The 138,845-nt window shown below is 39.9% G+C and overlaps 10 protein-coding genes across 14 annotated transcripts; 6 read left to right on the forward strand and 4 right to left on the reverse strand.

Moving 5' to 3' along the window:
* Positions 1 to 4,510: 4,510 nt before the first annotated feature.
* On the forward strand, positions 4,511 to 5,292 carry LOC135705306 (uncharacterized). Its single transcript, XM_065226973.1, has 2 exons — positions 4,511 to 4,831; positions 4,898 to 5,292. The coding sequence occupies exons 1-2, from the start codon at positions 4,623 to 4,625 to the stop codon at positions 5,082 to 5,084; spliced, it is 396 nt and encodes a 131-aa protein (XP_065083045.1). The 5' UTR covers positions 4,511 to 4,622; the 3' UTR covers positions 5,085 to 5,292.
* Positions 5,293 to 7,593: 2,301 nt separating this feature from the next.
* On the reverse strand, positions 7,594 to 16,790 carry LOC135705290 (zinc finger protein 62 homolog). Of its 2 annotated transcripts, XM_065226937.1 has the most exons (10): positions 16,679 to 16,790; positions 16,335 to 16,601; positions 16,140 to 16,262; positions 15,589 to 16,074; positions 14,915 to 15,529; positions 14,481 to 14,852; positions 8,804 to 9,073; positions 8,259 to 8,732; positions 7,866 to 8,186; positions 7,594 to 7,796 (listed from the first exon to the last, which is right to left on the reverse strand). In XM_065226937.1, the coding sequence occupies exons 1-10, from the start codon at positions 16,730 to 16,732 to the stop codon at positions 7,653 to 7,655; spliced, it is 3,126 nt and encodes a 1,041-aa protein (XP_065083009.1). In that variant the 5' UTR covers positions 16,733 to 16,790; the 3' UTR covers positions 7,594 to 7,652. The 2 variants fall into 2 exon arrangements, with proteins under 2 accessions (XP_065083009.1, XP_065083010.1); XM_065226938.1 differs by lacking the exon at positions 16,679 to 16,790 and having other exon boundaries at positions 16,140 to 16,255; positions 16,335 to 16,501.
* A 4,934-nt stretch (positions 16,791 to 21,724) lies between these two features.
* On the reverse strand, positions 21,725 to 63,860 carry LOC135705267 (zinc finger protein Xfin-like). The gene is made up of 14 exons (XM_065226889.1): positions 63,692 to 63,860; positions 63,344 to 63,622; positions 63,161 to 63,283; positions 62,658 to 63,104; positions 62,147 to 62,599; positions 61,916 to 62,086; positions 61,174 to 61,641; positions 24,706 to 24,969; positions 24,519 to 24,641; positions 24,158 to 24,454; positions 23,587 to 24,093; positions 23,159 to 23,524; positions 22,652 to 23,098; positions 21,725 to 22,276 (listed from the first exon to the last, which is right to left on the reverse strand). The coding sequence occupies exons 1-14, from the start codon at positions 63,728 to 63,730 to the stop codon at positions 21,893 to 21,895; spliced, it is 4,368 nt and encodes a 1,455-aa protein (XP_065082961.1). The 5' UTR covers positions 63,731 to 63,860; the 3' UTR covers positions 21,725 to 21,892.
* Positions 32,612 to 57,540, forward strand: LOC135705286 (zinc finger protein 729). Of its 3 annotated transcripts, none has more exons than XM_065226914.1 (16): positions 32,612 to 32,828; positions 32,909 to 33,154; positions 33,220 to 33,342; positions 33,408 to 34,031; positions 34,097 to 34,390; positions 34,448 to 34,780; positions 34,858 to 35,112; positions 53,597 to 53,689; positions 53,747 to 54,169; positions 54,235 to 54,645; positions 54,720 to 55,112; positions 55,174 to 55,588; positions 55,649 to 55,899; positions 55,970 to 56,566; positions 56,825 to 57,125; positions 57,182 to 57,540. In XM_065226914.1, exons 1-15 carry the CDS (start codon positions 32,784 to 32,786, stop codon positions 57,122 to 57,124), a joined length of 4,803 nt encoding a protein of 1,600 aa, XP_065082986.1. In that variant the 5' UTR covers positions 32,612 to 32,783; the 3' UTR covers position 57,125; positions 57,182 to 57,540. The 3 variants fall into 3 exon arrangements, with proteins under 3 accessions (XP_065082986.1, XP_065082987.1, XP_065082988.1); XM_065226915.1 differs by having other exon boundaries at positions 55,174 to 55,576; XM_065226916.1 differs by lacking the exon at positions 54,235 to 54,645.
* Positions 63,861 to 68,649: 4,789 nt separating the features above from the next.
* Positions 68,650 to 70,942, reverse strand: LOC135705268 (zinc finger protein 62-like). The gene is made up of 4 exons (XM_065226891.1): positions 70,826 to 70,942; positions 70,143 to 70,766; positions 69,508 to 70,089; positions 68,650 to 69,447 (listed from the first exon to the last, which is right to left on the reverse strand). The coding sequence occupies exons 1-4, from the start codon at positions 70,889 to 70,891 to the stop codon at positions 68,650 to 68,652; spliced, it is 2,070 nt and encodes a 689-aa protein (XP_065082963.1). The 5' UTR covers positions 70,892 to 70,942.
* An 81-nt stretch (positions 70,943 to 71,023) lies between these two features.
* LOC135705269 (zinc finger protein 585B-like) lies at positions 71,024 to 74,702 on the reverse strand. Its single transcript, XM_065226892.1, has 6 exons — positions 74,658 to 74,702; positions 73,955 to 74,587; positions 73,774 to 73,896; positions 73,423 to 73,713; positions 72,805 to 73,360; positions 71,024 to 71,109 (listed from the first exon to the last, which is right to left on the reverse strand). The coding sequence occupies exons 1-5, from the start codon at positions 74,700 to 74,702 to the stop codon at positions 72,866 to 72,868; spliced, it is 1,587 nt and encodes a 528-aa protein (XP_065082964.1). The 3' UTR covers positions 71,024 to 71,109; positions 72,805 to 72,865.
* LOC135705354 (zinc finger protein 284-like) lies at positions 71,368 to 72,824 on the forward strand. The gene is made up of 3 exons (XM_065227047.1): positions 71,368 to 71,587; positions 71,740 to 72,003; positions 72,068 to 72,824. Exons 1-3 carry the CDS (start codon positions 71,462 to 71,464, stop codon positions 72,626 to 72,628), a joined length of 951 nt encoding a protein of 316 aa, XP_065083119.1. The 5' UTR covers positions 71,368 to 71,461; the 3' UTR covers positions 72,629 to 72,824.
* A 1,281-nt stretch (positions 74,703 to 75,983) lies between the features above and the next one.
* On the forward strand, positions 75,984 to 93,820 carry nes (nessy). Its single transcript, XM_065226899.1, has 6 exons — positions 75,984 to 76,162; positions 76,434 to 77,043; positions 82,869 to 83,093; positions 83,204 to 83,698; positions 92,239 to 92,543; positions 92,601 to 93,820. Exons 2-6 carry the CDS (start codon positions 76,962 to 76,964, stop codon positions 92,883 to 92,885), a joined length of 1,392 nt encoding a protein of 463 aa, XP_065082971.1. The 5' UTR covers positions 75,984 to 76,162; positions 76,434 to 76,961; the 3' UTR covers positions 92,886 to 93,820.
* Positions 93,821 to 97,784: 3,964 nt separating this feature from the next.
* Positions 97,785 to 101,949, forward strand: dila (dilatory). The gene is made up of 7 exons (XM_065227048.1): positions 97,785 to 97,916; positions 98,017 to 99,898; positions 99,955 to 100,204; positions 100,262 to 101,126; positions 101,185 to 101,396; positions 101,455 to 101,748; positions 101,810 to 101,949. The coding sequence occupies exons 1-7, from the start codon at positions 97,890 to 97,892 to the stop codon at positions 101,940 to 101,942; spliced, it is 3,663 nt and encodes a 1,220-aa protein (XP_065083120.1). The 5' UTR covers positions 97,785 to 97,889; the 3' UTR covers positions 101,943 to 101,949.
* A 2,589-nt stretch (positions 101,950 to 104,538) lies between these two features.
* Positions 104,539 to 129,699, forward strand: LOC135705305 (uncharacterized). 2 transcript variants are annotated; one of them, XM_065226971.1, is made up of 5 exons: positions 104,539 to 104,930; positions 128,314 to 128,555; positions 128,622 to 128,745; positions 128,808 to 128,893; positions 128,958 to 129,699. In XM_065226971.1, exons 1-5 carry the CDS (start codon positions 104,900 to 104,902, stop codon positions 129,042 to 129,044), a joined length of 570 nt encoding a protein of 189 aa, XP_065083043.1. In that variant the 5' UTR covers positions 104,539 to 104,899; the 3' UTR covers positions 129,045 to 129,699. The 2 variants fall into 2 exon arrangements, with proteins under 2 accessions (XP_065083043.1, XP_065083044.1); XM_065226972.1 differs by having other exon boundaries at positions 104,541 to 104,918.
* Positions 129,700 to 138,845: the final 9,146 nt, after the last annotated feature.

Here is a 138,845-nt window from a genome sequence, read left to right on the forward strand (position 1 = left end):
GAAAAACTCGAGAACTTTTAAAAAATCTTCAAGATCGTCTAGAGACCTTCAGAGAAGTATAAATATTTTTTGGTATTTTCAGGTAGTTTGATAGTTGAGAAGTTCTTGGAACTTCGTAGATGATTAGAGATCTTCATATCAGTTGCATTCATTTAAAAAAAAAATTGCAGGATATTTCAAATAATTCAAAGGAATTATGGGATATTTCAAGAATTTCATGAATTTTGCAATGCTTCAGAAACAATGCGAGGTCTTCAGGAAATTTTATAAATAATATTAAAATTTCCGGAACAATAGAAAAATTAATGAACTTCAGGAAAGATTCAAAACCTCACGGAAGTCCAAATAAAACAAGGATTTTTACGCGAATAGTCTACTTTTATGGGTGTTCAAAATCTTCCAGAGAACCACACCGCTACCTGTTTGCATATGCTAGTCCTAGATCCTAATTCATACCATTGTACTTTCACACTAATAAAAATTCAATGATTATTTTTATGTGTCCCACACATGATTTTTTGCAATTTGATAAACAAATGATATATATGTGTCGGACACATACACACAAAGAACAAAAATTGTTGCAATAAAAATAATGCATTTTCAAATTAAAAGTTTCGCAAATTTCGTAGTTTCAATTACGAAAATATTCAAATGAAAAGTTATTGTTTTGTTTTGAAAGTGTTTCTTTTTCTTGAATAACCTGACGATTCCTACGGGATCAACTGACATGGTGGAAGTAGAACGGAGAATCTTTATTGCAATTCCAAATATCTAAACCACTGAAATAATGGTCAGCGGATGTTTCATCTTTCTCCTGCACACAATTCATCTACATGGAATTGGGAACAATTTTTAATTCCAAAGGGACGAATGAGTTGCACATTTTGCCCGACGACGTGTAAAGGGTTCCGTACTTGACATATATATACATGTATGTTGAACCCGTACTTGAATTTCAACTGCATTAGTCATACGACGACGGTTTTGAACAACCATCTACTAGCCCTGTTCGTCTTGAGAATGGTACAATCAGCAATTATGGGTGATTGGAGCTATACCTGTATGCAGCTTATAGATTTATCACAGACGAACAGACATAAAACTCGCAAGTTGTTCATCGAACAAGCATTTAACGGTAAATTTAAAAGTTTCGTAGTTGGTAGTACCGCCACCTGTGGCGCGCATAGTCAATTCCCTTGCGTTTGACGTTTACACACTACCGCCATCTGTTCTGCGTACCACCCACCATAGTGTACTCAACATATGGCAGTAATGTTTTGCGACGATGTTTTACAGTGAGAAATATTCAATGTACTATGTCTGTTTGTCTGTGGATTTATGTAAGTATTTACAAGAGATAACTAAAGGTTTCCAATATTGATTTGTATCTTTCTCATTTGCAGTCTAAATACTTGGAACAGGTACCAGTTGCAGGATGAAGCATCCCATCAGCTGCAGTGGAAAAATCATCGGAGAACTTCTAGCCCACAGCAGCGACGTCTTCGGAAACCGGGTAGACATAACATGAATAACATATTTATAGAATAAAGTATATATACCAGGGGGAACGACACTTCAGGATTATCCCATTTTTACCCAAACCTCTCATATAATTTTCAACGTGCACAAAATTTCAATCCATCCTATCTATTCTTTCTATTCCCAACTTATCCCTTCTGCATGCACACAAATTGTCAAGCAAGCCGTGCGGTTTCTCGAAGTTTTCAGGTCGACCGCGAAGCACTCTGCCATACTCACTGTCAGTTTACAACACTCTCCACAACAAACACCACGTATGTCAGCTGACCATGCCGGTAAAAAATCGGTGCGAAAACTAAAAAAAGATGACGGACCATTCGTCTATAATCGGTCTCGGGGGCAAAAAACATCAAGTGCATCACGGAGGAGACGGCAACGCACATCCATTTCCCGGACTCAAACCGATCGAATTCGACGGATAAGAGCCCGGGTCTCTGTGTGTTGTAGCATGGAAGTTACCGAACAGGCGCGAAGCAACTGTTGATTTCGTTCGAACTGCTGATTCTAGCCCCGGGAAAAGCCTTACCAATGAAACCCCCTACGACAAGCAGATGGAAAAGGAATTCAGGTCGTTTTTTCCACTCGGCCCAAGTTTTACTCGTCTCTGCTGCTGGTCAAGGGTTCGGATAAGATAGAGCTAATGGTGAAGTAAGACACCCACCGGCTGATGCATTTCTGTGCGAGAATATTGCGGATCAAATTCCCGTCCAAATACAGCTGGGAATATCAACTGGAACCTTGTAATCCATCGCCATCACCCGTTCATCCTACTGTGCAGTTTCGACCTTTTCGGTGCGCAACCGTTTTCTGCACTTGAGCTGTGAGCTTTGATTATTATAGTTGGGCGGTGTCCCGAGCGGTGTCCATTAATTCCGTTTCGCTAAAAATCAATATGTTTGACCCCCCCCCCCTTTAGAACAAAACGGTACACTGAAAATGACCCCCCTCTATTTATTACGCAACGCTCTATAAACCCCCCTCCCCCGCCTTTTCATTTAATTAATGTTTGATTTCGTTTTGTATTTTTTTATTTTTAGGTAATTAATTATATTATTAATATTCAAAACAAAAACAAAAGATCAGCGTACCATCGAGTACCTCCTTTTCAAAAGTTCAAGATAGCAAAAATCTCAATTTATAAAATTAAAACAGATACATTTTGTAAAGCAAGATTTAGTGATGATAGCCTTCGTTGTCGTTGCCAAAAACGTCAAAAAAGACCTGTATTTTCAAATTTTACATCAAGAAACGAAAAAAAAAACAAAATGTTCTCTTTTTTACGCAACGCAAAGCTTTACTACTCCTCCCCTATGTATAATTCGTAACGATATAGGTGACCCCCTCTCCCCCTATAAGCGTTACGTAATTCATAAACGCTTCATTGCAGCAAATTTTTCTTCTTTTTACACCTATCCTCTTCGCGTTCAGACTCGTATCCCTCTGAAATTTTTTAACATTCCTCACATCACATCAATTGCCTGATCTATTCCCATCTATTTTTTCTATCCCTGCTCTATTTTCGTCAACACGACACACTCAAAAAAATCCCATCAATTATGTTTTTCCCCGAAAATCCCAAGTAATTACTAGACTGAAAAAATACATCCAAATGAGTGTCGTTCCCCCAGATATATACTATTAAATATTATCAAGAAATTAAAAATAATATAAATAATTAAAAAAATATTATATTGAAAATGCTTGTTTTTAAATTGACAACATTTATTTTTCCTATTCAAAGTGGCACATTTTATTTACACTATATTAAACTTTCATGTCAAAAGTTTGTTTGAAACAAGCTGTTAATACTGTAAAATACTGCCATGCTTTCAATTTGACAATTCTACAACTCGATTTGAAAGTTTCAACTTTTAAAAGTAGGGAGTGGGCAACTTTTAAATTGACAGCTTTCTACCAAAAAGAACCAATGCAAACTTTTAATTCTACCAATGGTTTTTTTTTTAAATTTTATTAACGGTTATTTTTTGTGTGTAGTTCGGTGTACGGTGTGTACGGTTTTTGTGTGTAGTACGGTGTAAACATACAATTCATCTGTAACCACACATAGTATCCATTTTACTCATATATTTCATGTGTATTCTGTTTATGTGTGGACACATCAAAATCATGTGGAATTTTACATGTAATTTTGCCAATAGAAATGTGTCGAATTTTATCAGTGCAGAATAAGTGAATCCCCTAATAAAAATAACCATAAAAGAGAGCTTAACGACGTGTTCGGGGTACCATCCAAACCATTTGCGGGATAGTTTACCCATCCGGGATACAGTTCGTTTATGGTATTTATTTATTAGGGTCGTGAAGCTCTTGAAACGGACCTCCTGAAATACCGGATTGTTGCCAGTAGAGTTCGCATGCTGGTCCCAGATCCAAATTCATCAATGTACCATCAAAATAAGTGATTTAAAATCCGGATTTTTCGAAGGACCGTTCCATGGCCACCAGAGTGCACAAACTGGTTTCAAATCCAAATTCATTCATGCAGCATAACAACAAGTTGATTAAAAAAATCTAGATCATTTTTTACTAATTTTCCACATTTATGGATGTTCCGGGTCTTCCAGAGGAATGCTTTGCTGTCCCTTGGGTCCACATTTTTGTCCCACATCCAAATTCATTCATATATCATAATGTTAAAATGAAAAAAAAAACAAACATTTTTCATAGATAGCAACGCTTGGGCCGGTTGCTATCGCGCTGCTATATTTGGTATTTTCAGCACACAGATCGATAAAAGAAGCTTTTATCTAGCATCTTATACGACAAACACATCAAGAAAGAGTTCTGCGATCAAGTTATTAACGAAAGAGAAAGTCGATGAAGAGAATCGATCAATGTTACTTAGGACCTAATACAATGTTCAGCTTGATTTGTTTCTTCGTGTTTGAAAGCTGTTACATCCCTGATTATGTATCGTTTCCAACGTTACCGCGGGAATTATATCGTTTCTAACTTTTTGCGCCACATTCGTTCTTGATCTACTGCGTTTATAAAAATTTAATAAGCGATAACTGCGTTGTTTTCAGTTGTGAATTTCGGACCTTTGGAACGTCGGAAAAATGTCCCAACCGAAAAAGACAAGAACCAAATCATCCCGAGCCGGTCTGGTATTTCCGGTAGGGCGAATTTGGTCATCGATCAAACGGGGAAAATACGCCGACCGCGTCGGAGTCGGTGGCGGTGTCTACATGGCTGCCGTGCTCGAGTACTTGACCGCCGAGTTGCTTGAACTGGCCGGAATCGCTTGCAGGGATAACAATAGAAATCGGTAAGTGCGATTGAAAAGAAGCTTAAACAATTAACAATAGTAATATGTTACCTATTATGCCATCAGCATTATTCCTCGCCACATTCAGTTGGCCGTTCGGAACGACGATGAATTGAATAAGCTTCTGCGGAATGTGAGCATCTCCCAGGGCGGAGTACTCCCAAACATTATTGCCGAACTGCTGCCCAAGAACACCCGGACGAAGAAGAAGGGCCGCCCTAGCAATGACAACGGTCCAAGCCAGGAGTACTGATCCCGTCGAATAGAAGTATGAAGTTACGTTATACCTTTGCATTTTATTTCCCTATAGAAAGGCCAAAATTGGTGGCTTGAGTTGCATTGTCTTTGAGGAGATTATTGTTTTATTTTAACTTTTGAGATTAAAGCCATATACGGCTAGTTAGATTTAAGGTCCGTTAAATAAACATTAAATACATATCAACAATTAAAATAGGCTTTGAATTAATTCTAGACAGAGATGAAATTAGGGCGTAACAGTTTTTGTACACAATGACTACTCAATGATTTGTGTGGGCGAGCCTAGATTTTCAAGAAATCATCGAGAGTAATCATTGTTTGCTCCATCTAGAATTGCTAATTTGATCTTAAGTCTTGTTCAGACTACAGAGTTATAACATGTTATAGCGCTATCTTAATGGTGGTTTCTGTGTTGCAATTATTTGACAATCGTTATAACACGTTGTAACTCTGTAGTCTAAAAGTACTATTAATCACTCTTATTCCTGTTTTCGAACGAATTCCGTAGTGAGTCGTGATTGCTGTTAACCATAACACAATCATCGGATAGGACAAGTCTTTCCCTACCTGATGAGGATGTTAGTTTGCGTGGGCGAGCCTTGAATTTCTAGAAATCATCGATATAAGTCATTGTTTACAAAAGCTGTTAGGCCCTAATTCCAGCTCTATCTAGATATCACGGTCGACCGTTTCGCGGTATGCCAATTCGTGATTTACCATTTGGCGGGCAATACCTACCATTTCGTGGTCTGAACTATTTTATTTTTAATAATATCACATGGGGCGATTCAAATGACATCCACTCTTGAGGGCAGGATGGGGTCTAAAAATTAGTGTAATAAGTATGGGAAAAAGCGTGACACGGGGAGGAGGGGTAAACAAATCGAAAAACATGTGAATGTCACAAAGTAATGAAATTAGATTGTTAGCGGAATGCTTAAATAGAACAGTAAAAAATGTTATCTTCCATTTAATTCCACTTAATTATTTTGGTATCTATGACAGATAGGTATTTCGACTACAATGTGCAGTCTTCATCAGCGTCATTCCCACTAAAGGCTTGTCCAAAATCTAACCCCCTTATGTTAGATTTTGAATAAGTCTTTAGTGGGAATGACACTGATGAAGACTGCATATTGTAGTCGAAATACGTATCTGTAATAGATACGACAATTAATTTAGTAGAATTAAATGGAAGATAACATTTTTTGCTGTTCTATGGGTTCTATGTGAATGTTATATTTGAAGCACCCCCATGATATGAGTTATTAGATAACAAAACAAAATGCATTTTAATAGAGGAAATATATTTACAGTAACACCCTCGCTAGTCCGACATCCTGATCTCTTATGGAGCTTTTTCTTACATTGTTAGGTTGGTAACATAAGGATTTGACAGTCGGATTGTGTATCGGATCAATAGATCAATATAGAAACTTCGTCAGTGTAGAAACGTCCAAGTGATTCGATACCAGTGGTGCGGTGAATAGTTCGCGGAAAATTTCATGATAATGGGCCGTATGAATAAAAAGAGTTTACTTTACTTTCCCGTGCTTTTCTTACGGGGAAAGTAAAGTAAACGCTTTTATTCATACAACCTATTGTCAAGTTTTGGACCCACCACAGCATGCTTTTAGCACTACTGTATACCCTAATCAAAATATTATGGTTATTTTGCTTAACGACATATTCGGGGTATCATCCAAACCATTTGTGGAAAAGTTTGACTATTTGGGTTATTGTTCGTTTATGGTATTTGCACAGACAAACAGACATATCTCTCATAAGTTGTTCATCGAACAAGCATTTAACAGCCAATTTGAAAGTATCTCAGTTGATGGTACTGCCACTTGTGGCGCGCATAGTAAATTCCCTTGCGTTTGACGTTTACACACTACCACCATCTGTTCAGCGTACTACCCACCACAGTGTACCCAACAGATGGCGGTAATGTTTTAGTGACGATGTTTTACAATGAAAATTTTTCAATGTGTTATGTCTGTTTGTCTGTGGTATTTGTTTATTAGGATATGCACGATCAAATGTAAATTACTGTGGTATATTTAGCCACAGCATAGTTCTGTCAAAACCTCTGCATTTTCATTAATCCATTGTCACCTCACACGAGGTGATAATTCAGGGGAAACATGTCAGAAGGGTATAACTCGAAACGTAAACAATGACTTTGAACTAGGCGTCGATTTTTTATTAGGCACGGAGAGTCACCTCACACGACGTGACAATTGTCACCTCACCGATGACAGAGAGTCACGTGACTCGCCGAATAAGGAGAATTTTTTGAAACGGCAATATTCAAATCGTTAAATACGTGGTCCAGAATGAACTATTTTGCTTCATGTATAAATCAAGGTAGGCAAACGATTAAATAGTTTTTTTTTTAAGTTAGTTTACCGATCTAATGGAGTAGGGTTTAATTTTCTCTATGATATCATGTAAACGTAAATTGAGATTGCGTATGTGAATATATTTATCGTGAGTTCCACGTCTCTACTCTTGATTTAAAAAAAATATATCAGTTAATCTTACCTTACCAAACTTCCTATTAATCCTTTTCCTCCGTGCTGGATTTCCGTGCGTGCTTCGGAACTTTTGTATGGACAGCCAAATGCTTCCGAAGGCGGTGTTGCACATGGAACATCATACCGCATTGTGGACACTTGAAGCGGGGTACTGTATGAGTTTTAATCTGCAAGTAGAAAGGAAATCATTTTTTTTATGATTATCTGTATTAGGTAAATAGATCTCTTTGGCGTACCTTATGGTAATACCACTTAGCACGGGAAGGAAACTTGAGATCGCAAAGTTCGCACTGGATTGCTGAACTGCGATGGTTATAGAAAATGTGACGTTCTAGCCGAAATTCATCCAGATACGTTTTGTTGCAGAATTTGCAAACAAAACCGGTTTTTGGAGTTCGGATTGGTTTGGGCCTTTGCCTTAGCTCTGTTAGAGATTGTATAGGTTTGTTGTCTTTGATTTTATTGTGCCTCGTTTCGTGTAGTTCGAGCGAATAATGATAATGGAACATCTTTGGACAGTGAGAGCACTTCAGTCGAGGCTTAGTATGAGATAATAGCTGCAAAATTGATTGAATTGTTTTTGAAATTCTTCTGGGTAGGTAAGCTGGAAATTTTGTTGTGTTACTAACCTTATGGTTCCTTAGTCTGGCTGCGCTGGCAAAACTAAGTCCGCAAATTAGACATTCTATCGATCGATGGCTGACTCTTAGGTGATCTTGGAGTTCGTTTGCATTACTGAACATCATGTGACATTGCGAGCATTCCGTTGCACTCGAACTAGCAGGTGTGATTGGCGTGGCATCCACCAGAATTTCATGCTTGATATCGATTCCCTCACATGCCACCAGAGATTCTTCGTGGCAGGTTTTGCTCTGACTTTTATCCTGATGAACTTGAAGAACATGAACGGACTGGTCACTGCCATGGCGACTCTCGATGTGAGCTATTAAATGATGCATGCGTTTGTATTTAAGATTGCAAAAATTGCATGGAAACTTTCTTAAACTTTTGTGAGATTGCAAATGATTCAAGTAGTTGCCCTTCGTGACGAACTTTCTAGGACAATGTGAACACGGGAATTTCGGTTCAGTGTGGCATTTCAGCTGTAATTGAAACAAAAAAAAACATCGTCACAATTGATAAATGGACCCTGAACCGAACAACTCGAACAAACCATGTGATACCGAAGCCTAATTCGACCGGCAATAGTGACTCCACAAATGGAACACGTGCACTGGGGAACAACCCGTTCCGGAACGATGTTGTGGTCGATTGCCATGTGACTCTGCAGCGCCGGCCTATCTTCAAATTGAAGAGTACAAATAGTGCAGTGCAGCTTTGATTCCTTGTCGTGTGCAGCCATGTGCTTGTAGAAAAAATTTCGCGTGTTGAACGCCTGATGGCATTGGTTACAATTGTACTTCGGTATGGAGTGGTGTTTTTGCTGAAAAGATATTTGTTGTTTCACTTGAAATTAAAAACCAACATTTATTTCCAGGGCAGTGTAATAATTATTTTTTGCTTTATTAGAGAGATTTTCAGTCTTGGGCTGGTTTATCTCTTAAAAACGAGAGGTGGGGACTCCCCTCTAATTACATAGCTACTAGGAAGGGGAGGTGAGGTTCCAGAAGAGAACCCCGATGATACGGAGTTTCAATATTTCAGAGTTGGGAATTTTCCTTTAATGCTACCGATGTTACTGTCCTTTTGAATAATCGTGGTCAAGTGGTCAAGTTCCGTGTCATGTTCCTTTGTAGTCGCTGTGTTTAGTTTTAGTGTCGTCATTCGTCCATTTCCGTGTCCTTGTATGTGCTTTGCTTGGTTCGATGTCTTCGAACATCCGTGTCCGAGTCAGTATTTGTTGCCGAGGCATAGTTTTGAGTCCATATATTGGTCCGGATCATTTTCCGTTGTCGTTGCTTGGGTGTTCATAGTTCAAATTTGGTTAATCAGACCTGCCTCCTGAAGGAAGCAGAAAACTGCAGCGATGCTGGATGGGTCATCCCTCAGGGTATCCCTGATGCTGCCTGAAATCCCGTAAAGGGAACGGGGCCCGTGATAGTGGCGGCATTCGCATAAGAAATGCTCCACTGTAAGTGGAACATTGCACGTATCGCACTGTCTTCTGAATCCGCCTCCCAGGTTGTGGGAGGCTTTGGTATGGCTCAACCGGTTCTCAACAGGGTTAGAATGATTTGAAGTCGGTGTTCAGGTGGATCCTCCCATTTCCTGGTATCCCCTTTTACCTTCCGGATAAATAAGTCTCGAGATTGCATCCATTCGTTAGTCCAGGAGTTCCATAAAGTGATTGTGATCCACTACTTTATGTTCTGGGCCGGGACCTTTCTGGTGTAAAAGTTGGACTGTGTTCCGGATCAGCAGCCAGTCAATTCTAAACCGTAGGTCAGTCTGGAATCAACTACCGTTTTTGCTACACGCATACGAATAGCACGGTTGTTCATTAAGTGTCTTTTGGCCAGTGTTCGGAGTAAACCAATCCTCGTTTGGCAGCTCTTTTTCACCTCATTAAAGTGGTCGACAAAGTTTATATGCCTATCGAGTCGTAGGCAGAGGATGCGGATAGACCTCTGAAGGGCATGATTCTTTCATCAATGCTGATTGGAGAGCGGAGTACATGGTGGTTCATCGGATGTATGCGGACAGATGTGAGTGAGTATTCCAACTAAAGGGTGTCCACGATGAAATTGCCACACTATGAAATTGCTCTAACTTTTTAACCGTTGGGTAGAATTTAATGAAAATTTGGGTGGATTTAGTTCATAGTGCATTATTTACATCCTGCAAGTTTTAAAGTCCTGTGATCAAAACTCGCAGAAATGGAGTCGAAAGAACAGCTCGTGCGTGATAAAATCTTGCGCATTCATCACGAGAACAAGGATCTCTCGCATCGTTCCATCGCTAAAACGTTGGGAATCGCGAATTCCACGGTGTCGCGAGTGATTAAGCGGTTCGAGGAACGGTTGACCACCGATCGGAAGCCCAGAAGTGAAGGAAAAAGTATTCCGTACAACACCAAAAATCACAACCGCGTAGTTGGGGCCTTCAACCGAAATCCGAACGCCTCCGTTAGGGATGTGGCTAAGAAGCTGCACCTAAGCCGAAGTTTTGTCCAGAAGGCCAAAACTAAGGCTGGGCTTCGAACGTTCAAGGTACAAGGTACGTACAAGGCCCCTAATCGCGACGAGAAGCAGAACAAGTCCGCCAAAACCCGTGCCAGGAAGTTGTACCTCAACATGCTGACGAAAGTTGAATGCTGCATCATGGACGACGAAACATATGTGAAGGCCGACTTCAAACAGATCCCCGGTAACCTGTTTTTCACGGCCAAGGATAAGTTCAGCGTTCCAGAGCATGTCCGCACTCAGAAGATGTCCAAATTTGCGAAGAAATTCCTGGTTTGGCAAGCCATCTGCACGTGTGGGAAGCGGAGTGCACCTTTCGTGACCCAGGACACGATGAACGGACAGGTGTACATAAAAGAGTAAACGACCTAAGGTAGTGAAGACAGTCGAGGAACTGAAGAAAGTATGGGTTTACATGCAAAAAACGGTTGATTCACAGGTTGTGCAGAATCTTATGGCCGGGGTTAAGGCCAAGGTGCGGGCATTTACGTATGGACTGTAAATAAAATACGAGTAAAATGGTAAAATGAAGTTTAATAGTTATTTCTCAATCCCTGAAAATTTGATGGCAATCGGATGAAAACTCGAATTTTGCGAATCAATTTTGTGTGTGGCAATTTCATCGTGGACACCCTTTAGACTGTGCCTCCATTCTTCCGGAATAGTATTTCCTAGCCACTCGCTGTTGAGGAGGCTGAGAAGGGTACGTTTGCTTTCCAGTGGCAGATTTTTTTAACAGAGTGTATCCCACTTTATCCGGGCCAACAGATTTACCGGCTAAGGCTAAGTCAAGCTCTCTTGACCCGAAAGGTTGGTTAATTTCCAGTGGTAGATCGTCCTACGGGATGTGGAAATTATCCAGCGAATGCGTTGTCGCATTTTTTGTGCGACGGATGTGGTCATCATATCCTTCAAGAGCCGAAAGAGTTGCAAAGTACTCCCCCATAGCATGTGCAATTTTGTCGGGGTCTCTGGTTATTAAAACGTCTATTCGAATAGCCATGCCACGGTACTTTCGCTTACCGCTCAACGCATTGACTTTACCACATAGGACAGAAGCCGTCTATCCACCGTTAATACCGTCGAGGAAATTCTCCCAGCTCAAGCTTTTGGCGGTATGGATGGTCTGTCTACACTCGTTCCGTTTAACTCTGTATGCAGTTTGAGCCGCTTCCTTCAAGGGGTGGTCCGCGGGCAGTCGTTTAGCTGCCCTTAAAACCTATCTTCTGGCCTTAACAGCAGCTTTTGTCTCAGGAGACCACCATGGTAACGACCTGGTTCCCGGGTTGGGACTTGTCCGCGGGATTGATGTGGTTGCCACTTGGTAGGCAGAGCTGATGAAATCCTGAATATTGTACGGAGTCGAGTTGGTAAAAGTAACTCTAATAGTCTCCTGGAAAAGTGACCAGTCAACCAACTCATACCTCCAACCTGGTCTACGTGAAATGCTTGTGGCTGGTCGTCAAGTCGAATTACCACCGGATGATGATCACTACCCATGGGATCTTCCTTGGTGCTCCAGAGGAGTCTGCTGATTATGTTTGTGCTAGCAAGGGACACATCTATAGATGTTGCTCTCTGACCACTGGTATATGTGGTGCCTCCATCATTGAGAACGACAGGATCCAGTTTTCTGGCCACTTCCATCAGAGTGGAGCCTCTGGTATTTTCAATTGGGTTGCCCCAAGCGGGATGGTAGCCGTTCATGTCCACTAGTACTAGGATGGGACTCTCGACGCTCTGGAGTATATTTGAGAGTTGGTTTGTAAGATCTGGTATTTCCACACGGGATAGACAACGGACATCGGTAATGAATGCTCTATCCTGATCGCCACGATTGGCAGATCTGTGTCTAACTGAATTGATGTGAAAGGTACCGTGGCTAGCACCCCAATTGCCGCAGAGTGGAAAATGTTTTCGTTCCTCCTAAGGATCCATTGATATTGACCCCCAAGAGCACGGTTCATCTTACCGACACTAGCCCGGTGGATCTCCTGGATTGCCAGGATGGTGGGTGTGATAAAATTTTCCTACTGAATTTAGTTTATTCATTTTCAATTCACTATGTAGAGCTAACATGACAATTCACTCACTGAGTTGTGTAGAGTTTTGTATTTCTGGTCCGAAGACCTTCGGTGAAACTTGACTTGCTGTACAGTGTTACATCAACTATCTAACTCGGTTCAGGGTAGCTTGGTTGGTCCTTCGTATTGCTTCTGACAGCACCCGCCACCACTTTGATCGTATATGGGCTGGTGGAAAATCGACTTGAGAATGTATGGCGACATTCACATACAATTATTGAAAATATCAATCCAGATTTCCACACTCGGTAGTGGCGGCCTGTACCAATGAGATCTATGACTTGCATGAGGCAGTTGCAGAGGGCGAAAAGTAGCAAAAAGATGTAGTGGTGTGTGAATGGGAAATGCTTTGGAACGACTACAAATCCAGTGCAACATGTGAAAGGGGCCTATGTGCCAGATGAAAAAAATGGTAGCATCTTTTCGTCGAGGAACTGAGCATGATCCGGGTCGTTTGCAGCCATTTATGAACCAAGTGAGTGCAGATGTGGTGCAGTTTGAATTCAAAATGTGTGAAACCACCCCATTGGACATCGATTATGACTGGATTTGGTGAGTTTGTTCCGAGGTTTGTTCCAGTTGGGAGACATGCTTATACATTTGTTATCACTGATCTTGATTTTTGCGTGTCGTGTGTAGTTCGGTTGTTGCGATTAGAGGCGTATGTTGAGTTTGGAATTTCAGTCAGGTTCGGAAGACATTGTTAACTGCTTTCTTGTAACCGATGATGAACGATCGTCGGTCGTAGCTTGTTATGATGTAAGGAGCACGGTGGCCTTAGAGCGACCGTTTTTGCTAACTGAGCAGAAGATCGTGGTTAGAACCCAAGTCCCTTTACAGTACTTATAGCGAATTTGTTTTTGATTCAGTTCCAATCTGGATCGAGTATCAAGATTGTCTGTCAAACGTCAGTGTAAACGTTTGTTTTTGTAATCTGGCTCGGGTTGAGGTTCGCACTGATAATAAACTCGGGTTCGAATGGGTTGGAACTGGTTCCAACCTGGATAATAAACAAATTCGCTATTAGTTTTGATAAGGTCGCGTCATTTGCTTACCAGGCTTTAAAAGATCGCATCACATTTTAATGCGAATCCAGATTTAATTCACCCTTCCTCTAACAAAACGTCCTTCCCGTGACAACCGTTGAGATGCAGTGGCATACTCGGTAATAACGGGTGTCGAAATAACAATCCTTTCCCTTCCCGATGACCGTAAGGACGTGGCCGGTGCCGTTATTGTCCTCAAAAATATGGATTCGCCGGATTTTGCACACTGAGAATGCAATGCTAATCCAAAACCCCATTCATATACTACTAAAATACTGGAGGTTTGACTTTTCACTTCTCCCTTTCCCGCTCCTTAGGATGTTTGTGGCGAAAAATCATAAGTAAAATTCTTAAGTTTTTTTTGCGTCAGTCACGATTGTTGGGGCTAAGATGAAGAACGTAGGTAGTTTTAATCAGAAAATGATAAGTTTATAGTAACTGTTTATCGTGCTCAATTGTTACGCACATGAAACGCTTAAATAAGTACGTACGTTGACAGTAGGTTAATTATGTGTTGAGATGGATCCAGGTTAGAGACACCCTAATGTTGCAAATGGAAAGAGCAATACAATACTAACCTTGTGATTTTTAAGCTGACGAGTGCTGGTGAAAGTCATCCCGCAACAAGTACAAACGGTCATCTGATGAACCGTTCCGACGTGTTGGCTTAGCAGATGTTCATCATCGAAATTGTCTCCACAGAGAGGACAACCGGTTAAGGGCGAGGACCTTTCGCAGGGTATCTTTTTCTCTTCCATCTTCTTCGCGCTATGAACCCGTTTCTTATGCAATTTAACATGGTCTAAATTTTTGAATTTAAGTTCACACAAGTCGCAGGGCGTCTCCCTTTGTTTCTGGTGTACAGATAAATGACGCCGATAGCCGATTTTCTGGTGAAACGACTGCTGGCAATGAGGGCATTTGTGTCGCGGTTCGGTGTGAGTTATTAACTGTTTTGAACGACAAGAATGGCATTATTAAATGGAAGCAAATTGTTTTGGTTAAGACAAACCTTATGATACCGATAAGTTGATGTGCCATTGAACGTTTTCTTGCATATTTTACACTCAGTTGGCTTGTGACAATAGATATAGTGACGACTGAGATCCTTTTTATCGTGACATTCTTTTGGGCAGTAAGTGCACTTTATATTACTTGTTCCGTCAGGTATATCCTGTTTGATTTGAGATACCTTGAGAGACTCACACGATTGCTTCTCGTCGGTCACAAATGAGCTCTCTTCAGATGGTTGGTGAATTTTTTCATCTACTTGTAAAGGTTTATCATCTACCGCTGGACAAACATCATGAACTACAAGTTGAAAAGATGTTTCCGTTACAGTAATTTCCTTTTTCGGTAGAATATTATCGGCTAGTAGTTCTTTTCCGTTTTCTTGCTCTTGCTCGTTGCAGTCCGTGTCAAGTTCAGCTGTAGCTTGACTCAAATTGTGGAATCGCTTCATGTGCCACGCAAGCCCGGGTTTACTTTTGAATTTATTACCACATAATGCACAGGGAACCTTTTTTTCCTTTTCATGTTTGGTCAAATGACGCTGATATGCAGAATTGAAGTGGAATACCATCGGGCAACCAGAACATTTGTAGCTCGGTTCCGTGTGAGTTATCAGCTGTTTGGAAAAAAGGTACCGTTATGAAGCTGAAAAGCAATAGCAAAATTTCTACAAACCTTATGATACCGGATTTGGTTTCTTTTCTCGGCAGTCATTCCGCAGATGTCGCACGTGAACGGCTGATGGCAGTATTCAATGTGACGAGCAAGGATAATTGCATCGTTAAACTCTTTATCACAGTATGAACACTTTTTATCGGTTGATACGGTGGGCATTTGCTGTGAGATTTCCCCTTCAATTTTGAACTCCTTGGTATCATTATCAACTATACCACCATCACAATTACCTATCGATGGATCTTCACTGAACTGATAATCAACGTTCGTAAGATCACCATTGTTTTTGTGAAAATTAGATTTCTCTGGTCGGTTCGCAGATTTCTGCTCACGATATTTCGTGGACATTTCAGATCCAGTAGAGTCTGACGCTTCTATTTGTTCCCTAGTGTTGCAATGGCTGAGAGCGTGGTCTGTTTTTCGCTTCTCAGATCGGAAGTTTGCTCCACAATCCAAGCACCGCAGAAAGAAGCCATCGTGATCTTCCTATAATGTAAAGCAGTTGGAGGTGTGCGATCACTACATTCTACTAATTCAAAACCGAGACTTACGTGAACATGCCGCCAGTAGATGCTCTCCTGATAACCTCGTTGGTCGTTGCACAGTACGCATTGATACAGCTTATATGTGGCTCTCATTTCCTGGTAGTGCGATTCTTTGCTTTCATCTGCAATCTTGTTTTTTTTTCAGATAAACATCCGAGATTACGCGTGACGATAAAAACAGTAATTCCACAACTCCATTACCTCGTGGAAATCCAGATGATTCCACAGTCCTTCCTTGCTCACGTAGTCTCCGTCGCAAACGGAACATCGAAACACCAATCGTGCCGTACACGTTTCCTGGTGCTCCTTCAATTCATCTTCCGGGTACTTATCAAGGCAGATTTCGCAATCGACCATCCCATTCGCATCTTCATCCGGGATGATGCACTTTGCGAAACCGGACCAATTGTTTTCCGGAGTTGCTTCGCAGCATTCCAAATGCACCAAACAGCAGTCGCATAAAAAATGCTGCGAAGTTAATGTTCAAATAATAATAAAGTTGAGAAAGGTCATTGTATTACACAAATTTTGTGAGCCAAACTTACCGTGACTAGCTTAGAAGCACTTTTCTTACAAAAAGAACATGCTGTTGCACACATATTTTTCAGTCTAACTTGACTTTATCCACAGTTTGGCTAAATTAGTTACAATAAAAAGAGTAGCATTTTACAGAAATTTGTGATGTTATTGTTGTTTACATTCAGCTTCGGTTCCACCAACCGTTCAAAACTAGAAATACTCAGAGGGAGAGTTGGGCGGAGAGAATGTTTTGAGCCAAATGAACTGTCAAAATCTGAGCCAAACGAACATTCCAATTGGAATTTTTCAGATGATTTATCATTTTTACTAGATTAAGCCTGGTACGCAGCTGAAAAGAAAACGGAAAAGTAATTTTTGAGGAATATTCCCAAAAGTAAATTTGACAGCTATAGGGAGGTGTCTTTTGCTGAGTTCATAGGTAGGTGTCGTCTAATTTTAAAATCAACAAATAATAATTTTTTATGTTGTCAAAATGCATCCAAAACATCATTTTTACAACAAACGTTAAAATTACCTAACGGAATAATTGGTCAGACCATTATTCCGCAAGGAAAATGAAATTGCATTCAGAATGCGCCACCTTCATATCGATCACGATACTAATGTAATCGATCTTTTCTTTACCGATTTCTTTAGAACTGCGTACTGGGTCAAGAAATGCTAAAGGAAAATAATTTCTTTAGCATTCCGTGTCCTATCCCGTAGCACGTAAAAACGTCATTACTTTTCAGCTGCGTACCAGGCTTTAAATGTGAGAGTATGCAATCGAACAGAAATTCAATCACCTTGATGTTTCGTGTGCTTCTCAATTTCAACTAGTTTGTGGAGCAAAAGCAATATTTTAATTCTATTAATTAATTGATCTTAGTTGGTTAATTAATAGCACGAAGAAATGTGCAAAATATAGCGATGCAATCAATTTTTTTTTTTTTTCCTTTGGTTTGTTTTTTCCGTCGATCTTGTTTTCCGTGCTGAGCACCAATGCTACCGACGTGCCAGGAAGGCAGCTCCCACACCTGGACCCTACCTATCGACCCATCAACTCATGAACCGGGGACCAACGGCTTTACTTCCCATCCGAAGGAAGGCGTGATCAGAGATGTTATGCCTCAGAACATCCCGGCGGCGCCGACTGGGATTGAACCCAGGCCTGCTGGGGTGAGAGGTAATCACGCTTACTACTACACCACCGGCGCCGTTAATCAATCAATTATTATTTTGCACGTAAATCGAATCAAAAGTAAAAGTCATTGAAATCCTGGCTTCTAGCAAGGGTTGCAAGATAAATTGGTATACCTCTGGTGTTAATGGTGCTGAATGTAACTATAAACAAAGCAGAAATTCATATGAGAATAAACTGGGCCGGGCTGGGAATCGAACCCGCCGCCTCCAACCAACTCTGAAAATCGTAAACTTCACGCCACGCTTCATTGGCTTTTCCCGAGATTCGTGAAGCCATGACCGAGGCTGGAAACCTCGGTCCAGTCACGACTCATAGGAAAATCTGGAGGACATCCTCATGAATATCTGGAAAAGTTATCAGAAAGTCTACTGGAACGGCGGTGTGTGTGTGTGTATGTGTATTCCCTCTAACCCCCACTGGCCGGCAGTGTTATTATGGAAGAACTCTCTCTACAATGTCGCATTTATGGTCATTGTAGGCAGCTTTAGTCCGGGAGTTAGAAGGTGATAGCTCCATTGCAGATCCAGCAACCCATTTCAGAATGTCTGGAGAGTCACGCCCATTCCGAGATTACTTTCACTCACAATAAGCCCCGCATGTATGCATCACCGTTATCAAATGGATAATGGTGATACATACACACTTCCGGGTTCGAAAATATTCTTTTCAACCCTGGCATGTAGGGGAAATGACGGCTTCGGCATGACAGACTATTTTCGGCAACCCAAATTGAAACACTATTTTCACTGGATTTTCTTACGAAAACACTTCGCTGAATGCATACAAACGATTCTTTATGCTTTCAGCTTCAATTTGACTATATTTTGACCACTGAGAAAAAGCAATCTAGCAAGGTTTTCTTGAAATACAACACACGCACTACAAATTGTAGCTGATTTCGAGTTGCCGATAATAGAACAGCAGATTTACATGCAGTTTAAATGGAACGGTTGCCGAAGAAAAACTGGTTGCCGACAATACTCGCTCTCACTAGAGAAGATTGAAGCTTTGTAAAAGCGTCTCAAAACAGTTTTTGACAATTCTTTCGACTGAAATTGTTAGAGCAGCTGGCAGCAAAAGATTGTAAACAAACCAATACTGCATATGTGTGCGTTCCTTAGAGAAAAAGGCTATAGAAAGATCGTCGCTGCTTAGGTTGCCGAAAATACGTAAATTCCCCTATTTAGTGTAATTTTGATATTTTTTTTTTTTAATAAATGGAAAGCTCTCACCTTATATTCTGCTTTCCGCCGTCGTTATTTGCTTCTTTTGGAATCCCTTGGACTTTTTCTCTAACGCTTCGTATTTCATTCCGTGCTTCACCAGCAATTTCCTTCCGTAGACCGTCCTTGGTTGGTTGGTTCTAATATGATTCCGCCTTTTTTGGTCGGTTTGATGTCCACCATATGTTATTGAATTGCCATGGTGATCTGGGAAGAGGCTCACGCCCAAAGTCACTGGTCCATCGAGCGCTCCGTTTGCGAAAGGACAATGAAAGAAATACGAAAGGATCAGTTTCAAGAAGTGACAGCTTCATCAGATTCCCCAACTAACCATACTCAAGCAAAGTAAGAATATACAAGCTATATTGCGACTATATGGTTACTTGGGTACTCATATGGCCGTCAGAATGGTTCATCGGTTGCGAAGTGAAGTATTTCTGAAAGTGATGCGTAATATTTCTCAATGTTTTGAATTTATCCTAGCGTTACCTCAATTAGGTTTTGCACCGTCGGGGTTAACCTCAATCTGATGACAGTTCAGTGGTACTGTTTACGTGGACTTAGTCGATTTTTTCTTGGGTGGATTTTCTCGATAATTTTTTAGACTGCAGTGAGATGTAAACAGCATTTCTGCAATGTTCACGAGCAACATCCTTGCAACGCGCTGTTCCTCGACAATTTTCAAGTTAAAATTCAGAAACTTTAGAAAAAATTTTCTCGAAAAAACGACTAAGTGCTTGTAAACAGTACCACTGAACTGTCAAAAAGGTTCAGCCGTTTAACACTGAGTTCATTTGTGACGTCACGCTGCAGAACCTAATTAGGTTAATAATAATAGACGTCCTTGAGATCTTCAAATAGACTTCCTCCAAATTTTCATGTGGATTTTCTCCAAATCTTTTTGTGGATTTCTTCTAGATCTCCCTATGAACAACTTCCTTCAGATCTTCCTGATGGTTCAGTGAACTATACACTTTCTACAGATCACTCTGAGCATAATAAATTGCCCCGTTGAATTTCTCTAGATTTTTCTGTAGACTTGCTCCAGATATTCCAATAGACATCCTCCAAATTTTCTTGTGCACTTCCTCTAGATCTTCCAGTGGACTTCTTCTATGTCTTCCAGTGCACTTCCTCCAGATCTTCTAACGGATTTTTGTTGATTTTTCTGTGGACCTCTGTCAAATCTTTCTGTGAGCTTCCTTCAGATCTTCCCGTGGACTGCCTCCAGATCTTTCTGTGAACATCCTCTAGATCTTCCTGTGGACTTGTTCCAGTTCGTCCTGCAGATATTGCTGTGTTCTTTTTCTAGATCTTCTTGTAGTATCTCTCCTGATTATGATGTGAACATTTTCCAGATCTCCATGTGAACATTCCTACCGATTTTCTTTAGACCTTCTTGCAGATCTTCCAGTGCATTTTGTGTGGACTTCTTTCAGATCTTCGTGTGGGTTCCCTCCTGATTTTTCAGTGTACTTCCTCTAAATCTTCCTGTGGTGATCCTGTAGACTTTTTACAAGTTTGTCTGTGAACTTTCTCAAAATCTTCTGATCTTCCTTTGAATTTCATCCTTCTTGTGGGTTTCTTCCAGATCTTTCCATGGACTTCTTCCATATTTTCCAGTGTACTTCCGCAACATCTTCCTATGGACTTGCTGCTGTTTTATTCCTCCTTCTAGATCTTCATATGAACTTTCTTCATTTCTTCCTGTAGATTTTCTTCAGATCTTCCTGTGGACTTCATCCAGAACTTCCTCAAAGTTATTGGACACTTTCAAGTGAACTATCTCCAGATCCTTCTGTGGACCTCCTCCAGCTCTTCCTATCGGCTTCCTTCAGATTTTCTTCCAGATCTACAGACCTACTTATAAACTTTCCCATCTTCTAGTGAGCTTCCTTCAGTTCTTCCTGAGGACTTTCTGTAGATCTTTCTGTGGTGTACTTGTAGGCTTCTTCCAAAGTTGTCTGTAAACTTCTAACGGTACAAAGGTTTTGGTCTGTTTTTTTTTTAAAGTTTTTGTACTGTAACTGAAAAAAAAAATGGAATGTTAGCTTTAAATGTTATTGCAGATCTCACTTCTCACTAAATTACCTGCCTAATAAAATAAAAAAAAACCCAAGAAGGGTATCATTTAAATTAAGAGGAGTTAGGGAGAATTTACTATGGCATTCAAGAAATCTGAGTTGGTGTTGGTGGGATGAGACTCAATGGATATTTCACAAAATATGTAAGCACCACATAATTTAAGAACTTCACCTACTACAGATCAAAATATATTTAATACGAGATAAGTTTCAAAATTTATATTCTTTTCTAGTTTGCTCTTATTGCATTCCTACACAATTTACCTTATAAAGTGTCCTCTACGGTGATCTATGGAAACATCACAGACAAACAGACATAACACATTGAGTATTTCTCACTGTAAAACATCGTCATTAAAACATTACCGCCATCTGTTGAGTACACTGTGAGTAGTGGTGGGCACTACGCTGAACAGATGGCGGCAGTGTTTAAACGTCAGACGCAAGGGGATTGACTATGCGCGCCACTAGTGGCGGTACTACCAACTACGATGCTTTTAAATTGTCCGTTAAATGTTTGTTCGATGAACAACTTGCGAGTGTTATGTCTGTTTGTCTGTGGAAACATCTTTGTTCCTGTCAAACGGATTTCCACATACGGTATGCCCGAAAGTACTACTTGTTATGGAACTTTTAGTCGCAGTGTCACTATAAATTGATTCGTTCCTTTCAACGTACGCTCTCGTTGTTGTACTATTCTGGTTCTAATGTTGTTCCTTGTTCTTTGTTTCAGCTTTTCTGGTCTGTGTTATCATGTTGAACAGGAATAACGTCCTTGCATTTGTTGATTTCGCCACCGTGCTGACGCTGTATATGAGCTTTCAGGTCATCTAAACGTTTGCACTTAACAGTGCAGAACCTACACGAGAATATTTTCGCTTTTTTGTGAAATCGCATATGATTCATGTAGCTGACTTTTGTGTGTAATTCTCTAGGGCAGTGGGGACACTGAAACTTTGGGTTTGTTTGTTCCGTTGTTTCTGCAGCAGGTGATCCTTGGACGGTATTATGATCACTCTCCATATGACTCTGCAATTCGTGTGTTTCTTCAAATCGGAGATCGCAAATTTCACACTTGCTAATGTTACAGTTTGGTTCTGAATGGCATTTTTCCTATGAAGATTAAGATTGTTAGTAATTGTTACAGATATTAGGTATTATATGTAGAAAATAAACCTTCGTGCAATATTATTCTGAGAGGTGATTGTTTCTCTATCGTTTAATTTGTAGAAACAATTGTTTATTGGGGTACTTGTGTGATTTTCAGCAATTAGAAAATATTAATTAATTAAAACAAATCCAACAAACATATTGAATGTGCAGTTGGAATCTTCAAGAAAAATTTCCAATTTTTAGGACTTAATTTTTTTAGAATTGTGCTGTACTTCATTAGACTCCTGCTCTAGAGAGCGAAAGACATTATAATAAGCTGTTAACAATTATTCTCTACAAGGACCCTTTTCAATTTAAAAAGCTAATTTTACAAACCTTGTGATGCTGCAGCAAATCAGCGTTGGCGAAGGTCATTCCGCATATCTCACAAATGACCAATTGATGGGTCTCTTCAACGTGTTGAACGAGAAGATTCTCGTCACCGGAATTCTCACCACTTGTAGGTGCTTTCTCACAGTCGTCCTCCGAAACTGGATTTTCATCACTCTTCAGCAACGATATTTTCTCCTTGACTGCAACGTGTTCATCCTTTCCGAGTCGATCGCTGTGATCTGTGGGACTAATTTGAGCAATCTTCACACCATGGTTCCGTTTCATGTGTTCCTTGAGGTTTGCTAAATTTTTAAACTTGCGACCACAAACCTTGCATGGACACCTTCCAACGCGCTGATGCTCGAATAGATGACGCTGAACAAAATTCTTCTTGCGGAACTTTTTCGGACAATAAGGACATTTGTAATTCGGTTTCAAATGGGTTCTCAACTGTGTAAGATCAAGCTCACGTTATAATATAATTTAAAACAATAATTTCAATCCACTTACCTTGTGGTATCGAAGTTGATTTTTACCAGTTAAGGTATCTTCACACACATCGCATGACATCGGCTGATGGATATTTTCAATGTGACGAACGACATATTTTGCATGGAAACATTGTTTGTTACAATGGGGACACTTTGTTTCAGATAATTCACTCTGTGGATTTTGCTGTTGAACCTCGTCCTGGACACAACGGTTTTGTTCCTTATGCAAATCAAAATTGTATGAATTGTTGAATGTCTGACGACATGAGTCACAGAACTTTCCTTCGTTTAGATGCTTGAGCAAATGCCGCTGATAGAAGCCCACATGATGAAATTGTTTTGGACAGTCGCGACATTTGTACGGCGGTTTTGTGTGATATGTCAGCTGTTTTGGAAGATAAAAAAATATATTACAATAAATTAAAGTAGCATCTTAGGCCAACGAACCTTATGAAAACATAGTTGTTTTTTACCACTTATACTAGTTCCGCAGATATCACATGTAATCGATTTATGAAACCTATCAATATGATTAATGAGCGACGTTTCACTAAAGAACTCTTTACTACAGTGAGTACACTTTACATTGGAAGATTCACATGAGCTTTGTGTGCTAGAACTCAGAATCCACTCGGATTCATTCTTTTCAAGACCATCTAAACTGGTGCAATTATCCTCCTCAGATGCGTTGTTACGAATTTGGGAATTTTCATCTTCTTGAATAGAACTCATGGCAGTATGGTTGGCAGCATTCGGTTCATCCTCTTCTTTAAGCACATTTGATTCATTCCCTTGACCCAAAGCTGAGCTGCACCCACTGGAACCAACGGATTCCGATTCCGCTTTGCATTTTTCTTCTGCATGTTGAATTATGTGGCGTTGAAGGGTGTCCTCCAAGTGAAATTTCTGCGAACACTGTGGACACTGATGCTGTGGAGCCGAGTGGAAGGTGAGCTGCAAGAGTGGTAATTTGAAAATAAAAAAAAAGGTTCAGTACTGTTTGATTCGACCACTTTACCATATGGTAGTTATAGTTGCTCAATTTGGTAAATACACGATAACACAAATCACATCTCGAACGGCATATACCACTATTGAGTTGTTTTGTATCCAATGACCTTTCTCTGTTCTTCTCCGACACAATGCTCCGGCTTTTCTGCGGTAGTTCTACCTGTACGACTGTACTGTTCAATCCACCAGAGTACGATGAGTTCCTTGTCTTGCAATGGTTAAGCGTGTGATCAGTCTTTAGTTTTTCAGATCTAAAGTTTTCCCCACACTCCAAGCACCGCAAAAAGAATCCATCGTGATTTTCCTGTAGAGAGTGAACTAAACAATAGGCAGTCGATATTCAATCTTATTTAAAATCAATCGCTTACGTGAATGTGGTTCCAGTACACACTCTCCGGATAACCACGTTGATCGTTGCACAGTACACATTTATGCAAGTTGTAAGTTACTCTTATCTCCTCGTAGTACAAATCTTTACTTTCATTTGGAATCTATTAAGTGGAAAAGTCTTTCATATGTTCCCAGAACATGAAATAGTAGAATCCCACTCTTTACCTCATGCTCAACCAAATGATTCCACAGTCCCTCCATGCTCACGTAGTCTCCGTTGCAAACGGCACACCGAAAAATTACCCGTGCCATGCATGTGTCTCGGTGCTCCTGCAGTTCATCCTTTTGGTACCCCTCAAGGCAGATATCGCATTCACCCATCTCTACCTCGTCGTCGTCGTCCTCTGGTATTATCCTCTTGGTGTTGGTAGTCAACCTATTTTCCGCGGTTGCACTGCTGGAAATTGATACTGTATTTTGCAGTTGAAACTGAACTCCTCAAATAAAAGTGCGCTTTGAAGTTGTATCGTCTTGATGTCTTCTGTGGACTTTTTCTTTACGACCCAAGGAATAAGTGCGTCGAAGACACCATAAGGGTTTATTCACCAGGATTACGTTTACCTAAATCGATTGCAATTACAATAGGTATCAACACGATTTAACGTAAAGCTAAATTTTATGAGCGCTTCCGCACTTACACTAAAGTGTGCGGAATGCGTAATGATAATCTTGTACTGAAGATTTGAGAGGACACTTGTTACTTATAATTATTCTGGTATGGAATTTACCGTAGATAGCTTAGAATCACTTTTTTTTTACAAAAACTACAAGCACTCAAAATAAAAGCGAAATCGTATTTTTCCAGACGACCAACAAAACATAAACATGTCAAAACAAAATATACACGCACTGTAACTCGAAAGTCCCCATTAATGGGTACAATTTTACCCATTTTGAAGTAATTAGTACACGGAAACTTAGAATAACCCAGAGAGAGAGAGAGAGAGAGAGAGAGAGTAATTTCTACCCTAATAAAAATAACCATAAGAAACTGCTTAATATAACCAACAATCAATACGAAACTAACGATTTTAAATTGGCTCACACCTTTAGTAGCCTATTGGTCCCAAGTAAACGATTAACGTATCCTATTCTAGTCGAAATTCTAGTACTACGCAATGTTTGTTTTGATTCGCTATGAAAGTTTGACAGATAAAATGAGGGGTTATTGGTTTTCCTATGTTTCGAGGGGTGATTCGACAAGCTTGGGACCGAAGATAGTACCAGAGGTGAGCCAAAAAGTTGAGCACGTTTCTTCGGGACCTACTTGTCTTATGGTGGTAAGCTCCAACCGGTATTATCCTCGGATTAAATCCCGATCAAGAATGTCCGGCTGGTTTGATGTCGACATCAGAGTTAATCAACATAATTCTGAGCAAACATTTTTCAGATCATACAAACAGGGACGGTATTAAAAGTTAATCCGAGTTGGAGCTTACCGCCATTAGAGTTACCTCTATGTTAATACCCTACACTGAGCATAATTGTGTAGTAATTAATGCAAGAAAACTATGTTTATTTTAACCATGTCATAAAATAGTTGAAATTACGACAATTCTTATTGTATTTAGTGCATTTCTGTAGAAAGTACCATGCACTAGCAAGAAATTATATAGTATTTTTAACAATTAACCGTAGTTGAGATTTTCGGCTAATAGTAATCGTTAAAATGTTTGAATCTACCATGCGGCATGTGACTGTGGACACGACCCATTTTCTTCGATTGTTTTCAACCGCATTTGTAGTAAAATAGAAAGCTTCGCACCGACAGTTTTTTGCTGATAATATGTTGCGGTTGTAAATACCATATTCATGGTATTCTTTATACATCCGAATGTTTTGATGGAAGCCATTTGTAAACAACAAGAAATCGCTGTTTTCACTTTGCTTTATTTTCTCACGTCGTTGTAACGCTTTTTCGCGAGGTTTGAGGTGAAAATAAATCCACAGAATAAATCAAACTTCGCATTGCAAGGTAAGGATGTAGAAAATTTGTACTTTTCATTTCAAAATAATCTGTTTTTATTCGTATATTACAGTAGGAATTATAAAGCTATCCACCACGGCAAGGAGCAGCATCTTTTCGTTGATCGAGAGTTAGGAAACAAATGTCTGTGAAATGTACCGGAACAAAGAAGCTGCATCGGCGTGTGGAATGAACGAGAGATTTTCAATCTGGCATGGAAAAAGCCTCGGAAAAAGCAGTGATAATTTTATGCTGATCGATTGGAGTGCGGTGCGAGTGTCCGTTTTTGTTTATCTGGGTTAGGCTCGGAATACGGTCTAACTTGTAGGAGTATAGTCTTTATGTATAAGAATGATAAATAAAGTGAGCGTGCTATAAAATCCAGAGTTTAATTGAAAAAACAAAAATCATCACAGTGCAGGTAAAACAGAATAGTATAAACAACTATTACATAGTAAAATCTTCAAAAGCCAGGGCACAAACCCCGAGAAAATTTCATAGTAAAAATAATGCAGTCTTTGTTGAAAATACCATACATAGCATTTTTTTACTACATGGTATTTTTTACTTTCTTTGTGCTTGTTGCCAAACACAATGTAGTCAGCAAAAAAACGTAGGTGCGTTGCATTTATTTTAAACCCTCAATATAGTAATTTCTACTGCAAAATTCCTTTCAGTGTAGGATTTGTCAATGATGCCCGCATAAACGCGAACCATAAATTGACCTTACCTAAAATGGTTAAAAACTGTTTATAATCCCTGCTATACTTTAACTGAAATGGTTATGGAACTTTACATGAACGTTTAATGATAAAGTTTCAACCTTATGTATTATGGTTTTTTGGAACTGGACCTTACAAATAATGGGTTGTTAAGAACCATTACCGTTCCAAATTCTTGTTTTCTCCATACATTTTCGGAAAGAGAACTATATTAGAACCTTTTAACTTATGGTTTGAGAACTTTAATGGTAATGGTTATGGTAGTCAGTAAGGTCCACGAATGGTTTTGTAACATCGATCAACTTTATGTGGAATATATCGCGAATTGGTTGCCTGTAATTTACTGATTACCAATTCACGATATATTCCACGTAAAGTTGAGCGATAATACAAAACCATTCGTGGACCTTACTGACTACCATAACCATTACCATTAATGTTCTCAAATCATAAGTAAAAACGTTCTTATATAGTTCTCTTTCTGAAAATGTATGGAGAAAACAAGAATTTGGAATGGTAATGGTTCTTAACAACCCATTATTTGTAAGGTCCAGTTCCAAAAAACCATAATACATAAGGTTGAAACTTTATAATTAAACGTTCATGTAAAGTTCCATAACCATTTCAGTTAAAGTTTAGCAGGGATTATAAACAATTTTTAACCATTTTAGGTAAGGTCAATTTATGGTTCGCGTTTATGCGGGTGTACACTCAGAAACAAATTTAAACTAATTAGTATAAAAGTCACACTAAAATGATATTCGCCTGGTTGACCCTAGACTTCGTTTAGTTGCCTACAAAACGAGCCTAGTACTAGGGGAAGTACAACTTGATCTGAAGTAATATTTGATGTAAAAATTGCTCAAATTGGTAGATATTATAATTTTTAGTATAAATATTAATGATATTAACTGTCAAGCGGAAAGCTTCAAAGTAAAAAAAATAACAGTGTAACTTTAACGCATACACTCAATGACGTTGCACCGTTGTTGTTTATGTTTACTGCAGCTTTCTTTTTTGCCTAGATGTTCGTTTTCGATAGCTCTGATCGATTTCGACTTCGGCTTTTCATTTTTGCCTAGATTTTCGTTTTCGATAGCTCTGATCGATTTCGACTTCGGCTTTTCATGATAAAAACGGTACTGGACGTTCCCCCAGCAACAAATCTCTCCAAGTTGCATTCTCATGGCGAATCGAGCATAATACGACCACGGGACCATCACTCTGGGCTTCCGTTAACAGGGGCGGCGTTGTCAATCGATTCCCGTTCCATAGGAGAACAGCACAGTGGTTCACAGACGATGAAGAATTCGTGGAAATTAATTCCTGGGAATGGAAGTGCGGCCGATTATGTGCACTGAGAACAGCTACCAAAAAATGCCGAATTTATGAGAACAAGGAGCGGATTTTGGTGGCGGTGGCCAGCAAGATCACAAAGGAATGACTTGTCTCTCGTGTGAAATACATTTTTGATTAAACGAATGTCAAATGTACACTTAAAACAAAAATAGTCAAAAACAAACAAAAAACAACTGTCAGACTAAGTGTAAGATTCGCAAATATCACACATATTAAAATATTTAATATTTCCACTATCGGTATTGATACTGATACTTGGAGCTGTCCTTCCCCTAGGCCTAGTATAAACTTGAAGTATAAGGGGTATAGTATATCTATTGAATGTACATGCGTAGTTTAATACTGGTTTATCCCAGAAACGATTACCACGCCCCCTAAGTTTGTTTTGGTTGTCAAAAGGATCATAAATATGATAATAACACAGACAGAAATGATACGTGAATTGTTTAAAAGAGCCATTCCCATACGATGGAAGTGCTTTGGAAATCGCCCTTTTTAACTAGTCACATATTCAATTTTTCGACGTTCAGATGATTCCACATTTTAAGATTATAATTTACTTTATTTTACGAAAAATAAATCTCCGACACTTGAATTGTCTGCCAATGGAAACTTGGTAGCTACTTTCGGTAACTGAGTGTACAAAATTTTCATGATTGGCATCGCCGGTTCAGATGCCAGCAAAACTAGCGCTTTCCGAGAAGAAAAAGTGGCCACGATTCTACCCTCTCCGACTGTCGTGTTCCCAAGCCAATGTAACAAACTTAAACGCGTCTGATCCATATCTACAATCTTCCGATCGCTCTCCGACCGAATGATAATAATCCGACTGACTTCGGTCAACTCAAGAGGTCGATTCAGATTCTGAATCTCAATAAGAAATGCAAACGCACGAAGATTCTTTATCATCGGAAGCGGAGCACGTAGGTCGGCAGTCGGCAGAATCAATTCGTTTCCGTAGTCGATCAGTCAAATTTTGACCAGAGATTTAGCAGAGTCAATCTGAAAAATCAGTCAATACCATCACTCATTAGTTTCGGCAACATGCTATTGTCTTCAAAAGCTCAACGCACGATACATACCTTTTCCAAAATCACCACCCGGTAGTAGATGCCCTCATACGGAGCCGTATAGATGTCACCCACCAGTATATTATCGTACCTATCGATTTCCGTTCCGGATTAACCTGACCATTGATGTCACGCAGCAGCTTGTCGCACTGAGTTTCGTAACCTGCCAAAATTACCCAGCATCGCTTCGGTTGATCCGCCGGAAGGCACTGGACGACCACTCCGAACATCTCCCCTTCTGCCTTTTCCAGCATCGCCTGGCTTATCCACCACCACCACCTTCTTGTGTTTCTTGAGCGTTTCCAATTTCAACTTTGTTCGTACATTGACGCAGGTTCTCCCGATAATTGGACCAGTCCCGGATCTGGCACACGAAGGAGCACCTCGAGACAACGGCTACACGTAAAATCAGCCGGCAGATGACAGAAACTGTTCCATTTCTACATGATTGTTTACTAAAGAATACACTGGTCAAAATACACTCGCACAAATCCGGTTTAGTTTAAACTATATACTGAAGATAGTATACTTTTTATACTAAGCTACGTGTAAACCTCGCGAATGACAAAAATGAATAAATTGTAAACTATCGATGACTACTAATATATCAGAGTGTACATTTACCGACACGGCGAATGAGAACGACCCAAATTTGAGTTTATTCACTCATAATCGCCAAAAGTGCAGGAACTCACCGATGAGTAAATTTGTCTTGGGTCGTTCTCATTCGCCGTGGATATTTACACGTCGTGCATAGACGAGTGCACGGATGGATTTGAGTTCACTCACTCGACAAAAAGTGACACAACAGTGGGGCCCCGAAATTACAATCGTTTTCTCTATAATCGACACGTGAGACGCACGGAAGCGAACCTTCGCACGAATCCGAAAAGTTTTTGGTCGTTTGTCAACTCCAAACGGAAGGAATCCGGGTTGCCTTGTTCCATGTTTCTCGGGAATGACTCGGCTAATAGTGAAAGAGAAAAATGCGACTTGTTTGCTCGTCATTTCAAGCAAGTGTTCAACGATTTCTCCGCTTCGCCAACACAAGTGCTGGATGCTGCTGTTGGGATGCCACGTGATGTGTTTAGTTTCGTTATTCCGCGCATTTTAGAAGACATGGTGATAGCCGCAACACGCAAACTGAAGCTCTCGTTCGCCTCCGGACCTGATGGCATTCCGTCATCAGTTCTAAAACGTTGTGTAGCCAATCTCTGCCTTCCACTTGCGAGGCTATTCAATCTCTCGGCACAGCAATGTGAGTTCCCCTGCCGCTGGAAACTTTCTTATCTGTTCCCAGTGCACAAAAAAGGAGATAAACGGAATGTCATAAATTATCGTGGAATCACCTCCCTGTGTGCCTGCTCAAAACTGTTCGAGATTATCATAAATGGTGCTCTGTTCGCACGCTGCAAAAATTATATCGATACAGAACAACACGGTTTCTACCCGAAGCGCTCCGTGTCCACGAACCTGGTGCAGTTCACTTCTAACTGTCTGCGATGCATGGATTCAGGAAGGCAAGTCGATACTGCGTATATGGATCTAAAAGCTGCATTTGACACGGTGGACCATAATATCTTGCTGGCCAAGCTGGAGATACTTGGCATCTCGTCAACTGCTGTGGATTGGTTCAGATCTTACTTGGTGAATCGCTATGTACATGTCAAGATTGGCGCGTCGGAATCGGATGTTTTCTCAAACAACTCGGGAGTCCCGCAAGGCAGTAACCTAGGACCGCTACTATTTTCGATCTTTTTAAACGATGTCGCCTTGCTGATACCATCAGGATGCCGCGTTTTCAATGCAGACGATACGAAAATCTACAAAAATTATTAAAAGCCTCTCGGACTGCTGGGATCTCCAGAATATGTTCGGTATTTTTGCTGACTGGTGCTCAAGAAATTTGATGAGTCTAAGCATAGAAAAATGTAACATTATTTCCTATCACCGAAAAATCGAACCAATCATGTTTGACTATGTTCTCTACGGACGCTGTCTTGCTCGTGTAGAGCACATAAAGGATCTCGGCGTTACCTTGGACTGCAGACTCACTTTCAGAATCCACTACAATGACATCATTTCCAGAGCTAATCGACTATTGGGCTTTATTTTCAAAATTGCCGACGAGTTTCGTGACCCGCTATGTCTCAGGTCACTTTACTGCTCGCTTGTGCGATCCTTATTGGAGTCAAGTTCAGTTGTTTGGTGCCCTTTCCATGCTAGCTGGATCACTAGAATTGAATCCGTTCAACGCAAGTTTGTGAGATATGCTCTTCGTTTCCTCAACTGGCGTGACTCAACGAACTTGCCACCGTACGAGGAGCGTTGCCGTCTCCTGGAAATCGAGCCATTAGAGGTGAGACGGACGGTCGCTCAAGCTATGTTCGCTGGAAAGCTGCTTACAGGTGACATTGACTGTCCAACACTGCTGTCACAGTTAAATATGTATGCCCCTGAGAGGTCTCTTCGTCAACGCGACTTTCTGTTTTTGGAACCACGGAGCCGGAATTATACACAACACGAGCCAATTCGAGCAATCAGCCGGCAATTCAACAACTTTTTTATAGGTTCGACTTCAATGTATCAGCTGACGTGTTTCGTCATCGGCTACTTGGCCTTTTCCGTACCGTTGACCGTAACTATTTAGTTTAAGTTTTATTCATTTAGACAGTAATTGTCAGTTGAATTTTTCAATAAACAATAAACAACAATAAACTAAAAATGAACACATATGTGTTCATTTTTAGTAAACAGGGCCCCGCTGTTGTGTCACTTTTTGTCGAGTGAGTGAACTCAAATCCATCCGTGCACTCGTCAATATTGAAGAATCTCGATTTTGAGTTGTTTCGCCTATCCGTGCAGCTTTTTAAACGTCTCTGATGGATTTTTGCGTTTGTCGCACCCCTGCCGATTTGATTTTGTTTATTATTTTGGTTTTGCGGATTTTAACTGCATTTATTGCTCCTAAAATTTGGAAAACAAGATTATCAATCAAAATATTAAGAAAAAAACAAAATTTAATCTGATCAGTTCTATCGTGACAATAGTGATACAAACTACCATCAACTGCGAGGTTGGCCAAAGCTAAATCATTGGGCAATAGGCGAAACCCACCAACATAAAATGTCCTGTACTTTCTGCAAGAAAGGTGGCTCCAATCTAGCTTTGGTAAGTGACGGTCGGGATTGTTACCCGTTTCGTTAAACTTTGAAACGTTGATATCAATCTGTGCATATATACCCTTGCAGCATTATTTGTGCGAAATGTGCGTGGTGCACCTAAAATGTTGTGAAGCATCCGCGGAAGATGGGGTCGTACCAGACGAAGACACGAATCGGAGAACAGAGTGTGATATCTGCCTTGAGGAGTATCAGGATGATGAATTGCAGGAGCATCGAGAGACGTGCATGGCACGGTTGGTTTTTCAGTGTACCGTATGTGCCGGGGAATATATTAGCAAGGAGGGTATGTGGAATCATTTGGATCTACATGAGGTAACAAGGGACAATGGGTTTAATCGTTCAGAGTGGTGTATTGAGCATTATTATTCAATTAACAGATTGCGGATGAAAGTAAACAACTGCACTTTAAAGAAATCCGGGTCACTCATAAACTGCACAAATGTGTACTGTGCAATGATCAACGTGGCTATCAGGAAGTGACTTTCTGGGAGCATGTTCACGTGAGTGTTGAATAATTTGAAGTTAAATTGAATTGATCGTACATAATTTCATCCTCTTCGTACAGGAAGACCACGATGGCTTTTTTCTGCGGTGTTCAGAGTGTGGCGATTGCTTCCGATCACAAAAGCTAAAAACTGATCATACTGCGAATCATTGTAAGGCTAGGGAACAAACGGTACCTTTGAGCTCCGATGGATTGGACGTGGATCAAAAGTGTAGCATAGCTCTTCCTTTGCCAGCGGAAACAACGGCTCCATTGAGTCGCGAAGTTCTAAATTTGCAAAATCTAGTAGATGCTAGTGAACAGAACTCGATTGTAACTTGCGAGGAGGAGACTGATACGTTTATAAAATGTTATTCACCCCAAAATTCTCATCTCGCTGAGGAGCCATTTGAGAATAATCGTCCTAGTTTGATTATTTCAGACGAGGTAGCCAACGATAATGTCGAAAAGGACTCCGGTATGCCAGCAGCTTCTAGCAAATCCCAAGTCACTGCAGAAGAAAATCCACAGCCCCTTGTTGAAGATTCATCGAACGAATCATCCGATACGAAATGTCCTCACTGCGATAAATGTTATCAGGAAAGATTGGAGCTGATACGCCACATTGAAAATTGTCACGAACCGATTGTTTGTAGTATATGTGGAATGACTGTACCTGGTAGAAATCAATACCGTTATCATAAGGTATGTTGGTTATAGTTTTGCTAGCAACTTTTTTTTCTTTTCATTCTTATGTGTTCTGAATACAGCTAAAAAATCATAGGGATCCGAAGTACAAATGCCCACACTGCCCGGTGCAATTATACATAAAAAGTAGCTATCACTGTCATTTGGCTTCGCATATACAAGAAAGGAAGTTTGCCTGTGAAATATGCGGTAGTAAGTTCAAAAATCAAAACTATGTCAGAATGCATATGAGGCGATTCCATCACATGAAGGGAGCTTGGAAGAAGGTAAAAGCTCTTCAAACTGATAATGAAGATAGCGGCAAAAAATCATCATCAAAGACTGTCGCCTGTGCTGATCAGCTTCAAGATCATAAGGTTTGTATTGCGATGGGCGTTGGGCCGTATCAACCGCTTAATTACAACTTTTTCCAGCTCAACTGTGCTTTGGATACCAGAAAGGAGATTTCAAGTCAAGAGCCAGCACCAAACATGAATTCTGATCAGGACCACGTGGAGCTTCCATTCGAGGGTATTTGTTCTAGTTTGAATGATGCTGATGGTAGCAAAATAACCAATGAGAAACGCAATGAACCCTCAACTACTGCCAAGAATCTTGAACCATTGCAAACAAAGTGCCCCGATTGCGACAAAGAGTGTTACGAAAAATCGCTGTTAACTCATCACATTGCATTTTTCCATGAACAGGTCGATTGTGATATTTGCGGAATTTCCATTACCAGCAGGAGCCGGCTTAAGTATCATAAGGTGTGTTTTTCGAAAGATTTGAATCAACATTCGCATTATACCTAATATGTTCTTTCTTTTTTTTTCGTTCGAAACAGTTGAAAAGTCACTCAGAACCGAGGCTTAGTTGTCCTTATTGTCCGAAGAAGTATCATATTAAATCTCACTTACGGAGTCATTATCGGAATAATCATGCGGGAAAAAAGATTCCCAGTGTGTTGAGAAAATTGCACCTCAGTAAGAAGCTACTCGATACGAAAAAGATTAAATCCGAAACGAACTCCAAAGGCCAAGCTGCTGTAAAATCGACCAAAACAACTTCACCCGGTAGATCGCAAGATCTGTATCATAAGGTATGTTGATTTATGTGATTCAGTTGCCATGAAGCATGCATATTTTGTTCTATCAACGAAGAATATAGCGATTCAAAAAGCAGAACTGTAACTTGACTTCTGGACGATTGAATTTCAGGATGGGACTGATACGTTATTATTTTGCTTGATGGGACAAACTGACTTGATGTTGTTTTCACATTTTTCATGATAAATGTCCAGAGTTTTATCACGTTATATGAAAGTAGATGCCAATTGATAGCGGATAGCGTTATTATCTTAAAATCCTTATGTGACTGATATGCGATTATAGGCAGCAACAGTGGTCTAGGGTGGGCATTTAGTAGGAAAGTAGCCATAGTGCTTTTGTTTGGTGTCTTCGGTGAAGTTTTTATGCGTTTGAACTTTTGTTTATAAAAACAAATACGACTATTTGAAAGTTCTCTCTTGAATTCCTTTCATTTTGGTGATTATAAACATACGGGTAGTCTGAACATTATTTGATATTCAGAAACTAATTATTGAAAATTATGACTTAGGGGAAATGTATCTAAGATTGGGCCCATCGCTAAAAATCTGCTATTTATAAATTTTATCTAGATGGACTCGTCATTGGGACGGTACTAATGGATATTTTTGGTCGCTATTGAAAATTTAGTCGATTGTTGAATTTATGTATGGGCCCAAATTAGGGGCATTTACACACTAAGATTATTTCACCGAAATCTGTGAAAATTTACAGAAATCTCAACAGCTGAACGTTCGATGATTTTTCACAGATTTCCTGTAATGTTTCACCGAATATCTGTCAAAAATTACAGGAAATCTGTGAAAAATCATCGAACTGCTTACCGCACGTTCAGCTGTTGCGATTCCGGTAAAATTTCACAGATTTCGGTAAAATAATCTTAGTGTGTAGGCCGACATAACATCCATTTCCCCTATGTGGTTCGACCTTGGTAAGACTCCGAAGTGACTTAGGATTTTTTTGATGATTGATGATTGATCCCAGACTAAGGAAAACTAAGTTGATAAATGGTTCACCTCTGAAAAGTACAAATCAGTTTACATACACAGGTTGAGCAAAGTAAATACAACAGAGGAAAAAAAGCACTTATTATATTTAACAAATTTACTGGGGAAAATACCTACATTACATAGTTACATACCTACTGGACTCGGACTTGAGTCAATCGCTTCCAGTCGCCAACTGAAAGTCCTTCTCAATTGCAAAAAATCAACGAGTGCTAGGTCTATCGGGTTCTTTGCTGAATATTGTCTTCATTTGTTACTCTTCTGGCATCCGTACTACATGCCCAGCCCACCGTAGCTTGCCGTGTTCTATAAGCTTCACAATATCCATGCCATTATACGCTTGATACAACTCGTGGTTCATGCGACGCCACCAGATGCCGTTTTCTTTTCGGTCAGCCTCCTCCAATGACCGGCTACCGGAAGTATCAATGTTGTATACAAAGCGAATTTCGTTTTCGTTTGAAAGCTACGGGACTTCAGCTGGTTACGCAATCCGTAAAAAGTTCTATTTGCAACTGCAATGCGTTTCTTCACCTCGTGGCTAATATCATTATTGTATGTCACCACTATTACTACCACGCTGCTTACCGGCGAACATGCACTTCGTTTCGATAGAGCTTATCGTTAGTCCAATCCTCGCAGTCTCCCTCTTAAAGGGAACAAACGCCTCTTTCACTGTGGTGCGGTCAATTCCGCTGATATTAATCTCTTAATCGTTCCTACAAGAGCAATGTTGAATAGTAAGTTCGAAAGTGCATCACCCTGCTTCCGTTCATATAAGGTCACGAATGAGGTCGAAATCTTATCTGCAACCCGTACACTTGATTTCGGTCCATCATGCATTACACGAATCAGTCTAATCAATTTCACCGGAAAACCATGTTCTAACATAATTTGCCAAAGATTATTTCTCTTCACTGAATCGTACGCTGATTTGAAAGCAGTTAACATATGGTGAGTCTGCAATAGGGAGCTTCATTTTGAAAAAAAGCAATGAACTTCTGATTCGATTCATAACCCCAAAAAGATTGATGAAGGCTTAGAGGTCGCGGATACTTTCTAAACTAGAGTATTACAAACAACTATCGCCTTAAAGAGAGTTGTTGTCGAAAGGTTATGTGGTTACCTGGTTCAAAGAGGAATCCTCCAACGCTGTAGCTTGCAGCTAAATTTTTACTTACCTCTTGGAGCTCCTGGGAATGAAAGGCCACGAGTTCTGGGTTTTCAAATATACGAAGCATAGCCTACTTTGATCAAATCGACATTAGTTCCGTATACATTTCTACTGAATCATTAATATAGCTCATTTCAGGCATAACATCACAAAAGCATTTGTAAACAAACTTTCTAAGGCCCTTTACACGTGAACCAAAGTACGCCCACGCATAGCAACAAGATCATCGGATAGGGGCAACTATCACCTTTCCGAAAATGGTATTGGTTTGCGTGGGTGTACTTTGGTTCGCGTGTAAAGGGCCTTAGAAAGTTTGTTTACAAATGCTTTTGTGCCGTTATCAAATGTTATGCCTTATTTCACACTTTCCTAAGCTCATGACAGTATACCGCACAGGTTCTTATGGTCAAGTTGAAGTCAAACTATTCAAAAACGTCGTTAAAAGCACTACACATAAATCTAATAAGGTCATGTTGTCCATATTGAACATTTCGCGAACCAAGCTGAAGGAAATCCCGCTGGCGTAGTCTTTTCGATCAGGATATACGTGGCATCAATTTCTCCTTTTAGCATTTTCGCCACAAAAACCGCTTGAGCGATGGAGCGTCGTCGTTCTAGCGTCTCTAGTCCAAGAAGATGGCAACGTTCTTCATCGGATGGTTAGTTTGAAGGATCATTCCATGGGAGAGTGCGAAGTGCGTATCGAACGAATTTTTTCTGCACTGTACATGCACATTCAGCTACCGTTTCCCACTAAGGGCGTTGACTCGCTGCCAGAGATCGGCCGAGGATTGCACTTCCAGGAACTCCATCCAGCTGGATCGCTTTGCATCACGGATTTTTTGTCGGCATTGGTTGTATACTTCACGTGACAAAGGGCCTCCTCTCTGTCGTGGTGTCCGATGGGGAGCCGCTTTACACGTCGAAGTGCCATGCGCCGGGCTTTGACTGCCTTCTTCGTATCTTCATTCCACCAGCGGAGTTACGTCGATAGCGGATGTGTATCTTCCGTTGAAATACGTTGGAGCACCATCGTTCAAGATTACTATATCTTCATTCTCGAATATGTCCACGAGGTCCGTGCCACGAAGGTCCGACCGAGGGCAACCCCAATTTGAGTGGTGCGCGTTGACGTCCCCAGGGTGTCGACTACCTGGAAAAATCTGGAAAGTCGGGGAATGTCAGGGAATTCAGGGAATGATCTGGAAAGTCAGGGAATGTCAGGGAATTTTAGTGTAGGTCAGGGAAAAAAATAATGTTGATCACATTGCTAAAAATTATGTGTGGGACACATAAAACAATCTTTGAAATTTTATCAGTGCATGACGTCAACGTTTTTGGGAAGATCCCGGGCATCAGATCTACTCGCTGCGTTTATGGACGCCCTTGCCGGTATCTCTTCGAACAAGTTGCTGCAAGTGTCCATGGATGGGCCCAATGTGAATTGAAGCAAGAGGTACAAAAAGGTGGCGAGAAGCTGATAGATCTGGAAAGCTGTGGGCTGTATATTTTGCATAATGCATTCAAGGATAGTGTTTGCAGTATCAGTTGGGATGTTTTCAAATATTTGCGTGGTATCCAGAATATCTTCAAAGATGTACCTTATCGCATGGCAACGCCAATGCAGAGAGAGGTTTTTAGGTAAATTAATGCAGAATATCTTTTTGAAAAAAAAAATAGCATCAGCATCAGTTCAGCATCAAAATGAAAGCATATTGAAATCAAGTTTTGATATCAACATCAAACTGAAATCCTAATTTGATTTCAGTTTATGCAATTGATAAATTTTGTTTTCATTTTGCTGTACATTTGCTCTTCAAAAATATGTTGTTGCGGGTTTGATTTCATTGCCTTAGCATAACATCAAATTGAATACTTGTTTTGTTATCAACATGAAAAATTGATATCAAATTGAGTATTCAGTTTGCTCTCACTGATAGCAGAAATAGTTTTCAATGTGATGTCACAGGAAGATATGTTTGCTATTAATTTTGATATTTTAACCGTTAAAACGACTAAAACAACAGCAACCTGAGTTATCATTATCAGCGAAATCACAACATCAAATTTAGATTGCAATTTGATCTCAGACTTTGCTCGGGCTGTGTCCATGATCGAGAGAAAAAAGTTAAATAATACCACTGAACTGTTCAAAAGTTCATCTAATTGAGGTTAACCACTAACGGTGCAAATCCTGATTGGCGGGCAAAAGTTGGCGCTACTTAGTGGCGTAAGATAGAAATTTTGACATGATGGTGTTTTCAAAATTCTTTCACAGAATAGAATAGGAGAATAGTTTGAAATCATATAAACAAGATCGACATAACTTCATAAAGTACTGAATCACTTGAGAATAGTTCGGAATCACTTAAAAAAATACTGTAAGTGATTCAGCAGTAACAATTTGGGTTTTATGAGGGTACTGTAGACCATGATTTAGACTTGTAGAGTGCTTTAAAACCTCAATAAAACTTAGAATGTTACTTGGATAATTAATCACTTCAGAAAAAACTTTGAAATTCTTCGGATAGTATTGAATGACTTAAAAAAATTTCTGAATCCTTTTAGATAATACTTAATCTTTCCAGAAAGTTTGTGATCGCTTTCGTAAAAACTAAAAAAAAAAATCCGGAAAGAACTAAACATCTTCACAAAACTTCGGAAAGTACTTTATCAATTCTCTAAAGTTTGCAATCACTTCTTCAAGAGCTGAGATCATTTTGTAATAACTTCAGAAAAGTTTGGAATCCCTTCAGAAAATATTTAGTCACTTCAGAAAAATCGGAATAACTTTGGGCATCACAGAATCATTAAAAAAAAGTTCAAAATCTCTTCTGAAAGTACTGAAAAGCGATAGAAAATCTCGGAATCAGTTTGAAAAGTGCTGAATTACTGCAGAAAAACTTCAGAAAGTACTGAATCACTTCAAATAGTACAGACATAATTGAGCATGAGAATGATTAACCGCTCGCGGTTCTCAGAGGCAAACCAGCCTTTAGGCTGAAAACCTCTTTAATAAAGAAAAAAAAATCCGCTCGCGGTTGCTACTCCGTTATTGCCAGATCACCTGTCAGAGAAGCAAAAAACGATGCGTTGGACGATCATGCATCTGCAATGTGTAAAAACTGCTGATCTCATCTTTACGATAGGCAATAACAGTGCCGGCCGCTTCATAATGTAGGTCAATTAGACCGTAAAAAACCGAGAGATCCTCCTCACTTCCAGGAATTTTTCAACAGTTTCTCAGCAGGATTTACTTCAGGGAGTATTGATTATTATCGCTAAGCTACTCAATTGTGACACATCGAAAAAGATCTCGACTTTGGCAACATAGATGAAGAACAGCCAACTCTCCACAACTCGATGTCCAGTTACTCGATATCCAGTTATATAACCATCATAAAAATGAGTGCTCTATGAGTGCTGAGAGCTACTGAGATAGCGAATTTGTATGAGATTGTTATTCTATAACTCGATAATTCTGTAGGTACCTCGAGTCATAGAGAGTGCACTGTAGTTACGTTTCCAAAAACGAGATCTGTCTATACTGACATTACATTCAATTAGGAAAGTTTAGAATCACTTTGGAAAGTTAAGAATCCCTTCAGAAAGTACTGAATAACTTGAGAAAAGATTAGAATCACTTTGGCAAGTAGTGGGTCATTTCAGAAAAATAGCAGCCAACAGAATAACTTCAAACAGTACTGAACTTTACAAAAGTTTTAAATCACTTCGGAAAAATTGGAAGCACTGGATTCGTGTATTCAGCTCATAGCATATTTAATAACTTCAGAAAAGCTTGAGTTCAGTAGGAAAAATGTTGAATCGCTTAAAGATAGACTCACTTCCGAAAATGTTAAATTTTCTGGACTGATTTAATACTTTCGGCAGTAATGTCACGAGCTCTTGGGAACGATTAAAGCAAGAACCTGTTATAAACGTGAAAACGTGGCACTGAAACAGTAAATGTATTGCCTAATAAGGTTTCCAAAGGTTCAGTTGTAACAACACAAACATCTCTGGTTCTTATTTCAAAGATTTGCGTAGCGACGATTGATGGTAATGATTTGTAAAACGCATAAAACGAATCCATATTTATGTATCTTTATTTTTTGTTTTTTTGATTTTAACTATCATCATATCCATAATCTTCCCCTTAATTGGTCTAGTACTTGTGACTTAAGAAGGGGGACCGAGTGCCTCGGAGAAACAAAAGTTCGTTGCGCCTTTGCGCAGTTAGCGCAGTAAGGGCTTCTTACTGCGGAGGTTTTTATTTGATAACATACTGATAGTTTTGGAAATTTTGCTTTGCCCACGAATGTTTAGGAAAATTCTAGAAATTGTTCAAGGTTTTTCCTGAAATTAGGAGAAAGTCAAGCAAGATAAATATGAGATAAATAAGAAAACACAAATGATAGTACTGGGAAAATGTTGACGGAACTTTCATAATCGAACTAATCATAATTTCAAGAAGAAAGGGTAAAGGGACTTTACCACCTGTAGGGTACGGTGCTGCTCGATAAAGTGCAAATGTTTTGCAACGTACTATATAAACTAGATAAAACACTATGTGAAACAACGCCATCAACGTCGCGGGCGAATGCATCGTTATTTTAGGCAGATTTATATTTTAAGGGCGCCGGTCAATATTGGGTGCGACTACTTAGCTCAAAGTTTAGGAACACAGCACTGGGTATAATAAAGCTCATCACGTTGTAGCTTCTTAGGTTAAAATAACGTAGTTTTGTGGACTGGAATTTTTCTGAAAACCGACTGGAAAGTCAGGGAATTTTGTTTTCGACTTTGAGTCGACACCCTGCGTCCCCAACTAGGATGCGTGGTTCAGGTAATTTCATTAGGGTCTCGCTTAGGTTGCCACATGGCAAGTAAACGCAGGCAACGGTGCTGTTGACTGGTTCTGTAAGTTGAACCCCGAGTATGGGTAATTGTGAGTCCAAGTCGATAACCCGGAAAGGTACCGTGTTTAGTACCCCAATGATTACGGAGTGTCGGAAATTTCTACCGCTTTTCTTTATCCAGCTGTATCTTCCGCCGAGGGAGCGGTTCATCTGTTCGACGGAGGCTTTGTTTACCTCCTGCAATGCGATGACCCAAGGGGGATCAGCTTGGTAGAGAAGCTCGAGGTGTCCAATCCGCTGCAGGAAGCCGTTAACGTTTCATTGGAGTAAGTTGGCCGACTTGGGCAAGGCCACAGACTACCGCTGTGGTCGTCAGGCGGATGTATATTGTAGATGCTGGAGGAATCGTGGTCGGCTAAGTCGGTTGAGGAATCGGTTACGTATGCCGAATGAGATAGAGCCCCACCAAGGGCAGGTGGAAGCGTTACACCCACCCAGGACCGGGATGTCCTAACGGAAGGAGAATTGTTGTTATTTGACTGCGCTTTGCTGTTGCTTGCATCTTCCAGAGATGCTGCGACTTTCTTTGTTCCCGCGAAATCCTTCGGAGAATAAGTTGAATTTCCCTTGTTCGTCCCGGTACTGGAACTATCCTTTCTTCCCTCGTTGTCCACAGTCTCCTTCCGGCGTCGGGGGGTTATCGTCAGTTCCGGTGTGGGAATAGCGTCCGTCTGGGCCCCGACTACCGGGGGCTATTGCTGAGCTCTTCTTGGGGTTCTTCGTCAACGAGCCACGGGGGTGGTCCGACAATTCCGTTGTGCTTATGACGTCCGCACTGCCGGTGTCCCGTGTACTCGAAGCACAGTTTTTGTTGTTCGATCTGACCAGGCGCCGGGGGGTGTCCGAAGATTCTGGTGGGGTTTTGGCTGGTGCCCCGGCTACCCGAGGCAAAAGTCAAACCTGCTTGGCATTGGTTCTCAGATTTCGATGATGTTTGTGTTGGAGCGGCCATTGGGGTAATCAGCTGACAGGCGATGTCCTCCGGAGATAACCGAAGAAATTTCGGTACCTTGGGATGCTGGGCTAGGCGTAATGGCCGGTTCGGTGGGCTGAGGACATGGTTTGAACGTTTTGATGATTTTGGTGTTGTAATGTTTGGTAGTGGTGTACCCTTTCTCATGGCAGGGTTCGGGCTTTGGTCGGGGGTGATGGTAACGTTACTGACGTTATCCGGGGAGATGGAGACGTGTTGTTGGTACAGCTACGGAAGCGAGGACCTTCGTCGAAATGCTATCCGTCATGAAATTACGAGAACACCACATTTCAAAGCAGTTTACCATCCTGTGCAGCTCGAAACAATTTAGTAGACTCCTAATTATCATGTAGATCTTGACATCGTCCGCGTAAAGCATTCGGCATCCAGGTGGCAGCATAGGCTCGATTTCGTTGCTGAATAGTACGAATAACAATGGCCCCAGATTGCTTCCTTGGGGTACTTCGGAGGTGTTGGAAAATGTCTCAGATTGTTCGGATCCAATTTTTATACACATCGTGCGACTAGTTAGGTACATACCAATTTTTTCCAGTCTAGCTAGTAATATCCCATGGTCAACACGATCGAACGCGGCTTTAAGATCCGTATAAACAGCGTCGACTTGGGCACCAGAATCCATGCTACTGGCATGTGGAGAGTTTTTTTTTTAAATTCTTTATTAAAGAGATTTTTAGCCTTAGGCTAGTTCATCTCTACGCATGTGGAGAGGAATTTAACTAGATTCGTTGAAATAGACCGTTTTGGGAAGAATCTGAGTTATTCAGTTATTCAGGCAAACAAAGCATCATTTACAATGATCTCGAGCACCTTCGAACTAGCACACAGCGATGCGATTCCATGACAGAAAATTTCTAACAAGTGGGGAATTTACTTTTCTCTAAGGAAGCATTGAATAAAACAGTCAATGGGTAGACAAGAGATGCACATCTTTTCAATATACAAGCGGGAATTCCGTCAGGACCAAAAGAGTATGAAGGTTTCAATTTGTCTATGGCTGCTTCAACATGATGCGTTGAGATTTCGAAGATACTGAATTCAATTGCATCCTTTGGAGACCATCGAGAGCAGCAACTTTTTGCGAGTCCGATGCCACTGAGTTATTGAAAGCAACCGATGGCAACTAACGATTTAAAATTGGCTCACTACTTGACCAGCCTATTGGTCCCAAGCAAATCAAAATCGATTAACGTGCCCAATTCTAGTACTACACTATGTTTGTTTTGATTCGATATGAAAGTTTGACAGATAAAATGAGGGGTTCGTGGATTTTCCTATGTTTCGAGGGGTGCATCGATTAGCTTGGGATCGAAGATAGTACCAGAGCTGAGCCAGAAAGTTGAACATGTTTCTTCGGGACCTTCTGGTCTTAGAGTTACCTCTATGGTACTAGTGCACGTGTCTTTGAGACGCATCTCCACAGACAATCCATTTTCTTTCCATTTGGAACTAACAAAAGACCAAAACCACTTCACGTTCCTACGAAGGCTGTTCTGCGTCCGAATGACGTATCGTTTGTACAGTCGACACATGTTATGAAATTTGACGGCTTCGGCATGCCAGACTATTTTCGGCAACCCAAATTGAAACACTATTTTCACTGGATTGTCTTAGAAAACACTTCGCTGAATGCATGCAAACGAATCATTATGCTTTCAGCTTCAATTTGACTATATTTTTACCATTGAGAAAAAGCAATCTAGCAGGGTTTTCTTGAAATGAAACACACGCATTACAAATTGTAGCTGATTTCTAGTTGCCAATAATAGAACAGCAGATTTACATGCAGTTCAAATGGAACGGTTGCCGAAGAAAAACTGGTTGCCGACAATACTCGCTCTCACTAGAGAAGATTGGAGCTTTGTAAAAGCGTTTCAAAACAGTTTTTGACAATTCTTTCGACTGAAATTGTTAGAGCAGCTGGCAGCAAAAGATTGTAAACAAACCAATACTGCATATGTGTGCGTTCCTTAGAGAATACGTAAATTCCCCTATATGTCATATCCTATTTCGTATTTTTTCGCATTTCTATCTTTCTTGATATGTTGTAAAACTGATTGTAACCAAGATTGCAAAGTCATCTGACAGTTCGTCTACGCTACGATCGGTCGTGTTGTTTCGGCTCAATTATTTTTTTCGAGAGATCGCGAGTGATTAGTAGCAAATTTATCACCTCAGTGAATTTGAACAGTTTTGGGGGCTGACAGGAAGTCGTCCCACAGTGGAGGTCTCCCTGAAAAACTATTCCGGTGAGGGAAATTGTAATAAAAAGTGAACTATTATTACTGGACAAACGCATATAGACGCTAAAGTGACGACGCCATCGCTGTCTGTGGACTCACGCCGTGTTAGGTAGAATTCTTGCATGCAAGCTTACCGTCGAAGCTTTTACGTGATTTGAACTGACGGTTGTACTCGTCTCGTCGTCGTCGGTTTCGATCATAAACTTACGTTCGGTGGTGTGGTAGATAGAAAGACAATTAAGTAGCTCCGAGCAAGGCGAGGGCGCGATTGATCGAGTGTAGTTTGATCTCCCCTCGAGTGTGATCGCGGACCAAGCGGCTCCGATTAACGATTTTCATCACCGATTCCCCCCAGCCATGTCGCTGGCGTGGGACTTCCCCCCCCTGCCAGACCCCGGTGGAGGTGGGGCATGTAATAAAATTGACGGGTCATACACGGGTGCGACGCTGCCAACATACATGGATCCACAAGGGCTGCATGGTGAAATTGTGGTATTAAGAATGGAATCTGCTGATACCGAATCGGGAAAGCTGCCAGAGCATCCTTTCTTGATTCGCACTTCCATCGAAAAGTGGATAAATGGCAAAATCGATGGTGCTATCCCCGAGGCCAGGGGTAAAACATACGCGCTCAAGGTCCGCTCAAAGAATCAAATGGAACGCCTCCTCGCTATGGATCAGCTTACCGATGGAACCAAGATCAAGATCACCAAGCATGTCAACCTCAACTCCGTCCGTTGCGTAATCAATTGCCCAAGCATGGCGAAGGTTACCGATGACGATGTTCTGTCGTATCTCAAGGAGCAGAAAGTTACACAGATCCGCCGAATAACTAGGAAATCAACTACGGGAACCGAAAGAGAGAACACGGCCACAGTTATTCTGACGATCGATGGGACCCGCATTCCAGAGCACGTTGACGTTGGGTATCTAAGATGTAGAACCCGGCCCTATTACCCGGGACCGATGCTCTGCTTCCAATGTTTTGCATTCGGACACACAAGCAAGCGATGCCAGCAAGCAGATCAGACATGTGGTCAATGCGCTAAAAAGCACAGCATGAAGCAGGGGGAACGCTGTTCTGCCACCCCGTTCTGCCCCAGGTGTAACACAAATGACCATCCCATATCTAGTCGGAACTGTCCGGTGTATAAAACGGAAGACGCAATACAGCGTATCCGTGTTGATAAGGGGATCCCATACCCAGCGGCCAAAAGGATATTTGAGATGGCCACCGGAGAAAAATCTTTTGCTGGAGTCACCAACATGAGCAAAGACCAAGCGTTCGCAGACCTCTCAGCAAAGTTCGACCATCTCTCCAGCCAAATGGTGGAAAAGGATCGCAAAATTGCAGCACTGGAGGAAAAGCTGAAACAAAGTCCTACGACCACCAGCTCCACGGAAATTGGTGAACTTCGACAGATGATTCTGGACCTGCAAACGGAAGTACTTCGTAAAGACGAGCGTATCCAAGCCCTGGAATCAGCCATGAAACCGGTAAACCGATTGGACACCGTACGTAAACACGGGACCATTGAGGATTTACTCGTCAGAGTTAAGTTTCTCGAGGCCACCGTAACCAACAAAGATAAGGAGGTCGCTAATCTCCGCCTAGTGAACCAGCAGTACAAAGAACTCATCACACAAACCAAGTCACAGTCAAAATGCCCGAAACCATTTGGAGTAAGAGAAAATAAAAAACAGGAGCAGCAACAACAACAAACCCAACCTCAGCATCAGCAACCAGAAAAACTCACTGGAACGAAGAAGAAGCAAACTAAGCCGACAAGCGACGCAGTAGACTCTAAACGATCAAAAAATTATCACATGCCAGCATACATTTCTGATACCGAAATCGATCCCGAGGGCTCCCCCTCCGGAGAAGAGATTGTCGTCGACGGGCTGATTTCCTCGGAAGACGAGGGGATGTCCGTGGAGGGCAACCCTACCCCAATGGAAAACTAGACCTCAGCAGCCCAGTCCGTCTTATCTGACCCAGCGTAATCGAATTTCCACAACCTATCCATCAACATGCACCGTACATCAAATCCATCCTCTACTGAGGCTGGAACCAATCAAGAAGCAGAACGGACTGGATCTAGCTCAACTACCAATACCATGACATCCACTAGTATCACAACAACCTCCAACATACCGGATAAGGCCTCGGGTAGTCGGGGCCCTATCAGTGCGGACGCTATGGACCAACCGGAACTGGTAGACACCCCCCAACGCTTGTTGGCAAACTCCGAAGAACACCGAAACTTCATCATCCCGGTTAAGCCACGGAGCAGTCGAGGCCCCGTAGGTGCGGAAGTCATTCCTCCACCGGAACCAACGGACAACCCCCGTCACTCTATGGCTGCCGGAAGAGGGACGGAAAAGGGAGTACACTCCTATCCCCCTGTGGACAACGAGGGATCGAAACCAACTACAATGAATCAGGACGACGAGGAATTCAAGAAGGATAAGCCGTATAAGGACGACAAAGAATGTGGAAATAATGGGTCGAGTGATGACATCACATTCCCCCAACGATCTAGGAACGAATATCTTAACGAGAACGATAAGGAAGAGGAAAGAGTCGGTGGGTCGCGTGATAACTTCACTCTCCCCCACGCGGAAGCCGTGAAACCTCGCTTCGTCAGGTCGAGTGACAACGTCACGTCCCGGACACCTCAAACACCATTGCGTAAATTGTGTGACAGGAGAGCTGTTCCTGTTCACGCACTATCAAATGCTCGCGAGTACGATCGATGGCAGGCCAAGATCGAAGGGGTTCCCAATCCATTCGTTGGATCCTCGTCGAGTCCGGCCTTTGGATCGGTGGCCCAGACAACTTTGCCGGTTGCGGGGCCAGTTTTGACACCTTCTGCCGGTGGAGCTCTGCTGGGGTCCACTCCCTTCTGCTCATCACTAACAAACACCAAAACGCCCGGCCTCAAACGATGCCATATCAAGTCAGTTACTGGACAGTCGTCCCGGGACATTACTGGAGAATACCTTTCTCCAACCATCGGTCTGTCGCCTAGACCTGCATTTGCTTCGGTGGCTCATACAACTCTGCAGGCAGTGGGTTCAATCCTGACACCTTCGGCCGGTGGAGCCTTGCTGGGATCCACCCCCAGCTCTCCAACCTCGACTTGCTCCAACTCCACCACCAGATATGCCCAAATGCCCTCTCCAACCAAAAGTCCTCCCGTTCCTGGAAGACCTCGCAGCACCACTTTAGCGATCCAATGGAACATGAACGGATTTTTTAACAATCTCGGGGACTTGGAAGTTCTAGTTCAGAACAACTCACCCATGTTCCTGGCTCTCCAGGAGACCCACAGAGCCAACACAGGACAGATGAATCGCACACTTGCGAGCAAATTCCATTGGATCAACAATTGCAGCCAAAGCAACATTTACCACTCGGTCGCCGTCGGGATCGCTGATGGCATCCCATTCACTCCCATCAACCTTAACACCGATCTCCCAATCGTGGGAGCTAAAGTCGAATCCCCTTTTCCATTATCAGTTATTAACATCTACCTGCCACACGGGAAAATCCCAGACCTACTGAACAAGCTCCAACGAGCTTTAGCCTTAATCGACGGCCCTCTTCTACTCCTCGGTGACGTCAACGGGCACCACCCCTCCTGGGGGAGCCCCAAAGCAAACCCCCGTGGCTCCACTATAGCGGAACTCATAGAGTCCCTCGACCTAGTGACCCTCAACGATGGCTCGAGCACCTTCGTTCGCGGCCAGTACGAAACAACGGTCGACATCTCCGCGGCTAGTCCAGCGATTACTGGGCGGCTCCTATGGAAAACTCTCGAGGATCCAGCAGGGAGCGACCACTACCCCATCATCATCTCGCTAGGGGATGATCCTCCAGAGACCTCAAGGCGACCCAGGTGGCTTTACGATCAAGCTGACTGGAAACTCTTCAACGATAATGTGACGCAGGCATACATTGACCACCCAGCGACGAGCATGGAAGAATTCATGGGGATCATCACTGAGGCCGCCAATATCGCCATCCCGAAGACCAGCCCCAACCCCGGCCGAAAACCCCTACACTGGTGGTGTCCCGAAGCGAAATCTGCAATCAAAGCCAGAAGGAAAGCTCTTCGTGCTGCGAAGCGCCTCCCTAAAGACCACCCAGACAAGGAACGAGCCACCGAGCTTTACCGCTCCAAGCGAAACGAGTGCCGGCAAATCATCAGGGATGCCAAGAAAAGTAGCTGGGAGGAATTTTTGGAGGGGATCAACTCCAACCAAACGGCGTCCGAGTTGTGGAGCCGGGTCAACGCCCTCAACGGAAAAAGAAAGGCCAGGGGGATGGCCCTCCGCCTCCAAAGCGGCCTCACACGAGACCCGCTCACCATCGCCAACGAATTGGCTGACTATTTCGCCTCACTCTCTGCCATTGACCGCTATGACAGGAACTTCATACAAAAAAACCACGCATCCACACAGAGCCTTGGCAACATTGTCATTCCGGAGGACTCTGTACCTACGCCCATCAACGCGCCCTTTCGGTTCGATGAACTAACCCTTGCACTATCCCGCAGCAAAGGGAAATCCGCCGGTCCGGATGATATAGGATACCCCATGCTGCAACATCTCCCATCCAGCACCAAAGTCGAACTGCTAGACCTAATAAATAAAATCTGGATAGAGAACACCCTGCCAAATGAATGGTCCCACAGTCTGGTAGTCCCCATCCCAAAGCAGGGGCAAGTGGCCTCTACTCCAGAAAACTTCCGTCCGATCTCTCTGACTTGCTGCATTAGTAAAGTCATGGAACGGATGGTCAATCGCCGTCTAATTCGCTTTCTCGAGGACAACGACCATCTCGATCACCGACAGCATGCGTTCAGATCCGGTCACGGCACCGGAACGTACTTTACTGGCCTGGGCGATGTACTCCAAGAGGCGATGGATGAAGAACTCCATGTCGACATAGCGGCCCTGGATTTAGCTAAGGCGTATAACCGCGCCTGGACCCCCCAAGTCATCAAACAGTTGGCTGACTGGGGTCTGGGTGGCCACATTCTACACTTTTTAAAAAATTTCCTTTGCGGTAGAAGCTTTCAGGTGATGATCGGGAACCACCGCTCCTCAACTCGGGCGGAAGAAACTGGAGTCCCACAGGGATCCGTCATAGCGGTCACCATCTTCTTGGTCGCCATGAATGGAGTCTTTGGGATCCTACCAAAAGGAATATACATATTTGTATATGCAGACGACATCGTCCTGCTGGCTTTAGGACGCACCCTCAAGGCTCTGCGAAGGAAATTACAAGCTGCTGTATCAGCCACCACAAGATGGGCCAGTAGGGTCGGCTTTGAATTATCCGCAGAAAAGAGCGTGGTTTCCCACCTATGCCACTTCCGTCATCGCCCGCTACCAACAGCCATCGTTGCGAACAATATTCCAATACCCAACAAGAAGACCATCCAGGTTCTCGGTGTACGCTTGGACCGGGAGCTGAGGTTCGAGGCACATTTCAACGAAATCAAAGCCAACTGCCGCACGCGGCTAAACCTCCTCCGGACACTTTCCAAACCACACCGAAGCAGTAACAGAGAGATTCTACTAAAAGTGGCCAAAGCCACTGTAAACAGTCGATTATTCTACGGGATCGAACTGTTCTGCCTTTCCAACGACTCTCTTACCACACGACTAGCCCCAACGTATAACCAGGCAATCAGAATCGTCGCAGGACTTCTGCCTTCAACACCGGCTGAATCGGCATGCGTCGAACTCGGTGTACTACCGTTTCAATATCAAGTCGCCGAAACGCTGAGCTGCAGAACGACCAGCTACCTGGAAAAGACCACCGGGAATCACGAGGTCTTTCTCCTCAGGGAGGGGAACAGAGTTCTCGGAAACTTGGTCCATCAGGAGCTCCCACCCGTGTCCAGGGTACACTGGAACGGAGCCAGAGGATGGACAGAACCAACCATACGCGTTGACCTTTCAATTGCCAAGCGCTTCAAGGCAGGTAACAACTCCCGTGCCATGCAGGCCCACGTAGCGGAGCTGCTGAGAACCAAATATGCAAACTTTCAACACCGTTACACGGACGGCTCTAAGGCCGTGGGGAAGGTTGGATTCGGAGTAGCGGATGTATCCAATAGCTACTTCTTTCGACTACCCGATCAGTGCTCCGTCTTCTCGGCGGAGGCTGCGGCCATCCACTTCGCCACCACGACACCCGCCAATAAACCCATATGTGTCCTAACAGACTCCGCCAGCGTTTTATACGCCTTGAATTCAGCAACATCCAGACACCCCTGGATACAAGGGATCCAAAAGGCCGCACCGCCAAACACCTCATTTGTTTGGGTACCCGGCCATTGCGGTATCCGGGGCAACTGTGAAGCAGATCATCTCGCTGCCACAGGTCGCTCCGGCCGGATGGCCACCACAGTTGTACCCAGTCAGGACGTAAAAAAATGGGTGAAAGCATCCCTCCGAGACGCCTGGGCCCGGGAGTGGTTCGCAAAAAGGGGACCGTTCCTGAGAAAAATAAAGGACGACACCTCCAAATGGAATGACATTACGAGCCGATGGGAACAACAGGTCTTATCCCGGCTTCGATCCGGACACACCCGAGTGACCCACAACATGGGTAGTGCTGCCTCTTTTCGGAAGTTTTGCGACTCCTGCAACACGATTATGACAGTCGAACACCTGATTGTTAACTGTCCCTGCTTCCATAACATCCGGCTCCTCTATGGAATACCGAACAGCATACGTAACGCCCTCTCTAACGACCCGTCCACGGAAGCAGCCCTAATAGTTTTCCTAAAAGATGCTGGACTGTTCGATAAAATATAATCAATCTATACAAAATGACTACACTTCGAACATGGACACCACTGGAGTAAGCCTGGATATCACATGACGATTACCTGACTGCCTTCGACAACGACCACCGCCATTCACACCATGATCCGCCAACCACGCTAAGAACCAAGACAGGAACTATAATGAACTCTGTTTAAAAATACTCTGTACTAAGGGGACTCCCTTCTGGAGCTCCACCAACCTCTAGGAGAACCCCTTCTGGGTTCTCCAAAATCTCAACTATGTAATTAGGGAAGCCCCCTTCTGGGGCTCCCGGAGATGAACCAGCTTGCGGCTGAAAATCTCCTAAATAGAGATAATAATAATAATAATAAGATTGCAAAGACTCATTTCAGCTAAAACAATGTTTTTCTAAATTATAAAATAATTAGATGCCATGATCAAATTTTGAATTGGTAGGATACAAGAAGAGGTTGCAAAGAATTTGTTTGACATATTAAACCTGTTTATTTCACTTCATGAGAGTCACAATCAGCGATTTTTCACAAACTCACTCACTCACTCACTCACTCACTCAGCGATCAGCAAATCGCTGATTGTGACTCATAGAAAGCAAAATTTACAGGTTTTATGTTTCCAACGCATACTTTGTAACCTCTTCTTGTAAGTTACAAGTAAAACATGCCATCATACCATCTTTTGGTTTTAGTATTCCGAAAAACATTATTTTAGCTGAAATGAGTCTTTGCAACCTTGATTGTAACAACAAAAGACATGGTAATTAAAGGCCTCTGAGGAACTGCTCATGTTTGAAAGAAGGAAAATCCAGCTTCAGCAATAATAGCCAACGCTCATTCCCAAAAAATATGATGAAAGAAACATTCTCTTCTTTATGAAATATTCAAAGAAATGAATGCTGTGATGGTATATATTAATAAATATTTTCACAATTAGTGACTTTTAAAATTCAAATTCTATGCGAAACAACGAGCAGCAATGAAAAGAAGAAGATATCTTTGATTGTAAATTGGCCTAAAACCCAAGAATCTTCGATTCGTAACGGTTATGCCAAGTGTCAATTATGCCAATTGTATCAGACCCCGTCAAATAGCCATCGGTCCATTGAACTAACACTGAAATCAAATTATCGAAACATGATACGTTCATAATTCACGCACCAACTTTATGTAGTTCTACGTTGTACTGTGGTCGTTTCTAGAACACAATCCTATTACACTCAAAATAACGATCACGTCAATGCTACGTGAAAACATACGTAGATTTCATACTTTTCACGTAAGAGCTATGTATGTATGTTCTTTTCCGTTGATTACAGTTAAAAGGTCATTCCGAACCGGAGCGTAAATGTCCGATGAAGCTACGCACGAAAAAAAGTTATCACAATCATTTGGCTTCGCATGATAGCAAGGTTCGTACTGCAATATGTAGGTGTTGGACCTTCATAAATTTATTCAACTATTTTCAGCTCACCAATTCTCGGGACACAAGAGAGATTGCAACACCAACTCAAGGGATAGCATCAAACATGGACGCAGACATCGATTCATCCCATGATACTACAAGTAATAATCCCGCGAGCTTTGATCAAGAGCACGTGGAGCTTCAATTCGAAGAAATTCCTAGCTTGAATATTGCTGACGATGTGGATCACATTAAAATCGAAAATGAATCCGGTATGCCACCAGCTAGTATCAAACGTCCAGTTACTGCGCTGTCCCCTGTTGAGAAATCATCGAGTGAATCATCCACACTAAAATGTACTCATTGTGATAAACTTTATCATGTTCAATTAGAACTAACTCGTCACATTGAAAATTGTCACGAGCCGATCATTTGTGGTATCTGTGGAACTACTTCTCCCGGTAGAAATCAATACCGTTATCATAAGGTATGTTAACTAGCTCTTCTAGCGTATTATTTTATTTCTTATGCTATCTCTATCATTGAATACAGTTAACAAGTCATTCGGAACCGAAGTACAAGTGTCCCCATTGCCTGATGAAATTCCACTTGAAAAAACGTTATCAAAATCATTTGGATTCGCATGTTTCTGAAAGGAAGTTTGCCTGTGAAATATGTGGCAATAAGTTTAAAAATCTACACTATGTAAGCTTGCACATGAGTCGAATCCATCACGTGAAGGGAGCTTGGCAGAAGGTGAAAGCAAGTTTTACGGCATCCAACAAGCAACAGCAAGAATCCTGTGATGATTCGATGACTTTGCAAGCTGAGAATGTACCAAGTAGTAAAGTTCCGAAAGATAATGACGGAGAATCATCAGCCGAAATAACGAATCATGTATTAGTCGTTTGTATCATCTGTGGAATGTCCTTTGCCAGTACTGATCAGCTGCAAGATCATAAGGTGCTCATATTCCAATAGGTGTTAGACCGACATAAATTTAACTGGTTTAATCAATTACTTTCAACTATTTTCAGCTCACCTGTTTTCTGCACACAAACGACAACCGGACTGAAGAGATAGCATCAAACTTGGACGCCGAAATCGATTCATCCAATGCGTCGAGCAATTATTTGATGAGATCGGATCAAGAACACGTGCAGCTTCAATTTAAAGAAGATCCAATCGAGAGTGTTTGTCATAGCTCGAATATTCCTGTCGCTACAGATCAGATAAAAATTGAGGAAACTTCACTATCCCTTGCTGAAAATTTATCGAGTGAATCAGCTACACTAAAGTGTCTTCATTGTGATAAACTTTATCAAGAAGAAGGAGAGCTAATTCATCACATTGAAAATTGTCATGAACCGGTTATCTGTGGTATCTGTGGAATTTCTTTACCTGGTAGAAATCAATACCGTTATCATAAGGTATTTTGGTTATTGCATTTCTAGCAAATTATTTTCTTTATCACGTAATCTTTGAATACAGTTAAGAAACCATTCGGAGGCGAAATACAAGTGTCCCCATTGCCCGATGAAATTACACTTGAAAAACTCCTATGAGAATCATTTGGCTTCGCATGTGGAGGAAAGGAAGTTTGCCTGTGAAATATGTGGCAATAAATTCAAAAATCTACACTACGTCAGCCTGCACATGAGCCGAACTCATCACGTGAAAGGAGCTTGGAAGAAGGTGAAAGAAAGTTTTGCGGTATGCAACAAGCAACAACAAGGGTCCTCTGATGATTCGATGGCTTTGAAGACTGAGTTTGTAGCAAGTAGTGAAGGGGCGACATCACTGGAAACAAAACTCCAAGTTCCGCATGATAACGACGGAGAATCATCAATCAACTCAATAGCTCAAGAAATTGATTCCTCTGATGAAATAAGCAGTAATCTCATGAGTTCTGATAAAGAATACGTGGAAGTTCAACTTGAAGATAATCCAACTGCTTTTTTTTCAGGTGTGAGCATTCCTGACTTTACGGATCAGAACTGCGCTGTGCAATCAACTAGTAGCAAAACTCAACTTACTGCGCACTCCCTTGTTGAGAATTTATCGAGCGTACCATCTCAACTAAAGTGTTCTCATTGTTTCAAACAATTGCATACCAAATTAGATCTGAATCGTCATATTGAATATTGCCATGAGCCGATGCTTTGTGATATCTGTGGAATTACTTCGCCTGGTAGAGCACAAAACCGTTATCATAAGGTATGTTGAATATAGTTTTCCAAGCAACTTGTTTCCTTCTTCATGTGCTCTTCATCATATAACATTACAGTTAAAGTATCACAAGGAACCGATGTTCAAATGTTCCCAATGTCCGATGAAATATCACACGAAACAAAGCTATCGGAGTCATTTAGCTTCGCATGTGAAAGAGAGGAAGTTTCCCTGTGAAATATGTGGCCGAAAGTTCAAAAACCTAGACAATGTCAGTATGCATTTGAGCAGAACACATCATTTGAAGGGAGCTTGGAAAAAGGTTAAAGCTAGCCTTAAGGCAAGCAACGAGCAAGAATCCTGCGACGATTTGAAGCCTCTGCAAACTGATAATGTAGCACTTGACGGAACAACACCACTGGAAGCAGCATGTCCAGTTCCAGAATATAAAGACGGAAATTCATCAACCCAAAATACTGATCCTAGTTTGAAAACTGCCGACTGCGATGTGCCGCAACTCACGACAGAGAAAATTGCGCACTCCCCTGCTAAGAATTCATTGGGTGCATCATCGAAAATGAAGTGTCCTCATTGTAATAAAAAATTTCATGAAAATTCAAATCTAACTCGTCATATTGAAAATCGTCATCAGCCGATCAGTTGTGATATCTGTGGAACTACTTTACCTGGAAGAGCGCAAGATCGTTATCATAAGGTATGTTGATTGTATTGCAGATTTCGCACCTCCCGATGCGCTAAAATTAAGTACACAATAATATTTTCGCACTGGTTTGAGCTTTCTGGAGCTCGAATTCATTAGTTTAGCTTGCCAGTACTGTTCTAAAGTTGCTACTGCTTACAAATAAGTAGATTTTTTTGCCTTTGCGAAAATATAACTGTGCAATTATTGTTTACAGCAATAGTTTTCCTAGCAACTTTCGTCATTCTCATGTGGTCTCATCATGCATTACAGTTAAAATATCATACGGAACCGATGTTCAAATGTCCCCATTGTCCGTTGAAATACCACACGACACATAGCTATCGGAGTCACTTGTCGTCGCATGTAACGGAAAGGAAGTTTCCCTGTGAAATATGTGGCTGCAAGTTCAAAAGCTCAGACTATGTCAGTATGCATTTGAGCCGAACACATCATGTCAAGGGAGCTTGGAGAAAAGTTACAGCTAGACTTAAGGCATGCGGCGAGCAAGCTTCCGGTGACGATTTGAAAGCTCAGCAAACTGATAATGCGCCATCAGATGCGACATCATGAGGTGAGTGACGCAATATGGTCGTATTGATATGCTACTTATCACCTATCAACATACAGAACACTGAACTCTGCCAGTTTCATACATTCAGCGAACTTCGGGTCTATTTACCTATCCATGTTAAGGAATACCAGGAGTTATTTATAGACGGTTACCCAGAGCGTCCGGATGGTCAGAAGTTGAGTGTGGAAGAAGAAAGCGGGTAAGAGTAGATTAAGCGTGTATAATGACTTTAATTTCTTCATATACAACCAATATTATTAATTATTGTAGTACTTATATCTTGAGAAACTTCCATTTTGAGCTCGTATTTGTTGGTTTGGTGAGAGAGAAGTGCCAAAATTCAAATGTTGGTGCCAAAAACGCAACTGTAGTGAGAGCCGTACAACCCAATCAATGAATCAATAAAAATGCTGATATTTTGACAGAACTATGCAACTGTGGTAACATGTGGTAGCAACTACCACAGTATTTAAATTTGATCGTCCTTTTGGCGCTACTGTATATTGACGATCAAATGTAAAATACTGTGGTAGCCACAGCATAGTTCTGTCCAAACCTCATCATTTCCATTGATCCATTGGTATAAAGCTAAAATAACCTCTCCTTGTCAATGGCGCATAAGTGATCCAAATCTTTTCGGTCCATCTCATGATTGTCAATACAGAACAAGGGGCAAGACAACTTAGATATATTTGTAAATATCATAACATAATTCTAAATATCATAAAATATTTAAGTAAATATTTTCAAAAACCAATACATTTAGAAGTTAGAGATTTTTGTACTGAACAATGTTTGTTCTACGCATACTTATATTTTCAATGAAAATTAAAATATAAAAAAAAATGTTGATTTATTCAGCAAAGGTGTTCCGCCCTCTAATACATCATTAAATAGTCAGAATTTATTGAAGCTTCTCTTGTGCTAATATTCTCTTGCCATTCAACTAAGCTATTGAAAAACAATTGATTTTAAACAAAAACTTGTTTAACTAAATTCGATAAATTTAGGCTGGGATTGTTGTTTGTGCGTTGTTATTCCCCCCTATTCTGCGAGTCACGTGACTCTCTCTCACCGGTGAGGTGACAATAGTCACCTCGTGTGAGGTGACTCTCCATTTGATTTACATGGAGTGTCACCTCACACGAGGTGACAATTGTCACCTCACCGGTGACAGAGAGTCACGTGACTCGCAGAATAAGGGGGATTGTCGCTGCCTCGGACCGACTTCTTAAACAAAAATTGATCTTCTCATTATGGGGTCCTCATCACTGAATCTGGAGAAGTCTGAAGGAACTAGGTCCTCTGTTTCACTGGTGGTTATTCCGAGAGTCGAAGTGACTTTGCCACTTGTGAAGTGAGAAAAGTCACGTCGTGGTGACGTGACTCTCTGTGCAAATCAAACGGAGAGTCACGTCACCCCGACGTGACTTTTTTCACTTCACTAGTGACAAAAGTCACTTCGACTCTCGGAATAATCCCCACTATCCCAGTCAGAGTCGCTGCTAGTCTAAATTTCCGACTCCACCATGTTTATAGTATAGTCGCTATATTCATAGTCTGTCGGATAGAATTTCGATCTATCAAAAAGCGGGACTAGCCGGCGCCGCACAGTGGGACGAATTCAAAAAAAGTGGGACATGGCTATTTGCGACGAAACTATTGAGTATAGCTTTTTTTTTGGCTTCTAGAATGTTTCTTTATTTTTTAAGTTCTTTATTTAAGTAGTGAAAATTTTTGGTTAAGGAGGGTATACACTCAGATAAAAAAATAACTTTTTTATGTCTAGTTAAATTTGATGAACACCTTTGGAAACATTGAAGATGAAGTCTTTTTAAGAAACTTTGTCCAAGGTGTAAACTTTCTATCTCTCAAGTGGACGAAGTTATAGGGTGAAAATGGACTACAAACGGTAGTACCCCCTTAAAAAACGTTTTTTCACCATAACTTTTTTCTTTGAATTTTCTCGTTTAATAAATATTCTACAAAGTTGAAGTGCTTAGAAAATGCACATTTTTGCAGAAGACAATAAATCGCTATCTCTTTGTTTAAAGGATTTACGCCAGTTTTTACAATTTTTTTACACTATCTTTAAGGGGGTGTACCTTGCAGGTTAGCAGGTATTAGCAGCTAATGACAACATCATTTCATTCAGCAACTTATACCTTACTGTTTCATATACAATTCATAGGGGGATCCGTTCCAAAAAATTAATGAAGTTCATCCTTAGATTATCTTCGAATTTTAGTGTTTTTTCATAGAATTCACTGAAGCTTCTTATAATTATGTATTGATTCGCTTGACGTCTCCGAAGAATTCTCATGAAATTTACCTCAGAATTATTTTGAAATTTTGCTCAAAATAATCTCCGACTTCCTTAAAATTTTCAAAAAGCTTTTTCGAGATGCCCTTGGAAATATCCTCGTGATTCCGTGGAATTCCTTTGGGTTTATATTTTCAAAATTCGATTCCCTTCGTATTTTTCACCGATATTGGAATCCTCTTGACAATTGTTCGGACTGGGAGGGAACTTTCCCTTTTGGTAGTGGACTGTATCGGCAGGGTGGTGGAGGAAGCAAGCGTCGATCGGAAATCAACTCGTAAGGGCTCTGAAAAGAGCTGGTGGGTTCGACGCTGCTCCAAACCAGGGATGTGTGCAAAATAAACTTGATCGGGACGGCTACGCTAACAACTGTTTATTCTCTCCTCTTTCTCTCTACAAATTCTGCTTCTACTGCTGCTGATGTTTGCTGGTGCTTGGTCGGAAAAGAACTCTTGTTTTGCACGGTGATGCATGTCTCTTTTAAAGCGGCGAGCGTTGATGTGGTCGTCGCTGATTGGTGGATGTTGTAGCCTATTGATGGTCTCGTTCTTCGCTGCTTGTTGGTCGTGTTCGTATCAGTTGACTTTCGGCGGAGACGGAACAACAATCGTCATGGAATTTTCCACAGAGCTATTTAAAATTTGTACTCTGAACTCTCACAATTGACTTGGAATTCTAGTCAAAAATTTCATAGAGTTCTTCGCGAAACTCCCTTGGAAAATTACTCTGAAATAGAGAAAATTACGGCTTCGGGACTTCTTTACCTATTATTGGATGGTGCTTTCCCCGACGGTGCTTTGCAGTTACTGACCGTACTTTCGTTTTGTGGCGGGCTATCTGTAGCTTCCCAAGTAAATTTTTTGGTTTTATAAGGGTTCTGTAGACCATGATTTAGACTTGTAGAATGCTATAAAACCTCGATAAAACCTTTAATGTTATTTGGGTTCGCTCCTTGCATCCAGTTTTCAACCGGCTCTTTCGATCACTGTCCGAATTGTGATGCTATAACATTAGCCCGAATGTAACACAAGCCCGAATCGCTTGAAAATACTCTGATTTTTAGCCCAGTATTTTTAACTTAGTGACAAACACATAAAATTAGTGAAATACACATTACATTCTGATTTCCCATCTAACATTCAAATACTAAAATTCAGAAATATCGCAAAGTTGTAGAAAGAACTGTTCATGTTTGAAAGACGGCAAAATCTTCTTTAAAATATTAGATTCTGATATCTCATCAAACTTTCAAATCCTAGAACTCACATATTTTCCCAAAGTGCACACAGCGAAATAACTGCTCATGTTTTAAAGAAGTAAACATCTCCTAAAATTATTATTTTCGGGCTAGTGGCATTCGGGTTAGTGACCTAGAGACCTTGAGCGGTTTGCATATTACTGTGCATAAGGGACATTTGTTTCAAAGAATGTTGGACCTTAATTTTAAATGGGAAAATTATTTATACACATGAAGTTAGTTTTAACTGAGTTTTTTTCCAGCAAAAAATGTATCGTTTGACAAAAAAAGAAACTTAATTCCTATTGAACAGTTTCCAAAATATCCGTGTTAGGGTAGTTGTCTCAATTTTGATTGTTGCTAAATACCCCATAGATGAGTTACTTTTGTCTGATCTGAATGATCGTTACGACAACGAGTAGGTAGGGTAAGTAATCCCGTAAAATTCAAAACAGTTTTGCGCGAATGGCAATTCACCATTTTCTAACCGTTTTCAGCGCCGATTGAACAGCATATCTTAGCTGATTATTCGAGACTGCTCTATTCACTACTCTGAAGTGCTTTCTCACATCCCTAGATGGTACTCCAGATTTAACTAAATTCGTTATAAGTTCACAGTCCTTTTCATTGAGCTTTGCGCGAGCTAAATTCTTGGGCGGAGCAGTTGCGCATGTATGCTTGCCCTTCAGACTAATGGTAGCATCCGCATCGGTGTTTGGTATGAATACTAGCAGTTTTCTGTCACATTGTGGAACGACACGGCACTTTATTCGCCGGCAATCGTAATATCGCATCTTTCCTTTGTAGGGTATATTTTGAGATTTGAACCGGAAGCCAAACTCGATTGACAGCACGTACGATTCTATTTCCTTTACCGGTACGGTGCTATAGATTTCCCAGCCGTCGAAAGAACTACCGTTGGAGACATCCTCATCAGCACGGTATGATGGATCGGGCTGTGAATTGAATACGAAACTGTTAATGATACGGTTCATGTGAACAAATATAACGATTACTTTTTCGATTGGACGTTTCAGCTTTTGTTACCAATGCTGGTAATTGACCCACGCATACTAACATCAATATCAGTTAGGGGAAAATTTCCTCTATCTGATGGTAGTGGCAGCATGCTTGGGCGAGCTCTACCAGTTAGGCCAAATCGACGATCAAATGCATTGTTTACGACGTCCCTTCAAAAAGTAATCGAGAAATTGTTTAATGGCAACTTACTTCATGAACAGTCGCTGCTACTGGTTTCGGATTTTCAAAAACAGAACTAGCATAGTGTGAACTTCTAGGTTTGACCGTTTCGACTGGTTCAGGGTTCGATGTGCTCTTGCGATGTGCGATGCGATGCGATGCGATGTCTCTATTAAAACACAGCGCACTATGCTGCTGATCCTTTAATGAGAAATTGCTTAGTTGATTTGCATAGGACATGATTATATGCATGCTACTAACCTTGTGGTCTTTAAGCTCATCAGCAGTGGAGAAGATAATTCCGCAAATGGTACATATTGAAAGCTGATGAATCACTTCGACATGAATGGCAAGATGGTTTCCGTCCTTGTTACCGAATTGTCCACCACAAATCGGACAATTGATTATGGTGGCATCACCATCAACATTGTTTTCTTGTTCCAGCAGCGTTGTTTCCTCGGCTGAAATTTCCTCCTTGATTGCAACAAATTCATATCGGCCTTGCAATGCATTTACATCGGACTCTTGCTCTTGATGCTTATCAGGCTCACTGCAGCCTTTGGGATCAGGTAGAATGGTAGTTGTGTGGTGTGTTTGTTTTATTTCGCTGGGGATGTTTCTATTCTCCAGGTGCTTGGACAAATGATGTTGATATTCAGTTTTCTGATGAAAATTCATCGGACATTTGTGCTTCTGTTCCGTATGGTGTTTCAACTGTTTTGAGGGATGGATTGGAATATTTAAAAAGAAAAGACAAAACACAACATCTAACCTTATGATATCGAGCTTGGTTTATGCTGGTGAATATAATACCGCAGACATCGCACTCGGTCGGCGGATGGCGATATTTAATGTGATGGGCTAGAAGTGTTTTATCAAAACACTCTTTGCCACAATGAGGGCATTTGGTAGCGGATGAACCGCTAGACAGTTTCTCTACAAATGGCTGCGTGATTTCCGTGTCCGTATTGATAAGGGGCTTATCCATATCATGTACACCCACAATGTCCTCCATGTGGCTAGGGTTGCTATCATCATGTGAGCTCTCGCTGAATTGAGAATCTACATACTTTTGATCAGCAATTGTGCCGTCAGAAATCGAGGGTACTGCTTGCTCTCTAGCATTGCAATGGTTCAGGGCGTGATCAGTCAGAAGCTTTTGCGATCGGAAGCATTCCTCGCATTCTGAACACTGCAGGAAGAAGCCATCGTGATCTTCCTATAAAGTGAACTGAAAGATGAACAATAAATTCAATCTAACTCTAAAACACTTACATGAACGTGCTGCCAATAGAGCCTTTCCCGATAACCGCGTTGATCATTGCAAAGTACGCATTTGAGTAGACAGTTTGCTAGTCTCAGTTCTTGATACTCCATTTGTTTATTCTCGTCAGCAACCTATCGATGTAAAAACAATAGATACCTAGATCTACCCAAACAAAGAAAGTCCCTCCCTACCTCGTGTAGATCCAGATGATTCCACAGTCCCTCCTTGCTCATGTAGTCCTGGTGGCAAACGGCACATCGGAACACCAATAGTGTCGTGCACCTTTCCCGATGTTGCAGCAACTCATCCTCCTGGTATCTTCCAAGATATAAATCACACTCGATCGTCCGTCCACCGGCATCTTCCTCCGGTGGTATAACAGGCACTGACTTTTCCTGAGCAAGGAACAAGTTTTTCGCAGTAGCATTGCAGCGTTCCACATTCACCAAGCAGCAGTCACATAAATAATACTGAAATTGAATAAACAAACCGATGAAGGACTGCAAGAGGTACCGTTACAAAATCTTCTGGTCTGTTACCTGTTTGGAAGCACTTTTGTTACAGAAGGAGCAAGTCATTGCATTTGGGTGAAAGGAGCTTGCTTTAGTTCCCTGATGCAAAAATAGATGCACAGATTCACGAATCACTTATAGGAAAATTATTTTGGAACTTTCACGCACAGCATAAATAATATAAACATAAACGTTACATACATACATCTAAAGGGAACTAATTATTTATTATGACTGCACAGTAGGGATGCCAGGTTATTATTTTTTAAATCTTCGGTGAGAGCGAGGGGTTTCTACCAAGGTGATCGGTAATCGAAAATTACCACAAATTATTAAAATAATTAGTGAATTTTGAACTACTCAGTAATTTCAATGTAATACAAATAATTGTGCGTAATTTATGGGTGATTTCAGTAATTCCTACTGCTGGAAAATAATTTGGAAATTTTAAAAATAACTTAACAGTAATTCGAGTAATTCCATAAATCTTTACTCTGGAATTATATATTTTTTTATTATTCTATGTAAATTTTATGATTTTAGTTGTTCAAGGTATACTTTAATCACAGACAAACAGACATAACACTCGCAAGTTGTTGATCGAACAAGCATTTAACGAACAATTTAAAAGTATCGTAGCTGGTAATACCGCCAGCTGTGGCTGTGTCTGTGCTTTAATTATTGAAATAGTAGAAATCGAATTTAAATTTAAAAAAAATGAATACTGAAAAAAATTATGCAACCCTTGATGCAAACTAATCGAAACGACTTTTTTCATATTAGCGCTCTTACGAAAAATGCTTCGTTTCGATTATTACAATGAGGCTTCAGTCGGTTCGTTATGAAGGAAATTTAAATACGAATAAAATATTGTATCTATAGAGATTTTCACGGCCGGTTTAATTGGTGCGATATGTGAGAGAGTGTTAGTGAAAATCCGAGGAAAATACATAACAAATCGCTGTCAAAGTCATTTCACCGATCTAATTACATACATTTTTTAAGTTAGCCAGAGGAAAATAATAAACAACTTTACGTGGTGCGTGCGTTAAACGTCACTAATCTCTATGACATCGTGACATCAGTGCGCGTAAATGTCCAAATAAAAACAAAAGCAACAGACGAGTCTCGCTATTGGCGTCTAGCAGTGACACTTTTCCAAGGTTTCGTCACCTACATTTCGAAGTGAGAACTACTAGAAGGAGGATAGTTTCAAAATTTTCCAAGTAAAACCGACGCTTTTTGGGGCAAATCGGTCCATAAAAAAAAACTAATAATTTCCCATGGAAACTTTTGCTTGAATCGTGTAAGAAAACGTGTTTGAAAACTATTTGTTATTATTTCGGTATGGATCGGAGATGTTTTCATGGCAAATTATGCATAACAAGTTTGCACCCACAGGGAGAGGTTACCTCCTGCGCAGCTGCATTTTTCAGAAAATGGTGAATATGTGCGATTTTCACTAAGATGAAAAGGGAAATTAAGTTAATTTACTTAGGAAAGGTTGTATCATGCTGGTGGTAATAGAGAATTGGTTGTATAGAACGCCAATATTCAATAAATGTTCAATTGTTCATTTTGGCCTTTTTTAAGCAAACATATTGATACTCACAATTTTCGACGGAAAACGCACCGGAACTTGATTTACTCAACACGCACCATACTATAAAATGGTGCTAGATGGTCTTCAAAGTGATAACAAGATGACAAAATATCTTTATTTTGAGTAAGTGAGCAATTTACTTCTGTTTACCATCATATTTGCATCGCATTGATGGAGCCGTGAAATGAAATGAATATATCTTATAAAAGTTCACCTGGAAAAGTCAAAGATGCACATCAGTCTGATCGTAAAAACGTTTTCTTCTTCAAATCGAATGTTATGTTGGAAGGATTTCACGCAGGTTTGATGAAAATTATGATTTAATGCTAATTTTCACGAATTTTATATGCAGTCTGTCAACATTATCATCATCATGCAGTGGCGACATCTGCGTTGAGCTTTTGCGGCAATCTTCCAATATTGAAATACAGTTTTAACGATTCTGTGACACTACCCCGAATGTCACTACCCCGAACGCCATAACCCCGAACGCCGTTACCCCGAATGCCACTACCCCGAATGTCCTACTACCCCGAATGTCCTACTACCCCGAATGCCCTACTACCCCGAATGCCCATTACCCCGAAATTAAGACAAATGGAAGAACAGCAAGGGATTAATAGGAGGGTACATTTTTTAGAAGGAAATTTCGTTTTGGAATTTATACTGAATACAAATGATAATTTTTTATTGGAAGCACTTAATTTGCTAATATAATTATTATGTCTAGGTACATATAAGAGCATTTTTAAAATTGATTCATGTAAATCAGTGATATGATTCGCGAACTTTTCCCTACGATTCGCGAACTTTTACCTACGCATAGCGCATTATTGTGTGATTACTGCGCACTACTTCCAACACTATGTTCAACATACAGAACAAAAGTAAAATGGTTTCTCGCTGATGGGTTATTCCAGTTTTCATCTATACCGATAATATTTCATATTAAGTATTAGATCATAATATGGGAGTACTACGAAAGGCCGAAATACACAAAAGGCCGAATCACGATTGGCCGAAAACACACGAAAAAACTACGAGTTTTTTCGGCCTTTTGTTAATTTGTTTTTAATAAATTATATTACATTTTTTAAATAAAGTTAGAATTATTATTATTCTGCATCTTCGAAATAAAATATAACGGAAGCTACTTAGGCTCTGAACCATTTGGCGGATTTTTTAACTTTTGGTTATAATTTGACAGATGGAAAGTTATCGATTAACCCTGCTACCCGAGGGTGGTTATTTCTGACAGACAAGAAGTTAAATTTTGACAACCGTGGCTCGAAAACCGGTCGATCGACAGCACGGGGATTTTCGAACATAGAAAATAACTTTCGAAATGTCACTTTTAACCACAAGTTAAATTTAACTCGGCAAATGGTTCACAGCCTTAATAGCCATTCGATTTTCGTAATGAAAATTAAAAAAAAAAAAAACTTAAAATTTGGGCAGCTTTATTTTTATGTTTGTTTGAGTGTTTAACGACGATTTAATGACAAGATGAAACGATTCAGAACTGGTTGTTTTCACTGACTCTGAAAATAACTATAAAAAATGATTGATTTATTAGAGAAAAAAAAACATACGAATGATTTATTTTTTATTATTTACCTTGGCAGGGAAAACTAACCATTATTCCGGACGGTCCCGCAACGGTAATCGATTCAATACTGGTTGCTTCGATGGACTCTGAAACATGATTTCAAAAAAAAAAAGAAGTGGAAGTTAGTAGTTTGAAGAAAAGAATTTAAATTTATAGAAAAATCACACGAATTTTCAAATAACGTACCTAAAGCAGTGATTCTGGATGATCCAGCAACGGCTTCTTCGATCACGGCATCATTGGGTTCATACAGTTTGTGGTAGCAACGTTGACAAATGAAGGAGCTACTCTCATTTATTTTAATTTTTTTCTATTGAGGCATTTTTGAAAAAATATATTTTTCAAACCACCCTAGCACATAAATGGTCACCCTACTGGTGGTATAAAAAAAAATACGAGTCTAATATTTTTTGAAAAGGAAGTACTGTACCAATTTTCAAGAAACTCACTAAAACTTTTTTCTATGGAATTGCTGTACATAGGGGAATTTACGTATTCTCGGCAACCTAAGCAGCGACCTTCTTTCTATAGCCTTTTTCTCTAAGGAACGCACACATATGCAGTATTGGTTTGTTTACAATCTATTGCTGCCAGCTGCTCTAACAATTTCAGTCGAAAGAATTGTCAAAAACTGTTTTGAAACGCTTTTACAAAGCTTCAATCTTCTCTAGTGAGAGCGAGTATTGTCGGCAACCAGTTTTTCTTCGGCAACCGTTCCATTTGAACTGCATGTAAATCTGCTGTTCTATTATCGGCAACTCGAAATCAGCTACAATATGTAGTGCGAGTGTTTCATTTCAAGAAACCCTTGCTAGATTGCTTTTTCTCAGTGGTAAAAATATAGTCAAATTGAAGCTGAAAGCATAAAGAGTAGTTTGCATGCATTCAGCGGAGTGTTTTCGTAAGAAAATCCAGTGAAAATAGTGTTTCAATTTGGGTTGCCGAAAATAGTCTGTCATGCCGAAGCCGTCATTTCCCCTACATAGGTTAAATTACGGCTTCGGCAATACCTTACTCTATTATCGTCAAAGGGGTAAACAACATCCTTGAGAGCTCCATTTTGGCATGTGGATAGGGTTTTTGATCTAATTTCCGTCCTACTAAGCACAACCCTCACTTTACCTCTATTTTCTGAACGGGTTTGAACAAAAAATGGAATATTTCTATCAAAGATGACTTCTAAATTTATTCACCTTTTCATACGTACCGTTGGATTTGATAAAGAGTCACACATTGTTGAGATATTGTTTAAAATCTAACACTGCTTCTTGATTCTAAATTCGTCTCACGAGTTTCAATTCCGTCCTAACGCATTGAAACGCCATTAGATTTTCTTCGTCCTACGGATAAACGTAGAAAAAGGGGATTCGCTAGGAGCGCTTCTTTTGTTTTGAGAACAATGAGCGTAAATATTCATACAATGCGCTCTAACAGGATTTATGTTGCAGCTAATGAACTAACGCATCGGAACAAACTTATTATTGATTTGTGCATGGTGAAATCATTGATATTATTGACCTTTTCTGATCAATAGAACGGAAATAAGCGATTACGACGAAGTAGCGCTCTACCCTACATTGTTTCATAGCTAAATTTGAATGCTCTAGGACTTCTTTACCCCCTGACGATAATAGGTTAAGGTATTGCCGAAGCCGACATTTCCCCTACATATATATTCTACTGTGGACTGTGAGCTATCACCACTTGACGAAACAATAGCTTTGCAATGTTGTTGCAATGTAACCAAATCTTTATTGAACACTCTCATTCACCTCATTCTTGCACTTCATGCTCCACGTGCTTCAACATATGCTCATCGTATCGTTCTCTGGTTTTGAAAAATGTGTTACATACGGAGCATGTCGCCTCCTGGTGCGCGTCCTTGTTTGCCATATGCTGCTTCAGTCCAATCCTCGTCAGGAATTTTGCGTCGCACATCTCGCAGCCGTATTGCTTCCTGTTGGGATCGTGAATCTTCATGTGTATCCGTAGTCTCACCGGACCACTGAAACACTTTTCACAAATTTCGCACATGTGCTCTTTACTGGTGGAAGGTCCCTCAGGCGGGTCCTTTTTAACACACGTTATCGTCCCGTTCTCATGGGCCCGTTTGATGTGCAATTTTAGAATGTACTTGGTCTTGAACTTTCCTCCACATTGTTCGCACAGATTTATTCCCTCTTTCTGATGCGAAATCAAATGGCTTTGGTAGTTGTATTTGCTGGAAAACTTCTTCTGGCAGAGAGAACATTCAAACTTCGGTTCAGTATGGACCGAAATTTTATGCGTTTTTACTAGACTGGTGCTGGCCAGTTTTAACCCACACACATCACATTCGGCCGGTTTGGCTTTGTGGATCCTCCGGATGTGCACCTCCACTCCCCAGCGATTCTTGTAGCATCTGGAACAGTGCGGGCATTGGGATTTGACCGGTGCGTATAGACTGGTGACCTTCTCTTGAGCCCGGGTACCAACCCGGCACTGACCGGAACGGTGATTGACGAAGCTTCTGTGCTGACGGAACTTGGATCCGCAATCCGGACATAGCAGATGATATCCATTGTGCGCTTCCTGCAAGATTTATGTGAATTTTGTTGATGTGTTTGTTGCATGATTAACCCACTAGATTACCTTAACATGAGTATTGTAGGGTTCTTCTTCGTATCCACGGTCATCACCGCACAGGGCACAGATGAAGATTTTCTGCAAGCTTCGTACTACAGAGAACAAACTCTCGGGATCTTCTGTAATTCCATCATGGTTAGCGAAATGCTTCAACAGCCCATCCTTTTTCACATAGCTCCTCAGACACGTCGCACACTCGAACAGGACTCGACCCAGACATTTTCCCTTATGCTGCTCCAGTTCTAGTAGTTCATCGTAGCCTTGCAAACAGATGTCGCACTGTCGTTGGTGGCCCTGGTGCTTTTCTTGGACGTGCTGTTCAAATGGAACCCTCCCCTTAAACCAAAGAAAGCATATGCGGCAACGATTCATCCTGTCGTCCACATGAAACTCGTCGTAATGCTTGTAGAGCATCGTTTTACTGGTAGTCCTGTGGTCACAGTATCGACACGCCACTTTCAGATGGCCAGTTTTGCTGTCTTTATTAGGCCTAGTGTGCCATAGCATATGCTTGTTCAGACCGTTAGTCAATTTAAACTTTTTCGGGCAGTGTGGGCATTGCAGCTTTGGGGAATCGTGAACTGTACGCTGAAAGTAAATTTGTCATTTCCAATTTAAGCGTCCAGATTTGATGTGCAAACCTTGTGGTATTTCAACCTGTCCGTGTTGGTCACCTCCAGTCCGCAAACATCGCAGTTGACCGGTTCAGCTTCGTGCATACGCCTCACGTGTTGCTGCAGTGCCTTGCGTTGTTGGAAACATTTGTCACATTGAAGACACTTGACATCGACGACCGGTTCCTGTGTATTCTGAACATCCGTCAAACGTGGCTCCTCGATGGTTAGTTCTTCTTCAATTTTTGGTTCTACACCAAGTTCCTTTAGTTGATCATCGGGCTGTGCCCTGGAATCGTCGTTATCGATGTCGTTATCAAACTCAATTTTCACTGTTACAGTCGGTTTGTTGAAATCTTGACCATGTCGCATCGTAAGAGACGCGTTACCGCTGCCTATATCATTTTCGATCTGTACAACCACGCCTTCCGGAAGGGACCCAACTCTGTAGATGCCAATTGCATCTCCGATTTTATCCTCATCAGCAGCGGTCTCGATCTTTACCTCTGGACCAGGTTGCATCGAAGTAGTCGCTGGTTTACTACTTTCAAGTAGGCTTTGGTCTATAAATTCCACCATGAAAGCGGAAACGCTGCCTTCTTGATTTTTGCAACTCGACAGACAGTCACCGCACAGACGATCTCCCTTGATCTGCAATATTTAGAGTTTCTTGTGAGGTAGACTTTTTTGTTGGTAATTTCAATATTTACCACTGTAAATTTTGATGTCCTCGCTTGGCAAACGGTACAATGTACAAATTTCTCTTTTGGTGGCATCGTGTGGATTGGAATTGAAGCCTTCGATGTTTTGAGAGTGCATCTTTAATGGTGCATACGCAAATGAACGGTATTTGCAGATTGCAATAACTGCATATGCAACTTTGAGTTCATTCTGAACGCGTGTGCTTCGATTAGTATGCGTACATAATCAGTCTTATGATAACACATTATATGTATGCAAGAACCATTATGCTGTCAGTTCCAAACTTTATCCACTAAAATAAACAAGAAATAAACTTCAACAATCAACAAATTTACGTTAACTAAACTATTTAAAACATTACATTTTTAGCTTTTTAGCATGAATTCATTACATTTACATTACACACGAATTCATTACACAGGCAGACATTTGGTGGATAGTGTTTGTTTTGATTCATCCAAAGCGACCGGCTTCCAATGTTGTTGACATTATTTTTAAATACCACAAATACACATGCATACATCAATATGTCAGAGCTCGAGCTTGCAAAAGTATTTGGAAATGTCAAATAGATTGTATTGAAGAGTGCCATAATTAAATAATTTAAACGATTCAATCAAGTTTTAACATCTTAACAAACAACCATGGTAAGTGGAAATAATGTTTTTGGATCAAGCACCAGCCAATCAGATGAAACTGAACGTATCAAGTGTTGGATTTGCCCGGCAAAGTTCTTCGACAGTGAGCAACGTTACCAGGATCATACAGAGGTATGTATAGAAAAGCAATTTGTTTAAAACGTTTTCAAACTCCGCCTTTTCGTCCTTTTTGTTCAGCATATCTTCAAACATCTTCACAAACCATGAAATGTTTGAAATGATGAAATGATATTTCACATTTATGCATCATATTTTTTTCGTAGAAAATCCACCAAGGATTTCGCTTCCGCTGTGAAGAGTGCACCGACGAAGTACTCTTCGTCGATATCGCCGATGCTCGGAATCACGTGGACGATAAACACGACATCAACCTCCAAAAATGCCCCATGTGCGAGTGCTCTTTCAACGAATTCAACTTGAGAGAACATCTCACCGAAGTTCACGGTGAAACCCGTCGCTATAAGTGCAGTCTGTGCGATGATGGCAAACGGTTTGATGATCGCGATTCCTACGAGCGTCACATTCATGTAAGTTTGAACCACCTACCTACTCACTTCCGAGTGTTGAAGATTGATGATTCGCTGATTCTAGGACCAACACCAAGGCTTCCGCGTCAAATGTCCGATCTGCCATCGTATGTTAAAAAGCAAACTGAAACCGCACATCGAGTACATTCACTCGGAGGGGATGCCCAAATGTTACATCTGCAGCAAGGAGTACAGCAACAAATACAAACTGATGCGGCACATGAAGTGCCACACGGATCCGATAGAGCCGGGCGCGACGGTTCGGTGCGAACGGTGCGATGAAACGTTCGAGAGTGTCGCCAAGCTGAATTACCACAAGGCGAAGCATCAAACGAAAATCTTCCAGTGCGACAAGTGCTCGAAGATGTTCTACCGCAATGCAGCTCTGGTGCAGCACCAGAAGGTTCACGAGGAACGGCGTGGCGAGTTGTGTTGCGAGATATGCAGTAGAACTTTCAGCACAGGTTCCGCTTATCGGAAGCACATGGAGATTCACGAGAATTTCAAAGAATCGGGTGAGCAGCAACCTGAAAGTGAACATCAGTACGAAAATTCTGGGGTTATTTCAGAAGATAACGACGAGCTACAGACTCCCGTTGATTCACATTTAAGTGAGCATAAATAGTTCTGCCAGATTTGCAACCAAGGATTCGAAACTCGGGGAGATCTCTCCACTCATATGAGGACGAAAAATATTCATGATCATCTGCTTCATAGCGAGAATCAGCAGGAGTAAAACTAAAGTTCTTTCAATAGAATTTGTGGCGAAATTTACTGAGGAACATGTGATGTATCACTTACCAAAGCATTTGAAAGTTTTCCTTCGATTCAGATCATAATTTATTTTAGCCGCAAGCATATCCTATCTTTGCTCCGAGTGTACTGCAAGATGGTCTTCGTATCGTTCCTTTCCTTTGACCACAGCACTGCAAACCGGACAGGTCATCTTCTGGTGAACGTACTTCCCTTTCATGTGGTAGTACAGCCCCGCACTGGTGGCGAATTTTCGATCACACTCTTTGCAATCATACTTCTTCTCCAGCACTCGATCCGGATCGTGTATCTTCATGTGCGTGAGGAGAACGTAATTATGCTTGAATCTTCTATCACATAGTTCACAGGCGTATTTTCCAGACGTTCCAGGAATCATCCGTCTGTTGGGTTGACCTGCATCCTTCAGGTGCGATTTGATATGTAGTTCAAGGCCTACTTTTCGTTTAAAGACGCGACCACATTCTTCGCAGATGAATTTCCCAATCACGTCATGGGTCGTCAGGTGCTGCCGAAGATCGGTGGCCAGATGGAATTGTTTTGGGCAGTGGGGACATTTCTCCGCTGGTTCGGTGTGAGATTTGATCTGTAAGTTTTCCAGTAATAATAATTATATTTTTCAACCAACTATTGCTCTTCTCTGATTACCCTATGGTACCGCATCTGATTGCGATTGGCCAGACTTAATCCGCAAATGTCGCAAACGACTGGTTTCGCCTTGTGAATCTTGGCCACGTGATTTTGGAGAAGCGTTCGATTGCGAAACGATTTCGAACAATACTGGCACCGAGATTGGACGAGCTTTTGCATTTTGGCAGCTTTCTCCCGCGCTTTGGCACCCACTTTGCACTGCACTCCGGTATGCACGACCATGTGCTTCCGATTGCGGAAGGTTTTTCCGCAATCCGGACACCGAAGATGACGACCGTCGTGATCTCGCTGAAAAAAAAATCATTTAATTAATCTAAAAAAAAAAAAAAACAATTTCTGTCGACTTACATGAACATGATTCCAATATGCATTCTCTTCATAACCTTGATGATCATCGCACAACACGCAGGTGTGTATCCTTTGCAGAGCTCTCATTTCTTGGTATGATGATTCCTTCAAGTCTTCTAGAATCTAAAAACGCAAAATCAATCTACCTCCGGTCCCCTTATTCTTCTTACGACCACCATACTTGATGACTATCTAAGTGCTTCATCAGTCCTTCCTTTGATACGAATTGCTCTCTACACTCGATGCATTCAAACAAAAGCCGTCCTATACAGCTCTTTTCGTGTTCCAACTTCTCCCCCCTGCCATAGCCCTCCAAGCAAACTACGCAGATATGACTAAATCCTGCATGCTCGCTTCGAATATGTTCCTCAAACTGTTCGACGCCCTTGAAGAACAGTCGACAGATGTGACATCGATTAACTTTCTCCTCCGGGTGACTTCTTCGCATGTGGGCCGCCAAAGATCTCCGATTGGTGGTCCGCTCGTCACAAAGTGCACATTTCTCTTTCAACTTGTCTTTCGGAATGGCTTTCTTGCTTATCGTAGCTGGCTTAACATCTTCTTCCAACGTATTTGCGTCTTTGTCGATTAGCAGTACACCGGATTCAGATTTAATGCTAACATCATCGTCGTATTCGTGGTAGCTTTCGTGTTCCAAGTGCAATTCGTCTGCCAAATTGAAATTGCTTTTGATTTCGAAATTAGACGTGGAATCATCACTGTCGCTGGATAGACCTTGCTCAAAATCCTTCGTAAATAGGTCCGATAGACATCGATCGCAAAGGCGATGCTGTGCAACTAATTTCGCGTCGATCTGCGAAGTGTATATAGGATTCTTCGAATTTTTAGTTTTAATTCTAATAGTTGTATTACTTATAACTTACCGGAGTTAGCTTCGAATCTACTCTGTAACATATTGTACATTCCATTCCGATGGAAAAACTGAATACCTATCAGAATACCTAACTATGTTTGTTTACAAACAGAAGTTTTTTTTTTAGCTTTGATAAGAGTTCACTCGGAGCACCATCCGCATGTGTTGGTACTACAAATGCCACTTACAGCATGTTCATCGAATTTTATGGCGAAAATGAAGCATCAAAATATGGGAACTTGTAATCTAGTTTCAAAGTGTTCATTTACAGTCTTTAAAAAAGTAAGTTTGAACAAGAATATTAAATGATGTAACGGAAAGACCAAGTCTGTGAAATGATGTAAAAAGTTTGTAGTGTAAATACAGTCAACAGGAAACTGCTTGAGATGCAACTTGCCAACAGTTTATCAAAAATAACTGACACCTCTATTCTGGGAGTAGTGTGACTCTGTGTCACTAGTGAGTTAACAACATTAGGGGTCACCCTAGAACTGCACAATGTTCGATAAAGTTGCAGAACTGGTAATTTGAAGCAAATTTTCTGAAGAAATCAGTTTTCTATCTCTAATAGTTCATGTTTCAGAGATACTTTCAGAGCTTTTACACAAGCAACCAAATTGCTATATTTTTGTTGTTGGAAAGCTATAAATATTTTTCGAGTTTATTGTCATAAATATAAATGTAATTATTTCGCACGATTGAGCTTTCATTTCACCCGAGCTTCCACCTACAGAATGTGCATTGAACATCACCTTTCGATTACTAACATGTTCTGCAGAACTGTATTCGCCTTCTTCTCCCAACTGAAGAAAATTTATCGTAACTTTTTTATTAATGGTTTAAGCCGAGATTGAAAAAAAAAGCATTATGTGACAATGAAATTCTTCAATATTCATCTATTGAACATTTTCGCAAAGTTTGGTCAATCACCAAAATAAAAATCAATCAATTTAATTATGTACCTATTCGCACATTTTTGAAAGTTTTTGATAACATCTATGTCAAATTATGAGGATTAAGCGGTAATTGTTTAGTAATTTGGCAATCGACATGTAACCATATTTTCTAGAATTCAAAATTACATAAATTTCTGTACCTCTATGTACAAAAAATGTATGCTATAAAACCGACAGCCTATCAGCGATACCGAGCATAGCCTACCTCGATCGTTGCCATTACATAAAAATACACCAACTCACTTCTACTGACATTTGTGAACTTTATCTCGTTTCTTGTATCAATCTCCCACTCACTCACATTCACACGACACAGCTACAGTTTCGGTTTCGTGTGTTATGTTTCGGTTTTACTTGTCAGTCTTCTTTCAGACCCTTGACAAGAGCACATTGTATAAATCGCGGTCGTCGTCGCGTTGTCGTCTCTACAGTAGTTCTTTCCCATGCACCACACTCCAGGTGCTTTGCATTATTTTTGATCTAGTTATCATTCAGTAGCAGCATAAAATTGTTCCATTTGTTGCCATAGAGAGGCCTTCGAGAGCAGGAAACGAAGAACGTGAGTAAACATACAAGTGAAGCATAAGGGCAACCCCCCTTTTTCGGCACATACTTTGAGGTTTCCCTTTCCTCGTGTTCGATGTGTGTCGCATAAAATGTGTGTGAGTGTCTGTCCGTCTGTGCGTGGTAGCATAGCTTTTCTTTCGACGTGTAACCGTGCGAGCGAGTAGGTCGGCTCGCCGCGTTTCTCGAGGAAAAGGAGGTTGATTTTCCTCGCGTTTTGTCGAAAAAAGTAGTCAATTTTTCTGTGATCCTTTATTTTTGTACAGGCCGGCGATCGATGAAAACCGTGGAGACGCCCGATTAGTAGTGATATTTAGATGGAGTTCTGATTCAGCGTTGGCTTCACGTGCCATGAATTAGCGAAAGTGATATAATTTTAGGCCTACCGTCCTCGTTGCCTCTACTCGATTTCGTGACGACGATAATAACAAGCCGCTTTGTGGCGAAAAACAAATTATATAAGATCGATTGTGATATTGTGGTCCGAATGCGGCGAATTTGCTATTAATCCGGAGAAAGAAGGGTGAAAACAGTACCAAATAAGTGTAAAAAAAATTGCATCAATAAAAGGGTTAGCGAGAGTGAAACAAAGCGGAAGAGCCTACTGCGAGAGAAGAAAGAGATCTCCGTCGTCGTTCATATATAGCTATATATAGCAGTGGTGCGGTTTTGGAGGTCGCCTACTGCAATTTCGAGGCCATCCGAGTGCACAACATCACTACAGAGCAGAACGAGTACGACTCGTAGGACAAAAAGTGGAACAGTTTTAAGAATCGTCACAGCAAGCGACGAGGATGCTGAATCCGGTGGAAGCGTTAGCGAATTTATCGGGCGCTTCGCAGCCTGCTATTCGACTGATACTTTCCGTGCTAGTATGTGAGTATGATCAAAATCTTCCTGTTATTAGTAATTTAGCGAAACAACTAAGTGGATGTCATTCCGTACGGGTGTGCTGCCTACTTTCCAAGTTACAATCAAATTGCGCTTATACAGTGACTACGCGTTGCCCGGGTGTCACGTTGTGCAACAAAGCGAAGTATAACTCAAAAGCCTGTGGGTGCTTTGTCGTCTTCGAAGTTGAACACTGTGAAAGGGGGCTCGTATCTACGTTTGCGGGTGTTGTTGATTTATTTCTTTTGCAAGGTCAGTGTTGCTAGTCATTAGAGTTTTGACTTATGATAGTTACATGTTACAAAGTTGAACAATTTTGGTTACACAATTTTATTATTGGGGGAGATTATAGTATCCCGTATTTTTTTTTTTTTAGGTTTTTTATGTATGAACATATTCCATCCACAACTAAAACATTTGAAGAACAAAAACCAGAAAGCACACAAATTATACAAAAAGGAAAGCAGTTGCACAAATTTACAACACTATCATAACATATGCAACCAACTCAACACAGCCATTAACTCTGCACATGAAGAATATAATCGTAAAGTCGAAAATGAAGTCAAATCATGTCCTAAGATCTTTTTCAATTATGTAAAAACATTCAAAGTGTTTTCATGTTACTTCATACGCGTAGTTTACGATTTTCAGAGTTGGTTGGAAATGCTATCTAAAACGAAGCTTTAGTGTGATAATTTTTTGCATTCATTCCCGAAATTTCTAACAACATATCTGTCAACATGAAGTCCTCAATGTACTAAAAAATTGGACAAATCTAAAGGACCAGGACCTGACGGAATTGCACCTGTATTCTCGAAGAATCTTTCAGAACAGCTTTCCCTTCCTTTAGAACGGCTTTTCAATATGTCTCTGAAAATGGAAAATGCATCGAAACTTGAAAATCGTCACATTTGGTGCCTATTTTCAAATCAGGCAAGACATCCGTAATTATTATGGAATTGCCATTATCTCTTGCATCCAAAAACTTTTTGAGTCAATCGTAAACGACAAAAAATTTCAGCAAGTAAAAAATCAAATTACAAACAATCTGCACGGCCTTTTTAAAGGTTGCTCAGCTACATATAATCTTCTTGAATTTGTAATCTTCATTCTTAACGCAGTGGCAAGCACGTAGATGTTCTTTAAATTGCAAAACATAGGAATGGAATCTAGACTTTTGAATTGGTTCCAATACTTTCAGAACCCACTTCGGTCACCTCTGGGGTGCTCCAGGGTTCTTATTAAGGCCCAATTATTTTTATTTTGTTCGTAAACGACATTTCCTAGACACTTAAAAATAAAAGTACTTGTTTATGCAGACGACATGGAAATAATTAATTCTAGCGACGCAGTAGAATTCCAGAATGAAATCAACTTATTTTGCACTTGCTGTAGTAAAAGTCTAGTCCAACTCAATGTAAAAAATAAATAACGCAATAGTATTTAACACAAAAATAGAAACACGTCTTTTCTAAATATGTTTAGTCAACCAAAAAGTAGACAAAAATAAAATTCGACAGTGAGCATGCATAAGGGCGTATACGCGATGATCGATTCTCTTCATCGATTTTCTCTTTGCATTGCTGGCTAAGCGAAACAATTTTCTAGAATTTGTTCAATGCAGAGTTGTAACAGGTTGTATTGGCTATCAAAAGCAACAGCAAACGCACCGAGAAACGTTAAATCTAGCTTAGTTACTAACAAAAGAGAAAATCGATGAAGAGAATCGATCATCGCGTTTACGCCTTTACGCATGCTCACTGTCGAATTGTAAGGGACCTATGTGTATTCCTAGACTGCAAACTCACTTGCCATCGTATCGAAAGTCAAAAGTATGCTGGGCTTCATTAAGAAGTTCAGCAATAATTTTCAAGACCCCTACACTATTACATTATTATACATTACATATTTAAGACCTAGTATGGAATACTGTAACCTAATATGGTATTCGTACATTGCCATACACGAGGAATCCAATTCCTTTTATAAGCCCTTCGCAAATTGATTTGGACCACATTTCCTCTTCCACCATATGAAGCACACATATGCTCATCAACTTACAAACACTCAAAGAATGCCGCGAATTTGCATTGCTTTTCTTCATCAATGACATTATTTCACATCGCATAGAATCATCAGAATTGCTCTCACAATTAAACTTTTACTCAACCTGTCGGCATCTTGGAACACGGAAATTATTCTCAGAAAAATCACACAGAAAGAATTACGCAAAAAAAAAATGGCCCCATCAATCGAATGATGCGACAGTATAATCTACACTGGGAAGTCATTAGCATCACTATGTCAAAAGAGCAAATTAAAAACCGACTAAAACATACTAGAAATAATGCATAGCATGTAAGTAAAACAGTGTAACCATTGTATGGAATTCCGACGAATACGGGTTATGAGTGTAGAACCGACCTGAAACGTATCAATCACATCATGCGACACATCAAATTACATGAGAATTCGAAGACAAGTTCCACATTTGGACATGTTCCGGCTGCCTCCGAGGAAGTGGACAGTTGCTGACTTGGAACAAAACCCATCATGCGACACCTCAAATCACATGCGAATTCAAAAACAAATTCAATGAAAGTCAAATCGAGTGCCTTGGAACATATTGGCCACATCCGAAAAAAAAACAATATTTTGAATATTATCGATCCCAGAGCCTAAAGCCTCGATATTATCATCAATTCTGCATGGAACCTTAATTCGATCTGAGTGTGAAAAACAACCCAACACGTTCTACAACGTTATATTTGTGTAAAATGAAAATAATCAAATCAGAGGTGTAAACAAAATGTCATACAGCGTGGTCTGGCAGTGTGAATGTTTTGTCTGTGACATTCTTATACATGTGCATGTGTGACGTCACATTTGCTGTTGTATTGAAAAGTAAAAGAATCAAAGAGATGGAAGATTTTGCTCACCATACCAGTTGATATTTATGATCCATTGAATGTTTTGGCACGCCGACGCACGCTACCAATGAATTTTACCAATACTTTTAGAAAGTGATGAATTAGGAATACAAGAAGAAGAAGAAGAAGAAGATGCAAAAGTAAATCTAGTGATGATAAGTTGGCTCTTAATGTGGCTATAATAAAGAATAATAAACAGCTGAACTCTAGAAATTTTAGAAAACCTAATAAACCAAACCAATTTGGGCTTCGCGAAGGTTTACTCATTCTATCATTAAGTCAAATCATCGTATGCCTTGTGGAGTCTGCAGAACTTCAAGATAGATATACGGTATGATTTGGATAGTCCAACAATGTTATTTTTAAACACAATTAAACATTTTAAATTATGTTATGAATCTCCGTGATGCAGAAAATGGTCAAACATTCTGAGTGGAGGACATCGAACAAGATTTCGATTATCATGTAAAATATCTCCAGGAAAATTTGAGGTGGTGAAAATCTGCTATTTATCAATTTTATTTAGATGAACGCGTTATTGGGACGGTACTAATAATAAATTTTGGTCGCTATTGAAAATTTAGTGGATTGCTGAATTTATGTATGGCCATAAATTAAGGGTATTTAGGCCGATATTGCATCCATTTCCCCTATGATAAGTATTTTGGTAACATATCTTTGTATTCCACAAAATGTTGCATGGATTATAGAATTTCAAGATCTAAACTCCAGCAAGGTTTGAAGAACTTTTGATACTGCGTTTCTCTACTACTGCTACTACTACTACTACTACTACTACTACTACTACTACTACTACTACTACTACTACTACTACTACTACTACTACTACTTAACTGCTTTTAGCAGAGTTTGAGATGTCGTTCACTTATTGATTCTCATTTTTATTTGCTCCAAAATATTATGTGTTGTCTTTGTTTGCGTCTTACCACATCTCACAATATGGCACATTTTTTAGAGAGCAAAAATGGAAACTCGTTCGTGACTTGACCATTATCTGTTCCTGAGCGACGAAATATTTTCTAAAGAACGGGAATAGTCTTACTATTGCTTATTAAGTCGAAACCATTGAGTCACTTCAATCATATAAAAAATGCCGTATGCACTTTTAGAATCGATAAAACGATCCATACAATATTGTGAATGATCAATAAAAAATAAGTGTGAATGAGCAATAAAAAAAATATCAATATGATCCCTATTTTAAGTAAAATTTAGCAACACAATTGTAAAAATGTACCGCTATATTTCTAAAGAATGAGCATTGAAATTGCCCGAATTACCAACATATTGCAAATGATTCATAAAACTTTCAACAATGAACCATAAACTAACGAAATTGAACCATAGAAAAACAAGTTCACGGACTTAAAAATATAGACACTATCCATAAATTGTTCATGTTTTGGACACTATTTTTTTTAAATTGAACCATAAACCTTGGAAAATTGCTCCATTACTACGTAGCTACTCAGCACAGACTGGACAGTCTGTGTACTCAGGTTTACTGTTCCACCAGTGTTTTTTTTTTGTCATAAGAGCGGAGCGATGGGCGTGTGTTAGAATAATCTTCTAAAAGAAACTTCTAAGATTCTAAAAGAAGCATCCATAGGAAGTTTCTTAGGAAGATTATTTTAGAAGCGTTTTTTGGAAGCTAATCCTAGACGCTTGCCAGGCTTTTTTTCCTTGATTTGTTTTCCGTCGATCTTGTTTTCAGTAATGCTATCGACGCCAGGGAGGCAACTCCCAAACCTGGACCCTACCTATCGACCCATCAACTCATAAACCGGGGACCAACGGCTTTACTTCCCTTCCGAAAGGCTGGAGGCGAACCAGTTGAAATAAAGAAAACTTAACCTAACCTCCTAACCCTTCCGAAAGACGTATGTAGGTAAGTAATTCTACGTAGCTACGCAGTGATGGAGCAACTTTTCAAGGTTTCTGGAACAAAAATAGTGTCCAAAACATGAACAATATAGTCTAATTTATATTAATATTTTTAAGTACAAACTTGATTTTCTATGGATCACTTTCATTAGTTTAAGGTTCATTGCTAAATGTTTTATGGATCATTTGCAGTATGTTTATGGTTAATTCGTACAATTTAAATGCTCATTCTTTAGAAATTTTTCGGTACAATTTTACAATAGTGTTGCTAAATTTTACATATTGATATTCATGTATCATTCACACTTATTTAGGGATTTCCATCGGGGTTTTATGGATCTTTGCATATTTTTTAAGGAGCGTTTTTAATTGTTTTATTGATCCTTTGTTGGTTTTTATATTCAAAAGAATGTTTGCCATAACTTTACAAAAAAAATCCTCCTGGACATCCGGGAAGGTGGGTAAAGGTTGTGTTTATATTCACGCTTCTGCCCACGTGGTACACAGATAGCCCCATGGATGTTGTATATCCAATCCTAGCAACACTGACCATAGAGTTTTCAAAACGCCTCTTCCGAACTTTCTGCTACGGTGAGATAAAATAACCTGGGTGCTATTGATTTTCTTTTCTTATTTTTAGCAACTGCATTCACTCATTCGATACATGAGCAGGGTAAAATGGTATAATACGCCCCCGCTGAGGTAAAATGGCGACGCCTTTTTCGTTCATAATTGTAGGATTTTATATGCAGAATTGGTAATTGACATTCTGACCTAGCTCGTCAAATTCACGAATTTCGAACGTTAAAGCGCTGAAAAACGGCGTGGAATCATTTTGCCCCAGAAGGGGAAAGGCGTATTATACAATTTTACCCTACCTACAGTACAAATACATCCTCAGTATACACCCACTGAGCACAGCCCATAAACCTGTCTGCGACATGCTTTTTTAATTCGTTCCTTCTCTTCCAGCATATCCTCTTGGTGCAGTTTATCGAAACCTTAAGGCTTCCGCTACTGTGAAGAACCTGTACGTCGCTATTTCCGGAATCATTATCATTCTGTTCAACTATGGCTTCGATCTGTACCACAGTGTTCTGGCGGTGGCCGCTACTTATTTCTTCAACACATTCTTCGCCACCAGTAGCCTTCTGTTGCCGTTGAGTTTCTGCTATCATCTCGGTTATTTACTCATTGGTAAGCACAGTTGTTGTTGTTGTTGTTGTATTCGTTCGTCTCACCATCTCGAATTCGAAAGAAATTGTTTACTTGCTTACATTGACTGACCTAATTTGTTTTGCTTGCAGGCTACTACTTCACTACGTCGGACACATACGACATAAAATGGACTATGCCCCACTGTGTGCTGGTGTTGCGGCTAATCGGCTTAGCGTTCGACATTTCCGACAGTCGCGAAAAGGAGCGTCAGAACAAACGGGATGATAAATGCATCGATGTTCCGTCGTTGCTGGAGCTGATTGCGTTCACCTACTTTCCGGCTTCGGTGCTTGTAGGGCCTCAGTTTTCACTGCTTCGTTTCAGACGCTTCATCAGCGGTCAATATGAGGCACATACGACCGGAGCGCCGTCGTACGCTGCCAAAAAGTTCCTGCAGGGAACGTTCTATCTGATTGTGAACCAGGTTGGGTCGCAGATTGTGTCGGATTCGTATCTGCTGTCGCCGGAGTACGAGCAGGAATCGTTCTTCATGAAACATGTCTACATGGGCATGTGGGGACGAGTTTCGCTGTACAAGTACATCTCGATTTGGCTGCTGGCTGAGGGTGCTGCTGTGCTGTTCGGTGAGTTAACTTGACGTTGATGATGTTGACTTTAAAGATTAGGCAGGAGAATGTGAGTACTCGTGAGATAAGTTCATGACTTATCGCTCGTATTTACACAGGGGTAATCAACGTAGGAACACAGATTTATGTGTGGTGCTCCTTTTATAATTGACGCAAATTTTATCCAAATGTTGCAAAGAATTCATGGGATCAAACTCGACGTTCCCCAGTTTGCATGTAACTGCAATTGCAATTGCATAATCATAATGTGTTGTGGGCAATCTTTCACATTTTTGCAAAAATTCGGCCATTTTGGATCTTGTATTTTTTTTTAAATGGCGTCTGTCATTTTTCAATAAATTGTAGCATTAATACGTCACTTCTGGTCGAAATGATGCCTGAGACAAAGCTGTTTAGAAAAGTAAAAAAATATATAATAATTTCAAAAATTGTATCTTCAATATTTATAATTTATTTTTTAAATAAAGCTCACGAAAAATGCAAATTTTAGGAGTATTTAAAACAATGGACACTTGCAAATTGACAAAAAATCGTAGAACATCAACTTTTGAACATATTTTTAAACTTCTTGTTAACTAGCTTTTTATGTAATTTTTGTACAGGTAACGTTGTTGAATGTCTTAAATATTGTTTCCTATGTAGACATTACACAAAAAAAGCGTACTAGCAATAAGTTAAAAATATTTGACCAAAAGTTCTTGTTCAACGATTTTTGTCAATTTTCAAGTGTCCAGAGCTCCACAAGTAAAAAAAAAATGCATTTTTATAAGCTTTGTTTTTAAATAAAATAATTTGAAGATATCAGCTGGCTGGCATGCCGCCATGTTATTGAAACCAACATCTGAAACGTCACAATTCCAGTGTGAACTGCAAAAATGGCGTGACTGAATTGTCTTATTTTTATCAAATGAAATTATTTTCCCTTTTATGCCATATAAATGGTTGACTTCGTGGAAGAAAATCAGAAAATAATATTTTATGAGTCCTAAGTTTATTTTTCACAAAATGTAAGCAAAAATATTAAGGATATCCATAATATCAGTCACGCCTTTTTTGAAATTCTGGCTTGAATCTTCTATTTGTTTACAAATTATGAGCTGTCAGTGGGGCCCGCAATTCGCGGGTCCGCAGCGATGTTAGCTCTTTTCAAGGCAAGGCAAACAAGATAGGGATGCCAGCTAGCTGGAAGATATACTTTTTGGTGTTCAACACTTTTTTGAATTTTTACTCAAAATTACTAAAAAATACCATGTATATTTTTCCCAGAAAGACTTCATATTTCTCTACAAATTTGTCTCAGACGTAATTTCGATCAGAAGTGACGTTTCGTGCTACAATATATTGGAAAATTACAAAGACGCTATTTTGAAAAAAAAAAACAAATACAGCATCCAACATGACCGAACATTTGAAAAAATGTGATTGTGTTTAAAAAGTTTTATGCAAATTGGAGAAGGTCGAGTTTTTTTTCCGATTCGTGATTTGGCGTGGAACTGCTCAGGTGTTATGATCAATACAGGGTGTCTGAGAATTATCCGAACAAATCAAAGGTCTACTATTTTTATCATTTTAGGACAAAGTCATTCCAAATAGTTTAGCCAACCGGTAACAACTAACGATTTTAAATTGGCTCACTACTTGACTAGCCTATTGGTCCCAAGCAAAACGATTAACGTACCCCATTTTAGTCGAAATTCTAGTACTACACTACACGAAACGAAAATCAATTATTTTATTCATGTGTTTCACTTATACATTTTTGCCAAAACATCAGCCTTATACATTCCATAAGACAAGCCACATAGGTCCTATTAGAATGCATAAAAGGTATGTGTTATCGCTTATACATTTCATTCGACACATGATTTTCATTAACATTTTGCAAGGCGTCTGCTTATTAGTTGACTTATACATTTTATGAATAATCAGCAATAGAAATTTGCCGAAAGGTATAAGAAGATTTCTATCCGTGTATGTTTGTTTTGATTCGCTATGAAAGTTTGACAGATAAAATGAGGGGTTCGTGGATTTTCTTATGTTTCAAGGGGTGCATCGATTAGCTTGGGACCGAAGATAGTACCAGAGCTTGTTGTTCGGAAAATACGTTATCATTGTGCGATATAGGCTGATAGTCTAAATCGCACAATTAACTGAATTTCAATCTTGTTATTGGCGTGTCCAGAGAGTTCCATTGTGACTTAGAAGCTACTTATACTCTGTTTGGTGGACTTTCCAGTGGGGCCTCCCTTAGCTCAGTCGGTAAAAGCAGCTGGGTTCGATTCCCGGTCCAGTCTAGGAATTTTTCAGGTTGGTAAATTTCTCGACTTCCCTGGGCATAGAATATGGTTGTACTTACCACGCCATACTACTAATGCAAAAATCGTACAGGACAGGCTAATAGAAAGCTCTCAATTTACAACTGTGGAAGTTCGGCCATACACGGCGATATTGACAAAACAGTTTTTGTCACTCACTCGGGCTAAAGATCATCTTCAAGTGAAATCATGTGAATTGTTAGTTGACAGGTGCAGTATTTGTTATCACCTAAATTTGTAATGAAGTTAAATGCAACATAAATTCATGGTGCCGTCAAAGTGAACAAGCATTTACGTTTGTAATAGCCTAGATAACAATAATGTGAAAGATATTACACGAAATTAAATTTTTTGTTACAAGGTGAATCTTTGTCATTGAGGATAAATTAATGAGTTTTTAAAGAAGGTTTATGTGAGGGTCAATTCTTCCAGCAGGGTGTCGACTACCTGAAAAAACCTGAAAAATCGTGGAATCTCAGGGAATTTAGTTCAAATTCAGGGAAATGTTTCTTAATCACAGAAACTTTTTAATAAGTATGACTGATTTCGCTAGTTTCAAACATCTTAATTACTTGGTGTCCTTTGAGGATGGTTGTTCATTTCAAATTTTAAATAGAGTTGAGAACATGTGGTTGCTCAGTGCTTGATGTTGCATTTTTGCGGATTGAGCAAAAATACTGAAATAAAAGGGTATTTCGATGATTTTGGGATTACGGTTTGCTCCCAAAATCTAATAGGCCCTTTTCAATTGTTGGTTGAGAATTCTGAGAATTAAAAAAAAGCTTCTGTGAAGAGCTTAAAATTCGAAGAGAACGATGGACGAATTTCAAGAATTTTATGGAGTGTTCTACATAAATTTTTAACGGACTTTGATTTTAAGCTTTAGTTGAAATAAACATCGAAATTGCGATACTGCGCTTAAAATTTATATTAAATACGTTAATACGTTAATACGTTTAAAACGTATGCGAAGAAGCTTACACGATTTTTCTTACGGTGCAGAGAGAATTTCAAATTGAGAATAATTCTGAAAAGAACTCTGAGAAAGGAAATGATTCTAAATGAAATACTTAGGAACGATCAAATAAAATACTGTTATGTTTTGAGTAAATTGTCATACGCAGAACCAAATTCAAGATCCAGGAAAGTAGATTTACATCGAGATGGTTGCAGTTTCCTTCACACATCCGTAACATCCCGGTTACTGCTTGAACCGATTACCTGGCGTATACCACGCAGAGCGTAACATTATTGACTGCTTACGCTGAGTGTGAAAGCACTGCTCTATTCAATTCATTGCTCTATCCAGACCAAGGGGTGGATGTGGCTGTCAAATACGAACAATCGTCGCCTACCTTGCATAACTGGTTCCAAACGTAAATAAGCCATAAGAAACCTACAGGGTTTGTTTACGTTTGGAACCAATTTTTATACAAGAATGATCAGTAGGCTGATTTGACAGCACGTCACCCTCCCCGATCCAGACCGTATGTACCAAACGGTAAAGGACGAGGCAATGAAACAGCCCACAAAAACATTCAGTTACTCACGAACAGGCGACTTCCACCGCATGCCTTCGCTCACGCAGCATGTAATTGAGGCATTTTTCCATAGAAAATGTACGATCAGTCATTCAAAACAAGAATTCGGTACCATCACGGAAGCATAAACGTGCTGACTGAGCTACTGACTGAGTGCTCTGCAGTCAGTTGCAGTGACTCGTTTACTTTCCAATCATTCAGACTCTCACGAGGCAGTGAATGATGAGGCGGATGACTGTTCATATTTATATGAAAAAGAATCATCGAACCTGAATGTTTTGCGCACTGAGACTTGCCAAACTATTAGCGAATTCGTTTATTATTCAGTTCCAACCTGGATCGGGTATCAGGATTGGGTCTGCTTGTTTGCTGACAAACGTCAGTTTGCTCGTTTGTTTTTAAAACCTAGCTCAGGTTGAAGTTCGCACTGACAAAAAGTTCGGTTTCGCACTGGGTTGGAACTGGTTCCAACCCCGATAATAAACGAATTCGCTATATGCATAATAACTTCTCATTGGCCGTGTGTGAGCCGCAATCGATCAATGTTCTTCACTGATGAGAAATGTTTTACAATTGATCACCAATTGTTTTTTTTTTACATTTCTAAGGATCGAGAATCAACCCGCTTCTGTTATGGTTTGGACTGGAATAACTTCTGTCTTCTTTGGCTTTGTTACGACCCTACTGCTACTTTACGCTCGCAACTCTGTGTTCTTTGAGGCAGTGCTGAGCATTGGTATGCTCATGTTAAGTTTTCACGTGATATTGACAGAAGTATTTTTGACATTGTCACGACTCAATAGAAAACCAAATTCCCCAATATGCCAGTAATTAAAAAAAAACAAATCCAGATGCAGTACCTACACGTATTTGGCAACCGTATCAGCTATTACTTTCCTCAGTTTCCTCAGTAAGTACAACGATTAATGTACCCCATTTTAGTTGGAATTCTAATACTACACTATGTTTGTTTTGATGCACTATGAAAGTTTGACAGATTTCCCGTTGTTTTGGACGTTCGTGGATTTTCCTATGTTTCGAGGGGTGCATCGATTAGCTTGGGACTGAGTATAGTACCAGTGCTGAGGCAAAAAGTTGGTCACGTTTCTTCGGGACCTTCTGGTCTTAGAGTTACCTCTATGGTAATAGTATAGAGGTAACTCTAAGACCAGAAGGTCCCGAAATAACGTGCTCAACTTTTTGGTTCAGCTCTGGTACTATCTTCGGTCCCAAGCTAATCGATTCACCCCTCGAAACATTGGAAAATCCACGAACCCCTCATTTTATCTGTCAAACTTTCAAAACAAACATAGTGTCGTACTAGAATTTATACTAGAATGGGATACGTTAATCGATTTGTTTGGGCAAGTCAAGTAGTGAACCAATTTAAAATCGTTAGTTTCGAATTGATTGTTGGTTTAAGTTTGCTTTTATGGACAAATTTGCCAAAAAACTGATGATTTGGCAAGGGATATGCAGCTGCGGAGCAAAGACCAAAGTGTTCGTGACGAATAAGACGATGGACTCGAAGCTGTACAAGGAAGAATGCCTCAAAAACCGCGTACTACCGTACGCGATTGTGGGCAATAATGAAGCGGAAGCTTAAGAAAAGGGAAAAAACGGCTCGGGACGCGATTCAGATGACCAAAATGTGGAACAAATGTGCCAAGAAAGTTGACTCCGAAGGTGTGCAGCGTTTGATGGGAGGAATAAAGACGAAAGTGCGAATTTTCATTAGAAACGAAGAGATATGATATGTATTGATATTTTTTCCTAAAAGTACAGTGTATGAACCTTATTTGTACGTCAATTCGTTACCGAGATACAGATGATTTTATTATTCCGGATTATAAATGGACATAGCTTTAAATGACGTTTGAGCAATTTTTAATTTGCACGGCGTGCAGATTAGCGGAGTACAAACTAAAAAATGTTCAGATTAGAAACGGCAGGGTGGCCAGCAAACCGGGAAAACCGGGAATACCGGGAAATATCCGGGAATTTGAAAAGTAACCGGGAAAACCGGGAAAAACCCGGGAATTCGGTGAGAGAACCGGGAAAATAAATTAACCATACCATAGGATAAATTTTTAAACCAGATTTCAGAATAAATCATTGAAACAGTTATCCTTTATCAAATGAATGTCTTGCTCTATTTGCTGCATAATTTTTTTCAGTTTCCCGTGTTATTGTTTTTAGAATTTAATCACTCAGTAATATTGAAAATTGATTTTTGTCGTCTTAATTTCAGATGTAAAGTGCATGGTCCTTAAAAGAAAATATTGAAGATGCTGGACTTTAAAAACAAATATTTGTAAAAACCGAAACTGAATTATTCTTTTCCGGGGGTTTAATTTTTCGTTGTTCAAAATTCTCATGACATGAATTCCAGAATTAACTTGGAATTCGGCTTTGAATTATCTTGAAATTGTTCTGAAATAAACCAGAAGACACTCCGCGTAATAATTGCCGTTGAATTCTTTTTGGAATTTCCTTGCAACCCCGTCTAAGAATTTAATTGGAATGCTTCTTAGAATTCCCTTAAGCCTATTCGGAGACTTTGATTTCTTTGAAAATATTTTCAAAAATTTCTTTCAACTCTATTCAAAACAGCAGAAATCTTTCGAAATTTTATTTAGAAACCCCTTGGAGTATTTTAAAGAATTTCTTTCTAATTCTCAGATTTTTTTGCAATAAATTTTGTTGGAGTTCTGTGATGAATCTTTCGCACTAGGGTTGAAATTATTGCCAGCACAATCTAAGAACTCTGTTTCTTGTTGAATTCTGATCATAATTCTCTTGGAATTCTTTTTAAAATTCATCTCTAATTTTCTTCACGATACCCATTCAAATCTCATCAGAATCACGTAGGAATTTTCCGCAATGTTTTGTTTTTGACAACTCCTTTTTAAATCTTCTAAAATTATCTAACAATTTAATTTAGAATTAGCATTCTTCTCCACAGAAATCCTTCCAAATTCATCTAACAATTATTAGGGTTTTCATGTCAGAATAATTGTGGAAATCTGCTCGAAAACTGTGTGGGAATCTTTCTCAATATTTGTTTGAAATCAAAACTTTGCATTCTTTTAAAATTTACTAAAAAATCCAGGGTTTGTCCGCTAGATTCTATAGATTGTTATGTAATTTGTTATAACCCTTAAAACGCTTCCAAGTCTCAGATCTTGACAATTATGACTCCACGACTCATAAGTATGATATTTATTTAATTTTTCATATCTGTGATCTTGGATTTTTTTTTCCAAAATCTCACATTTTAATTATGTTTACTCCAAATCTTGCATAACAAAGATTGTTAGTAATCACAAATTTTGAAAAAAAGGTCTAGTTTCAGACACTACTCAAATTTTAAAGCCCCAGAATCTTGGGAATCTTCTTAAATCACATTTTTTGTCCTTTTAGTAAATTCCTTTCAGAGCGTTCTTAAAAATGCGTTCAATTTGGGTTTTTTGTTTAATATTTACAACCGGGAATTTTTTAAGAATTAAACCGGGAAAACCTGGAAAAAACCGGGAATTTCAAAATGAAAATTCACTGGCCACCCTGGAAACGGTCAGATTACCGGGGGTCCACGGTATTGAGCAATGTGTGAATTTTTGACAATCAAATAAGTATGTTCTTTGCGTTTCCCATAAATTTACCCATAGTTACTTTAAAACTCTCTCGCAAATCCAAATTCATTCAAGGCATAGTTGGTGAGAACCTCAATACAAATCGAAAGAGCACTGAGGAGCTGCAGGGATTTGCGACCCACCACATAAACTTGACACATCATTGGCTATTTAATCATATGTTCGTCATTGTGTGTAAAGTACAAGAGTTGCGGCGTGTTTCCGCAGACAACTGTGTGTGAGTTACGTAATATGTAACCCCAATATATTACCATCGACGACCGATATGCCACAGGAGCATTTCCTTTGGCCACAATTCGAATTGTCAAACGAGCGATTCGATCTTTCAAACGGATGACCAGATCTGTCGAATGAGGTGAGACGCAAACCAAGGCAATATAAATTATACGTGAATTTGTGTCCTTGCTTATGTTATGACGCGATCGGATGAGTAGATGTCGGTAGTGTTCAACGTATTTCAAATATGGCGTCTTGAGCACGAATTTGAAAGTAGCTTGTATGAGTTGTCAACTCGGTTTGCCGGTGATATTACTCCAGACAAACTGGACGGGAGGAAGGAGGAATACAAAATAATCCGATTTTAGTTTTTTTTTTTATAAATTGGCAACACAATGGGTTTTTCTCTACGGTTTTATATCAAAGTTGTTTTGATGCTGCAGTAAATTGTTCTCTAGGATGGATATAAATAAAGAAATATGTTGAAAAGAATTAAACAATCGGCATTATTTTTCCAAAAAATGCACAATATCTGAAACCCTAAATGACTTGAATAGTTTGTATCTTTAGAAGAGTTGCTCAGAATATCATCAAACTTGCCGATACCATCCTTCTATCATGCTTAATTAAAAAGTTAGCAAAAGTGCCACCCTAGCGGCAGACTTCCGAACTACTTTTGTATCACCAAATGAAGGCCTTGGTACTTCGAAGGAGATTGGCATAAGATTTCCATCTTCAATATACAAGTTCACATTTCTTATAACATTTTACAAACCTACCTGTTCTAATTACTGATAAACGTCCATTTCCAGGTCTAACCTACATCGATGCCAAGCCGGGCGACCGAGAGTACGATTCGGATGAGTTGTCGGGATGCACCAACATCAAGGTGGGCGTATTCGAAAACACCAGCAAATTTGGCCACTATGTCGAATCGTTCAACGTCCAAACGAACCACTGGGTGGCAGTTTACGTTTACAAGCGTCTGAAGTTCTTGAATAACCGTGTACTCAGTCATCTGGGAGCCCTGCTGTTCCTGGCCATCTGGCATGGCTTCCACAGCGGGTACTACATAACCTTCTTCATGGAGTTCATGGTGATCAGGATGGAGAAAGAGGTACTGCTTGTTGAGTGCAATGAAAGCTACATCCTACAACATTTCAATCCATTTCAGATCGAACCAATCTTCCAGAAGAACGACCGCTTGCAGGTTTTGATGCAGCAACCCCTGGTGAAGGTGGCCGTTTTCGTCTTGCTCAAATTCTACACGATTGTTTTCGCCGGCTGGTGCTTAATTCCGTTCGTATTCCTCAGTTTCGGCAAGTGGTGGCACATCTATAGCGTCGCTCGCTTCAGTGGCTTAATTCTCTTCGTGTTGGGCAATGTGGCCTTCAAGCCGCTTCTGCTGGCGGTTCTGCCTCCGAACAAACCGACCGTCGAGGCGAAGAAGGCAGAGTAAATCTGCGTACGCTTGTGTTTGTCAATTTTTCAGATACTTTGCAAAGCTTAAACCAAAAGGCAAATGATTCGAACAAACTGGCAACGACAGATTAAAGAAAGACTTTTGAATCCATCCTGAAAGCGATTTTCCTTTCTTTGAGCTTTTTGTTTAGGAAAATGAACTCTTTTGTTCGCTTCATTTAAAATGAATACATCGACTGCACTAAAGATTGATTTAGGTAATTTATACTGTGTCAGGTATATAATACATGGATACAAACAAACTCTAGAAGTACGATAGGTTCGATAAGCTTGATTGTCGCGATCTGCGCTACCTCTTGCCAATTTATTCTTCGTCGTCGATATTCGATTTCATTTTTTTTTTGTTTCGGACGCATCTCTTTCTATATTACCGACAGAAAACTCCTCTTTATGCAATTTTCCCTTCTGAGATAATATTAAATAACTATAGATACAAAGAGAGGGGTAAAAACAACAGAAAATTAAATTATTTAAACGTTTACACGCAAAGCAAAGGTAGTTTTTATCTCATCACACTCGTTCGTTATTTTGATCTGATGCAAAACTATAAAAAAAAAACTATATCTGTACTAGCGGTTGGTAAAACGAAACGGCAGAATAACAAAGGAAAGTATTTATTTTTATAGGAACAGAAAAATTAAGTCGATAACTAAAAACGCAGTAGCATGATAGCAATTCTTAAAAACTGAAAGGTGATTTTTATTGCCAGGCGTTTGGTTGGTCAACAATGATCGAAAAGGTTCAAGCGATATGATGGAATTCAAGGTCTATTACTTAAGGATAGCAACAACAAAAAAGAGAAGGTAAAAATGAGATAGTTACTGTAGCGTTAGGTGAAACACGAATAATTTTAACTGAAACTTCAAATAAATAAAAAAAGCAAAGTGCTAGTCAGTTTATGAGTTGAATGAATTCGAGATTTGTTTAATTTTTCGAAATCCCTGCTAAAACTCCATCGTATGGCGAGCGTAAGAGAAAGCATTAGGTCTGATTCCGTACTTGTTTTTTTGTAAGATTCTGTGCATGTGAGTTCCCGTATATTCTGCAGCATGTGATTGTCTTACAGGAGATGTTTCAAATTATCGGACAGGTTTTGGCCGAAGGGTTTAAGAATTTTATTGAACTTTGTCTACAGATAGGGTTACTGCACAGACAAACAGACGTAACTCTTTAAATTATGTTTTCTTAAAAATGTCGTCACGGTACTCACTAACGACATCTCGTGAGCTTTTCGCGGATAAAGCCAAGTCTCAAATATTGTTGCATGCGAGTTCGATAGAATGTAGAAACGTCAAAATGGTTAGGAGTTCGCGAAACTAATAATATATAAATTGAACGTTAAATGCGTGTACGCCGATTGAGAAGGAAGAATTACGTCTGTTTGTCTGTGGTTAATGGTTATTTTCATTTTATGATGTACAAGGGGGTCAGGGCCATGTCACCGATGTGAATATTCACACCATCCATAATACACCAGGGAAGGGGAGAGGAGTGAGCAACACAGCATCTTTACCCATGGGGGTTAAAAAAGTTCTGCGAGGTACACTTATGGTGAACCAGCGGCTCAGGGATTGTAGAAAGGAAAAGGGTTGGGTAGGTTTAAAATGCAGAATTAGATGCCGTCACGATTTAATGCGCATGTTTAAACAACGTTGATCCAGGTACCTATCATATAAATTTGCATATAATCTAGTTATGATCATTGTCAGTAATACTTACATTTCGATAAAGATGATCCTGCCTACTTTACCTGTTATGTGATATTTATCATCACAGAGTCCAACCTTGAATCGCAGACCAGGTCCACTAACAAAACACTCGTTCCGAGAAGGGGTTTATGGTCTTCTTCTTCTTCTTCAGGTTCGCTCACCACCCGGAATGAAGGCTCGGTGCGGTTAGTAATATCAAACAGTGTTACATGCAAACGAAAAAACGAAAAAGAGATACAACCAGGATTAGTTTTTTAAAGTAATAGTTTCATCTGAATACCCAACTAACCATATCTCAGTGACATGGTACCACTCTGAACCCACACCTAAAGCTATTTTGTGATTATATGGTTACTTTGGTATTCACATGAAATGTTGTGCAAGTACCAGAAGTTCAACAACGCCCAACTATGGACAGCTCAATGTTAATACCATTTACTCTTTGAATCAGCTTACACCAACATGATAATCTACTAAGAAACATCTAAGAATGTATAGAGATAAAGTTCAAAAATACAGTTTTAACTGAGTGTACTTTATAAACGTCAAACTGTCCAATATTGGACCCTGCCAACACACGGCGCCTGCACGGCAATGTGGGCCGTCAGAATGGTTCATCGGTTGCAAAGTGAAGTGCTTCTTAAACTGAAGCGATACATTTCTCAATGTTTCAACGTTATCCTAACGTAAACTTAATATTATCACCCATATGCCTGTCCACGTCCGAAACCCATCCACCACACAAAATCAAATTAAAATGTTTCTGTATGGCAAACACGTCCAGACATAAACGAGAATATGGGTGTATATCTTCACTGTAACAACTACGGGTAATCAACGAAAATACTTGCATTTTACTCAGGCACTTTTGAGCAAACTGCAATCACTCTCTCATACTCGAAATGTGCCACGACCAAATTGGCACAACGACGCCCTATACGCTCTCTGACCAAAGCGCAGGGTGTCTGTGGTTAATGGTTATTTGAACGAAAATAAAATCCACAAAGTTTGGGGTGGTCAATTTTCGCGAGAAGTTTCTGACTTTCCCGCACATCACATACTTTGAAAATTTATAATTAATGAACTATGTATGGTAGAAAGAAACAAAACATAATCTCAGCAATCCATAAACATACAATCTGAAAAAAGACAACATTGTTTACAGTGGAGGCAAATTGCAGAGAAAAAACAGGACTTACCATTTACTGAGTCATGAAAATTTCCACAAATAATATTTAAATCAAAACCTCATACATATCATTAATTAGTATACAACATCTATCCTGGATCTATAATTTCAAAAACTATTGCAAGTTCTGTGAATTTGTTAATACTGAAAACTATGCAAAATTTAGGAACACGACGAAATGAGATAAATCCAAGGATAAATCTCGAAAATTATATAAATTCCTTCAGGATTTTTTGAAACTCCAAGACCTTGAATAACTCTACAGAAGCTCTGAAACAACTAGCATTGAAATCATTTTCTGGAAACCCGAAAAGCACTCCGAAATATAAAAAAAGTTAAACTTTCAAAACTACCAGACTCTGTGGCTTCGATAGTTTCAAGCCTTAACAGGATCTTCGGGATTTTTCTGATGGATCGCAGTAGGCTGCGGTTGAAAGTAGACGTTTTAATTTTTCCTGCATGTTTTCTTTCCTCCTGTTTTTTTTTCCATAAAAGTGATTTTAATAGTGTGTTGTAGAGGTCAAGAATAAGGAAACTGCTTTCAGGTTCCACAATGAATTCCCGTTTGCTGACCAAGCGGAACGAGCTACTTCAAATTGGCAACCGTCGCAGATGGACAAGTTTTCAAAGGAGAGCACGCAAGCTGCAAACAACCAGTACACTGCAGTGCTCAAGAACCAATTTCTCACTTCTGAATCGCCACTAAAATCGAATTTCAAGAATGGTCAATCAACGAACGTTGAAACTTTATCAGAAGTGAATCCGAAAAGAGAATGGACCAGTTCATGTTGATTCCCGTGAACCGTCTACGGCTGGTACTATTACGTCAAGAAGAAGGATGATTTGAAGACAGTATATGAAAACACTACGAGGCAGCTTGTTGCAGGTCCACTTGATTCTTTCGGTAAGATCTTTCCTTTTTTTTATCTATTTATACTTCATATCCATTAGAGTTTAAGGTACGTCATTATCAGCATTAGTTTACCAAAACGATCCCTGCTGCAAACCTTTCCCCACATTCAACATCCCAGTGGAAGCGCAGAGGATTTCTTGAAGTTTTTGACTTCATACTTTAAACTCGTTTGAATGCATCCTAATCAATCAGCAATATTGGGAGAATGTCTGGAAACGTAATTTAAATATGTTGAACAGTTGCAGATCTTCAGAATAAAAATTGATCATTAATTTGATCTTGAAAAGTAAAAGGTCCATTCGAAACACAGGCATTAATAGTTGTAGCGATTTACAAAAAATGCTAAAATTTAGCCACAAGCACAGCACACTTCGATGGAACCAGGATTTTATGTTTTCAAAAAAACATAAACTTGAAGATAACTTGATAACTAGATGTATGAGTGCTCATTGGAAGACAGCCTATATTAAATGATATAAGCCATTAGTTGAAAAGGCATGTCTGAGAAGACGTAGGTGAATTTAAGTTACCTACAACTTATTCTTAGACGTGAATTTATGCTTATGGTTTTTTGAAAAAAAAAAATCCATTTTAAAAACCTTCCGTACACAAATTTGGGGTATCTTGGATAGTAACCAACATAAGTGCAAAGTTTCACTAAATTTGGAGAAAGTTATGTCAAACCGTTTTACTATTTGGTGTGGAAATGCTCCAAAGCCTGCTGCGATTAAAAAAATATTAATCGATAAAATTCATTACCCTGATGTACCAAGATAACAATGCAAGCAAATAAATGAAAAAATTGCCTCAAATCGCATGTTCTAAGACCGAATGAATTCTTTCAACCGTAAACAAAAACCACGTGATCAAAACACCAACACTTCCCCTACACTGTGAAAACGGCATGCCGGCGCCACGACCTTGAACCACGTGCTTCTTTCCCGTTTTGTTTGTTGTACCACGCGTATTGCCATGGCACCTCCGATTGTCCCCGGATACCGGTTACCAATGGAGCCGTATTTGCGCCCCATCAACAAAATCGATAATTTCCTCCAATGCCTAGTGTTTACATACATTTCGCGCTCTTCCAATTATGGCCGAGAAATTAGTGAAAAGTGAGTGAAAATCGGTGTAAAATATGTGTAAAATCAAGATTTTGTGCCACTAACTATGGAACTCAGTCTGTACGGATCACAGGTTCGAGAACTCAGTCATAATTATGCTTCGAAATGTCACACTCACAGGTCAAGAAAACTGTTCAAGGGTTTCTTTTTTCCGCATTTGTTTATCCTCGTAGATTAACCTGGCAACGCGCGAGAGAATCACCCCCACCAACAGTTACCAACACTTGGCGGGTGCAGGAACGTCATCGTCGTCAGTCGGTCGACCGGGATCGGCATTTAACAATAGTCGTCCTTTTCCGGCCCACATTAGACGGCCATTATCAGCTGATAGTCAGATACGGCGAAAATCGTTCTGCATTGGTGGTGGCGGTGGTAGCAATAGTTCAGCTTCGGGCTATCTATCAAAGCGAAGCATTTCGTCGTCGAGTTTACTGAAGTCACTTTTGGCGGAACCTATATCGCGTTACTGGGGTTCCAAGACGTTAACGGGCTCCGGGTGCTCCGGAGGCGTGGTAGCAGCCCGATCAGCGAAGCACATGTCGAAAGTGAAGAGTAAGAAGCGAAGTGCGGTTCCTAAGAAGAAGGTGATAGATTGTAGTTCAGAGGAGGAGACCAGCATGGACGAGGATACGCAGGAGTCGAACAACGAAACTGAGTTGGAGAACATTTGGTCCAGGGATGGGATGAAGATTTTACCGGGGATGGATAAGAAACCACCAATACCGCGTGGAGTTATGCGAAAGGTGGTTTCGAAGAAACTTGGAAATGTGACGGTGCCACCGAGTGCAGTGCAGAAGTTAGATAAGAAGATCGACCTACCGGGAAGGGTGTCGTTCAGTTCGAATGATCCGTACGAGATCGACTACAGTGACTACGAAGATAATGAGTTTGCGTTGACGAAGCCAGATCCCTTGGGTGAGATAGGTCAGCGCAGTTCGGAATCGGTTTACGATGAGCGAAAATTTCAGGAACCGTTGACGGGACACCAACCTAAGCCAAGATTCAGTTTGGTTAAGTTTGAAGAAGAATTGACTAGTTCTGGTTATGATACAAAGGAGGACAAGTCTGAAAAGTTAGTGAAGTTCGATTCGACGCCGGAATCCTTCTGTGATGACGACGATTCGAGCAAAATCATCGAAGAGTACAAGAAGGAGATTGAAGATATCAATCGGCGAAGGGAGATGGAACTCAAAATGGTGCAATCGGAAAGCTCTAAATCGTATGATCCGAAACGCTACACAACCGTCGAAGTCACCGAAACATACGTGGAAGAGACGTATAGAATAGCAGCTAGTTGTACTAGCGCAACCGACGATACGGACAACGAGATTGAGAAGCTGCGCAGTGCAACAGGAAGTGGCAAGAAGGATGTGATCAACGAATATTACGAATGCATTAATGAGATTATCAACCAACAAGGGGACAAGAAGTCCAGACAGGATAGCAAAGAAGATACATTGAAGCTGAATTTGAACAATGAAGCAAAATCACTTCCCGTAGAGAAAAACTTTCAATCGATCAAGCCTGCTCCGAAGCTTGAAAAAAACAAGCTGGATAGTAGCTCCAGTCAAATCATAAAGAACTACTTCAAAGTGAAAGAACAGAACTTCAACGAGTTGAAAGCGACCAAGGCAAACCAAAAAAATAGCAATCTACTCCCGAAGAAGAATGGGAAAGCCTTGGAGAAACCCAAATCGGCAGACGTTCATAAGTCGATCCTGAGAAATGCAAAGAAAAATAATACGGGGGCTAAGTTTTCTACTCCTCTGTGTCGACAGGAGAGCAATATCTCAGAATACCAAATGGAGAAGGTGGTCAGCTGGATGTCTTGTAATGAGGACACCTTCCCGAAGCCCTACGAAAGTGACCCGGATGGCGGTGGGTTGTTGGGCCCAATTGAAGCCAAAGGTCGTCCAACAACTCCAACCGATCTGAACAAGACTGATGACGAATCCAACTTCAACTTTGAACATGGGTGCAGGGAGATGGCCGGTAGTGAGCAAACCAACTACGACGATGAATCGTTAGTGAGTGAGGTGGCGAAGCCGAATTCGGGTAAGTTTAGTAAAGTAGGATTTTTAACATTATAATTATCCGTTATTTGCCGTTAGACTTTCAAGTCTTGAAAAGCGAAGTAGAGTACCGACTGAGTAACATTCTGGACTCGCGTGATTCACCGGACAGTGCGGCTCAGTACCAGCATGAGGAACACGACAGAGACAAGGTGAAGGATCTTCTCTCCTACCTCGATCAGGTCGAGATGAAGTGCGAGAAGGCCTTCAAGTCGGCGGTTCCTTCGGAGTCGGATCGATCGGAGGTCGACTTCGCTGCGGAGCCAGATTACATTGAAACCGTTCCCAAGTACCCGTATTTACGCCAGTTTGCGAAAACATTTCTACAATGATTTCTCATTTTCAGAATGAATGACCTGTTGGAAATTCCTGTTCACCAATTGGCCAGACGCATCATTAAACTTTCCCTACGTGCCAACGAACTAAGCAACGCCATGCAGCTGTCGAAGGAGCATCTTTCAAATGTGAAATCGGACAAGATGAAGGCTGTGCGAGCCGAGAAGACTGCATTCCAGAACAAGATGAAGGAACAGAAGAAACACTACGAAGACATCATCGGTCGTCATCAGGAGTTCATCGATCAGCTTATCAAGGACAAGTCCGGATTGTGCGATAAGGTAACGCAGCTGACGAGAAGAATCGAGTCACAAAATCAGAGTTGGGAGCATAGGCTGAAAACCGAGCTTGAAAAGGCTAAAGATACGGCGCTGGCAGCGGAGAAGATTCGAAGGGAAAAGTGGGTTAGGGAAAATACCAAGAAGATTAAGGAGCTCACCGTGAAAGGATTGGAACTGGAGATAAACAAAATGACTGCCACTCATCAGAAGGAAATTGCAGAGCTAAAGCGGCAGCACAAGGACGACATGATGTGTGCTGTATCGGAGCTCAAGTTGCAGTACGAACAGAAGGAAGCGGATATTCGACAGAACATGCAAAAGGAAAGAGAAGCGTTGATCGAGAAGGAGAGACAAGCTTTGCTCGATCGGTTCGATAAGCAAGTCAGCGAGGAGCGGTCGATTTTCGAGCAACAGCGGAATCATTTACTGAATGAGTTTGAGATCGAGAAGGAACGCAATCTCAAGGAACTGAAGAACCGAAATCATTATTTTGAAACGCAAATTCATGAACTGAAGAGTGATAACGCGAAGAACCTGGAGTTTGCTCGTAAAGAGTACGTTCAGATGTTGAAGGATCGGGAAAATAAGCACAAGGTTTTATTTGAATGTTTTGGAATATTCAAATTTTGCAACTGATTTATTTAATTTTTAGGAAGAGCTAGCCAAACTGCAAAATCAGCTTGAAGCTGATTTTGCTGTTTGGAAGAGGAAGCATGAGGAAATAGCTAAGTTGGCTATGGACGAACGAGAAAATACGGTGCGCCAGCAGCTGCGTGCGGAAAGGGATCAGCAAATCGATCGAATTGTGGCCAAGGTGGATGCAGAGACTCACAAGTACCAGGAAGAATTTGATGCCAAAATGAAGTATGCACCGAATAGGTTCAACGGTCATCCTTAGCATTAATTTATAATTGCATTTCAGTCGTCTCAAAGAGAAGCATCAGGTGGAGATGCGCGAGCAGGAAGCAAATGAAGCTTTGTTGAAGCAAAAGTATCAGGACGCTCGGGCTCAGATGGCAGAAAGCGAAGCGACGATTCAGAATATGAAATCCTCGATGAAACAGGTGGACCTGCAGTTAAGCCACTCGAAGAAGCTTTGCGAGGAGTTGCTTCGTGAGAAGGAGACCATGAAGAATGAAGCTCGGAAGGAGGTTCAGAAGGATTTGTCCAATATACAGAAGGATCGCGAACGGGAGATTGAGCGGATCTACTGCAGGTTGGTTTAAAATTATCTTGAAATAAGAATGGCATGTTGTAACACAGCGTTCTGTTTGTAGAGTTCAGCAGGCCATCGACAAGAAGGACACAACCATTGGCAGTTTACAGAAGGAAATTGCTTCGCTGAAAGATAGGTGCCTTAAGCAAGATGCTATCATTCGGCAGCAACGCATAGACTATTGTATAAAGTAAAATAGGACTAAAGTAGTAGATCAAGTTTTATGTCGAGTAGGTTATTTGTCGCAGTAGAGGTTATTCCTGGTAATTATACAATGACGAGATTCTGAAGATGTGTTAATATTGCTATCATTGAATGAGATTTTGTCCTTTAACTCGTGTGCAAACAAATGTCATAATCTTAGTTGTTCGAAGATGCGGAAGACTTGCTGGAAATTTATGATTTAGAGCTTGACGAAAGTACGGAAAACAAGAAATGCGAGATGATGGAGAAATCATATACTGAAATACCTCAATGTCCTTGACTCTCTTTGGGGAAATTCGAAGGGTTCCCAAAGAATGTTTGAAGTGCTCTACGAAAAGTTGTTGTGGCAGCTATACATAGCATTGCAACCTTACTTTTTTAACAGTTCAGAGAGCTTGTTTACAGGATATTTAAATTTGTTAAAGTAAATAGTATAGATTATAGGGTTGGATTTCAATAGGTCTTAAGTAGGATGACACTGAAGATGACCGTCCATTGTAGTTGAAATACGTATCTGTAATTGATACAAATTTCATTAAGTAGAATCAAATGGTAACGATGCTAGCAGTCCAAATCATCACATCCATTAAATATTATAGTTACCAGAATGCATTAATATCATTTACACTGGATGTTTTAATGTTGGTAATTTTTCAAGCTCGATACCAAAGATAAAGATAAAGTCCATGTAAAGAAGGACTGTCGAAAATTTGTTGGTGACTTCTGCTAATATATATAGAGAGCTTCCATCGAATCTTTTATGTATTGTCGGCTGTGAAAGGGAAACCGAGATTATACTTCAGATTTGTCAGAGTAAGTCACGTTCAGTTTTTTTATGTTTTGCATATCGACGAACCCAACATGACGTAAGCAACATGACAGCTTAAAAAATATATATTCGAATAATAGATATTTTTTTAATTATTTAATTTTCAAACATAATTTAAAACTTAAAAGTTGTCGCTAATTCACTTAAAAATGTCCCGTTTCTTAATAGGAATTAAAATAATTTCAAACATGTTCACAGCCAATTTTCTCAACTGAGACAAAATGTAAATTACGATCTATTGAAAATCTCTCCAGAATTGTCAAGGATAAGCAAATAAGGTCAGTGATGCAAAATATCATGACACTCACTCGACACTCGGCAACGAATCACCCGACTATCGCTGACAGAACGTTTGGTCACGCAGTGAGAGGTAGAGCAATGGCAAACAACTATCACCAGTAATGGTCGATGCTCGTAACACTCGGTGCTGATGATGAAAGGAACAGTGAACACTTCTGCAGTACGATGATGAGAAAAAGCGAAACGACAGAAGAAAATGAAAACAATGCCTACGCATTCCAAGTTCGTTTCGGCACGTGCGACTATGTGAGTTACAAACATAGCTGCAAAATTAAACGGAAGCTGTTGGGCTCACTCACCAACACACTCACATAAGCAATCAAAGCAGCAACTGCTTCAAAACGAGCACAGATGAGTGTCGTGAATGTCGGGAATGACTAGATCGGTGATGTATCACCACCGAAGACGACATTCACCAGTTGCTTTTTACTTCTTTCGTCTACTTGATGGATAGTCATGGAGAGTGCTTCGACAAGCACATTGATAGGCATATACCAAGCGTTACTACCATCAGCTCTTTCTTTATACATAATTGTATTGTTTTTCTATTATTGAAAATTCTTACTATATGGGCCGTGTTGTAAAACTATCGTGATAATAATATGCTTATTTTACTTGTATGATATACGTATAATAAGATGTCCGTTGCCTGTCCAGTAGTAAATAGTCATTATTGATTTAAGCTAAGCCTGGGGCTGTTTCGTCTCCGCCAGCTTATTATAATCTTCCATATGTACACTTGAGGATTCAACTATGCAACTAAACGCGTTATCTAAGGGTGCGGGCGATCCAAAACAGCATGATTACCATGATTAAAATATAATTTGAGTTGAAAAAGAATGCATTTTTGATGGTTGAAAAGTTTCAGCCCCCCTAGGAAATGTTCACACTTAGATTTTTTGCCGGGAAAAAATTTCTATTGTTAGCTGAGATCTTGGCAAATTTTTCACTAAGCTCAAGTAAAATAAAATGCCGAGCTAGTCGGCGGTGACAATCTCGACAAAAAACTAAGCGTATTGAGACAAATCACTTACATAATTCGTGGATGACCCCACATACGCCAAGCATGCTGAAAGTGACGCATTTTAAATCCGATTCCCAGAAACGGCATCATCATACGTATGAGTCGTACCTAACCGTCATCTAATTTCAAATCACCCGCGTAAGCTTTGAACATCGCAAATCGATGAAACAATCACCATCAAGTCGACATTTTTCTCACGAGAATATTCGAAAGCCACGTGAGAGCTACGGATGCTTCCTGTTTAAGCTAACTAGGTATATGAATACGGCTCGTATTGACTCAGTGCAACCGGCAAGAATGTATCAAGCCCGAGCGATATTCTCTCGCCACACGGCTCTCCGAGCTCGAATTCGATTCGACGCTGACGGTGACGATGATGATGATGAGCAGTACCAGCTGTTCTACTATAGGTACTTGAGCGAGCAGCAACCAGCGACATCCGCCATCGAACGCAGTATCTTGCAAGACCTCATCGGTGTTAGTTTCGAATTTTGCGCGTCGGAAACCCTAGCAGCGTGAATCTATCGCGAGAGTGACGCAGTGCCGCATAGTGTGAAGGTGGAACGACTACAGATTTTTTCTTCAGTTTCTGGACTGAAAAGTGTGAGATCATCCTTTGCAAACGTCGTCGAGAAACCGTGTGGAGTGGTACAATAAGTTAACTGCATTACCAGCGGTCTAGTTATCCTTGGAAAAACGGGAAGGAGCAAGAAGCAGATTAGGTCATCAGCGGCCAGACATAAGGCGCCTCCTTCGATCGATTGTGTCTAGCAACTAGCAGCGGAAGGGGAAAAATGTTCAGCGGATTCACAGGTATGTACGGCTGTGGTCACTCCCAGAAGACCATCGTCCAACGGAATGCTGCTCGATTAAACGCCTCAGCTTGATTATTGATTTTGTTTTTACACACGTATCTGGTGGTGAGGTGAATCGTTTTTCATCCAGTTTTAAATTACGCGTCATTTTAAACATTTTGGTTTCCACACCACCTAGCGCAAAACATAAATTTAGATTCAAGTGGATTTTTAGTTTCACTTTTGATCTGTTGCTATGATTTCCGTTCCTGGGTTTCAATAACATTCGACGGCGAACAAAAAAAAAATGCAATAAAATTTGTAGCAGTAGTGAAAAAATAAAACAGTAATTATTCATCACGCTTCAACTGGCTGGCCGACTACTAGATGAGGTGAGGCGTTGTCGCTTCTTGCGTTTTCCGTCGCACACTCACGAACGCCTCGCGTGATACCATCATTCCTTATGTTTTCTCGCCTCTTTTGTAGACCACCTATTGGTGACCTCGTAGTTCAAATATTTGTCATTTTCCTTCCCCGACGGTTATAATAATTTACTCAATTTAACGGTGTGACAATTATCGTTTACTCTGCGTTCTTCTCAAATCATGTTTTTTTCTCTTTATCGTGTCTTCTTTGAATGCTTTCCCCATTGTGAAAAGGAGGTGCAAAATGTAAGTACAATTGTTTACAGGTTGCTGCTTATCGGAGAGGAAAATCAGAACACTGAACTTACGAACTACTGCAATCAATGTTTACGTTTGAGCAAAACGTGACACAAAAGCTTAATTTGAGGTTGCTGTTCCAAATTCATTTGACGAGTGGCATTAGCAACAATCGTAGTGAACGGGTTGTCCTTCATACTTGAATGTTTTTTTGTTTGTTTCGGTATAAGTTGTTCGAGATATGACAGAGAGAATATTGATGAGTTATCTACTTGTTTACCCGTAAAAAAAGATGCAATAGAATTTATTGTATTTACAGTAATTAGTTTTGTCCACAACGATAAAATTACCGTAGAATGTATTGTTTCCACAATATAATCTATGGTAAATAGGGAAATCTACAATAGAACAAGGGGGTTGTTATAATAGATAGTGTAGATTCCATACATGGTATTTTGAGGCTACTCAGTGACTGGGTAGATCGCTCTTTGTTGTTAAAAAACGAGTAAACTGGATTTGCTCCGATAGATGGAATCTACCCAGGTTGTACACTGAAAAAAGTTTTCACTTAGTTTCTATTGGGAACGCACATAGTATTTTTCCAAAAACAAAAACAATGATTTTTAGCTGAATATCACATAGCATTAGAAATTCTATATGAGAAATCACATAGATTTCATTGGACACATAACGTTCATGTGATTTAGTGGTGCAATTTCCAATTATGGGATCACATCAGGGGGAACGACACTCATTCAGATGAATTCTATTTTACTATGCTTGCCTGTAAAAATAATGTAATTGAAGAGAGTTTTTTGAGTTTGTCGTCTTGACGAAAATTGAGTAAGGATAAAAAAAAATATATGGGATTCCTAATGGGATTGCATTGGATGCGAGGGTGCTTTAAATTGTCATGGAGATGCGTCGAGGGATGCGTGCAACTGAAATGAAACAGTACGAAAGAAAAACATCGAAGTAGCCATTTTAGTCAATGTTCAGTGAAAAATAATGTTTGGATAGTGACAGCTGGACTACAAAAGCCCTCTACTAATAGAATGTATCGATTCCACGACGAAACTGCAAAAACCTTTAATTCTAAACACGCAAACGAAATTTGTGAAAGCCAGCAGAAGCGGCAGCAGCTGCAAGAATAGCAGCATCGCGGATTCATGTAGCCGTTACCGAGGCTGGAAACCTCGGTCCGGTCACGATACTGTGATCTTCACAACCGACTTGCAATTCTCCACCAATTAACTTAAAAATTCTACCCTTAATTTGAACTCACAAAAGTGACTTGGAGTGAAAGTCTAACATCTCTTAGAGCGCTTTCTAAAACTACCTTTAATATCATCTGAAATGACTTGTTATCCCTGACATTCATTCTAAAATCTACTCAAAATTCCAAAAAAGTTTAGTCTGGTCCAAGAATCTTAAAACATTTCAAAGCCCCAAAATCTTTTTTTTTCTGAAAAATAGATAAAGTAATTTTTCCCCGATTTGTCATTAAAATTCCCGGCTTTTTCCCGATTTCCCGGTTCACTGGTCATCCTGCTCATCCCACACTAGCCCTATAATATTCGATCGACTCTCCACAAATGAGAGAGCGAGATATATCGTCGGATTCGTGCAATACTGGCACCACTCAAAATCTGTGAATTTTCACATTCAACGTTTGAAAATTTGGGGTTCAGTTTCAATTTTATGATTCTTTTCATTTCTATTGGACTGAATCGAGTGTGTTTCATTAATTCTTTCAAACTCAGATTGAAAAATAAATAGTTTAACTATTTTTACTGCTTCTTATTTCAGATGTTCTCATTTGTCAATCGAGAAATCACTTCATCCTTGGCCTTCAGCATAGATATATGTGGTGGTTACCTTCGTACTATTCATTCCCTAATTCATTTCCACCAGCTTCGCCAGGACAATCGCCACCTTGAACGACTCAACGCATATCACATTTTTTTAACACCATGTTTATTATGGAGATCGTTGAAAACTGACAGTGCTTCGCGATCGACCTGAAAACTGCACGGCTTGCTTGATAATTTGTGTGCATGCAGAAGGGATAAGTTGGGAATAGAAAGAATAGATAGGATGGATTGAAATTTTGGCACGTTGAAAATTTTAGGAGTGATTTGGGTAAAAATGGGATAATCCTGAAGTGTCACATGAAAGTTATGTGAAATTCACATGGATATTTTCCACTGGTTATGTGATTTATTTTATGAGTGTAGGTAAATGATCCAGATATATATTTTTCCCTAAGTTCAAAATGGCGCACTTTAAGTTGTGGACAGTTAATTTTTGCGCAGTGAGTCAAAAATATTTTTTTTAGAAGTGAAGAAGTGGAGCAGCTACTCGAAGGAAATCCAACTTTTTTTTACTTTAAATGATCTTTATTTCTTGTATTTGTGTAGTTTACATGTATAAGTTATCAAGTGACGCAGATGCGTCTTTTTAACTTTGGTTCTTTTGAAATTTCAATTATTATTAATTACAGTTCCTAGAACTATCAGGCCTGTTTAAAGAATGGCCACCTTGGTGGGATTGGTTTGTTTGAAGTTGGGAAAATGAGACTACTTAAAACTACTATTTACAAATACAACTAACCTACAACTACTATACACACCTAACCTACTATATACAAATTGCTTATCAAAGCATGTTCTCATGTATTGCATTTCTGTAAAAACCTAGTCTTAATGTCAGAAATTTTGAAATCTAATGTAGGAACGTTCGCCTCTATATGAAGATCGGAAATTCTTGTATCGAAAGGACGATCAAGTACCATCCTCAGTACTCTATTCTGAGCGACCTGGATTTGTTTGTAGCTGCCAATTTGTTTACCCTTGAGAGGCGGGATCTGCGGCAAACCAGTGGATACACACTCCTAACCAAGGCAGAACACTGCAGTTTTCTCTACATGTGAACGGAAAACAGCTTTTCATCGAACAACATCCCGAGATAGGTTACTTCGGCAGACCGCTCAACCCTTGTGCCATCCATGATTACAGCACAGACAAACAGGCGTAACTCTTCATTCTGGATCATCGTTTGCGCATTTAACGATTGATTTGAATGTTATCGTTTCCGCGAACTACTCGCCGCAGAGCTGGCATCGGATCACTTTGACCACAGACAAACAGACGTAACTCTTCATTGTGTATCTTCGTTCATGCATTTAGCGGTTGATTTGAATATTATCAGTTCCGCGAACTACTCGCCGCAGCGCTGGCATCAGATCACTTTGACGTTTCTATACATTCTATAGAACTTTTATGCAATATTGTTTACGAGTTAGCGAGCAAGCTTGTTTTCCGCGAGAAGCCAGAGAGATGTCGTTACTGAGGTTATATGTTTTGAGATACTATGTTTTCAAGAACAAGTTTTTCAAAGAGTTACGTCTGTTTGTCTGTGCTTTGACGTTTCTATATATTCGGTGTTTCTTGCATGCAACATTGTTTGCGAATCAACGAGCAAGCTTGTTTTCCGCGAGAATCCCGTGAGATGTCGTTACTGCAGTCCTATGTTTGGTGGTACTAATGTTTTGAAGATTATTTGAATTTTATTCAAAGATGTACGTCTGTTTGTCTGTGATTACAGTACAAGAGGGAGCTGGTTTTAGTTTGGGCGATTGCCATAGTTTTGAACTTAAAATTTTAAAGATCTTCCAAAACGGAAAAGTAACGGGCATAGAAAATGTTATAGGACTTAAAATCTCGATATAGAATAAAATTGTATTATTCCGGGATAAGTTTTAGAGATTTTGAACCATTTTTATAATGCTGGGACCTAAAAATTCGAGAGATAAATAAATTAAGAAAATTGTGTGGCCAACAGCTGAATTCTTGGGCATAAATTTCTGCGAAGAGAAATTTTTTCTTCATATTAGGTTTATAGACATTTATTTCTCTTTGATGAAATTTGTACCCGGAATGCTGCTTCTGGAAACTTATTATGAACATCCCAACAAACAAGTTTAGCTGCAGACTAGCTTATACAGGCAAAAATTAGCTGTATAAGCAAGGGGTAGGTCACTCCGCACACCAATCTTGGGTAATCTTTTTTGTCAGTGTGCCGCAGGTGTGTCGATTGTGCCGGTCATAGAGCAAGCTGCGATTGTTTGTAAAATACCCATCCCGGCAACCCGGTATTTCTGACACCTTGAATGTTTTGGTTGGAAATCGCAAGGATAAATCGGATTGAGGATGACGGGGTTTTATGTTCATAGGATGATAAAAGTCCTGTGTTTTAGGGTTTTATAATGCTCTCAAAGGCAGACCAGAAACCTAGCATATCGTGCTGTGAAAAACAACGGTCTATCAGCGGCCGGAAAGAGATGGAACCGGTGGGGAACATTGTTGGAGACCGACTATAGAGGATGATGAATAGACTTCTGTAGTTTGTTTTGTGTGAGTTGTATAATTATTTAAATTAAGGGTGCTAATGGGGTCTGAATAACTACCTCTTTCTCTTGAGCCCACATTTCGTATTTAGATCTATAAGTGAACTGCTGGTCTGCGTTCCTCTAGTATATTCAATTAGAGGATGTTCCTGAATATATAGTCAAACAGCACGTAATGTTGTGAACAACTTCAATGACAGTTATCCAGCAGTGCTCCCATTTAATTTACAACAACCCAATGTCTACGAGATTGTGCCGAAGGTGTACCGATGGATGTGCCCAAGCTGTACCGAATCTAATTTCGGCACAATGTGCTGAGTGACTTACCCCTTGTGTATAAGCCAATTTTTGGCTGTATAAGCTAATCTGCAGCTAAAATTGTTAGTTGGGATATGGAATGTAGGTTCGTCCTAGAAAAATTAAAAATATATCTGAAACGTTGAAGCAATTTATGATCTTGGACCAAGGGGTTGGTCACTCGACACAGTGTACCGAAAACAAATTCGGTACATTATGGGCACACTAATTGGCACCCATGGTCAGAAATTTACATGAAATTTAAACAAAACTAGCAACACTGCTATATTACTACCATTGTTTACATTCCGGTTAACTTGGTTTGGTTGGGTTACAATCCGATCAGTCGATCACTTTTCCCGGGGGCATCTTTGACTATTGCTTTTATCACAAACGAAATTTATGGTTGTGGGAGGTATTCAAACTTCCCACACAATCGCTTTTCATCGTTCTCTACGCATTTCCTCGAACTCGAAGCAACAATGTGGTAGTGTCCAATCATTTTACGATCTCGTGACCTACTTTCCCCGGCTCCCGGGTTTTTCACGTTGTTATTCTTCATGCTACTATTGTCCTCCCCAGTCCTTATAAATTCCACTAGCAAGCAGTCGAAATTTAATCAAAGTTTTGTAGCAATTTCAGTCTCTTGCTGCTTTGAAACCGTTTTAAAACATTCGAACTGTCAGTGTTGAAAACAATGGCGATGGACACCGATCTTTTAGCAGAGCAACTAAAACGCACAATTGCAATATTTGCCACATGCTACAAAGCTGTAATATTTATATAATTAAAATACAAATCAAAATACAATACATTACAGTACTTACAACTTCGGTGTTTTCTCGCATTGGAATAGCCAACAGAGCGATTAGCTCTTCCAATGCGCCCGTGCCGTCGCTTTCTTTCACTGATCTATTGTGACTGTGATCATTGACAGCACGGGCGTGTCCGAGAAAAGCCCGAAGAACGACGAACAAACACACAACAATATCAAAGCATACCAAAATATTCACTATTCAGGTTCGCAAAAAGGGGACCGTTGCTGAGAAAAATAAAGGGCGACACCTCCAAATGGAATGACATTACGAGCCGATGGGAACAACAGGTCTTATCCCGGCTTCGATCCCGACACACCCGAGTGACCCACAACATGGGTAGCGCTACCTCTTTTCGAAAGTTTTGCGACTCCTGCAACACGATTATGACAGTCGAACACCTGATTGTTAACTGTCCCTGCTTCCATAACATCCGACTCCTCTATGGAATACCGAACAGCATACGTAACGCCCTTTCTAACGACCCGTCCACGGAAGCAGCCCTAATAGTTTTCCTAAAAGATGCTGGACTGTTCTATAAAATATATTCAATATATACAAAATGACTACGCCTCGAACATGGACACCACTGGAATAAGCCTGGATATCTCATGACGATTACCTGACTGCCTTCGACAACTACCACCGCCATTCACACCATGATCGGCCAACCACGCTAAGAACCAAGACAGGAACTATAATGAACTCTGTTTAAAAATACTCTGTACTAAGGGGACTCCCTTCTGGGGTTCCACCAACCTCTAGGAGAACCCCTTCTGGGTTCTCCAAACTCTCAACTATGTAATTAGGGAAGCCCCCTTCTGGGGCTCCCGGAGATGAACCAGCCTGCGGCTGAAAATCTCCTAAATAGAGAAAATTAAAAAAAAATTTACTATTCACTAAAAATACAGTCGGCACAATGATAAGCACTGCCGGCACATCTGCGGCACACTTGGGGCACACTGAGAAAAAATGTTACCTATTAAGTGTGTCGAGTGACTTACCCCTTGTCTTGGACACTGATTTTTTTTTCTAAAATCTTGACTTAGAAATTTTTACAATACAATACAATATTTTTTCTTGATATTTGGACACTAAGCTGCCAAGCTTCAAACATTTTTCAAAATTCTAGCCTTTGAACAAATGGCTAAAGCATGAATATTTTCCTTGACCATTTTTAACATCTAAGGCTAGTAAAACTTTCGGTATCACGAAGTAAGAAAGCCAAAATATTGGGACCAAAATTGTTTTCAAACCTCAGAAAATTTGTGATTAGTCTATGACTATTTCGAGATCACAGGCAAGGGGAAAAATTAGAAATGTTATCTGGACAAATTTTGTCCCACTCTTCGCTCTTCACTCTCCGCGAAGAGGCGATCAGAAAATCGCTCATTGTGACTCTGTCAAAGCTAAATTTGCAGGTTGTATGTGTCAAACACAAACTTTACAATGATTTCTTGTTACTTGCACATACATAATATCATCTTATTCCATAATTTCAAATATCTGGAGGCGAACCAGCCCCAGGCTGAAAGCCTCCCTAATAAAGATAAATCAATCAATCAATTTCAAATATCAAATATCTTATTATTCCATAATTTCAATAAAAAAATGCATAGCCAAAATGAATGGAAGACAACTTTTCTTGTCAGATTTTTAATAAAGCTTATTAACACAAATTTGTTATCAAATCAAGCTGTGATTTGATGTGATTTTTTAAAGGCAAATTATTTACTCTCACCATTATTAGTTGTCAAAAAAGTGAGTTTAGTTAAGAGGAAGAGGAGACAAAGGGGGACTTTCATGAACCAATTTTTTTTGTCAAACGCGAACCAGCGCTTGATTGGTCGGGCGAACATATAAAAAGGCGAGAATTTTTCAACAGGGAATCTATTTTCTTGTATTTTGACAGTTGAATGCGTCGCCCATAATGAAATAGTTTTAACACGGTCGTTTCCGCGAGAGAAGAAGAACACGTCACAGACAAAAAAGCCAGTTGTCTCATAGAGGTAACTCTAAGACCAGAAGGTCCCTGGGTAGAAACGTGCTCAACTTTTTGGCTCAGCTCTGGTACTCTCTTCGATCCCAAGCTAATTGATTCATCCCTCGAAACATAGGAAAAACCAATAACCCCTCATTGTATCTGTCAAACTTTCATAGCGAATCAAAACAAACATTGCGTAGTACTAGAATTTCGACTAGAATGGGGTACGTTAATCGTTTGCTTGGGACCGATAGGCTAGTCAAGTAGTGAGCCAATTTAAAATCGTTAGTTTCGTATTGATTGTTGGTTGTCTCCTCTTCCTCTTAGCTAAAAAGTGACCTGCTACCAGCCCTGTAATAGGCATATTAACATACCACAACGGATTTTGTTGAAACAATTAACGTCAACGCCGTTAATTTCATGTTATGCTTTAACGTTAAATGCTCACCACTAAGCACAGTGTGCCATTGTGCTCGCCACACACTATTCCAATGCAAATGTCCTGGAAGTCTGACTCGACAATGGCCATTATTTAGGCGTATGATGTCATTTGGCTACAAACCATACCTCCAACATCATCAACTGATGGGGCACGTGCATCATCACTCGTCTCACGTATTCCCTTAAGAATGTGACCCACAAAAAAAATAAACGGACAAGCGCATAACATACTCCTTTGTTCAAGTAATCAGTCAGTAGTCAGTAATACTTAGGTACATACATATAATTCCTGCTGCATACATTAGATTGCATCTTCCGTCAGCAAACCTGCTCTATAAAAAGTAGTGCGCCATTAGCTGAGCACTAGCAAGGCACGTTAATACTACAGGAATGTGTTTACTAACATTCGATGATGATCGCACTCATCATTTCCACTGACAGTTGCGACAATGTTGTTCCTTCACACTATTATAAAAAAAACCGCACAGTAGGTGTAGATACACAATACTCCATTCTCATATATTTTCCACCGATTCGCATGAAAATCATGCGGTTTTACTTTTGCCGTTGGTTGTCGGTACTCGTCGTCATTAGGAACGTGTTCTCGCCTGCTACTACCAAACCCTACACTGACATCCTCTAGTATCCAACTCAGCCTACTGCCACCGCTTAGTCCGACTGGTTAGTCTTGGTGCGTACATATACCACACAGAGCAGAATGTAAAAGTTTCAAGTATTGCACACATCCTCACGCGGAAAACGCGGTTGAAGATCTGGTTCTGAGATTGTAAAATTAGATCGTCAAGATCGATTAGCAAGCATTCCGGCAGCCATGGAGGGCATATGAGATTCTCGGTAGCAGCAATTCGTACGTACTCCTCAGTGCGCTATCAACGAGACGTTGGAATTTTGATTATCACCTGCCCTGCGCTGAAACGCTGGAATGATGTTGGTGGATAAAGACTTTACTCTGTGTAGAATGCAATCAATGAAAGAAGCTTCGTTGAAGTCAGTTTATTAGATTCCGACAACCGAGAATGGCGCCTCTTGCATAGGAAATGATCAAAAATCGATTCTAAATCACACCGCGGTTGCATACACAAACACTTGAATAAACGAGAATCCCACTTCGTCGTGAGGTATAATTTTATTTTACTTTGCACTGACGATGATGCTTGGTTTGGCGTGGCTTGCTGACCTTGATGACTTGTCTACATCGAAATGACATCATCGTCCATTGCTGTGTGAAGCAGCGGCATTCGAACAGGAATCAACTTTAAAATATTTAGCTTGTTTTTTTTTATTTTTTTTTTGCGGAGATCGTCGTGGTTGGGATCGCTGCACTACGAGTTTTTTTTCCGTAGTTTTGTCGGAAGCCAATCTCCCACAGAGCTAGATCGCAAATTTTGAGATCAGTTGGAAAACCGCAAGTTTCATGTGTCGCTTCGCTGTTGGTTTCCTAGTGCTAGAACAGGCAGCGCCTACTGATGTTTGGATTAGGTGAGTCTGAGTGCTAAAAGCATATAAACATTCCCACACCACAACAGATTGTATGGTTAACTGTAACGGAAGGTCGGGCCGGATAGAGAAAACTTGTAGCAATTTTTTCTTCACTTGGTGACCACCCGCATTGCGTGTGAAATTACTTTTAGCCAGAGATGAATGACCCTCCTGTATTCAGTAGACAGTGACTTCGAGGTAAAATTATTATATTCTGTGTGCAAATTAGTATATTTTGCTGTGCAGTTGGTAGAACATTTTTCGTCTTTGACTCCTCAAACATTTGGTACCGACTCCGACTATGACTTCAACTCTGACCAAAATTGTTTGATAGTTTTCACGTAATTTCTAATGTTTAAAATCATGCGTTAGCTAATGAGTCATGTTGAAACTATATTGTCTGTTTGCTAATTTCTCGCGGAAATTCCGATGTTTTCATTCCACAACGTTCCAACTTCGTTAATAACTCGGGAACGAAAACGATTCCTGACGTATTTGTAGTATTGTCGAACGACAAGACATGAAAAATCATTGATCTGTTTGAAACGTTAAGCGAGAAATACAGTCCATTCTCCACAACTCGATTTCGATGTGCAACCAATAAGGTTTTGGGCACATCTTAGTCATGAATCCTCATGCGATTAAGGGTTGATGCATATATTATGTCATTTTCCGGGGGGGGGGGTTGTCTAAGATTTTGTGACAAGCAATGCATTAGGTATTGGAAAAACGTCACGATACGGGGGGAGGGGGTAATTTTTTGCTCGATTTACCGTGACATAATTAATGCATGGGCCCCAAGAGTGTAGCATGATGGGTCTTAGCATGGATACTAGACAGACGCAAAATTTGAAATTTTTGCTCCTCAGTACTTTAACGGCTTCAAATGGGGTCCTGATTAACCTCCCAAAATTTGAATTTATAAGAAACTGACTTGACACATACTAGAGAGGGTCTAGTATAAGAGAGGAGCGGATTCAAAACAAACTACCTTGGCAACCTATGCCTAGGCGATTTCTAACAACACTGCCTAGTGCCTATGCAAACAAGGTAGGTGCTGCTCGCTTGGCTCTGGCTTTGACAGTTCGTTTGGCTCAAAATCAGCCAGTCCGCCCCTTTCTTATACTACACGGATAGAAATCTCCTTATACCTTTAGGCAAATTTCTATTGCTGATTATTCATAAAATGTATAAGTCAACTAATAAGTAGACGCCTTGCAAAAACTTAATGAAGCTCCTGTGTCAAATGAAATGTATAAGCGGTCACACATACCTTTTATGCATTCTTATAGTACCTATGTGGTTTGTCTTATGGAATGTATAAGGCTGATGTTTTGGCAAAAATGTATGAGTGAAACACATAAACAATATAATTGATTTTCGTTTCGTGTAGACCCTCTCTAGCACAAACCATTTGAAGTTTATATGGAAATTACTATGGGAAAGCCAAATGTTTTGTTCATATCTAGCTAACAATTCACCATATCGCTCTGTTTTGAAAGATGGTAGTTGTGTTTGTAGTAAATTTTCTCAGCTACAACTTTGCTGAAGACCACTTTCAAAAGTTATTGGTGATTCAAGTTACTGATGTCTTATGATTATGCTCAATCAACTGCTCAGCAGGCAACATGGGTCTTTCTGGCACGTGAAATGGAGCATACAAAAAGGCTACTATGTCCACACTGCGACTGCACAATTTTTCACTACATACAGTGCAAATATTAATCATGACCTAGGGGCAACCCACTATAAACTTTGTATTTCTCGCATTATACTTAGAAAGTTTTTACTGATATCTAAGATACATGAAAATACTTAAAAATACTTAAAAAATATTTAGCGCTTGTTTGCTACCACCGTTGCTAGACAGATTTCATTTGTTTATTTACCCAGTGTCATCTGAGATTTATCGTGTCCGTATTTAGAAATTCACCTATTATTTTTATAATTTATTCCTTTTGTGTAGGAATCGAGGAGGAGACCAATTTGATTCAAGGAATATTACATTGCCAAACTGGTTCACCTGTCATTCAAAGGAAGAATAAGGAGCTATTTGGAAAGTTATTCCTCGGAACAAATTTTTCTATCCCAAAACCATCTATCGATAAAGATGAATTTTTCATCCATTAGGATCTTGACCGTTGAATAATGACTTCAGACATTTACGCTGATTGAAGCTGAATACGAAATTGTGAAAGCTTTCCACACCATCCGTACTTATGGCTGGCATCCGGAAAGCCACATCTCCTAGATTGCCGCCGAATGATTTTATTGTAGAAGTGAATCACATTTCCTCGCAGCTCTACTGGCTTATCATTAAGGCTGGACGTGACGAACCAACATATCCGCTTTATGTTAATCTCGGAATAGTTTTAAACATTGTTTGGGAAATTGTTTGAAATAAATTCATATGTTTTATTTTAAGATTATTCTACACGAAATAAGAAAAAATAAGTTACGTTTTTGTAGTACATTGTTTTATTTGGTATATCAATGGTTTGAAATAAATTAATATTACAGAACAGATTAATATTTTCCAAGGGGTAAGTTACTCAGCACATTGTACCGGAATTATATTCTACAAAGCTTGGGCACATTCATCGGCACATTTTCGGCACAATCTCGTAGGCATTACATTGGTGTAAATAAAATGGGAGCACTGCTGGAAAACTGTCATTGAAGTTGTTCAGAACATTACGTGCTGTTTGACTGTATGTTCAGGAACATCTTCTAATTGAATATACCAGAGAAACTCAGACCAGCAGTTCACTTATAGATCTCAATACGAAATGTAGGTTCTAGAGTGGACTCAAGAGGAAGAGGCAGTTATTCAGACCTCACTAGTACCCTTAATTGAAATACTGCTGCAACTCACACAAAACAAACTGAAGAAGTCTATTACCCTCTATAGTCGGTCTCCAACAATACTCCCCACCGGTTCCAACTCTTTCCGGCCGAAACGCTAGGTTTCTGGTCTGCCTTTGAGGGCATTATAAAACACTAAAACACAGGACTTTTATTACAGTCCGCATCGTGCTCTCTTGCCGTGCGGATCTATTTGCTTTTTGCTTAAGGAAGTATTACTACTACCTAAAGCTACAACAAATTTAAACAGCACTTTTCAGTGCTCAACCTGTAAAAATTTTCTACCTTGATCAACTCCTCTTATTCCTCTTCGATCCTTGTTTGGACCCTACCCGAGGTAATCCTTCTTGGATATCGATTTGGAAAATTCTTCTTCGATCCTTCAGATTCTTATAGTAATCTGCTTGGAAGTCGATTTGGATAAAAAATTACTGCCGCCATGGCGCCTAAACGCAAAAGAAAGGGGCAAACTCTTGACCCCCCTTCTGATGAAATTAATTTGAGTAATCAATTTGATTTGCTCACGGATGATGAGAATGATCCATCATCCAAGAAAAAATTTTAGTAAACTTTCCCGGCTTAATGCCAAGAAGGAAAAGATTCCCCCTATTGTGATAACCACTACCGATTTCCATGCTCTTCGCATGGAACTTTTGAATTTCGTGAAAGTTAAGTTTTCACTACAAATTGGACGTCGGGGTGAATGCCGTGTATTGGCTGAAACCTTGGACGGATTTAAATGTCTTCTCAAGTATCTTACTGAGAAGAAGCACAATTTTTTTACTTACGACACCAAAACTGAACGTGTGTTCAAGGTTGTCATGAAAGGACTGGCCAGTGGTGAATCCCTGGATTAGATCAAAGATGAACTGGCAAAATTACTTGGAGTTGTGCCACTCCAAGTAATCAAAATGAAAATGAAGTCCCGTCCTGGCGATTCGCGCAACGGGATTTCTAATGATTTTTATTTAGTTCACTTCAAGTCTAGTGAACTAAACAACCTTAAGGCCTTAGAAAAAGCTAGCCTTATGCTCCATGTCCGAGTGAAGTGGGAACACTTCAGGAAGACTGGAGGAAATTTCCAAAACCTCACTCAGTGCCGTAAGTGCCAGGGATGGGGTCACGGAACTAAAAATTGCTACATGCCAGCTAAATGCATGAATTGTGGTGATTCCTCTCACGCAAAGGACGACTGTCCTGTGAAGGAAGATCCTAAGAAATTTAAATGTTCAAATTGTGGTGAAAACCACAAATCCAATTTTTGGGAATGTAAGACTCGCAAAGCGATCCTACGATCTCGTTCTAACCGTCAGGTAGGAAACGCTCCACGTTTCCGACCAGGTACAAATTCCTCTGCTGTTAACAACGGTCAGCGAGGAACAAATTCTACATTCGTACCCGTAGGTACAAATATCACCCCTGCTTCAAATGTTTCATCTGTACCTACTCCCCTCGCTGCTAACAATGTTCAGCGAGTTAATGGAGCTACCTATGCTGCTATTGCAGCGGGCAGAAATCAAAATACTAACCAACGTTCTAACGGAAATTTTGACAATTTTGACTTAGGAAGCATTACTGCCCCTAAAATGGAATTTTTACAGAATTCATTAATTGACATGATTTCTGATATGCTTAAATCTAACTCCATGTTTGATGCTATTCAAACTGGAGTAAAATTTGCTAATAATATTGTCATGACTTTAAAATTCAGTAATGGATTTTAAAGCATTAAACATTTTAAATTGGAATGCTCGATCTCTTAAAGATAATGAAGACGAGCTATTTAATTTTTTGAGAGTTCATAACGTGCATATTGCCGTTATAACTGAAACGTTCCTTAAACCTGGCCATAAGGTTAAGAGGGACTCAAATTATTTAATTTATAGAAATGATCGTCTTGATGGACCCTGTGGTGGCGTTGCCATCATTATTCATAGACGAATCAAACACAAAATACTTTCTTCATTTGAAACCAAAGTTTTTGAAACTTTGGGAGTTTCTGTTGAAACAAAATTTGGACAACTTACGTTTATAGCTGCCTATTTGCCATTCCAATGCGTAGGCCAGCAAAAGAATTTTCTCAAGGGTGACCTCCAGAAACTTACCCGTCATAGGTCTAAATTCTTCATTATTGGTGATTTTAATGCAAAACACCGCTCATGGAATAATGTTCAAAGCAATTCCAATGGTAATATTCTGTTTGATGATTGTTCTGCAGGTTATTACACTATTCAATATCCAAACAGCCCAACATGCTTTTCTTCTGCAAGAAATCCCTCCACTATTGATTTGGTCTTAACTGATTCATGTCAACTTTGTAGCCAACTGGTTACCCATGCTGACTTCGGTTCTGATCACCTTCCAGTAACTTTTGAAATATCCCAAGAAATAATTTCTAATCCCAACAGCTTTACTTTCAATTACCATAGGGCTGATTGGGAGCAATATCGAACATTTATGGAATATAACTTCGATCCAAACATTCCTTTGCAAACCAAAGATGAAATTAATTATGCTCTTGAATCTCTGACTACTTCTATAGTTGCAGCAAGAGCTGCCTCAGTACCAAAATGCGAGGTTAAATTCGATTCAATTATAATAGACGATGATCTTCAGCTCTTGATCCGTCTTAAAAATGTCTGTAGGAGACAATTTCAAAGAACACGCGATCCTGCCATGAAAGTTATCTGGCGGGATTTGCAAAAACAATTTAAAAAGCGATTCTCTGCCCTGAGGAACAAAACTTTTGAAAATAATGTTTCTAAATTAGACCCGAGTTCCAAACCCTTTTGGAAACTCACAAAAATTTTGAAAAAACCTCAAAAGCCAATTCCAGCGCTTAAAGAAGGTGGTAAAATTTTGATCACAAATTTGGAAAAAGCTCAGAAACTTGCTAAGCAATTCGAGAGTTCCCATAATTTCAGTTTGGGTCTTACTAGTCCTATTGAGAATCAGGTTGCTCGGGATTATCTGAATATTTTCTCTCGGGAAAATATTTTTGATGATTCCTGGGGGACTGATTTGGACGAAGTAAGGTCTATAACTAAAAAATTTCAAAATATGAAAGCTCCAGGTGATGATGGAATTTTCTATATCCTCATCAAAAAACTCCCAGAGAGTACCTTGTCTTTCCTGGTAAAATTATTTAACAGATGTTTCCATTTGGCATACTTTCCTGATAAATGGAAAAATGCAAAAGTTGTTCCAATTTTGAAGCCGGATAAAAATCCAGCTGAAGCTTCTAGCTACCGTCCAATAAGTTTGCTTTCTTCAATAAGTAAACTTTTTGAAAAAATAATTTTGAATAGAATGATGCTTCACATCAATACGAACTCAATTTTTGCAGATGAGCAGTTTGGATTTCGCCATGGGCATTCAACTACTCATCAACTCTTAAGAGTTACCAATTTAATTCGTTCAAACAAATCTGAAGGCCACTCAACTGGAGTCGCTCTTCTAGACATAGAAAAAGCATTCGACAGTGTTTGGCATGAAGGTTTGATTGCTAAATTGAAAAAGTTTAATTTTCCACTTTACATTATGAAATTAGTTCAAAATTATTTAACTGACAGAACTCTGCAGGTAAATTATCAAAATTCCAAATCTAATCGACTACCTGTTAGGGCAGGAGTTCCTCAGGGTAGCATTTTTGGGCCTATATTGTATAACATTTTCACTTCGGACCTCCCTGATTTGCCTCAGGGTTGCCACAAATCTTTGTTCGCTGATGACACAGGCATTTCCGCTAAAGGAAGAAGTCTTCGTGTTATTTGCAGCAGACTTCAGAAAAGTTTAGATATTTTCTCTTCTTATTTACAAAAATGGAAGATTTCTCCCAACGCTTCCAAAACTCAACTTATAATATTTCCACATAAGCCCAGGGCTTCCTTTTTGAAACCTAGTAGTAGTCACATAGTCACTATGAACGGAGTTCCAATTTCCTGGTCAAACCAAGTGAAATATCTTGGATTAATACTTGACCATAAATTAACTTTTAAAGATCACATTGAGGGCATTCAAGCCAAATGTAACAAATATATAAAATGTTTGTATCCTGTTATTAACAGGAAATCCAAACTTTGGCTGACGAATAAACTTCTAATATTTAAACAAGTTTTTAGACCGGCCATGCTTTACGCTGTGCCAATATGGTCTAGTTGTTGCACTACCAGGAAAAAAGCACTTCAAAGGATTCAGAACAAAATTCTGAAAATGATTTTGAAGTTGCCTCCCTGGTACAGTACAACCGAAGTACATAGAATTTCGAAAGTTGAGACTTTAGCACAAATGTCCAACAAAATAATTAATAATTTCCGGCAAAAATCGTTTCAATCCTCAATTGCAACGATTAATTCCCTTTATACTTAGATAAGATTTAGTTTTAGTTATTTAGTTTTAAGCTATCAATTGTTATACTGACATGCAGGTTTAAAAAACCTGTTTAAAATACTGAATTGCCATGACAGGAACAATGTAAAAACACTTAGATATATATCATAACAATTAAGGCTGGTAAGTTACTGTAGTAACTGGAGCACCTAGGTTAAAAATGAAATGTAATTTATTTTGAATTTGGAACAAATAAAGAGTTAAAAAAAAAAAAAAAAAAAAACAGGACTTTTATTACCCTACACCCAACCGGTGGATGTAAGATTCGCTTACAATTATGTGGGATTCATCATCAGAGGATGTAAGTGGAGACCGCATGAACCGAGGATGCGATATACCTAGCTGCGGTCCGATGTAAGAAAATTGGAGACCGAAAAATGTGGAGTGTATTAGTGAGTGAAATTAATTATGTCGAAAAAAAATAGAAAAAAGGTTGCCGACTGAACTCGAACCACGGACGTTGCGACTATCAGACCTGTGCTTTCTCCACTGCTCTCTCTATGCTTCTGAATATGGTCAGCCTAAAAGCAAACATGAAGCGCTCATTTTCTCGCATGCTCGACTTCGTATGCTTTTTCTGCTGGAGAGATTCGAGTTAAGTGTGTGCGTCGTTCTACAATGTTCTACAATGTGCGTCGTTCTACAAGCTTACTGGTATAGTCGAAAGCGTAGATGGAACACGAAATAAAAAAAGACAAAAAACCATTACATCGCCTGCATGGTCAATTTCTAACATTCGTTGCGATGTTCATAAACAGAGGATGATAGGAAACGGAACTAACATTCATTGTAATAGATTTTTGGTTTGCGTGTATGGATCACAAAACACCGAAATTTTGCACACCCGCCTTGCGATTTACATGGGTATTTTACAAACAATCGCAGCTTGCTCTATGACCGGCACAATCAGCATACTTGCGGCACACTGACAACAATCAATACGAAACTATCGATTTTAAATTGGCTCACTACTTGACTAGCCTATTGGCCCCAAGCAAACGATTAACGTATCCCATTCTAGTCGAAATTCTAGTACTACGCAATGTTTGTTTTGATTCGCTATGAAAGTTTGACTGATAAAATGAGGGGTGATTGGTTTTTCTTATGTTTCGAGGGGTGAATCGATTAGCTTGGGACCGAAGAGAGTACCAGAGCTGAGCCAAAAAGTTGAGCACGTTATTTCGGGACCTTCTAGTCTTAGAGTTACCTCTATGGTAGAACCATATAGGTAACTCTAAGACTAGTAGGTCCCGAAGAAACGTGCTCAACTTTTTACCTCAGCTCTGGTACTATCTTCGGTCCCAAGCTAATCGATGCACCCCTCAAAACATGGGAAAATCCACGAACCCCTCATTTTATCTGTCATAGAGAATCAAAAGAATATAGTGTAGTACTAGAATTATGACTAGAATGGGATACGTTAATCGTTTGCTTGGGACCAATAGGCTAGTCAAGTAGTGAGCCAATTTCAAATCGATAGTTTCGTATTGATTGTTGGTAGAACCGTACATCAACGGCAGCAGCAACAATTCAGCATCCGAACAGCAAAGTAGCACTCAACGTCCAAGAACAAACAGTGATATTGGGAGAACGGAGCAGCACTCAATAACAGCAGGACCACAGGTTATTCTTTGAAATAATTCACTTTGAATAAATTAACAACTTGTTTGAATAACAAATGAATATTATTATTATTATTTAACTTTATTAATGAGGCTTTCAGCCTTGGGCTGGTTCGCCTCCACTCAAATGAATAAACTTTCACTCTCAGTTTCGGCAAAACTATATTTCTTCGAGCTTGCGTGAAGCTGATACAAAAGCTGATACAAACGAATTGCTGGCAGTTATGCTTCATTGTATTTCTATTGCTCTCTGACAAATAACCAGCGTAGTTACTAGCATCGTAGTCAATAATTCCATACTCATGCAGCTTGCGGTAATCCAGTCCAACATACGCTTTTATTGTGGCAGTTCAGACTGGTAGGTTAGGAAGGTCAGTTTGGCATCTGGTTGCGAGTCTGGACGACAACGGCACCATTAACCTCCAGTTAAGCAATAGAATTCAAATGTTTGATATAGCACTGAACAGCCAGTTCGGAATAGTAAATAATTCGGATCGGATAAATTCTCGATCCAATAGCTGTCCCTGCTCCAACTGGATCGCTGAAAGAAAAATGTGTTTTGATGATCTATTTCATAAGTAGAAATAAAGTGTTTACTCATAAACATGATTACACTACTTCATTTAATTTTAACAGATTAAAGTAATACATTGACGGAATATACATTTACAGATATATATTCCCTCTAGAGTTTACAGTTGCTTCACAGCGATATAAATGTGGAAAAGCTCAGGCGTCCACCTCTTAGTTCGCCTTTTTGTCCACCTAAAAAATTCATAAGTATTACAAGCGATCAAGAGTTAATGAACAATCAACAAAGCATCCTATTACACTAGCAACCCCGCAATCTGATGCTATCATAATCTTCAGCAATGCCAGGAATGCTCACGAACCCCCAAAATATGTCAGAAAACTTACTACTAACTCAAGGTATCTTCCAAATAAGCTTCAAAATTGCATTTTTTTTATCATATGTTAAATTCAGTCCTCTATATCCGTAATACGCGCGCGAGGCTCAAACCTTTGTAGACTACTATTTTTTTACTACTACTATTAAATCAAATATCAAAAATCCATCATCACCATCGTGGCGAACAAAATATTTTTTGCAGTGCTACAATAATTATTAAATAGTCGTTATAACAGCTATCCATACAAAATAATCCGTTAAAAATAACTTCGTCAAGATACATACATAATTTGTCAATTCATAAAAAAAAATCACAGGATAACCGTTCAAAGTCAGTTTTAACGTGTGAAATTCAATGTCTCTTAAATTCTGCTAATGTTGTTGCACGTTTAATGTGTCTAGGCATCGAATTGAAAACATTTATTCCTTTAAAAAATAATGAATTCTGTGAAGCACAAGGTGTTCTTATTTCATCCGCGTTTCTAGTATTATATCTATGATAATCACTTCCTCTTTCAATTCGATCACACAAATATCGAGGCAGCAAACCGTAAACTACTTTAAAAATGAACACCATAGTCAAATATACAATTCATTGCTTCACCGACAACCATTGTAAGTCGTCTAGCAACAAAGTTGAGGAAGTGAATCTATTACATCTCAAAATCAAACGCATTATTTTATTCTGCAAGCGCTGTAATCTCGATATTTGTGTTGCATTGGACAGAACTAAAATGGATGGGCAAATCAGATGAGGACAGATGATTGATTTGTATAGCTGTATTTTACTGGCAATAGTTAAATCGTTTTTCAATCGACATAGAATTCCATACTTCTTGGCAATTTTCTTGATGACATTGTCAATGTGAGAGTTGAACTTAAGTTTGCCATCAATAATCACGCCAAGATATTTAATCTCCTGAACGCGATCAATAGTCTCTTCCTCAATCACAATAGAGACGTTATCGTTTAATCGATTCCGCGAAATTACCATAAATTTAGTTTTACTTGTATTCAATTTTAACTGCTTACACTTCAACCCTTCTACTTAGATACTGCAAATCTTCATTCAAGTGTGAGACGGCAACTTCTAAATCCTTAGCTGCAATGAATAACACAATATCATCTGCAAAAAGATTAATGTCGCAAAACCGTAAAACACGGCGCAAGTCATTAATATACATAATAAATAACAGGGGCCCTAATACACTTCCCTGGGGCACTCCAAGGTTATTCCCCACGGGACTGGAAACAGAATCATTAAAAACAGTCCGTTGAGTTCTGTCAGACAAATATTGAAAGCTATTTATATGCAGTACTCGTAAGGGATGGTCCATTAATTATGTCACGCAAATTTGGGCCATTTTCAACCCCCCTCCCCAATTTGTCACATTTTTTGTATGAACCTTAATTTTTTTTGTATGGCTCGTCACAGTTTTCAAAACCCCCCTCCCCCCTAAATGTGTGACATAATTAATGGACGACCCCTAATTCCAAAGCGCTTGATTGTACTTAACAGTAAGGGCCTAGAAATTGTTTCAAAAGCGCGTTTCAGATCCAAAAAACAGCAACAATCGTATCTTTACGCTCCAAGTTGTCTTTCCACTTTACTAACACCAAATTCAACGCAGTTTCACAAGAATGACCTTCCCGATATCCCGATTGTTCTGGTATCAATAAAGAGTTGCTACTCAAATACTCCAACAGTTGGCCTTTAACAACAAGTTCTAAGATTTTCTCTAATGTGTGCAACATGTTGATGGGACAAAACTCTTCGGCTTTAATCGTTCCAGCAAGTGGAGGCGAACCAGCCCCAGGCTGAAAGCCTCCCTAATAAAGATAAATCAATCAATCAATCGTTCCAGCAAGATATGAGCAACAACCATTAACATATATTTTAAAGGGTGACCCCAAACTTATGATTGGGAGAGTACACAATTGATGTATTTTATATTGTGTTACTCATAAGCATTACGAGCATTACGCTATATTACTAGTTTTTGCTCTTTTTCTATGGAAAATTCTTAAGGTGCAAATACACAAGTCAAGTGAGTTGATTCTACACACCCCCAATCTGAATTACTATTGAGCAGCTGAGTTGCTCAACCGATTTTATATGTCAAAGAACAGCTCAAGATAGAACGCATTTTCAGTTCAATTATTAAATACCTTTTGTTTGTCAAAGCACTGCCTGCGATTTAAACGTCGTGCGAAGGAACGCTATCGCTGCTAACAATTATTTTATTTGTCGGGTGAAGAAGTACTCGACCAACTGCAAGTTGGAAACCTTGCTATTTTCAATTTTTTTGAAATTCCCGCATGACTCAAAGCTAGTTGCTCTAACCAGGGTGATAGCCTATGCTTATAGAGTGGAGAGAGTCTCAATCAATTGAAAATATAGTTTTTAGCTCAGAAATACCTTTAAGATTTTATGCCCAAGAGCCAGTACTCTAACTATTGTGAAAGGCTATTCTAATTTGGGAATCTACAGTTTTTCTCGAACTAGAAACTTGCCTAGGAGTTTTCGGATGAAAACAACGATACAGCCGCATTGAGTATCACTTATGAACTAACTTTATTCCACAATTCTTTTCCCTTATATAGCGAAATTCTATCCTAAAAATGATCCTTGAGTAGACAAAATTCCCTAATCTAATGTGTAGGTGAAAATGGGACAACATTAAAAAAAAAAACTAGACCTTCATTCTCTCCTAATTTACGTAACAAACTTTCACCTCGCATCGCTTTCAAATTCAGGTTACAAAATATAAATGTGGACGTGTTCCTATTCGCCCTTCTGGCATGCGCTTATCTATCGTGCAGCGCATATCATACAACTCTATTCTAAGCTATACTGACATGCGCGCGACAGACATAGACCTAAATAAACAACTAGTCTTGTAATCTTTCGGTCCACTTTCTTTGCAAAACGTTATCCTTATATCTGTTTTTACTTTACGACGAAACATGGTTTTTTTCTGAAATTCTTTTTTTCAAACTCTGATCTTTCCTTGATAATTAATGATGTTGCTTGATTAGCAAATGTCACGTTCGCAACACTGTTCAATGCTCATGTTTTAAAAATGGAGTAAATTTCATGAGTTATAAATTACTGATCATTCCAGTCAGACTGTTCATTAGATTTTATCTCTCAAATAACTGCTCATGATATAATGCAGGAGTAAACTCCAAGAGAGGAAAATTACTTTAATTGATTTTTTAGTTGTATTGCTCAAATTTCGTTTAAATTTCTGTGTTCATAAAACTGGGTATTTGATCGTGCGTAGTGATTTCCTAAAGCCGTCTCATGTGCCATAGAACATGCGACAATTATGCATTCACGGGCAGTATATGCACTAGATGGCTAACATAACGATTTTAAGTCCTAAATTAGCTATATCTATATGTAAGTTCTACATCGCCAAATCAGGCGAATCAGCGGGATCATTGGTTACATTAATAGTTTCATAATACAAAACGTAAATCAGTTATTCAAACCATCTTTCTATGTCTCATTGCAGCCTCTCTGAAGAGCCTTGGCAGCAAGGCCGAAGGTCTCTTCGAAAAGAAGAAAAAGGAAGCTCAGGATATGACCAACGAGAAGGTGCAAACGGCGCAGAGCATGGCTGAGGATCAGGCCAAAAAGACGCAGGATGCCTTCAACCAGACCAAACAGGGAGCAGAGAATCTTGCCAGTTCGGCCAAGAGTGAGGTCGACGCTACCAAGCAGCAAGCGGCTGCCGTTGCCGAAGGAACTTCTCAGGTAATTGGTGCGATCTACGTAAGAACCATTGCAATTATAATGACTCGTTCTGGTTGTTACTCATAGGCTGCTGGTACCCTGATGGATCATGCCAAGCAGGCCACTGAAAATGCCGTCCAGCAGAGTGCTCAGGTGGTCGAGAAGGCCATCGAAGACCAAATGAAGGCTGCCGAAGAGAAAATTGACGATGGTGAGTGGATCGATCTATATAAGTTAGTATGCAAATGACTTAATTTGATTCACCTATTCTAGGAATGAAAACCGTCAGTAACGAAGTTGACAAGAAGCTTCAAGATGCTAATAAGTACGCTGATGAGAAACGTGGAGAATTGGTACAGGTAAGTTCTAATTGTTCAAATACTTAATTTTAAAATATAACTGACTTATCTCATACAATTTTAGAATGTCAGTGACGCAGCTACGAAGGTCCAGGAATCGGCTACTTCCACGGCCACCAATATGTTGGGTAAAATTAACCTTGGAAAGTAAATTGCAAATTTCGAATGACCCGTTTCGTCCAGTGTAAACCGAACCACCCCATGTTTGAACGGATAACCCAAATCTGAATCTCCAACGATGATATTACATAGAATGAGAATCTACCGTCTTAAGATACCAGCATGTTTGCCTCTAGGGCACATTACAGCTTCATAATCAACCAACTTTATTGAACAAGAAATGTTCCTGTTAATTCACACAAACCAATAAAACAAATCAGCACAAATGATTGAAATTTTTACCGCTTGAATGCGAATGCAAGTTCAAAGTAAATGGCCTTATACTATTGATACAAATGCGAATCTCGACAGCTAAAATATGCAATGCAAAATATACGTGATGCAGAAGATAAATAGACCGATAAAAATGATACATATTTCGCTAAAGCGCAAATGCCTCGAACAAGTTTTTTGAATATTGAATCACACACACGAAGCAGGTGTGATTGTTTTTTGCCTTTTGAAAAGTTTATAAAACATTATAAAAGAATTACTACAATGAAGAATTACAACAAATTTCGCATTCGCGAACGGAAACCGAAAGCTTTTTGTCACTATTTACTTTTTTCGATAAACGTAGGTTTTAGAATACACACATCGACTGTCAAAGTGATGATATATGATGTTAATAAATGTTACCAAACCAAGGTGTGTTTTATTAAGCGATTATCACTTATCCTTTAACTGTTGAATAATCAGCCAACAGACAGCAGAACAGATCGAATTATTTAATAATTATTAGCAATAGTACTTACCCTCGTTAGTTCCCTTAGCCATGCTTGAGGTGACGATTTCGATTACTGGATCTGTTAAGGAGAATTAAAATTAGAAAATGTATTGACTTTAACAGCATAGAACATACTTGTAATTACCATAAAATGGAACAGGTTTTGAAAGCTCTCAATTAATTATCAATACCTGTAGTACTGAAGGACAGGGTGGCCAGATTATTTTTTTCATTATCGGTAGCTTCTCAACATTTTTATCGGTAGTTATCGGTAGGCCGTCTTAAGAAGCCTTCCCGAAACTTAAAACCTTTGTGAGCGAGGGAAGGATGAAAACAAATCACGCGCAATTTTGAACTTTCGAGCCGAGCCATCAGTTCTTCAACCTCACACATTGTATTGTCTAATCTAGAGTCGGTGTATAATGAGTCACGCCAAGAGAGCAGTCAAGTCTACCTATTGAACTGTCAAACCGGCTACCAATCGTGGAAAGTTAACAAACATTACGATGCTATGAAAGGTCCACGAAACACAGCAAAAAAATAATTTTTATATCACATCAAAGTGGATGAACTTCAATCGTGTCAAAAATACACCATATATTATAATAAATGTAATATTGATTTTTTTTTTTGCTGCGAAGGTATTGCAATAAAATACAAACTTTAATGGAAGAAATGATCATAAACACGCAGTGAGCATCAAATTGTCATGGGATACGTTTGGTAATGATCAGTAATGAGAATTTCTACTATTTTTTGTTAAGATAATTTGACAAAATCCAAGGGGTAAGTCACTCAACATATTGTGCCGAAATTATATTCGGCACAGCTTGGGCACAATTTCGTAGGAATTGGATTGTTGTAACTAAAATGGGAGCACTTGAAGTTGTTCACAACATTACATGCTGTTTGACTGCATATTCAGGAACATCCTCTAATTGAATATACCAGAGGAACTCAGACCAGCAGCTCACTTATAGATCTAAATACGAAATGTAGGTTCAAGAGTGAGCTCAAGAGGAAGGGTCAGTTAATAATGCTGCAACTCACACAAAACAAACTACAGAAGTCAATTCATCATCCTCTATAGACGGTCACCAGCAATGTTCCCGACTTGTTCCAGCCGCTGATAGACTGCTGCTTTTCACAAAACGACAGGCTAGGTTTCTGGTGTACCTTTGAGGACATTATAATACCCTAAAACACAGGACTTTTACTATTATATGAACACAACACAAACAAATTTCGCATACCTGCCACTTCCCGCGTCATCCTCAATCCGATTTTTTCCTTGCGATTTCAAACCAAAACATTCCAGGTGTCATGACCGGCACAATTGGCACACCTGTGGCACACATGCGGTACACTTTTAAAAAAGATGACCCAATATTGGTGTGCGGGGTGACCTGCCTCTTTACAAAATCACTGATAAAAGGATTTACTACAAGGGGCGGGATGCACTGATTATCGATCCACGATACGTAAATATATAACGCGCAGTGAATTTGAAATTTCTTTCATTCTCCCGTTTGATAAATGGTTATACGAGTGTGACGTCCAACGCCGTCATTCATTTAAACAGCCGAAGAACGAAAGAGACGACAAATTCAGTGGGCCTCACCTGTGTACGCTCATTGATTTTCCATATGTGAATTTGGTTAAAAACATCAACAAACCGTCGCTGCTTATGGCTTGTTGTCGTTTGGAACCAGTTATGCGAGGTAGGCGACGATTGTTCTTATTTGACAGTAGCCTCCCCCCTCCCCTTTTTACTACAGCCACTATTTTTTTCTCGCTAGAAGTCATTTGAAGTTGATGTAAAAGTTCCCTGTTGCCAAGTGAACATAAAGAGAATCTTTCGAAAACCATGATGCGAGGTCAATTTTTTTTTTCTCTTGGCGTGACTCATTATACACCGACTCTAGTCTAATCATAACAAGTAAGTGTGAGTAGGACGAACGGAATACGGAACCAAAAAAGGGAGAAACAGAAAATAAAATCTCCGCTAGGAGACAGACAGAGAAAGTTGATTAAACGTAAAAAAAAAACTAATCCGTTTGGATTGAAGTTGCAAAACGCATCGCGTTCGATCAAATTGACTGACTACACGGAAAACCAAAACATAGGTATTGAACATTTTTCAAGATTACTTAAAATCTGTGATTCTCGGTAGGAAAAGTGAAAAATCGGTAGTTTTGAACCTTTCGTCTGTGAATCGGTAGGCATCCCGAAAATCGGTAGGACTACCGATAAATCGGTAGGTATGGCCAGCCTGCTGAAGGATCAGATTGAGAGCGGGTGTAAGGTGATCTTCTTCTTCTTCTTCTTCCTCGCATTTCAAGCTTATTGGTTATGGCATTATTAGATTATCGCGTGCTGTTCTAGATGCACTTCCACAGTTATTAATTAAGAGCTTTCGATGCCTTTACCATTTTTGCATTAGTATAATTGTGTGGCAAGTACAATCATACTCTATGCCCAGGGAAGTCGAGAAATTTTCCAACCCGAAAAATTCCTAGACTGGACCAGGAATCAAACCTAGCCACCTCCAGCATGGTCTTTACCGACTGAGCTAAAGGAGGTCCTAAGGCGTAAGGTGATTCGGTTTTTAATTCACTTGAAATAAGAAATGAACGATGTTGATCTTTCGCAGTCCACTTTCCAGTCACTTGAACACCGACCACCAGATGGTGTGGGGGGGGGGAGGGGGGTTGAATTAAATTGATTATTCACTTGCTAAAACGGCTTTTCTATCGACTCGACAAGTGATGAACGTTGAATCAGTGAATCAAACTCAGTCGAATCAGTTACAAAGCTTTTATTTTTTTCAATTCGTCCCGTGCTAGCCTTAAGATCTTGTTAAACAACCTATTTTTACAAACCTGACCATCTGTCCTCACAGTCGTTTTTATCACAACTGAGTTTTTCAATGGAAATGGTAGCTTATAATCACCCATATTTTCGTGATACTAAATTAACTCAATGACTTTGTTATGATAAAGTTAGGAAAGACAGTAAAATTGTTCCGGTACATAAGAGGCAATTGTACGATGCAAACTTAAAACGCGATTTTCCCGACTTGTTGATTTCTGATATAGGACGGACATGCGAAGAGCGGCAGTGTAGTTGTGTATTAGATAAGTTTTAGTTTAATTTGGTGTATGAAACGTATATGTTAGTAATGCCGCGGATACACTTGTATGAACATGAGAATTATTTGTATAATACATTATGAGCACTTCAGGTCACACTTTTTTTATTTTTTGTATAGTGCTCATAATTATTGTACAAATAATGCTCATGCTCATAGTTTGTCATCCAAGTGTAACCGTGGCATAAGTGTAAGTAAGAAACTGTCTGCCCTGTTCAATTTCACTTTTAATACGCAAAATTAATTATAATTATTTAAATCTCAATAGTTAACCAGCGTCTGGCTGAAAATCTCCTTAATAAAGACAACCAATCTCAACAATTAAATTCAACCCCAATCTCAATACTTCTCACCCTTTTCTTCGTGAAGCTCTCGTGTTTATTTACATTGCTCGATTGGAACCGCGTTTGACGGTGCGATTGGAACTTTTGGCTTCAGTCTTCGCGCGTCTCTTATTTAACAGCGTCTCTGTACAACATTAGGAATCTGTTGAACATGTCCGAAGATTTAAAAAAAAGAGTTAAAGATGTTTGTAATCATCAAGTTCCATAAACTTTACTGTTCTCTATGAAGTTCTCCGTTTTTTGTTTGTGAAGCTCTTCGAAACATCTTTAAACACATCCAAAGAAATTTGAAACATAGTTCCATTCGTGTTTCAAACTGGCTCAGAAATTAAACAGAGTAGTCGAGCAGTTGCAAATCTGATGCAAAATAGTGCTCGCATAATGAAACTGCAACTCAGCATTGCGAGAGGTGCGTTTCTGTTCTAGTTACAAATTGAAACAGTCCTGTGTTGTGCACAATTTTCACAATATTATCGATCCTATTTTGAAGCTGAATCGGAACACAGATCATCAATACTTTGATTTATAATTATTATAGAACTTTCCTATCCAAATTTACAAAACCAAGCAACGTGTAAAACGACGGGTCAGGCACTCATAATAAAGCTGTCCATGAGATCGATCAGTTGACTTTTTTGTTTACCAAAAACTTTTTACAGATCCCAGTAGAACCATAGAGGCAACAATACGAAACTATCGATTTTAGATTGGTTCACTACGCTCACTACTTGACTAGCCTATTGGTCCCAAGCAAATCGATTAACGTGGGGTACGTTAATCGTTTGCTTGGGACCAATAGAAATTGCTAAAGTATGATTGTGTCAGTGATTTGTTTTCATCGGGAAAAATTTTCGCTATGAAGTTTTTTTTCCCGATGAAAACATTTTGCGTATACGTATACGTGACGTAGTGTGCGTACGATAAACGTCAGCAATCTCTATAGACTTCTCTGACGTTTGTGAAATGCGCAAGTATTAGTGCAGAACTTGGTGCAAATTATAAGTATTAGTGCAAGAAAACCTTTGAATTCACCCAAAGTTCTGCACTAATAAAGGGTAATACGGTCAAAATTTGGTCAAGGGAAAACGCGTGTAAATCGGTGAAATCGTTTATTTAAAAAATCAAATTAAATTTCTTTTTCAAGTTCAATTAGTATAAAATTCAGGAAAAATATTTAGTAAGGCTTCCGCTTTTCGAAATCCGAATTGCCGGGCCTTACGCTTGACCCCTGCCATCAGATTTTGTACAGCCACCTTGTCCACCTTCTTCGCCGCAGAAAGCCAGTTTGCCTTGAACTGCTGCTCGCCCTTAGCAGTTTTTTTGGTCTTCTTTAGGTTCCGCTTGACAATAGCCCAGTATTTCTCAATTGGGCGGAGCTCTGGCGTGTTGGGAGGGTTCTTGTCCTTGGGAACCACCTGCACGTTGTTGGCGGCGTACCACTCCATGGCCTTTTTACCGTAATGGCAAGATGCCAAATCCGGCCAAAACAGTACGGAACAACCGTGTTTCTTCAGGAAAGGCAGCAGACGTTTATTCAAACACTCTTTCACGTAAATTTCTTGGTTGACAGTCCCGGAAGCTATGAAAATGCTGCTTTTCAAGCCACAGGTACAGATGGCTTGCCAAACCAGATATTTCTTTGCGAACTTTGACAGTTTCATGTGCTTGAAAACATCTGCTACCAGGCATGGAAAATCATTTGCATTCATTTTGTGCATTCATTTACATTCATTTGCCCCTAACTTTTATCATCAACAAAATTCCACAAAATTTGGTATAGAACTTTTGTAGGTTTTGTTATTAGCTACAACTTTTGCTTACAACTCAAATCCGTATCTCTTATGCATGACGAACCAGAGCGAATAGAAGCCACTACTGTTTTTCAGTGAATGTATTTTACATTCACTGAAAAACAGTAATAAGTTCTGCCCGTTCTAATTAGTGATGCATAAGAGATACAGATTTAAGTCACAGGCAAAAGCTGTAGCTAATAACAAAACCTACAAAAGTTCCATACATCATTTTGCGGGATGCTGTTGATGTAAAAAGTTAGAGGCAAATGAATGTAAATGAATGCATGAAATGAATGTAAATGATTTTCCATGCCTATCTGCTACCTTTCCCCTTCCTTTTGCCGTATAAAACTCCTGTCCCGGAAGCTGCTTGTAGTCGGCTTTGACGTAGGTTTCGTCGTCCATTACCACGCAGTCAAACTTCGTCAGCATCGTCGTGTACAGCCTCCGGGATCGCGCTTTGGCCGTCGTATTTTGTTTATCATCGCAATTTGGAGTCACTACCTTCTTGTAAGTCGATAGTTCTGCTCGTTTTTTGGCTCGATGCACGGTTGTAGACGATACACCCAGCTTATTTGCGGCATCTCGGAGAGAGAGGTTAGGGTTTCGCTTGAAACTACCGGCAACTCTCTTTGTCGTCTCAGCGGCTTCCGGTTTTCGATTTCCCCCCGATCCAGACTTCCTGGCTGTCGACAAACGTTCCCCAAACACTTTAATTACATTTGTAACGGTTGATTTGGCAACTTTTAGCGATTTTGCCAACTTTGCGTGCGAGTAGCTCGGATTTTCGCGATGCGCGAGCAAAATTTTGATACGCTGCTCTTCTTGCTTGGACGGCATTTTGACAACTGAAGAGTGAATTCCAAAATCAAAATAGGAGCAACACACAGACACCTTCAAAATGAGGGGTGTTCAGGTTTTTTAAATGCAAAATTGAAAGAAATACGTCAAGTTGATATTGACCAAATTTTGACCGTATCACCCTTTACTTGTGCAATTCATAAACGTCAGAGAAGTCTATAGGCTAGTCAAGTAGTGAGCCAATTTAAAATTGTTAGTTTCGTATTCGTATTGATTGGTAGAACTGGCAGTTTATTCTCATATGAATTCATGCTTTGTTTATGTTTACATTCAGCACCATTAACACCAGATCACTCAACACTCTAGATTTCTAGCTGTCAGTTCCACTGAGAAACGTCTCTTGGATCACCTTATTGAGTGTTTTGCACTCTGTTCCCACACGAGGCAAGACGTGTTTCTTATTTCTCTCTCCTCTAGGTTATGGGCCCAGAGATGCGATAAAAAGAATATTCAAGAGGTAAAGATTTTTTTTTAACTCAAGATAAAAAAGATTTTTGTTTTAACTCAAGATAAAAAAGATTTTTTTTTAACTTAAGATAAGCAGTTCATGGAATTCAAATTTCTTCCGGAATGCCAGCAATCGAAAGACTTGTCGGTCGCGCAAACTAAAACACGTGAAATTTTGCTCTACGAACGTATCTGGAGGTTGAGGAATTGTGGGAAATCGTGTAACATACTCCGGATGAAGAAGGAAACTTGCCCGCTGTCATCGTCGGCAAGGACCGGAAAGCCCGAGGTAAAATCTTTCTCGGCCTAGATCCAACGCTGTACGTTCACGTTCAAGATACGAAAACGACCAGTGAACCTTGGAAGAAACTGGAGAAGGTATTTGGCGGCCTCACGCGAAAATGGGAACTTCTCCACAAGCTCATCACAACCAACCTGGATAGCTGTGGACCAATGGAAGCGTTACGTGACGAGGATGGTTGGTACAGCTCACCAATTGAACGGAGTCGGATTGAAGATTGACGAAGAATGGCTTGGAATGATGCTTCATGCTGGGTTACCAGAAACATACAAACCCATAGTCATGGCATCATGGCAAACTCCGGACCAGCGATAACCGGCGACGTAGTGAAAACGAAGCTACTGCAGGAGGTTCAAAAGTCATTGACAGCTGGATTGACAGCCATCGATTCAGCGTTCGTTTCAAATGGATCAGGAAGAAACAAGCACAGCATCAGTTCTGAAGGTCATTCGTCCAAGGGTCAGAAATGCCGTTGCTGTGGAAGATTTTGGCATATGTGTCTATGTGAATTGACCACTTTGTCAAGCAGTTTTGGGGTGACTTTCTACCAGTGATTCCACAAAACTGGACCAACCAATTTCTATTTTTTATGAAACGCACAAATGATGGCTACTTTTCTCGTGATTCTAGAAGAAAAAATCTCAAAATAATGTTTTAATTCAAAGTTCGAGTGGTAGTAAACGTCATTTTAACTGCTCGAATGAAGTGATAAATTGAATCGATTCACGACTAAGTAAGAACTGAGCGAGAAACCAAATAGTTCGTTTTTAAATATTGTATTAGGCGTATTTTTAGAGTCAAATGCAATTTCGGTTACAATAAGATATTTTTGACAAATAGATATTAAGTGTGGTACGCGAAAACCGAAAACTCGTTAAACTGAACCGAATATTTACTAAATATTTTTTAAATGTCAAACGCTAAATATCGGTTGAAATTTTATCCGAAGAAACTCGGGTTTGTTTTAGCTGAGTCGAAAAAAAAAACTGAGTGGCCGCCATTTTTTCTCATGTGTACCCGTTGGACTTCTTCAATGTTAAGAGTTGTAAGAGTGTTTAATCGGTGTTAAATCACCGACAAACCGGCATGAATGACATTTCTGATAAAAGCACAAAACTGACATCTGCCTCTGTGTTCGCAGAAAATCTTTATCCTAGCCACGAACACGGGTAATAAATTCATTAGTTGGTTCGTGTCTAATCTATTTCGGACAAACTATTTTTATCTAGATAAAAAGAATTAAATGGTTTTGGCAGATGGGATCGCTGCACATTTGAATTGGCCGTTATTGATTCTCCATCAAGAGTTAAGTTTAAGTTTCACGTCGGTTTGTCCGTGGTTAAATAACCAAAAATGGACAAAGTTCTGGAGCTGTTGTAGTAGGAGGATTTTAGGCAGTGTGGAATATCTTTTGTTCATGCACTTTTTTTTTCGAAACCACATTTTTGCGTCTTAAAACAACGAAAAACTTTCTAGGAAGCCAGAAAGTCTGGCTAAATGTAATAAGTCAGGAATATAATAAGAACTAAATATAAGTTATTTTCGAGGTTATTTTTAATGAGATACAACACTGGTTTTTTCTCTAGAAATTAGAAGCAACGTTATATTTAGAGTGCACCAAAAAATAACCGATTTCTGTAATTGCAAAAGGTGTGCCGATGACAGCATTCGGTAATAGGCTTGAATAGCTGAACATGTCTGTTTGAACTTATTTTTGTCAACTGAGTTAGGTAAGTTTGACAGATTGTAAGAAAAAAAAATTAACGAAAGCTCGGTTGTTACTTTTTAATCCAAACCGACAACCTACACGAAACGAAAATCAATTATTTTATTCATGTGTTTCACTTACATATTTGCCAAAACATCAGCCTTATACATTCCATAAGACAAACCACATAGGTCCTATAAGGCCGTTCGCAATGCTGAGTTTCAAAATTGTTTTAAACTACTCGTCAATTCTATAATTTGAAACTGTCAAAAATAAAACTGCAACACGATCAGCGCAACGCACAGTTCTAAAAGATGTTTGTAATCATTAAGTTCCATAAGAATGCATAAAAGGTATGTTTGACCGCGTATACATTTCATTTGACACAATATCTTCATTAAATGTTTGCAAGGCGTCTACTTATTCGTTGACTTATACATATTATGAATAATCAGCAATAG

The sequence above is a fragment of the Ochlerotatus camptorhynchus genome, unplaced genomic scaffold (genome assembly GCF_037179485.1).
Source record: "Ochlerotatus camptorhynchus isolate MF236.1 unplaced genomic scaffold, CSIRO-AGI_Acam_v1.1 ptg000265l, whole genome shotgun sequence".
Classification (NCBI taxonomy): Eukaryota; Metazoa; Arthropoda; class Insecta; order Diptera; family Culicidae; genus Ochlerotatus; species Ochlerotatus camptorhynchus.

Coding starts and splice junctions, on each gene's coding strand:
- LOC135705306 (XM_065226973.1), top strand. CDS start 4,623: ATGTCCCAACCGAAAAAGACAAGAACCAAATCATCCCGAGCCGGTCTG. Junction 4,832..4,897: donor AGGGATAACAATAGAAATCG/GTAAGTGCGATT, acceptor TTATGCCATCAG/CATTATTCCTCGCCACATTC.
- LOC135705267 (XM_065226889.1), bottom strand. CDS start 63,730: ATGACTTGCTCCTTCTGTAACAAAAGTGCTTCCAAACAG. Junction 62,087..62,146: donor ATGAGCTTAAAGACCACAAG/GTTAGTAGCATG, acceptor TTCTCATTAAAG/GATCAGCAGCATAGTGCGCT. Junction 61,642..61,915: donor TAGCAGCGACTGTTCATGAA/GTAAGTTGCCAT, acceptor TTCAATTCACAG/CCCGATCCATCATACCGTGC.
- LOC135705354 (XM_065227047.1), top strand. CDS start 71,462: ATGGTAAGTGGAAATAATGTTTTTGGATCAAGCACCAGCCAATCAGAT. Junction 71,588..71,739: donor GTTACCAGGATCATACAGAG/GTATGTATAGAA, acceptor TTTTTTTCGTAG/AAAATCCACCAAGGATTTCG. Junction 72,004..72,067: donor CCTACGAGCGTCACATTCAT/GTAAGTTTGAAC, acceptor CGCTGATTCTAG/GACCAACACCAAGGCTTCCG.
- dila (XM_065227048.1), top strand. CDS start 97,890: ATGGAACTCAGTCTGTACGGATCACAG. Junction 97,917..98,016: donor TCAGTCTGTACGGATCACAG/GTTCGAGAACTC, acceptor TTATCCTCGTAG/ATTAACCTGGCAACGCGCGA. Junction 101,397..101,454: donor GAATTTGATGCCAAAATGAA/GTATGCACCGAA, acceptor ATTGCATTTCAG/TCGTCTCAAAGAGAAGCATC.
- LOC135705269 (XM_065226892.1), bottom strand. CDS start 74,702: ATGGAATGTACAATATGTTACAGAGTAGATTCGAAGCTAACTCCG. Junction 74,588..74,657: donor TAGATTCGAAGCTAACTCCG/GTAAGTTATAAG, acceptor TACACTTCGCAG/ATCGACGCGAAATTAGTTGC. Junction 73,897..73,954: donor AGCACTTAGATAGTCATCAA/GTATGGTGGTCG, acceptor TTGCGTTTTTAG/ATTCTAGAAGACTTGAAGGA.
- LOC135705290 (XM_065226937.1), bottom strand. CDS start 16,732: ATGTGTGCAACAGCATGTTCTTTTTGTAAGAAAAGTGCTTCTAAGCTA. Junction 16,075..16,139: donor TCTACTGGCGGCATGTTCAC/GTAAGTCTCGGT, acceptor TTTACATTATAG/GAAGATCACGATGGCTTCTT. Junction 14,853..14,914: donor CAACTTATCGGTATCATAAG/GTTTGTCTTAAC, acceptor CGTTCAAAACAG/TTAATAACTCACACCGAACC.
- LOC135705268 (XM_065226891.1), bottom strand. CDS start 70,891: ATGCCACCAAAAGAGAAATTTGTACATTGTACCGTTTGCCAAGCGAGG. Junction 70,767..70,825: donor GGACATCAAAATTTACAGTG/GTAAATATTGAA, acceptor TAAATATTGCAG/ATCAAGGGAGATCGTCTGTG. Junction 69,448..69,507: donor CCTACAATACTCATGTTAAG/GTAATCTAGTGG, acceptor TAAATCTTGCAG/GAAGCGCACAATGGATATCA.
- LOC135705305 (XM_065226971.1), top strand. CDS start 104,900: ATGTTCAGCGGATTCACAGGTATGTACGGCT. Junction 128,556..128,621: donor TTGCCGAAGGAACTTCTCAG/GTAATTGGTGCG, acceptor TGTTACTCATAG/GCTGCTGGTACCCTGATGGA. Junction 128,746..128,807: donor CGAAGAGAAAATTGACGATG/GTGAGTGGATCG, acceptor CACCTATTCTAG/GAATGAAAACCGTCAGTAAC.
- nes (XM_065226899.1), top strand. CDS start 76,962: ATGCTGAATCCGGTGGAAGCGTTAGCGAATTTATCGGGCGCTTCGCAG. Junction 77,044..82,868: donor GATACTTTCCGTGCTAGTAT/GTGAGTATGATC, acceptor CTTCTCTTCCAG/CATATCCTCTTGGTGCAGTT. Junction 83,699..92,238: donor GGGTGCTGCTGTGCTGTTCG/GTGAGTTAACTT, acceptor GTCCATTTCCAG/GTCTAACCTACATCGATGCC.
- LOC135705286 (XM_065226914.1), top strand. CDS start 32,784: ATGTCCTGTACTTTCTGCAAGAAAGGTGGCTCCAATCTAGCTTTG. Junction 35,113..53,596: donor CGCAAGATCTGTATCATAAG/GTATGTTGATTT, acceptor CGTTGATTACAG/TTAAAAGGTCATTCCGAACC. Junction 53,690..53,746: donor TGGCTTCGCATGATAGCAAG/GTTCGTACTGCA, acceptor AACTATTTTCAG/CTCACCAATTCTCGGGACAC.